Raw genomic sequence first — 144,179 nt, 5'->3', positions numbered from 1 at the left:
TTTTTTACCCTTTTACTTCATACAAATCATCTGAAATTCATACCAGCCCTTCTTACTTTATTTACAAATCCTGATGAATCTACAACATGATGGAAATAGGAGAGCACAGCCAATACCACCCCCACCACCCCCAACTCCGTTGCTGGCAAGTCACTGATCTGTGATTGCCTCTCTTTGCAATGGGCAATCCATCTTCTTTATAGGGACTATCTGCAGCTGGCCCCATCTGTGACATCAAAAATACAATTATTATAGCCAGAGTCCTTCTTCCCTTTCTGAATTTCACCACAGCTTTTACTCCTCTCTGTTAAATTACTCAACCTTCCCCATCCCCCCACCCTACATACATATGGGACCATGTTGCAGGGGGTGGGGGGTAGGGGTAGACTCTCTCTCTTCCTCTTGTGTGGTATAATCGTGGCTTTAGAATTAGCAAGTGAAATGCTGCTCTTATACGGAGGGAAATTGAAATTGATCATTTGATTTCATTGGTGAGGCAGGGGGAATTCAATCAGTAAAGGGCATGAAATCAGGGAAGGGAAGGGAAGGGAAGGGAAGGGAAGGGAAGGGAAGGGAAGGGAGGGAGGAAGGAAGGAAGGAAGGAAGGAAGGAAGGAAGGAAGGAAGGAAGGAAGGAAGGAAGGAAGGAAGGAAGGAAGGAAGGAAGGAAGGGCTGAGCTAATTGTTTTATTATGAATATTACTGTACTCTCCTTCAGTTAAGTCCACTGAGTAAGAAAACAGGCATTTCTGAGGGCTTTGTGCCTGGGAAAGGGGAAAAAAAATAAGTAATGTAATCCATTTGCTGTATCAAAGTGCTCTAAGTGTAGTTAAGCCTATGTCAGGCTTAACTGCATCAGCCACCCCTTTTTATTAAGAAAAAAATTGTTTCTGTGAGAAACATCTAATTTTAAAAAATGGACCATACAGCGTCTCCTTCCTCCCCTGGCATTTCTAGAAGGTCAGTTCTCAAGATGGGAGAATGCTTTTTAACCCTGAATGTGCAGGAGCACAAAATGCAAAGGGGATGGCTCCCCGGCTTCCTTGTTTCCCAAAGTTAGCTCCCAGAAAGTAATCTGTTAAACCTGTTTAAGACTCTATTCCTTTGCTGCCATCTACTAATCTGGATTCTGCAGCCCGGATATTGGTTGTTTCATTTACTAAGCACCTGTGCTTGAGTGATCATTCGTCCCACACAGGCAAACAATGTTGAAGGTTTTTTAAGCCCTCCCTATCCACCCAAAGATGTAAATCGGAGGTCTTCAAACTTGGCAGCTTTAAGACTTGTGGACTTCAACTCCCAGAATTCTCCAGCCAGCAGGGACCCCTGCGGTAACTGATGGCAAGATTCAATTTGGTGGGTTTCAGCTTTCCTTAAGTGTTGTGCAAGCCACTGTTAAGTAATGGTAGATGGTAGATCTGAGGAGCCTATGGGATGGAGAAAGTCTCTTTAGATGACAATGGACATTGCTTTACTTTCCAATGGACATTGCTTTATTTCCCAATGTCTACATTTTCATAGGTTTTGAATGCTTAGAAGTGAAGGGTCTAAAGACCCAGCTGATAAAAATGTTCTTTTAAGAAAAGATCACTGAAAATTTGCTGTTTTACCCGCTTTTGTTGGTTTATGTTATTATTGTTTAAGTGCAGATGCAGATAGAGGAGCTAGACTAGAAGATCTCCAAGATCCCTTCCAATTCTATTCTGTTCTGTTCTGTTCTGTTCTGTTCTGTTCTGTTCTGTTCCGTTCCGTTCCGTTCTGTTCCGTTCCGTTCCGTTCCGTTCCATTCCATTCCATTCTATTCTGTCCTTTTGGATATAATTCAAAGGGCTGGGTTTGGCCATTGAAGTCCAACATTGCAACCAATTTATTTCAGAAAAGGGATTCTCCCTTCCCTATGAGCCCACACTGAGTTTTAAGATCCTTTGAAAGGGCCTTTCTTTCTGACCCCTGAAATGGAAGGCATATCTACTGAGAGTGTAACAAGGAACCATTTTTCTGGTCATGATTTAGTTCTACTACCGTATTTTATCATGGCTTTTAACTGACTTGTTTCTTGTGGTAGGTTTTAGCTGTTGGGACTTCTTGCTTTCTTTTGACTGAAGAGGTTTGAATGGAGATATTTGCAAATATGTTATATATAGGTTATAATTATATATAGATTATAATTATATATAAAAATATAGAGGTTATAATTATATAAAACTATAACTGATAATTATTAGTTATAATGATTATATATAATTATTAGCTCCCTTGAGCTCTGTTTTAGCAGACACACAGGATATAAAATCATCATAGGTGTCTGTGTTAAACTACAGTTACACCAAAAATTAAGAAACATGATATGTTTTATACAAGTAAACTCTGTTTTATAGAGGTAATCCTTGACTTACATCCACAATTGAGCCCGAAATTTCTGTTGTTAAGTGAGACATTTGTTAAGTGAGTTTTGTTCCATTTTACAACCTTTCTTGTCACAGTTGTTAAGTGAATCACTATAGCTGATAAGTTAGTAACCCAGTTGTTAAATGAATCTGGTTTCCCCATTGACTTTGCTTGGCAAAAGGTTGCAAAAGGTGATCACACGACCCCAGGACACAGCAATGGTCATAAGTATGAACCAGTTGCCAAGCATCTGAATTTTGATCACATGAGCATGGAGATGCTACAAAGGTTGTAAGTGTGAAAAATGGTCATAAGTCCCTTTATTCAGTTCCGTTGTAACTTTAAACGGTCACTAAATGAACTGTTGTAAGTCGAGGACTACTTGTACTTATCTTGTGACATTGCCATTAAAGTATGAAAAGGGGGAAGTTAGCATCATGATGTTGGGACCCACATTTTGTCACTGGGCCCCTTTACTCTCCTTATGAAGACCTGTGATAATGATTGTTATTAAAAATAGTGGGATAAATAGTGGGATAAACTAGTATAAGAGACTTGCAGTTTTGCATTGGGCAAGAAAAGCTCTAGAAATCTCAGGAGCTAGTCATCTCTAGATCATACATAGAACTATGTTAAGTGTCCTTACGCTTGTTTCTACTCATCTGGTAAGAAGAGCAAAGTTGGCTTAATATAGCAGTGCCCCGGAGGGACCTTGGAGAATGCTGGACCATTCTGTACTTCTTTCCCCCTACAGTCCTGATTGACTTTACCATAAAGCCATGAGTTTCAGAAGGATTTATGTCAGACTGGAATATGATCTTCTCCCTGAAATGCCTTATGATTCAGTGTTTGATTTTGTTGTTTCCACGGTATAGGTATTTGATTAAATAAGCAAAAAAGAATGGAATGGAATGGAGTGGAGTGGAGTGGAGTGGAGTGGAGTGGAGTGGAGTGGAGTGGAATGGAATGGAATGGAATGGAATGGAATGGAATAGAATAGAATAGAATAGAATAGAATAGAATAGAATAGAATAGAATAGAATAGAATAGAATAGAATAGTTGTTAAGGACCTTGGAGGTCTTCTAGTCCAACCCCCTGCTCAGGCAGGAAATACCATTTCAGACAAATGGTTGTCCAATCTCTTCTTAGAAACTTCCAGTGTTGTAGCATTCACAACTTCTGGAGGCAAGTTGTTCCACTGGTTAATTGTTCTAACTGTCAGGAAATTTCTTCTTAGTTCTAGGTTGCTTCTCTCCTTGATGAGTTTCCACCCATTGCTTCTTGTCCTACCCTCAGGCGCCTTGGAGAATAGCTTGACTCCCTCTTCTTTGTGGCAGCCCCTGAGATATTGGAACACTGCTCCCATGTCACCCCTAGTCCTTCTTTTCATTACACTAGACATACCCAGTTACTGCAACCGTTCTTCATATGTTTTAGCCTCCAGTCCCCTAATCATTTTTGTTGCTCTTCTCTGGTAAAAATTTATCTTGGGGTGCATTGGTCAATCACAGTTTATAAAAGTGTGGGGACAGGAAAAGAGAAAGAGGCCTAAATCAGCAAGATACTACCTTGTGAGACTGCACAAAAGGCATTATTGTTCTTGCCTACCCAAAATGCTCCAACAATGCAGCTTCTCAGCTCTGTGGCCCTTTGTTGCAGGAAGGTGATCGCCAAAGTGTGACAGATGTTGTTTTAAATCCTTCTCACAGGCTGACTTGAAGGATCTTTGTTTCTTTCCTGAGTCTCATGTCAAGAGGTTTTGTGTGGATAGGCTTACAAGAGCTCTTTAAAACTGTAGTGAGGGAATCATTTCCCACAGTCAAATATAGAGTAGTTTGTAAGAACAGGAAGCAAAAAAGAAAAGTGAATGGTTTTTATTTTTCAAAGATAAGGGGAGATGTTATTGGAACCCAGAATGGACTATAGACAACCAATTTTGAGTTTTGCCATTCATCTATATCATTTTTACAAGGAGGGAATACTTTTTAAAAAAGATAACTAGAGTAGTAGATAAGACCTATGGAGGCGTGAGGTGAAATCATGCCACGAAGGTGAGCCTTGGGCAGTGGTGAAATCTAATTTTTTTTACTACCAGTTCTGTGGGTGTGGCTTAATGGGCGTGGTGTGGCTTGGTGGGCACGGCTTGGTGGGCATGGCAGGGGAAAGATACTGCAAAATCGCCATTCCCTCCCAACTCCTGGGGGAAGGATATTGCAAACTCTCCATTCCCATCCCACTCTGGGGCCAGCCAGAGGTGGTATTTGCCGGTTCTCTGAACTGCTCAAAATTTCCGCTACCGGTTCTCCAGAACCTGTCATAACCTGCTGGATTTCACCCCTGGCCAGCTTCCCTTTTTGGGGCTGATCAACATCTGATTGATTACAATGAAGTTGCCAGGAAATCTTGGTGATCTCCTTGAAGAGTTCCTGGCTGGCACTCAAAAAACCCTCTCTTTTTCCTCAGTGAAACAAGAAAATTTGATGTTCTTCTCCAAGAGACCTGGGAATGTAGATCCCTGGGATTTAATGGTTATGTGACCTTTTCATTTTGGGGTACTCCAAGGTGCAAAAGATGGGATCTTTTCAGGTAGATTTGACATATTAATTTTGAGGGAAAAATACTTATAAGCAAGTTACATGTTTTTATTACTCAGTAACCATCTCCATTGCCTATTGTCCCAGCTTTTGACTTCTCCATCCTGAAGATTCTGGAATAAATTTAAGGGCCTGGCAATTATTCCAAATTACAGTTAAATCTGATCTCTTTAATACAAATGGATGCCTAGAGCAGAGGTCTCCAAACTTAGCAACTTTAAGACTTGTGGACTTCCCAGAATTCCTCAGCCAGCCATGAAAGACACCTCCATGGAGAGCTTTCCTATTAAAGTCATCACAGGTTATTTTCTAGTGTTTCCAAAATTATTAATTTTCTTTTCAATCAACGGCCATCTTGACAGTGAGCCTTTCCCCTTTAATCTATTTTTAGAAAATACATGCTTTGGCCAACTTTCTGGAAAAAGAGAGCAGAACAAAGTAGTCTAATAGTTAGAGGAAGCCTTCTCCCACTTTTAAAATTCAGACCCTGCCTCACAATTCCATCATTTCATTTGCAAGGGTTGCTCAGCAAGGACAAATTGATAAATACTTGGCTCATAACACAATGGATTTATCTGTAGTTTAACTGAAAAGAAGAAAGTATGGATAACTGATGTGACAAATACTAGGGGATAGTAGAAAAGAAGACAAAGAATTGGAGAAGATCACAAGTATTAAGGTCTGAAAATTGAAGTCACAAGATTACGGCATAAACCCACTGTGGTGATCCCGGTGGTTATTGGTACATTGGATGCCATACCTAAAAGTCTTGGCTGCACTTAGAAAATCTCCACATTGACAAAATTTCCATCTGTCAATTGCAAAAAGCCACACTGCTTGGATTTGCACATATACTACACAGATACGTTACAACATATTGGCTGCTGTGATTCCACATTGTTGTGTACATAATAATAACCCATTTTCTCTTTCTCTAATCACAGCAGAGTTATTCGATGAAACTGTTAGCCCACAAATTCAATTAGACTTAAAGAAACTACGACTTCCCCAAATGCTCTGGGTTTAGATAAATTCATCCACCATACAAAATCTATCAAAAACTATTCACCGTGGCAGGGGAGGGGTAAGAATAGACCATATCTTGTTTTAAGAAATATGATGCCGCTCCTGGGGAAGAGATGACAGAGGAGAAGTCTTTCAAATATTGTGATCTGCCTGTGGGCTTCCAGGAAGCATTGTGGGGGCCACCGTAACAAGAGGAGCTGAAATTGAGGTCTTCTGATGCAATGGGGTCATTCTGATGTTGTTGCCAGGACCTTTTCTGTGTGTGCATGCATGTGTGCAAGGATATAAAACACTTCCAGATTTTATTAGCCTTGTGAACCACCTCGCCTTGCCTTTTGTCTCCTACAAGCATCAGCCGTCTAACCTTTAATCTCCCTCTGCCCTTGGACTACCTCACCCCTGTTCCTGTCTCTTGGGCCCTTGGCCTTTTCCCTCCCCACCATGATCTCTGACTAGGAAACGCCCCTTGAACAGCACCCCGTATTCTCCAGGGTCCTTTCCATCAGCAGCTACAAATCAGGCATAAAAAACACCTGTAGTGGGAGGACATCCAGCGTGGAAGGATGGGACAACCCGACTCTGGCTCTGCCCCACCAGTTTTCAGAAGAAAATGGGGGAATATTGATGGGGAGCAAGGTCCAGGGCGTGATCCGATCCTCCTGGGTCCATACTCAAGGGTGGTGGGCTGGACAATATAGGCCCAGAGATCAGCCCAGCAATCTTTCTGGCCTTGCTCCTATCCCTCCAAAAATTTATGTCTGCTACATTGTCTGCTACAAAGAGGCTACTGTATGGGTTGGAGAGCTCATTAAAAAGGCAAGGCAGTGCGACCACCGGCTCCCTCCCCCTCGTAAATCTGTTAGTCACGCTAAATGCTTGCAGCCCCTGTGTCCCTCCCAACTTCACATGCTTTGCACCCCTCCCAGCGCAGCTTGGCGTGGGGGGTTTTGATTCATAGCGCAGGGAGGCCACAGTAAACCACTTTTGTTATATTATTCATGAGCAGAAGCACAAGGTCCCAGCAGAGCTGCCTCTGTGCATATGTCCCTTTAGTTGGAATTTGGAGGACGAGTGGATTGGTCGGTCCCCTTCTTGATTATGTTGCTTTGGGGAGAGAGTAAAACTTGGCTGTTTAGATTATTTAGTCACTCAGTTTTAGTGCTGGGGGATCTTTGGCGCAAATAGAGAAATCACATTGTAAACTAACGTCTTCCAGAATTATAGGCTCACATTAGTTAAGCCAAAGTAAAATTAACTGGACGCTTGTTATAAATATTTATACAATGAGCTGTAGGTTTACGTTGATAAATTCTACCGAGGTAATATTTACTACTAACGTTAACAATGAACGCATATCCTTTTAAAGCCAAATAGAATAGTGTATGGTACAACTTACTGCTTATTGCAGGGGAAATCAGGGACCGCAAATGCAGGGCTTCGCTATAAGCCAGAAGAGCCAGGCCAAAAAATCTAGTCTTGCTTCTCCTAGAAATTCATTTTGAGAGCCTTAGCAAATGGAATTGCCTTTTGGTAATCCCGCAATCAGTGGGATTTACAATGTGAACACGTGGGAACTTATGGAGAGAAGGCATAGATGATAAAGCTGGATTTGGAGCAGTCACTGGATGTATGCTGAATATCACTGCATGTCTTGAACAGTCCCCAGTGCCCCTAACAGGATCTGCGTTGCCATCTTTTTTATCAAATGCAGAGCTACCCTGCAGCACGACCATCATTTTAATTTCCCACAGTGCTTCAGCATGACAGTACCACAGCAGCAGATCAAACCCTCTGAAAACCTGTAATCAAAATGAATATTAAATTCTATATTCTGTGTGGAATACCCAACAGTAGTTCCAAACAGTATTTAACGTTTCTTACAATGGTACCATTTCAATCTTGCAGCTTGACACGCTCCAATACCTTTGATTAAACAATGTCATTTATCAGGACCCCAGAAGCACACCACCTTTCTGTTGCAGTGCCTGCCCTCCAGAATGAGGTCCCCCCTCCCATCCCCCGATATCTGGATGATCTCCCGATATCTGTTGTTTAGAAGAATGGTGAAGATGTAGCTCTTCATTCAGGTCTTTGGCAAGGGAGTGTGAAACCCTTCATTTTGTTGTCCTTGCCATCTTTTATTTTTCTCTTTCCTTGGCTTTATTTTGATTTCTTTATTTGATTAGTGTGAGTTGCTCAAAGTTGTTGGGTGTCAGGCAGCATACAAGTTTATGGTTGGTCACACAGTCAGCCAGAGCTTTAGGTTGGATTTGGCATTTTTGTCCACCCATCGAGTCCTTCCCAAGGACCTGGGATAGGCAAATGTTGTTGTTGTTTGATGGTGTTTAAAGGTATTATCACAGGCTGTGAGTTATTCCAAGTAAAACTGCCTTTTGCAATTGACTGATGGTGATTTTGTTAATGATGGTGTTCAAGTGGAGCTCCAGATGTTTTGGGATTGCACCCAAGGGACCTATTACTAATGATACTATCTTTGCTTTCTTTTGCCACAGTTGGTCTTCTTTGTATTTTGTGATTTTTCTCCAGTTCTTTTTCTTCTATTCTGCTGTCTGCAGGTACTGCAACACTGGACTTTTTTTTCCCTTTCTTATCAATAATTATTAAAGCTTGGGATGTTGTGTGGCAGATGCTTGTCTGTTTGAATTCTAAAGTCCCAGACCACGTTAGCTTTTTCGTTTTCTATTACCTTGTCTATTTTGTGGTCCTGCCAGTTCCTGCTTATTATTATTATTTGTACCAATTTGTGCTCCATTGTTATTATCCTACCAATATGTCACTTGCAGTTAGAAACATTTTCAGAATTGCAACTGATGGATGCCTAATCCCCAGTGGAGTAACGTTTAATTGAAGTGACTGTTCTGCACAAATTTAAACTCTGCTTTTGAAATTTCCAAATTGGTTTGACAAATTCTCTGATGCAAAAGGTGAAGTTAAAAAAAATGTGTGATTTCCCCCCCTCCCCTAAAAAAAATCTCTGATAATTCCTCCCCTTCCTTTTCCTGTTATTAAACTGTGCCAAAAAGTCCCTGGATATTTCTGAAACAAGATTGGTTATTCCTCTGTAAAGAAGACAAGGAAGCTGTAGGATTCACACAACAGCTGCAGGAAGGTGAATGCAGGAGCCCATTCATCCTGCTGCACTTTGCCCATAACCCAGGCCTGACCTGGTGCTAAGAGGGATGAGGTTAGAGGAGACACCTCCTGGGATCTAAATCAATCCCCCAACTTCCCTTCCTGCCTGAATTATTGTGCCCTTTTTGTGATGGTGATGACTAAACATTGAAGGGCAGCTGACCTCAAATAAGACCACCAGATTCGCTGTTTCCACCACACCCTGATCAAAAGGTGAAAGATCAGGTCTTTAATTCCTGCGTTAAGTTTGTCCATGATTCTTTAAGTGCACCTTATTCTCTTCCCAATAATAGTTTCATCTTACATCTCCAATCTCCAGCAGAGGTGTGTGGTGTGAATGTGTTTGTAAAGTCGGGGAGAAGAGAGAGCTTTGAACTAGAATAGAGGTGCTTTAAAAATAATGCCTGTTTTCATTACTGCAGTAGTATAGAATTCTTATGACCATGAGTTTTCCATAAATTAAGAAGTTTGATTAAAATGGATGCTCTAGAGCTAGAGGAATGGCCGTAACTACAAATTCGTGAGCATCAGCTTCTAATGAGAAGCATAAGATTGCAAGGAAAATCTCCTTAAGATAGAAGAACACTTCTACTTGTGAATGACTATTGCTCCTGAATGGCCTTGCATTCCAATGAATGTATGTATACATTGAGTTCAATGTATGCCAGCTGTGCTGAAGGTGTAAAGCTTTGGGTATAAAACTCCCCATACAGGACACGATGTTGGAAACAAAATACATGCCTTGCATGTTTTGTGACCATCTTACCTTGAATCCTGCCTTGAATGGACCCTGGATTATCTTCCTGGTTTCTGGTTTCAGCATTTGTACTTCAGCATTTCTTGTATTTTCTGGATTGAATTGTATTTTTCTGGCTTGGCTAAATTTTATTGCAAAATAAAATTTTATCAAGTTATCAATCAAGTTATCAATCAAAGTTTGGAGGCCAAGATCGAACACAAGAAAAAGACTGCAATAAATATAATGAACGAGTTTTAAAAATTGCAAGCAAATCCTGAAACAATTAACAGTTAGCAATTAATAGCATCAGGGAGTAACCAGGAGGTTTCTAACCGTCCTGTTAAAATATGGCGACCCTCTTAGAGGATTCTGTAGAGTGGCCACCCAAAGTTTCTCTTCAAATTGTGTAATTTCTGCCTGATCTTCTGCCTGCTTCAGTAGTGGGTTTCAATTTCGGCCGCTACCGGTTTGCTTGTGGGTGTGCACGCACTTGTGTGTGTGCGCAACACTTCTGTGCATCTGCAGAAGTCCGGGCGGGTGGGCGGAGCCTCCTGCCGATCCAGGGCGAACCAATAGCAACCCACCACTGGCCTGCTTGCTTTGTTCTTCTGATTGCCTAGGAGAAGCTTCATCTAATGTTACTACACTTGCCTAGATTCTACAAAATTTAAGACAGCATATCTACTTTTTCTGAGAGGGACACTGTTCAATAGAAAGAAAGCTTCCTTACGAATATTTTCCTAGGAATAAATAAGGAAAGGAACTTATTTTGAAATAGATATGTGGACTTGTAGAATTTCAGATAATTAAAACCCATTTTCATACCATGTTAAATAAGGCAGTCAAAACAACAAAGAAACAGTCGTAAAGACCTAGCATGAGTTACGGTAGGACTGATGGACTATGTTCTCATAGAAAGCAGCAATCCCACCAAAGACACTAAAGGGCAGAGGATGAGAAGAGACATAAGAGGAAGCTGAAGGGAATAAAACAGCAGCCAGGCTTGACATGGCATTTAACACAGAGAAAACATAGTCCCATTCCAGTAGTCCCTTGTAGCATCTTTTACACCATCTTCTAGCACCATGGTGCCAATAATAATCCCTTTTAAACATCCAAAATGTAAGGAATTTGGATCCATACTGATTTAATTTTGGATTTTGGCTGGTCCGCACAGTTCATTTCATTTCAAAAAATGGATGAAATCCACATTTTAAAAGACATATTCTCTCCTTTAATTGTCAGTCACACATCCTCCACTATCCAGCTCTTTATTAGCATTTGAGTTGATCCAGTTAAATCATTTGCCCTCAGAATCCTTGTTCCTGGAAAATGCCCTTGAATAAATTTTTGCTTCCACAAGTCTTGTTCAGCAGTCTATATCTGGCATCATAGAGAACTATAAACCTTGCATTTCGTAAGAGTTATAACAGCAATCATTCCCATAGATGTCCGACTCATGAAATATTTTGAAATCACCAGGCAAATAGGTCTAAGTACAAGTGGAAAAATACACAGACCTGGGGGTAGGGATGCTAGTAATTTGCTGTGTGTGTGTGTGTGAAGAGAAGGTGAAAGGATCTTCATTAATTTATGTATTGCTTACTGCTCCCAGGCAGAACACTCAACTATTGAAAGAAAAAAAAAGAACACTAACTGACCAACATTCTCTATCATCGCTACTAGCTAGTTCAAATTGATGCAGCATTAACAATGATTGGTTAACATTGTTCCTTGCAAGATCCAAACTTGCAAACCAAAGACAATACTTGCTGAAATCATCTGAGTTCTGTAAATACTGAGGACAATTAGAAAGGTCAGAGATTGTTGCTTTCAAAATGTGATGTGAATAATTGGCAAATGGAAAGGCTCATGCCGTGAGCCTTTCCATTTCAACTTGGCCTATTTGTGTATTTCCCATTACCTAGTAGGTAGCTTTGCTGATGTACTCTGGGGCAGCCTTCCCAAATCTGAGTATTTCCAGATAGAGCAGGCTATAACCTCAAGAATTATTCTGGAAGGCGTGGGACTGAAATCTAGAACCAGGCAATATGCCAAAGTTTATAACTGATACATAATGCTTTTTGCAGATGCTATTTGAGAATAGTTTCCAGATATTCATTATAATCAGTATGTGTGTCAGCCTTGTTATGTGTACTTAGCAAAACGTACTGTTGCTTCTGATGTGATGCATTTAGATGCACACCATCCTTTTTTGTTCCTTAAAACCATGAAATGTCCACTTAGCAAAAAAAACCTCAGCATTTCCTCTGGGCAGGAGCTGTAAGCTCAGCTTATGAGGTTTCACTGACCTCATAGGGGCCCCCAGCTGGAAGAGGAGTGTCCAAGGATGACAAAGGGAGCCAGACAACATGACTAGTCCTGCAACCAGCCAGCCAGAGTACTAAATGTAGAATATCAGAGCTGATCTTAATCCAAGGTTATTAATCCCATCTCTCCCACCATGTTGGCACTAATGGGAGTCTTCCTCCTCTTACTGGCCACGTACACTTCCTACATTAAAATGGCAATAAGTGGTCCAGCAACCACCATTTTGGGTAGCATCTCGGAGCTCCTGAACACAGAAGAATGCCATGAGCTCTGTCTTCTACTTGCCATCACCCAGAAAGATGCAGAACTGGCGGAGGAGAAAGAACTCGTTCCTTCCAGCCAATGGCAAGACATCTCCAACATGGACCAATGCAAAGAAAGACTAGGCCACTGGCTGGAGATGCAAAAGGGCTTCATTGACTGGGACCGCCTGGCTCGAGCTCTCAGACAAATTGGGCGCCCTGATGTCTCCAGGGAGTTAAAGAAGAGCCTCAACAAGAACAGGAGTTTGGAACCAAAATGGAATACGGAGGAAAATCAAACAGGAGTGGCCCCAAAATCACTTTTAGTGATTGAAAACAGGACACCCATCCGTAGAAGCCGTCAGGGCCCCATTCAGAAGCCCAGGAAGGCTTTTCTGAAGGAGAAGGGTTGGAGCTTGAAGACTTTCTTTCAGAAGTGGCTCCCGTTTCCTTTACACCACTTCACTCTGCAGCAGTATATTGGCCCAGCTACGCGACTGCTGATTGCCAGTTTCCTGGCTGGACTGGTCCTGTGGCTCTTTTCTGTCTATTACATCATTTGCTGGAACTTGCGGCAATGCCTCTTTGCCAGTGGCGTTCATTACAATGGAACCCCAGCTCGGCAGAATATGAACCTGACTGTGATTTGGAATCATCAGTCTGGAGAAGATTCTTTGGAGGATCCGGATACCTCAGAGGATGAGGAGGTTGCCGAGGAAGAGCATTAACCAAGAGGCTTTCAGTGAAATCTGCAGGAAAGTTGATTTCATTAAATAAATTGCCATGTGAATCTTTTGTTTGTGCCCAACTCAGTTGTCAACCCTGGGATTTAACAATGTGATGCTTTCTAGACATTTGGGAATGACTACAGCCATCAGCTCCAACCACCACAATAGGATGATAGGCAATATAATTTAAAACATCTGAATGGCACCAGGTTTGAGAAATTACAGCTACAAAATCAGAGCATACACTGAGGCTGTTTTGTGATGCAACCGCAGATGTAAAGTCGAGGCAAGCGGAGTACAAGTTTTGACTGCAACACAGAGAGAGTAAGTTATGTAATAAGAAGTATTTAGTATCAAATTTGGTGGCAGTAGAAAGATATTGTTGTCACATTCTTTATGCTTGCAGCCTAGCTTTGCTTGCCTGCCTGTCCCTCCCTCCCTCCCTCCCTCCCTCCATCCATCCATAAATCTATCTATCTTATATAGCAGAAAAATAGACTGCAGAAAGTATGTAATTCTTCGCATATTTTTAATCATCTGCCTACCCCCCCTGCCTTATGTAATTCTTTGCATGTTTTAATCTACCTGTACAGGGTGCAGGACATGGTTGGCAATGGGGGCAGAAAATCTCATGCCAGAACAGCAACAGCAGTTCAACAGAGCAGTGGGGGGAGGCCCTATGGTAGCATTGGAGCAATTCAGTTAGCTATATATCTAAGTTAGTGGACAAGTGCACACATACACAGAGATACCATCATTTCATGAAGATTTTACTGTTGTCATTTATCAAAGAGTCACTTGTTGAGACGGGTAGCTTTGCAAAATTGATTACACATAAAAAAAAAGTTTAATCCAGAAAAAGCACCATCCATCTTGAATCACATTAATCCAGATGGGCCCGTACACCAGGGATACAAAGTAGTATCCATTTTTAAGGGTTAAATGGCACAATAAGGCAATAATCTCAGGTAAAGGGCAGGGAATGGAGACAGATGTTGAAAATGGCACCATGCCCACTAGAGGAAATCCACAGCTGAATCTGACATATGAACCTGGTTTACTGGGACATTTGTTTTGGTCTGCATTACTTTTCAGAGTTTTCAGGTTCAAGAGGCTTGAGTTCAACAAAGCAGAGATATGTCCCTTCCTCACATAGTGTTTTCCTCATCATAATCACTTTTCCTGAAGGCTGCTGGAAAGTCCACAGGGATATAGTATAAGGTGTGATCCCTTATACACAGCTCACAACAGATTCAGGGGCAATTCAACTAGAAAGCTAATATGTACTTCCTGCAAAGAACAATGCTATTTCTCCTACTACCTGTGACTTTGCTCCAGTCATTCAAAGGCCTCCTTAGAAACACCATGAACATCAGCAGCAATAAAATGAATATAAAAATAAAAAATATGGAGGCTACTGCATCACATGTCACGTGGCCTTAAAAGTCCAACAACTTTCTTCTTGGAGTGGCTGGTGAAATACCTTTCCACATGGCAGTATTCCCCATGGAGATCACAACAATGGCTGAAATCTAGCAGGGGTGCTTGATCACATGGGATCTTGTGCATTGTGTAGCATGAGGGAAGGACAGCTGGTAGTTGCCAGAAGGACAGACTCATTGGAGGAAAGCAAGACGTACTTCATTCCGCATTGTATAAATAAGCGAACGATGGAGGAAAAAAGACATATCAAATTCATAGGGGAATTGTGCAACAGTCTGTCATCCTCCTACACTTATTGTGCTGGTGGTTTTTATGTGAATCACATGCTTCGGAAGCAACTGCAGCCCTCGTGCATTTTCCAAGATGTGGCTGACTCTAAGAGATTTATAATCAATCAACTCCACCTTGTGGTGTGTTTGGAGAGACAGGAAGTGCACTGGATATCTAGAGAGAGAGAGAGAGAGAGACAGACAGACAGACAGACAGACAGACAGACAATTTTTGAGTGCCTTTGTATCTTTGGACATTATTTAATATCAATGGTTTTTTTTAAGCTATTCAAAACCTGTTTGGTGTAACACTAGCACTGTGGGTTTGTTTATTTATTTAATTTATATGCCACCTATCTCGCTATCCATCTACACCTCTATAACTGTCTGGTTTGGTTCTGCAACCCAACAAGACAGACACAGACTTCAGAGGATAATTAGAACTGCAGAAAAAACAATTGCTACCAACCTGCCTTCCATTGAGGACCTGTATACTGCATGAGTCAAAAAGAGGGCTGTGAAAATATTTACAGACCCCTCACATCCTGGACATAAACTGTTTCAACTCCTACCCTCAAAACGACGCTATAGAGCACTGCATACCAGAACATCTAGACACAAGGACAGTTTCTTCCTGAACGCCATCACTCTGCTAAACAAATAATTCCCTCAACACTGTCAAACTATTCACTAAGGCTGCATTACTATTAATCTTCTCATCGTTCCTATCGCCCATCTCCTCCCACTTATGACTGTATGACTGTAACTTTGTTGCTTGTATCCTTACAATTTATATTGACTAATATGATTTGATTGCTTATTTGTACTCTATGACTATCATTAACTGTCGTACCTTATGATTCTTGACGAATCTATCTTTTCTTTTATGTACTCCGAGAGCATATGCACCAAGACAAATTCCTTGTGTGTCCAATCATACTTGGCCAGTAAAGAATTCTATTCTATTCTATTCTATTCTATTCTATTCTATTCTATTCTATTCTATTCTATTCTATTCTATTCTATTCTATCCTATCCTATCCTATCCTATCCTATCCTATCCTATCCTATCCTATCCTATCCTATCCAAAGATATTTCTCCATTCTTATGGCATTTCACAAATGTATGGTTCTTCACCTGCAATACAAAAATCAATCCTAACAACTACTTTGCCATCATAATGGTGGTTTATCAACTTTAACAGTCTTTCTTGCCTTCATACAGTAAGTTTCAGTTAAATCCCAGGAGGTGATGAACCATGAAGAAACCCCTTTCAGACAGAGTGACGGAGAGACTAACAACAACGTGAAACAAAAGTGGCAGCACCCTTACTGATTAAAAGAAGCTCAGAAATACCTTCAAAAGAAATCCTAAAACACCTTGGAAAAAGGTTGGAAACATGATGAGATCTCATGTACAAGAAGAAAATCTTCTGGTTTTTCAACATGTACCCTTGGTGTATATAGGCATCCTTCTTAGATGCTCTTTATATGCTTTTTTATGCTCTTTTACAACAGCATGTTGGTTTGCAAGATAGCCTTTAGATTAGAGATCCTAATATAATAGTCGTAACATGCTTGGAAGGTTTTGGTTGTGCTTGTAGCAAATATCCCTCAACTAATGTTGTCCTTATCGTATGTGTGTCAGTGGTGGGCTTCAAATTTTGTTACTACTGGTTCCCCACCCCCCACCCCGAAGCACATCTGGTTTGTCTGTGTGCCTGCCGTCCATGCATGCGCCCAGCCTCAAAAATGTGCCTAAGTAGGACAGCATAGAGCCGGGGCTAAACTGGCTGAATACAACCTCTGATGTGTGTGTGTGTGTGTGTGTGTGTTTGTGTGTGCGTGCACACGCATACATATGTGCATTTGTGTGTGTGTGTATACACTGTATAGTGACGCGGTGGCTCAGTGGCTAAGACGTGAGCTTGTTGATCGAAAGGTTGGCAGTTCAGTGGTTCGAATCCCTAGTGCCGCGTAACAGAGTGAGCTCTCATTACTTGTGCCAATCTAGTAGTTTGAAAGCATGTAAAAATGCAAGTAGAAAAATAGGGACCACCTTTGGTGGGAAGATAAGAGCATTCCATGTGCCTTTGGCATTTAGTCATGCCGGCCACATGACCACGGAGATGTCTTCGGACAGCACTGGCTCTTCAGCTTTCAAACAGAGATGAACACCACCCCCTAGAGTCGGGAACGACTAGCACATATAAACAAGAGGAACCTTTACCTTTATATACACTGTATACATAGTGATATATAAACTATGTGACAGTTTTAACTGATCAAAGCCATAATTGGCAATGGAAATCAGTATCCATGGGTCCATCAGGCAATGGCTATGACACATGGAGGACTGTGATCTGGAATGTAAGATGAGTAAATTATAAATTAGCACATATAAATTACCATAGGAAATGAGTAAAAGAATAATAGATACATATGCCGCATGCCTTTGAAATGAAAAGAAAAGGAACAAAAAAGAAAGGGCAAGATGTAATACAATAGATCTGAAGGATCTGGTCTTGTGGCATGGAGTTTATAAACATGTGAAAATATTTTATTTATTTATTCACACACACACACACACCTCAAATAAGTGAAGGTATAAAATGTGTGTTGGCAAATTTGACTTTGGACCATGTGACTTTTATGGATGAATAGGGAAATAGGATCTGTAGGCTGCTTGTGGTTGCCTGTTAGCTCCAGTGAATGGCCATAGTAAAAGAAATTGAGAGGAATTGGGGGGGGGGAATTGAATATAGGTAGTCCTTGACTTATGACCACAATTAAGCTCAAAATTTATGTTGCTAAATGAGAAATTTGTTAAGTGTGTTTTTTAACAACTTTTTGATGACTTTTTACGACATTTTATGAGCTTTTTTTTGCCACTTTTGTGAAGTGAATCATTGAAGTTGTTAAATCAGTAACACCGTTGTTAAGTGAATCTGGCTTCCCCATTGACTTTGCTTCGTCAGAGGGTCACAAAAGGGGACCACATAATCCTGGGACACTGCGACCGTCATAGATATGAACCAGTTGTCAAGCATCCAAATGTAAATCACATGACCATGGGGATGCTGCAACGGTCATAAATGTAAAAACCGGTCACAAGTCACTTTTTTCAATGCCATTGTAACTTCAAACGGTCACTAAACGAACTGTTGTAAGTCGAGGACTACCTGTAATGTTCTCAATGAATGCATACAGGGGAAATAATTATTTTATTAGGTGACGTGAATAGATAGGTAGGAATGAGCCGAGGTGGCGCAGTGGTTAGAGTGCAGTACTTCAGCTACTTCAGCTGACTGCTAGTTCAGCAGATCAGCGGGTCAAATCTCACCGGCTCAAGGTTGACTCAGCCTTCCATCCTTCCGAGGTGGGTAAAATGAGGACCCAGATTGTTAGGGGGCAATAAGCTATTTAGTATACTGTCTTTGGTGTAAGCCGCCCAGAGTCCTCGGAGAGTGGGCGGCATAGAAATATGATTAATAAATAAATAAAATAAATAAATGACATGAGATGAGATGAGATGAGATGAGATGAGATGAGATGGTACAGAGAAAATTACTGGGCTATTTGGTGACTCCAGAATAAATAAGAATGAGGACTGGTGAGTATTTGCTTAAAAAAAAAACACTGCATAGTAGAAAAAGATCGGTTTAGTTCAAATTCATGGTTTAAATTATACACATGATAAAGTGCCAAATATACATCTATGACCATGATTCAATTCATTTTTAATGATGAAAGATCGAAAGATTTAGTGAAGGATATCAGGATGACTATGATAGTTCTGAATGGGGCAGGATTTTTTTTTTTTTCCAAATAGTGCCAAGACTTGCATTTGGGGAAGAAAAAGAAAGAAATGAAGAAAACAAGAAAGAACAACAATGCAGGATAAGAAGATGTATGAAAAAGCATTAGAAGATAGTTTTCCAACAGAATGAATGGGAAACAGCTATAAAAGGGGGGGAGGGAAGGATGCAGAAGCTGTTTGGCATAGAGTAAAAAGTATCCTACAAAGAGCCATAAAAGTGAATGGTAATTTGCTAACGGGAAGTATGAAAAAAGGGGATTGTGTAGGTAAGAAAAAAAAAATGTGTGTAAGGGAATCAGGAAATACCGACAAAATGCTGACATAAACATTTTATAAATAATTAAAAGCAAGATGAATGCTGTAAGAATGATTACTTAAGAAAGGTGCGTGGTAAAACAAGAAGATATAAACTCAAGAGCGAATGGGCGTTGAATGCATGTAGACTGGTGTAAAAGGATATATATATATATGGTATATGTATGCATGTTTTCAAGGACAAAAACTATGGTATAAATTCATTTTTTTTCAGAGCCAGCTTGGTCTTGTGATTAAAGGCACTGGGCTAGAAACTGGGGAGTCATGGATTCCAAGCCCCACCTTAGACACAAAGTCACCTGAGTGACCTTGGCCCAGTCCTTCTCTTTTAGGCCTAGGAAGCAGGCAAGAGCAAAACCTTGCCAAGAAAACGGCAGGAGTTATTCCAGGCAGTCGCCAAGAGCTAAAACTAAGTTGAAGGCTCAAAATAATAGTAACACACTAGTTTTAGTTAAGTTTCTGTTTCATTTTCTTATCTCATGCTTTTAATTTCTTTGGCTTACTCTCTCTTTGTTTTTCTTTCTTATCAGTGAATAAAATTGCTTGAGCTGTAAGAACATAATGTGACGGATATATATGTATGTATGCATGCGTACAGATTTCTGCACAATATTATTATTAACCTTGCAATCGGTAACCACTAATCTTATTACACATGCTTGTTTAGTCTCACAGTATGGCATTGAATCCTAATCTGATGCTCAATTGGATCACAGCCCCACCATTCCACAATTAAGAAATGCTATTCTATGTCACAGTAGGAAAACGTACAGAAAAGTTTGCATATTTATGAAGGGGGATTACTGATATGGAAGGAACCAGAAGAGGGAGCTGTGAGCAAAGAATAAATCAGAACTAGAAGAACGTCACACGGCAATTTTGCATGCAAATGAAATAGAATAGAATAGAATAGAATAGAATAGAATAGAATAGAATAGAATAGAATAGAATAGAATAGGATAGAATAGAATAGAATAGAATAGAATAGAATAGAATAGAATTCTTTATTGACCAAGTGTGATTGGACACACAAGGAATTTGTCTTGGTGCTTACACTCTTGGAGTACGTAAAAGAAAAGTTACATTCGTCAAGAATCATAAGGTACAACACTTAATGATAGTCATTTTATTTATTTGTCTTTCTTTGCAGTTTTCCACACATAAATGTTAACATGAGCTTCTAGACCCTGAGTATAATTAGCAAGAACAGTGTAATAGTCATCAAGCACGTTGGAACATATGAAATGCCCTCTTACACATTAATAACAATATCATTAGATTATGGGATTTCTAATAAAACAGCCCCAGCCATACTTCAAGAAGGAGGACCGAGTAAGGCCAGAGACCACAAGGACTTCAGAAATATGTACACAAACAGGCACACAGACATACGACATGCACACAAACATTCAAGAAACCCGAAGCAATTCAACGGACTCACAATGGACACAAAATTCTGCCTGCCTCAGTCCAGGAGAGCGGAGGGACCGTTAAGGAATGAGCAGGAAATGTGAAGTGAAGAAGTGAACACCATATCCTAGATTAAGGCATGACTATAACCCTCAATCAGGAGTCCTCCTTGACCAGATTGATTTGCCTGGTCTAAAGATAAATGTTAGCGGTTCATAGATATTACAGTTATATTGAGGAACTGTATATGCGCACTCAGAGAGAGGGAAAGGAAGAAATTGCCATGTCTAACCTTTGGTCTACAAAGATTTCAGGAGCAACTAAACCTCTCAGGATCTTTGAGCCTATAAGAAAGAGATTATGAAGCACGGCTCTCTGAGGTAGCCCTCAGAAGCCATACGTTGCTCCAAAGCCACTCCTTTGGAAAAGAAAATTAAGGTACTAACAGCACATGGATGGTAGACCCTACTCTTCCTCTAGAGTTCCTCCACAGAGAGACTAGCTCAGAAAGAAAGGACAACATGTAGACAACATGTTAACAATGTGTTACTTTCCTAACATGGGTATATAATATTGGTTGAGGAAACGTTTTGCTCCGGTCACAGATTATGTAACTGAAGGAAAATGTGAAGGCAAAAGAAACGTCAAGTTCTCTTTGAACCCACAGCAGCTTTACAGTGACTCTCTTAAGATTTATAGGCCTGCAGACTTAACAAGTTACAAGGGTTTCCCCCACCCCTTTTTTTCCCACCTACTTGATTGTTATAACCAAGTACCAATTCATTCTTTCTATCTTTGTCTGCCTCTCTTCCTTCCATAGGATAGGCAAAAAGCGAAGGCAGTATAATTAACCTGATATCACAGATTTGCAAAATTGCCACAGAAACTACAAAGGCTGGGAAAAGGCTGTGTTGGGATTCAAGTGCTGTTGTACAGTATTTGGGTATATTGTGTGTAAATGGTGGGAGGCCTATCTGGGACTAAGAAGGACATATTGAAATTATAACTAGACATCTCGGAAACTTTGGATAAAAAAGTGAAATCACTTTACTCTTCATTTTCCTACAATACTTGCAATAAAAGAAGGTGATGGCAAGCTGTCTCACGTGGAAACACATGGGTTCCTCGAAAGCATTTTATTAAACTAGCCTTCCAACAAGGCAGATGGAAAAATATAAAGCCAGCTCCAAAGATTTTTTCCCCCTGATCTCTCCAGAGTGCAGATAATCCTCACTTAATAACCACAGTGGGAACCAGCAATTCCATTGTGACTTAGCATCACATGATTGTGATGGGCTTGCAACTTCATATCCCCCATCATTGCTAAGCAAGTCACCTGCAGTTGTTAAGATCAATTATATCAGGGAGATAACCTTGGTCGGTAAGGACTGATAATCTTGGTCCTTACGCTCCTTATGCACGGTCACTCATGCCCTCGTCACTTCCCGCATGGACTACTGTAATGCTCTCTACAGGGGGCTCCCCTTGAGGAGCACCCGGAGGCTCCAACTGGTTCAGAGTGTGGCCGCGCGGGTGGTTATGGGAGCGACGTGGCGTTCCCATGTAACACCTCTCCTGCGCGAGCTGCACTGGCTCCCGGTGGTCTTCCGGGTGCACTTCAAGGTTTTGGTTACCACCTTTAGAGCGCTCCATGGCTTAGGACCTGGGTACTTATGGGACCGCCTTCTGCCACCAGTAGCCTCTCACCGGCCAGTACGCTCACACAGAGAGGGGCTCCTCACAGTGCCGTCGGCCAAACAGTGTCGACTGGCAGCCCCCAGGGAGAGAGCCTTCTCTGTGGGGGCACCTGCCATCTGGAATGAGCTCTCCCCGGAGATACGGAGGATCCCGGATTTACGCACCTTCCGCCGTGCCCTCAAGACCTTTTTATTTCAGCAGGCTGGCCTGGCCTAACTTCCCTTTTAAATTGTAAATTGTAAATTTGTTTTAAACCATTAGGGGTGTTTTAATTTGTTTTGGTCCAAACTATTTAATGGGTTTTTATATTGTCTTTTAAATTTTGTAATTTGTGTGTTTTATCTTTGGCTGTTCACCGCCCTGAGTCCTTCGGGAGTAGGGCGGTATATAAATCTAATAAAATGAAATGAAAATGAAAATTGGTCCCTCACCCTTTGCACATTAACCAGTTGGGCAAACTAGCCAGGTCTTCTACTTATTGCTCTATCAGGACCCCTCAAATCCAGCAGGACCCCAAATTGTGGACCTGCTCCTGCAGTGGGAGGGTGATCCTATTCAAAGCCAAAGTTGGAATTAGATTCGAGTCAGATTAAGCAGATCGGCAACAAACAGCAATTTTGTCTTCCAAGGATTTAATCTGAGCTTGTTTCAACCCATCCAGGCCTTTACAGACTTGAGGCAGCAAGCCAGGACTTTTCTAGCATTCCAATCCAGCCCAAAGTAGCAAAGTACAGTTGGATATCGTTAATTAATTGATACTCACAGATAAATTTCATCAGGAGCATCACATAGATGTTACATAGTATAGAGAGACAAAAGCAAAACTCATCAATCCTACACTGAAGGAACCATGTGTGTAACATTTCTTCCTTCACACACCCTACCTGGAACCACCCACTTAGTGGCAATATAGTACCTCAAAGCAGGGGTGGGATTCTACCAGTTCGGGCGAACCGGTAGCTCCGACGATCAGATGGGCCCATCCCCCCACCAGTGGTGGGTTTCAAATTTTTTTACTACAGGTTCTGTGGGTGTGGCTTGGTGGGTGTGGCTTGGTGGGCGTGGCAGGGGAACGTTACTGCAAAATCCCCATTTCCTCCCAATCAGCTGGGACTCGGGAGGCAGAGAATAGATGGGGCGGGGCCAGTCAGAATTTTTACTACCGGTTCTCCGAACTACTCAAAATTTCTGCTACCGGTTCTCCAGAACTGGTCAGAACCTGCTGAAACCCACCTCTGCCCCCCGCCCCTGCACTTTACTGACCTATATCTTCTCAGCTGATTTGCGCAGCAGAGCAGATTGCCGTGCCTCAGCTGTTACTCCCCAGCAGTAACGCAGAAGGTAAGTTCTCATAAAACTGTGCACGCATGCACGCACAGAGCACGCACGCACACGTGAAGCATGCGATCACCAAGCCGGTTGTTAAAACAGCAGGATCTCACCACTGCCTCAAAGCCCAAATCTTTGCAGGTGTTCAGTGGGATACCTGGTCACTGATTTCAAATTTCAATGAGATTTCTAATAGGGCTAAGAGTAATCATCCATCCAGGCCCTATCAAAAATCATCAAACAGTCTTCACAGAATGTTGTTTCCATCCCATGCCCACACCTGAATCCTGACTTCAGCTGACCTAGAAAATCTATTCCCTCTGTGATCCTCTGCAGCTGGAATCCAGCCACTTTCTTAAAAACTTCCCCTGGAAAAAAAAGAGACTGAAGATTGGCAAATAGTTGTCTAAGGAGCTATACTGAGAGAAGGCTTCTTCAGGAAGAGGCATACTACAAACCTATTTAGGAGAATGGACACCAGCCATCAAGAAGCGTTGACCACCTCGAATCTAGTTACACATGCCCAGCTTTACTATACCAATATGTCAGGGTAACATGGATCAAATGCACAGCTGATGAAGCTGAAACTGCAGAGGGCTTTATTCGCAATCTCAGTTTTCCCAAACTTAAAAAATCTCAGATAATATTTCAAAACAGTACCCTGGTCTGCTCTAGTGGAAATCTCCAAGTAGAGACAAATTCAGAGCAAATGCAAGTGATTTATTTTGTCTCCAAGCATATCATAGCAGCCTGCAGGAGGAGCTTCATTTCCACATTTCCAGAAGAGGAAGTAAGCTACCCTGAACAGAAGTGATGGATATGATTCTGTAAGAGCAATAAGACTGAGTGGAGTGATGAGAGCACTTTGCCACTGTTATGTCTATCACACACTTCTGAACATGGATACATAGCCACAATCAGTCAGGTCCATTCTTTGTTTTTTTCCCACTCTATCATTCAAGGCCTCGCACGTTTCATCTGTGATATGACGATGGGGTGATATGATAGCAGTGTTCCAATATCTTAGGGCTGCCACAAAGAAGAGGGGCTCAACCTATTCTCCAAAGCACCTGAGGGCAGGACAAGAAGCAATAGATGGAAATTAATCAAGAAGAGAAGCAACCTAAAATTTTGAGGAACCAGTGATGTTGGAAACATGGGAAAAAATCTGGGTTCAGAATGTTAAATTTACACAGTCGCAGAATTTGAGGGAAAATTTCTATAAAATGTTTTATAGATGGCATTTAGATCCCCAAAAATTGTTGTGTATGTACCCTAATGTTCAGCCAAAATGTTGGAGATGTGATTGTTTAGATGCTACATATTATCATGTTTGGTGGACTTGTAGGAAAGTTAAGGCTTTTTGGATAAAAATTTGGTGGGTCATGCAGAATGTTTTGAAGAAAAAAATTCAATTTTCTCCACAATTGTTTTTACTGGGAATAGTTAAGGGTTTTACTTTGGGTGAAACAAAGTTGATATTGTATATGATAACAGCTGCGAGACTATTGATAGGTAAATATTGGAAGAATGAAGCTTTGCCCACGATTGAGGAATGGACTTTGAAGATGGCCAGTTTTGCAGAGATGGCGAAGATTTCAGCATTTTTAAAAGACTGTTCACAAGAGACTTATGAATGGGAATGGAAAAAGTGGATAGATTATGTTCAGAACAAATATCAAACTAGGAAGTATCAAATAGCTTTTATTTGAAAATGATATTTTAAGATAGATATATCTCAGTGTAATTAAGATGGAAAAATTATAAGGAGGAGGGAGGGGTTCAAGTTTTATATAAGTTCTATATTAAGGGTTTGTTTTTTTTTACCTGATATAACTATATTGTGTGGAAGTCCGGGGGGAGGGGAGGGTTAGGGAGGGTTAGGGAGGATGGGAAGTTTGGGGTGGGTAGAGGGGGGGGGAAAGGGGTGAAAATGTAATTGTAAAACTTTTGCAATTAAAAAAAAAAAGAAGAGAAGCAACCTAGAACTAAGAAGAAATTTCCTGACAGAACTATCAACCAGTGGAATGGGTTGCCTCCAGAACTTGTGGGTATTCTTAACATTGGGGGTTTTTAAGAAAAGATTGGACGGCCATTTGTCCAGAATGTTATGGGGTTTCCTGCTTGAGCAGAGAGTTGGACTAGAAGTCCTCCAAGGCCCTTTCTAACTCTGTTATTCTATTATCTTCTGTAGCAACTCAATAACTGAACTGGCTGAGATCTACAGGAGAAAAAAGGCAGCTTGGGGACAATCTTCCCCATTGTCATTGTTATCTTCACATTCCAAAGATCAGCAAGATATATGTTTGTTTGTTTTTTTGCAAGACTGAAATCCTGAAGCTGAATCCTGAAATCCTGACGGCCGTGGCCAGGGGGACTTTTTATCAGGTCCACCTGATTCGCCAGTTGCGTCCTTTCTGGATCGGGACTCGTTAAATACGGTCACTCATGCTCTCGTTACTTCCCGCCTGGACTACTGCAATGCTCTCTACATGGGGCTCCCCTTGAGGAGCACCCAGAGGCTCCAGCTGGTGCAGAATGCGGCCACGCGGGTGGTTATGGGAGTGACGTGGCGCTCCCATGTGACCCCCCTCCTGCGCGAGCTGCACTGGCTCCCGGTGGTCTTCCGGGTGCGCTTCAAGGTTTTGGTTACCACCTTTAGAGCGCTCCATGGCATCGGACCGGGGTATTTACAAGACCGCCTTCTGATACAATAGCCTCTCACCGACCAGTACGCTCCCATAGAGAGGGGCTTCTCAGGGTGCCATCGGCCAAACAGTGTTGACTGGCGGCCCCCAGGGGGAGAACCTTCTCTGTGGGGGCACCTACCATCTGGAACAAGCTCCCCCCAGAGATACGGAGGATCCTGGACCTGCGCACGTTTCGTCGTGCTCTCAAAACTTTTTTATTTCAGCAGGCTGGCCTGGCCTAACTCTCCTCTTTTAAATTTTTAATTTGTGTGATTTTATAAATTGGGTGTTTTAATCTGTGTTTCAGCCAAAATATTTAATAATTTTAAGGGATTTTTTAAAATATTTGTATTATCTGTATTTTATCTTGGCTGTTCACCGCCCTGAGTCCTTCGGGAGTAGGGCGGTATAGAAATTTGATTAATAAAATAATAATAATAATAATAATTAATTAATAAATAAATAAATAATAATAAGCTCCTCTAGTTACCTTAGAATAGATTCCTGAGTCCAATGTCCAGTGGAGAAAATCCTGGAAATTGGAAGTAAATCCTATTTAAAAAAAACAATATATCCTTTCTAAAAATAAAAACTGGTAGAACAAATCTAACTGCTTATACAGGTTCATTTATATATAGGGGCATGGATAAAACAACAGCATGGCTACAAATGCAGAATTTAGTGGAATTTGTGATTTGTCTTTAGGAGTGATTGCTCTAACTACTTAGGAATAGGCATTTTAGCTAGCATTGACCTACCTGTAACAATTCAAGCAGTTGGGATTGTTTCTTAGCATTGATTTGCATGGGCAAAGGAGAAATTATATTTAATGGCTAGTAGAACATAGGCCATTTTATTCCTCTTCACCCAATGACTTCTCTTCTCCAAGCCAGAACAACTTTGTATTGCTGGTCACAGCAAGGAATGAGCCCACAAAGATTGGAGGCTAAAATTAACTTCGGAGTTAAATACTCTAAATCCTGCTCAGGGCCATTTTAAGCAATGCCACAAATTAAGACGTCTTCCATAGCTAAGCCTAGGGCAACGTGCAAGCTGTCACAGCTTGGGAGGTTAAATCCCCAAGGCCGAAAGCTTTCATCCTTTGAAGTGACCAGAAACAGTGTCAGAAAATTTCCACGTGTCCTAGCATCTAGAGGTATGCCATGTCATGCTGCAATGGAAGTCAGAGGACGCAGCACAACAGCCACTACTGGAGTGTTTCTGGAAAAGCCTTGGTTAAGTGAAGTAAGGGCAGCCCTAAAGGACATCTTCTAAGACAGGCTAAGATACTTGATCTCCAAAAAAAGATTGAGCCAAGGTATTTCCATCAGATATCACCTTCAGTTAATGAGACGAGTTTGGACATTTTGACAGCAATTGATCCCACTAGTTCTCCAATCCTCACTTTGAATTACCAAACAATGGAGCAGCCATATCATCCTCAGGTATATATTTTCATTTCCATATAAATAAGGCCATTATGAGGGTTCTTATTTAATACGTAAGATGCCAAGTAAGTTAGAAAATGATGTCTGTTTTTTATGTTGTATTTTCATATCCAGGATAGGGTATGATTCTATGATGTTTGATAATATCACATTTTATAAATTGTCTATTTGCTGGAGGGGGAGTACTTTGTCTTATTGTTTTTATGATGGTGTGACCTTTCTTATGTTATTAGTGGAGGCAACTTATAAATAATTGTTAACAGATAAATACATTCCCCTCCTTGTCGTGGTTTGGGACTATGTACTCTTTTTCAGATGCAAGAATAGAAATGACCAGTAGATGGAAGCAGAGTGCTAAGAGTTTTCTGTATCTCTATGCTGCCATCTAGGGGTCATTTGGACTTTTGCAATTGCGATCTGATACGTCTAGTGTATTATATTGTTCTCACAACAGAAAGGAAATGGATTTAACTATAAAAGGAAGGAGCTGCTTAGCAGGCTATTATGTTTCAATTGCACAATAAGATAAGGCTGTAAATGTGTGTGTGTGTGCATGTACATATGTGTATGGGTGCAGTTTATAGTGTTTGCCTAGTTCATATGATTTTTAAGGTTTTTCTGCTATTTTTGGATTGAAACCGGATGTGTTCTAACTCCCATTTTGCAGGTCATTAGAAGTTGTTGAATATGTATTCTGCAACTATTTTATGATGAATTAGAAAGGTCCATACCAGGATAGTCAGGTCTTTCTTATTAAATAGGTCTTCAAAGCAGGAAGTTATAACCGAGACATATACTGGGTATTGTCAGGGGTCTAATACATTCCACCAGAATGGATTCATTTGTGACAGAGAAATATTAAAAAGAAATGTATACACGGCTACAGGAAACAAAGTGATATTTCAAAAATAGATTTAATGGAAGAATTGTTTTCAAGAGGAAGCTCATTCATAAACCATTTAGCCAGGTCCATGTGGCTTTGGTTCTTGAAAATAGTTTTATGATAAAAAAATATCTCTGGGAATCTGCTAAATAGGATATTTGGCTTATGAACTTCGATGTTAAATATTTAAATATTTCTTACGGAATGATACTAACTACTAGCTAACCCAGGCCTACCATATTTGGGATATACAAATCCACATGATTATGTGATGACAAGAAATTATTAAAATCTCAACAACCTCTAGATCTCTATTACCATCTCTAGTGGTCATTCGGGTGGGGGGGGGGTTGCTTGCTGTCCGGACATGGGTCTAATAAACTGTTATGGAAAGATTGGGGAAAAAAACAAATCAATGGGCAGGTCTGCTGTATAACTGATATGTTAAATGCAACCCTGTATATGCCCACTTAGAAGTAAAATGAATTCAATTACTGCTACGTAACTGGTTTACCATGTTGTAAATATAATTCTTCTTATAAGCATCTGCCCGATAAAAATCAGTGAATACTATTAGTCTTTATTCTCATTGTAAAATATTAAGAGGGATGGAACAGAGGGAGAGAAGGTAACATTAATAATAATAATAATAATAATAATAATAATAATAATAATAATAACTACTACTACTACTACTACTTTATTGTCATTGTACGTGTATACACAGTATACCCATACAACAAAATTCACTTAACACCCAAAGACTAGGTCCAACACACATAACAATCCCCAAACACACTCTCACCCACCACAATTCCCCACCCCTAAACCACCCAAACATTCACACAACAGACCAAATAATACTGTCCAACAACTCATTGATGGTGGCCCTTTAGTTCATTGTTGAGTGCAATTATAGCTCTGGGATAAAAACTATTCAGAAAACGTGTTTTATTTTAATCCTTCTAATAAATCTGAGTGAATAGCATATTCAGTGGCAAGGAATATATCAGGAATATATTTTATATCGCCAAACTACATATGAAATAGGATTTGATTGCTAGAACTTCTGAAATCTTTGCCAAAAGTAATTGAATGGTCCAAGGTAGTCAAGAAAGGAAAACAGCCCCAAAGCTTATCTATTCAATTTTCATCTAGGCCAATATCATCATCGTGCATCTATATCTCTGGATTATTTTACTATTAAATTGAGAAGGACTTTCTTCTGAAACATCGTTAGGTTGGATTGGTGATAATGAGAACAAAGACATCTGGAAATCTTAGGAAGGAGAGAATTTTGCAGGACCCAAATAGCCAGTTCCTGTTAGTTCAATGAAAACTAAGGTATACATGCTATCGATGATAACCAATCTCCAATTGCAAATATTGGTGGAAGAAACAGACAGTTATCTTGCCTTGTAGGAAGGTAGTGTATGTCCCAAAGGTGCTTTTTCAGGATGCAACTGGACTTCCTTGTTTTTTCTTTGAAGACGTTTCACTTCTCATCCAAGAAGCTTCTTCAGCTTTGACAGGATAGTGGGAATGGAAGGATTTATATATGAGAAGCGAAACGTCTTCAAAGAAAAAACAAGGAAGTCCAGTTGCCTCCTGAAAAAGCACCTTTGGGACAACCATGACCTGGATGACTGAAAATCTTTACAGAAAGTAGTGTATGGCTTCACATTCAGCCTGGGAGAATTTAGGACAAGGGGAAGCCTAGAAATCTCAGGACCAATATATTTTATGGTTAAGTTCATGTTGATATTGATTGAAAAGAACCCTCACAATTTTACATCGGGATCCTAAAGCAATGCAGTCAAGGATTGTTAACACAAACTGGAATAAAAAATTTACAGGATTGTACTTACTGCATGTAGTTAGTGTTTGGAATTGGGTCAATGCTAAGCTATTGTGTTTGAAGGAGACTCTCTATAGACAGTGATCTTGAAATATGAAATGGTTTTTAAAATATTGGGGTACAATATGAACATTTTCCTAAATCCTTGATGTGCAGCTAAATATGTATGAAAGTATTGGAGGAGTCGGGGAGGTGGGGAAGCCCTTGCTCTGTCCTTTTCAGACCTAAAATTCAGTGGCTTGTTTCTGTTACATATCTACTGTGAAGTAGATATGTAACAGATAGATATGAGGCGACTCCCTAGGTGGCTCAGGGGCTAAGACACTGAGCTTGTCGATCAGAAACCCTAGTATCGGTTTCCTGTGTGAGCAGGGGGTTGGACTAGATGGCCTCCAAAGTCCTTTCCAATTCTGTTACTGTTACTTCGAGGTGGTGGTTCATGGAGACACAGGTTGAAAACAAACCAAACTCAGATTATGCATATTTTGAATCTAGGCCGCTGCAGAAGAAAAAGAACATTTCTCTGTAAGACCTTTGGACTAGTTCAGAATAAGCCCTGTCTTTGAACTGATTTGCACTTCCTGCTTTCCCAACATCTCAAGGACACACCACCTATGGTGGTCCAGGGTAAGAACGGATGATGTCATCCTCAGTCTGCCCTTAATATGGGAGGCCACCTCCTATTCAATATTACACAAGTGCTCTTGTCTTACACAACTGTTCCGAGTGGTTGTTGTATATTTTGGGAGACGCCTCAATTTCACTCTGGACACCATTTTGTTTTAGGCTTTGAAGCGGTCTGGCATAGAAGGTTTTTTTTTACTCCGAGTTCAGTAGAGAGTGATGAAATGCCTTTTTAAAAGAAAGGAAGGAAGGAAGGAAGGAAGGAAGGAAGGAAGGAAGGAAGGAAGGAAGGAAGGAAAGAAAGAAAGAAAGAAAGAAAGAAAGAAAGAAAGAAAGAAAGAAAGAAAGAAAGAAAGAAAGAAAGAAAGAAAGAAAGAAAGGTGGACTATTTTTTTTCCTTTACTTCTTTCAGCTCAGTAAAATTTGACAAGTGGCTTGTTTTGAACTATAAAATTATGGTCTCCCCCTCTCTCTTACTGTTTTCACTCACAGGAGATGCCCCAGAAGGGAAAATAATAAAAAAGAAAGGAAAAGAAAAGAAAAGAAAAGAAAAGAAAAGAAAAGAAAAGAAAAGAAAAGAAAAGAAAAGAAAGGGGAGGGGAGGGGAGGGGAGGGGAGGGGAGGGGAGGAGAGGAGAGGAGAGGAGAGGAAAGGAAAGGAAAGGAAAGGAAAGGAAAGGAAAGGAAAGGAAAGGAAAGGAAAGGAAAGGAAAGGAAAGGAAAGGAAATCCAACAATTAGGACTGAGTTAATTGTTGTCCAGGCAGGACATCAGCTAAAATAGAAAAAAAAACATTCAAGTCTTAACAAGAATTTACAGCTGTTTATGTGCAGAGAGACAAAGACTGTTTTGCAGAAAAGCTCATAGGCTGTTTTGTGGAATTTTGGCTGACTGCAGACCATAACCAGAGACCCCCTTTCTGTTTACCTTCATTTTTTTCTTACAGCATTAGAATAGAATAGAAAATAATAATAGAATAGAATAGAATAGAATAGAATAGAATAGAATAGAATAGAATAGAATAGAATAGAATAGAATAGAATAGAATAGAATAGAATAGAATTCTTTCTTGGCCAAGTGTGATTGGACACACAAGGAATTTGTCTTGGTGCATAAGCTCTCAGTGTACATAAAAGAAAAGATACATTCGTCAAGAATCATAAGATATAACACCTAATGATAGTCATAGGGAACAAATTATCAGTTGAAAGGTTTTTTTTCTTTTTCTAACTCCTATTAGCCAAATGCAAACTCTGGTCTTAGAGAAAAAGGCATTTTCCTTTGTACTCCCTGCTGAATCCCCTAAGCTAGGCCTGTTAACTTTCCTGTTCACTTGCTCATTTTTATCCAGAAGTTGGATGCACGCTCATTACTATTCCATACTCATTGCAAATACATCTTGAAACATTGCTCTATAGGGGTAGTTTTCGTTTAGTGACTGTCTCATGCAACAACTCTTCGCAATTATGTGATGAAAAAGTAACTTTGCAACCAGTCCTCACATTTCTGATCTAAAGGAAAGGAAAGCTAAAGTAAGATCATAAACAGGGTCATGGTTTCCCCTAGTGATGACTTTGCTTAACAGCCAATTTACCGGTCTCAGCTGCGCTTGCTAAATGTAACCCTCAATTTACAATCACAATCGGTATCGGTACTTCCATGGCTGAGCAAGGAAGTTATTGAGTCATGCCTGATTTTACCTCTTTTTTGTTATGGTTGTTAAGTGGATCACCCTGGTTGTTAAGTGAATTGCATGATTGTTAAGCAAATCTGGCTCCCTCCCAATTAATTTTGCTTGTTGGCGGTCGCCAGGGAAGGTCACAAACGGAGATCACATGAGCCTAGGACACTTTAATTATCATAAATAAATGCTGATTGCCAAGTGCCTGAATACTGATCTCATGACCCATAGGGATACTGTGACGGTTGTAAGCGTGAGGACAGGTTGCAAGGCCCTTTTTTCAGTGCTGTTATAACTTCAAACGGTTGCTAAATGAATGAATGTAGGTCAAGGATAAGGTGACCAGATTTTAACATTGGTAAAGAGGGACATTGTGGGCGTGGCTTATTTTGTGGGCGTGGCTAGCTGGTCATATGACCGGGTGGACGTGGCTAGCTGGTCATGTGACCGGGTGGCCATGGCTATGTGTATAGGGTAAGGTGAACAGATTTTAACATTGGTAAGAAGGACACCATTGTGGGCGTGGCTTATTGTGTGGGCGTGGCTTGGAGGCCATGTGACTGGGTGGGCGTGGCTAGCTGGTCATGTGACCGGGTGGCCATGGCTATGTGTATAGGGACTACTCAGAGGGCTGAAAAGTCATTTCTGACAGGTCCTCACACTTTTGACTGGTCCTCACACTTATGACCATCCTCACATTTATGCCCGTGCAGCATTCTTAACAACCATGTCACTCATTTCACAACTGCTTCTCTTCCCCATGGTGACAAGATAGGGCAAAAACGTAAAATTTGAGGACAGTCGTAAGTTCGAGGACTGGTCAAAAGTGCGAGGACCAGTCAAAAATAACTTTTTCAGCCCTCTGAGTAGTCCATATGCACAAAAGGACTAACCAGAGGGCTGAAAAAAGTCATTTCTGACAGATCCTCGCACTTTTGACTGGTCCTCACACTTATGACCATCCTCATATTTATGCCCGTGCAGCATTCTTAACAACCATGTCACTCATTTCACAACTGCTTCTCTTCACCATGATGACAAGATAAGGCAAAAATGTAAAATGTGAGGACAGTCGTAAGTTCGAGGACTGGTCAAAAGTGTGAGGACCAGTCAAAAATAACTTTTTCAGCCCTCTGAGTAGTCCATATGCATTAAAGGATACAGCAATAGAGAGGGATGAAGGAAGGGAAGGGAAATTAGAGTAGGAGTGAGGGTAAGAGGGGGAGGAAGAGAGGAGGAGAAGGAGAAAGGAAGAGGAAGTAGGGAGGAGAAGAAGAGGGTGGGAGGAAGAAAAAGTAAGAAGGAAAGAAAAGAGAGAGGTGGTAGGTTTGAGGAGAAAGACTGCTGTACAATAAAAAAGATGAAAGGGAAGAAAGCCAACCCCAAGCAAATATAAAGATATTAAGATAAAGAATGAATTGTTAAACTTTAAAGAATAAAAGAGAACAAATATGAATAAATAGCAATAATTAGAAACACACATACAAACATACAATGTATTTTCTTTGAACAGAATATTTGGCTGGTTCACAAATTTAAACAGCGTTTAGTCATTTCAATTAAATTTACAATTTCTATATTTCCTTTTTGCCATATTTATTCCTCATCTATTTTTTAAAAAAACCAATATTACCCTTCATCCTCATCTCTAATCTTAATCAAATTCAATTTTTCCCTTCTATTCTATATTATACCCCTTCCCATTGTCATCTATTTTTATATCCATCCTCACATTGGTTAATTATGTAATTATGTAATACAGTTATTTAATACAAATTCAACATTTTAATATAAATCAATTAGTTATATAACTATCTTTTTTGTATATTAATCAATATGAACATGAATATTCCAATTATTTCCATGCAATCCAATTTCTTACAAATCAATTAATTATATTTACCAATAATAATAAACCAAATAATTTCCCCCATATATTCCTCCAAACCACAACTTAATTGCTGGGTCGCCCGCCCCTCCTCCCATCCGCGCGGCATCAGCCTACCCTAGCCCAGGGCTGAGCAATTGTGGCTCTTTTACAACGTTTGGACTTCAACTCCCGCCGAGCCCATTCTGGGGAATTGTGGAGAATTCTGGGAGTTGAAGTCCACAAGTCTTAAAGCTGCCAAGGTGGGAGACATCAAGCATGAGGCTGGCCAAGTATCCTCCTTGAGAGACAACAGTTGAACATCAGGAGAGCTGTAAGAGGGCAGGGCTACATTTGGAAATTTTCGCATTTTTGCAGGTGGTGCATTACGATCTGGTGTCTGCAATGGAGAGCAAAATCCGGCTTCTTCTCTCCGCTGTAAGGGCGGCATCAGGATTCCACCTTGGTATATTTGCAGCACAAGGCAGCCCTCCTCTCCTGTCGCTTGGGACTCGGAGCGGTAAACAGCGTTTGGTTCGGGGAGCAGCCGGATTTTGCTCTCCATTGCTCTCTCGGCCCCCTGCAAGCTCTCGTCTCTCGAGGAGCGCTCCCTGAAATGGCGCGGGAAACTTTGGTTGGGCTTCTCGAGAGATGAGAGTTTGCAGGGGGCCGAGAGAGCAATGGAGAGCAAAATCCGGCTGCTCCCTGAACCAGACGCTGTTTACCGCTCCCTTGCGCCGCAAATATACCAAGGTTTTTTTTTTTTTAACACTGATCAGCTGTAGGTCGGCCCTTTGAAGCGGCAAGAGTTCAAACAGTTTTTTTTCCCTCTAGGCATCAGCGGGGACTCAGGAGGCAGAATGAAAAATCGGGACTTTTTTAAAACGCCGCGGGACGCGGGACAAATTGCTCAAAAGCGGGTCTGTCCCGCCAAAGGCGGGACGTCTGGTCACCTTAGTCAAGGACTAACTGTACCTGTATTTTTATCTTCCCAGCTGCCAAATAGAGAGCTACAATGGTTTCAGGTTTATTTTCAGAGCAGAATATCTGCTTATTTTACTTTTGGAATATAATTTATTATAGAGAATATTGGGCAAATGACCAATACAATATACCCATCCCTTCAGAACAATAAATATTAGTATAATTCTCTCAAACCCATGAACATAGGCCTTCTCCTTTGCATTGCAGATCCCCCGTATGTAGTTGAGAAAGAAGACAAGAATAGTCCTTTCCAGAGGGAAGAATATGGGCCGCCAAAACCACATCAAAAGCTACTTTCTGTGAGCAGGCTGGATGAATAATGACGACAATGGAAGAGACCCAAACACATCACCCACCCTAAGCAAATCCAGTGAAGAACTAGACTTTGAGGATGAAGACGATGAAAGGCAGGAGAACTATTCAGATACTTTCAGCCTCTTCTCCGAAGACTCCATCTTCCCAGACTATGAAGATACTCCATCTGACAGTGAGGACTACCGAACGATCACGTTGTACCGGTGCTGTGTCAAGAATAATGCAAAGTTACTGCAGGATAAACTTGACAGGGGGGTGACCAGGGAAGAAGCCATGGAGTTGGATATCAACGGGAAGGTAATTAGACCTCCTTCCTGACCTGACACAGCAGGTGTGAACTGGAGATGAAACGGTCCTATGATGGTATAGTTCAACTGGGATATAACTAGAACAATGTTCAGCTTTGTAGGTCTTCTATCCCTAGCTTTAGTGGTTTTAACAGTTAGACATAGTCAATTACTTAAAGATCACCTGGAGCAAGCTTCTATTGCTCCAGAATCAGTGGTCTATTTGTGGTTAGTACTCACTGCCATGAACATACTACTCCATTGCTCCAATCCCTGTACAGGATTCTGATTAGCTTCCAAATGCAAGTCAATGTGTTAGTGATTGTGTATAAAGTCAATACGTCCTGGCATGGAAGTATCTTCTGCCCTTTTTCAAACACAATTGTTTATCCCAGGAGAAACTGCTGGTAGTCCCCCATCTCCACAAGGTATTTACAAGAAAGCTTGTGTGTTCTGTCTTTCTATGAGACCTTTTCTTAGACTTTGGGATAACTTCCCCCTTGAATTGGGGCTAGCCCCTAACAGAATAACAACAGAATAACAAGAGTTGGAAGAGACTTTGCAAATCTTATAGTCCAACCCCCTGCTCAAGGAAACCCTATACAATTTCAGACAAAATAGTTATTCAATTTCTTCTGAAAAGCCTCCAGTGTTGGAGCCCCCACAACTTCTGGAGGCAAGTTGTTCCACTGATTAATTATTCAAACTGTCAGGAAATTTCTCCTTAGTTCTAGGTTGCTTCTCTCTTTATAATTTGGCCTTCTGGAAACGACTGAAAACTGAAAAATTGTCCCAGAGCACCTACAATGATTCATGATACTTAGGATGGATGACTGTACTATGGCATTTAGATTTTATGATTCAATACTTGTGTAATTTATACTTTTACCATCAGATATTTTTATTTATAATGTTTTATTAGACTATACCACTGAGAGTCAAGGGATTGTAGCTGGTGATCTCTCAAAATAAATGAATCCAGTCGTTCCAGAGAGCCAACTTACCTTAATATGACAGTTTCATGAAGCAGTTATGAATAACCTATTTGATGTTTGTACCTGGCTAGATGATATGGGGAAACCATGACTGAATGGCCCAAAGACACATCCTTTTATCCAACTGAATGAATAGTAAAGTCATCTGGGGCCTATGTTGCTATTATTTCAAGTTTTAGTCCTAGAGTAGAATTTATTCATAGTATTCCTCACCAACATCGCCAATTCATCCAAAAACTAAAGTGAATACTTTTTGTCAGTTGCATTTATGATGCTAGATAGACATAATTCTCTTCATAATTGGGGTAGGTGGCTGCGATTTCCAGGTTTTATACACAGAAGTGGAAAAGATGCAACACTTGATTTGGGCTCTTAGGAGATTAGGATGCTTGCTCAGGGCCACCAGTCCCACCCCATTCTCCCTTGAACATGTTATGTTGCTCTACCCCAGTTTCTTCACCATGCTCCACCTTCATTCTCCTTTCACAATGTTTCCTGGAGTGGGGGAATAACACCTTCACACACACACATCTTAGAAATACCAAGAAGGGAGTGCAGGATGAAGCTGGAGTTCCTACCAAGGGGAAACAGCCCATCCCACTGCTGTAGGCCCCTTCATTCTCTCCTGCAAAATAATCACTCGCTTATACTCATATAAGAAAAGGTGTTTTGCATTCTGATTATTCACTCTGAGAAGCCCTAACACCCTATCCTCCAGGGTTTAAGAGGCTCCCCCTAAGCAGCTTATGGTTTTTGCAAGTCAGCCAATTGTCTTATATGCTCTGGGAGGATCTAAAAGGGGAAATATAGTAGACTAGCTACAATATAAAAATGTGCCTTGTACAGGAGAAAATATATATCTAATCCCTGCTAATATCATCACCCTGTATTGATTGCCACTTTCTACTCATGGTTAACCAGAGAGTCCTATCTCGAGTGTCAATCTTATGATGTATCAGGATGAACAGAGCAGTGGTGAAATCCAAATTTTTTTACTACCAGTTCTGTGGACATGGCTTGGTGGGCGTGGTGTGGCTTGGTGGGCGTGGTGTGATTTGGTGTGCGTGGCAGGGAAGGATACTGCAAAATCTTCATTCCCACCCCACTCTGGGACCAGCCAGAGGTGGTATTTGCCAGTTCTCTAAACTATCCAGAATTTCCGCTACCAGTTCTCCGAACTGCTCAAAATTTCCACTACCAGTTCTCCAGAACCTGTCAGAACCTGCTGGATTTCACCCCTGGAACAAAGTCACCAAGGATGGCAATGGAAAAGCATTTTTGCTACATGGCGTCCAGTTCCTGCGTGGTATTCATTTGGCCACTGAACAAGCTCAGAAGTATGATCTTATTGCACCAGGGTTAGCCACAATGATGCAGCAACCATCAAGATACTGGGATCGTAGACCACAAAACCTGAAAGGATGGATGGGGAAAGATCTTGTGTGCTCTGGAAGTTGGAATCTTAACATTTTCCCTCTTGCTCTCCAGAACGGTCTCTTGGTAGCATGTTTCCGGGGTTTCAAAGATATTGTCATTCTTCTCAGTAAATGCCCCTACATAGATGTCAACCACCAGGATAATGATGGAAACACAGCACTTATGGTGGCAGCCCAAGCAGGTAGGAAAAGTTACTGTTTTCTATACACCACATTACACCAGGCAAGACATAGGGGACTTCAAAGAACATAAAAGATTCAAACATCAGCGGGATGTTTGATCATAATTTTAAAGCCAGCAAGCTGAAAAACACAGTTCCAAATGATAAAAAAAGGACTTTTCCCTTTCTGTCATACCCTTGTTTAAAATCATTATCTATCCAGACCAATATTTAATGGGGGGAAAAAAAACACTACTGTTGGATCTTTATGTCCTGCATCTCTCATAGGATGCATTTACCAGGAAGGAGGGGGTGGTGGGTTTTGAATGTACACTTCAGTGGTGGGATTCAAATTTTTTTACTACTGATTCTGTGGGCGTGGCTTGGTGGGTGTGGCTTGGTTGGCGTGTCAGGGAATGGATACTGTAAAATCTCCATTTCCACCCCACCCCACTGCAGGGGAAGGGAAGGATACTGTAAAATCTCCATTCCCTCCCTACCCCACTAACCTGCTCCCTGTGCAGGGCAACAAAAGAAGACCCAACCGATCAGCTGGGACTCGATCAGCTGGGACTCAGGAGGCAGAGAATAGATGGGGGCGGAGCCATTCAGAGGTGGTATTGGCCGGTTCACCAAACTACTCAAAATTTCTGCTACCGGTTCTCCAGAACCAGTCAGAACCGGCTGAATACCACCTCTGGTACACTTGGGAATACTGTAAGTGAGTTGGGTTGGGTTTCCAGTTTCTGTGCTAACTGATTCTGGTTGGGGCAAAAAAGGAGCAGAAGAAGATATTTATTTGGGGCCTCCCCTAACATTTTTCTTCAGTTTCAATATAGGCAATGTGTGTTATTTTAAAGTGGTATGGGGTCTTAGGACAGTGAATCTGTTTGTTCCACAAACAGGATCTCAGGGGGTTTGTTAGTCAGTTCATTTATACACACATTGATGATTTGTGTCTATGGAAAGGAACTAGTTATAAACCGTCTGCAAAGCAAAAGTGATGGGGAGCTGCACAAAATGAAAAATCAAACAAAATTAAGAATATGCCCCTAGAGAAGAACTGTGGATTCTTTGTGATCGATGCTGCCTTTAGATGGTAATGTGTATCTTTCTTTGGAGATCTCAGTGCATTCCTAACACTGTTCCCTTTCTCTCTCTGTTGCCACAAAGGATACATTACTATTTTGAACTATCTTCTGAATTACTATCCAGGAGTAGACATTGAGATGCAGGATGACAGAGGCCTGACTGCACTCATGAAGGCTGCAGTAAGAGGGAAGAACGATTGCGTTGCAGCCTTGCTCCTGGCAGGTATATGATTAATTGCCGCTGACTTTCCAGATGTTGATTTTAATGTTCTTGGAATTCACATAATCTGGTATTTAGAAAGTTAGTTAGAAACATTAGGGGCAACTCTTTTTTCAAGGAGAGCCGGTGTACAAACTTCCCTCCCCCAAACTGGAATATGAGTGAGAAATGTACTTTTCATAATGGTTTAGAAAACAAAACATTGCTTCCAGTCAGTCTTTTCTTCCATGTCCCTAAAGAGAAACCTAGAAGAACCAAATTGCAGTTGTTCCAGGATGCTAGAAATAAAGCTAAGAAGAAAAAAGAGGAGTTTAGACCACACCAAAAAAGAGACTCTGTAGGGACTTTCAGGGTAATGGCCCTCTTTCATGAAGAGATTAGTGTTATATTCTGGGTGAAGAATGGAGGTGAGGCCAGAGTAATTTTTGACAGCTCTTTATTCAATACTGCCTGTGAGGCAATTGTTGCTCCCTGGCTGACACAGCTCCTTTTATAGAGAAGCTGATCAGCCCACAACCAATCAGGAGAGAGTATTTTCCCGCTCCAACAGAGGACCAGACTGAGAACTTCAGTTGACAACTATATACAATACATAACACCGAGCAGTGCAGGACAGCAAAAGCAGTTCTCTTTGTTACTCACTAGCATGCATGGGATGAAAAACAGCTCAAAAATAGCCACAATAGACAAATTGCGGGGGAGCCATAATTTAGAGCCTTTTATCTTTAATAACTCTTGGAACAACCTAATCCCCATAAAAAGATTTGCCAGCATAGTGTTGACTTGTCCCTTTCCATAGTGGGCCCCTTCCATTCACACACAGATATTGTAGACCAGAGTTTCTCAACCTCAGCAACTCTAAAATGTGTGGACTTCAACTCCCCAAAATTCCCTAGCCAGCATGCTCACTGGGGAATTATGGGAGTTGGTCCACACATCTTAAAGTTGGCTAAGGTTGAGGAACCCCCCCCTTGTTTTTTTTTTTTTTTTTTTTTTTTTTTAAGATATTCCAGGTTTGGCCATTCCCATGACTTTACTTCTTTTTATGGGCTAAATCAGTGTTTGTCTACACCCATGTTATTCATCTGAAATTGAAGCAAAGCTAGATTGCTTCCTTTCCTTTTGATTTTTTTTTTCAGTGCTGGGGCTTGAAAGGAAAACTGCTAGTCCAATTCTAAGCCTTTAATACATTTGTAGTCAGTTTCACACACTGATAAGCAGCCTGCCTAGATCTCTTGCCTTAGCTCTGGGGTCAAGGAAGCCATTATTCTACACACAGGGACATTATACCATGATTAGAACAAATGGGAAAAGAACCAGGTTGCTATCCTTCTGTGACAGTTTTTCTCAAGCTTGCCAACTTGAAAAGATGGACGTCAACTCCCAGAATTCCACAGCCAGATGCCTAGGATCACAACTAGCAGACCCTTTTAAAGAAAAAAATAATAATCAAAGGAAGTTGATACTGCTGCTACTCATATTTTACATATATAATTTTTTTAACATACATTCTATATTTTTGCATAGAGTGTGTGTTGAATATATTGGGGGCATGGAGAGCAATTTATATTCTACATGTAGGGGATTTTTATCATTCTGGAAACCATGGCAGCTTAGTGTGCCTTTAATTTTTTGTTGTTGTTGCTTGAATTTTTCTGTTGATCAGCTGGAGGGAAAATGGATTGGCTCATAATGTCCCTTATCTCTTCTTATATTTCAAGGCCAGCAAAAGTTGGCTTGTGAGGGAAGGGAGGTGAAAGCCAAGTTGGGGAGAAAATGTTTGGAAATGTAGACAGCTCTGTGAAGGGAAAGAGACTCTGATGTTGGGGAAAGTCTACTTCAGTTGTTGTTTTGCATAGGCCAGCCAACAGTCATAGGATCACCACAAGTTCAACATCATGATCTCTTCCCCATAACTCAGTAAAGTACATTCTACCCTCAGTGGGCCTATGGGAAACTAAGCCAATTCTGATGTTGCTGTTCCTTTTACTAGTTCCCCTTTGCCTCTGTTCTAGCTAGCAGCTGGAGGACACGGTCCTCATTCCCCATTAGGAGGAAGCCTGTCTTCCTTGCACCTTCTCCGCTTCAGCAGCCACCCAATCACAGGACTGCCGAAATGCATTTAATAAGATACTAGATCTCTCCATTTAGCCATCAGTTAGAAACTGCAAGCAAAGGGGCAAGGGAAGTTGAAAAAGCTAAATTCATTCTCACTGTCTGCATGAGCCAGAAGGAGTTTAGACATTTTCAGAATGTATTCACTTCAGCTGTACAGAAATGGAAGAAAACAGAGAGAGAGATAGCTGAAAGGGCTGTTAAGCCCAAGGGCAGGGATGATAGAGCATAGCAGGAAAGTTCCCCTGATATCTATCCCTATCTATCTATCTATCTATCTATCTATCTATCTATCTATCTATCTATCTATCTATCTATCTATCTATCTCTATCATCTATCTACCTACATAATTTTCTATCTCACAGAGGGACTTTCATTACACAGCTCTTCAAAAGCTGATATGAATGGCAAGTCTGGGTATATTCCCAGCAGATTCTCCTGCTACATATTCCATGTGTACACAGGGTTGTTGTATTGTGTGAAATAAAAACAGCAATTAGACCTAATTATTCTCGATTCAGTACTCCATCAGTTGTAGACTCTACCAAGGATTCTGGCAGTTGTCCAAAGATGCCAGGTGTTGAGAAAGTATCTTGGAACTTCTTGGAAGGTCTTACTTAAATGAACACTTTGGTTACTTGGTTGATTGTTCCCATCTTGCTAATTAATCTGTGAAACATACACAACAGTACAGTTCTCTTGATAAAAAAGTTCTCAATTAAAAACAAGTAAAGCAAAACATCCATCCAAATCTAAGCTCAAAAAGATTACCCCACCCAAATCAGAAGCTTTTGATAGAAATTTTGTCAGACTAGATAATCTACATGAATCAAACTCCTGACTTCCAGAATCCTACCCCAATCCAGCTAATGATAAAAACCAGCAGTTCTGTCTTCCATTTGATCTCACTCTCCATATGTTATTTTTTTTAAAAACTTACACCTTCTTCCATCTGCTTGCAGGCAGGAACCACAAGAATCCCCAATCCTTTTAACCATATTGTTTACATATTTATATCTGATGACCTCCGCAAGGTGTCCTAATGGAAATCTTTGGAAGAAACTAGGCCTACTATTCAATTTTCCTGTGCGCTGCTCCCACTATCCATGCATGGGTTAATCCTTCAGTGCTTGGCAACAACTGAGTGAAAACAAAAGGCTTTTGTTCCCCTTTCCGGCTCCCAAGCCACGCCTCTGGTCCCATGATCCCCCAGTCTTCACTCAGTTGCTGGCAAATACTGTAGTGATTTTTGGAGCTCCACAGATTGCTAAGGTATTGTGAGTCTGTGGGGGTTTCCTTTCCTTTCCTTTAATTCTATAAAGTTCTTGGCTTTCCCCTTTCCTTTGAGCGTTAGGTTTTTGTGTTATTTTTGAGTAGCTCCCCTTCGCGTTTTTTCTTTTTTACCTTTGACTGCTGTGCGGGGCGATTTGAGCGGAGGAGGGGGAGTGGGGCAGAGCGCTCACACGCTCGCTCGCCAGCCTCCTAGCCTCACACCAGCGGGATCGCTGCAGAGTTACTGGCTGACCCGCTCCATCTTCAGCGACCAGGGAGCTCGTAGCTCATCGCCCCACGCCGGAGCCAGCAAACAGCAGCGGCGCGCTCATCAGCTGGCCGGCGGAGACCTCAAACGCCGGCCGCCCACGTGGAGATCTACAATTAGCGGCGGCGTGCTCTTCAGCTGGCCGGCGGAGCCCCAAGCGCCGGCCGCCCACGCGGCGAAAGTCAATTAGCGGGCGGCGCGCTCATCAGCTGGCCGGCGGAGCCGGAAGCGCGAGCCGCCCACGCGGCGAAGACTAGAAGCCGCTGTTAAAGCCGAGAGTCCCAGGGCTGCATCGGAGCGAGGGCGCGAGACAGGGAAAGCGCCGGAAGAAGGAGGTAGCCCTCCCTGCACTACAGAAAGCCCCTCGTTAAGGGATTGCGCGGCGTCTGGCCGGACCCTCGGGCCGCCATTGTAAGTCCGCTGCCAGGTCTGCCTTCGTGGAGTAGCGCACCACGTGGCAGCGCCATTTTGGTGGACCTTCGGGCCGCCATTTGGGCGAGTTTCTCAAGCTTGTGCCTCCCTAACCCATCAGGGAGCCAGCTGCAGACCTGCACCCGCCCCCTCCCCACACAGCTGGAGGGGCATCAAACCACCTCTACCAGCACCATCTGAAGAGGTTTGGTAAGGCCCTGGGGCGCTCACTCAGCGACCACCCGTGAGCAGCAGGACAAGGCTCCTAATTCAATTTCCCAGCCGCCTCAGCCATGTCTCACTCCCCCCCATCGTCAGACATGGAGCTGGAACTAAGCCCCCCACGCACAAGCGAAAAAAGGGGGAAAAAGAAATCAAAAAAGAGGCACCTGAGCTCGGCCAGCAAGGCGGCCTCAGAAGGCTCCCTACCCTTCCAGGATAGGGACGCCCCGAGGAGGCATAACACCCTAGAGCGACAGTGGGAGAGGGCGCACAAGCCGGTTTCAGGAACCCCGTCCAGGGATCCTGCACCTGGGGAGCCTACTCCCCTCTCCCCAAGAGAGGCGGAACGGGGACTAACATCTGTGGCCGACATCACAGTCACCCCCAGTACCCCGGAGGGGATTGGGCCCTCTCGCACAACACCTCGCACCGAGACAGCGTCAAGGGCCGGACGGGGGATTCCAGCCTCCCCTGCGCCAAGTCAGCACCGCCGGGCCAGGGAGGCAAGTTCCACACCCTCAAGGGTAGACCCACAGGGTCAGGGCGGACTGGGCTTGCCACCCCCAGTGGACTTCCAGGCCATGTTCTCGGCGGCCCTATCATCCTTCTTCACGGCAACAATGCAGCAGGCGGCCCAGGTGCCCGTACAAACCGCACCCAGTCAGGCGCGGCCGGTTCTTCCTCAGCCCCAGCCCCTCCCAGAGCGAAGTCGGGACTCTTCATCAGACGAATCAGACCAAGCAGAGGAGGGCCCAGAGGAGATGGAGCTATCGGAGGACGAAGGTCTAGCGCCGGACACCCCGGCCTTTACAGGTCTTTTCCACCCAGCCCTTTTCAAGTCGCTCCTCCACAAGGCACGACTTACAACCAACCTTGGAGTGCCAGGAGATATTGCAGCGCCCTCCACCTCAACGGCGGGCCCTCACGACGCCCTCTTCAAGTCCTCAAAGCCGCAGAAGGACTACATCCCTTGCCCGCAGCTATTTACAGAGGTGATTCAGAACCCTTGGGTGCAGCCGGCCTCCATGGCAACACCCAGCAACCTCGATAAAAAACTCTACTGCTCAGCTCCAGAGTTAGAGGACCTGCTGGTGCTCCCCTCAGTAGACCAACCAGTGGCTACCCTAGCTGCCAGCTCCCTGATCTCTACCGACCCTCTAGACTCGCTCAAGGCGGAGGAAAAGAGGATGGAATGGGCCTTCCGCAAAGCGCACCAGGCCGTGGGCTGGGCAATCAGATCCGCGACAGCCTCATCCTTCTTCAACAGAGCCTCGCTTATCTGGCTTCGGCACCTGCAAGACAGGCTCCCACCTGAGGACACTAGGCTGCATCAGGATCTAAACAAGATAATAGCTGCTACCGAATACACAGCCGACAGCTCCCTAAACTCAGCCAAATTCGCCTCAAGGGCGCTAGCTTCTACCCTTACTGCTAGGAGGCTATTCTGGCTTCGACCTTGGAAAGCCGACTTCAAGGCCAAATGGAAGTTGGCGGCGTCCTCATATAAAGCACCAGATCTGTTTGGTGCCTCGCTGGACCCCCTACTGATCGAAGGGAAGGACAAGAGGAAGATCCTCCCATCAACCTACAGGCGCCAGGAACGCAGGTACACGCCCTACCCGCCCCAACAGCCCTTTCGTGCAGGCGCCGGACCCAGGGGGTCCTACTCGCATCGCTCCCATTACCAGGGAGGAGACAGATTTAACGACAGACAACAGTTCCGAGACCGAGGAAGACACCAGCAACCCAAGCGCAACTTCCGCGGAGCCGGCCCTAAGCCCGCCAGAAGGGGGAAATGACTCCAGGCCCACGGGGCCCATAGGGGGACGGCTCATCCTCTTCCATCAACAATGGGCCAGATCGACCTCGGACTCCTGGGTAAGGCGTACGACCTCTTCCGGTCTGTCCATCGAATTCTCCGGCCAGCCGCCCCACCGGGTTGTCCGTTGTCCAACCCCTCGATCCTCGGAGCTTCAAGGCCTGATGTCGCAGGAGATCGCCCACCTCCTGGAGGTCGAGGCCATAGAGCTGGTCCCGCACAGCCAGCGGGGCTCAGGATTCTACTCGACCCTCTTTTTGGTCCCCAAGAATTCCGGAGGCTGGAGGGGCATACTGAATCTGAAGCGCCTGAACCTGTCGGTACGATACCACAGGTTCAAGATGCACTCCCTCAAGACCATCCTAGCGGGAGTGAGACAGGGCGACTTCCTTCAATCAGTCGACCTCCGGGAGGCCTATCTGCACGTGCCGATTCACCCGCTTCACCGTCAGTACCTGAGGTTCGCATACGCGGGCCGTCACTACCAATATCGTGCGATGCCATTCGGACTGTCCTCGGCCCCTCGCACCTTTACCAAACTGGTAGCGGTGGTGGCGGCCAGGCTCCGGGCCGTCCCGATCCGGGTGCTATGCTATCTGGACGACATTCTGGTCCTGTCGTCCACGCCCGACCAAGCTTACAGGGACATGGAGATGGTGATCAAGGTCTTCCAGGAGCACGGCTTCACAATAAACTTCACGAAGAGTCAGCTCCTGCCCACCACCAGGCTCCTTCACCTGGGGGCACTGATAGATTCGGCCAGCGGCCAGGTATTTCTGTCTCCGGACAGAGTCCAAAGCATCTGAACTCTAACGCTGCAGACCCTGACAAGGAGGAGAGTCGCCCTGATCCACCTCTCAACCCTCCTCGGGAAGATGGTATCATGCTTCGGCATCGTACCGTGGGCACGCAGACACTCGAGACCCCTGCAGTGGTTCCTCCTTCCCTTCCAGCGAACAGGAAGGGCCAACTCCAAGAAGGAGGTACGCCTCACCTTGCAGGTCCGCCGGTCCCTACGGTGGTGGACATCACCGTCGCTCCTACGGGGTTCCAGCTTTCTAGAGCCAGACCGCCTGATACTCACCACCGACGCCAGCCTTCGGGGGTGGGGTGCCCATCTCCACAACCTAGTCACACAAGGACAGTGGTCGCAAGAAGAACAGCAATGCAGCATCAACCTCCTAGAGCTTCGGGCGATCAGGCTGGCATTGCGCAATTTCCAGCCGACGGTGCAGGGGCATCACATCTTAATCCTGACCGACAACATCTCGGCCAAAGCGCACGTCAACAGGGAGGGGGGCACGAGGTCTCGGACACTGATGAAGGAGGCCGCAGAGCTATTCAGCTGGGCGGAGAGGCACCTGCTCTCAATCAGAGCAGATCACATTTCCGGGGCAACCAATGTGAGGGCGGACTGGCTCAGCCGCGAAACGATAGATCAAGCGGAATGGCAGCTCCACCCTCAGCTGTTTCAGGAACTCGCTTCACGCTTCGGAAGCCCGGTCGTAGATCTTTTCGCAACCCCGACCAACGCCCAGCTTCCCCGCTTCGTGTCCCGCTACCCGACACCACAGGCGGAGGACCACGATGCGCTGCGTTGCAGGTGGCCCGAGGGTCTCCTGTACGCATTCCCACCAGTCCCGCTGCTCCCGCGACTCATTCGGAAGCTTCTGGCAGAAAAAGCCGACCTTCTCCTGGTAGCCCCGAACTGGCCCCGGAGACCATGGTTCGCCGACCTGGTAGCTCTGTCCGTAGAGCAGCCATGGGTGATCCCACCGCAGCAGCTCGTCCTGTGTCAAGGAGCAGTCACGCACCCAGAGCCCCAGTGGCTGCAATTAGCCGTCTGGCACTTGAACGGGTCATTCTGAAGAAGGACAGCATACCAGACGAGGTGGTTGCCACTATCCAGGCGGCCAGACGGCCGGCTACGACCCGCATCTACGAGTCATCTTGGCAGGCATTCTGTCGCTGGGGCGCCCTCCAGCACATCGACCCCACGTCAGCCGCTATTCGGGACATTCTGCGGTTCCTACAAGCTGGCCTAGACAAGGGCCTGGCTCCCGCAACTCTACGGAGGCAGACAGCGGCGCTGTCAACAGTCATCACGTGCCCTCCATACCAATCCCTCGCGCAACACCCGCGCATCAAGGGGTTTCTGCAGGGGGCCACTAACCTACGACCCCCCACAGTTCACCGATACCCCTCGTGGGATCTACCTCTAGTGTTGCAGGCACTGACAGGACCCCCGTTCGAGCCCCTAGATTCAACATCTCTGAAGTACCTATCGCTTAAGGTGACCTTCCTGCTGGCAATCACCTCAGCAAGGAGGGTCTCAGAGCTAGCAGCCCTGTCAGTCCGCAAAGACTTGTGTATTTTCCACGAATCCACGGTGACCCTACGCCTGGATCCGGCATTTATCCCGAAGGTCAACTCATGGTTCCACCGAGCTCAGGAGCTCATCCTGCCGGACTTCTGCCCTTCACCTCGTGACCCCAGAGAGGAGAAGTGGCACACCCTAGATGTGCGACGTGCCATCCGCACTTACATCCGACGGACTGCTACTTTCCGCCGTACGGAGGGACTCTTGGTCTCCTTCAACCCGAAGTCCATGGGTCAGAAGATATCAGCAGCCACAGTCAGCAGATGGATCAAGGCCTGCATCGCCCTGGCGTATGACCTGAATGCCACAGCGACTCCCGACAAGATCCTACCGCACTCGACTCGCAGCGCAGCCACCACGGCGGCCTGGTCCACCCAAGCCTCGATCGTGGACATCTGCAGAGCGGCGACGTGGTCATCCCTCACACCGTTCATCCGCCACTACAAGATCGATGAGTACAACTCGGCGGAGGCATCCTTTGGCCGCAGAGTTCTGCAGAAAGTACTGACAGAGGAGGACTCTGGAGGCAGTCAGCTCCCCACCCAGGGAGTTTAAGCTTGGGTATATCCCATGCATGGATAGTGGGAGCAGCGCACAGGAAAATGGACGTTGTCTTACCTGAACGTCCCTTTTCTGGGCGCTGCGTACACTATCCATATCCCGCCCGTTAGGGCTGCCTGCCACCGTTATGGCTGAATTTACGTTCTTTCCTTAAGCTGTTTGAGTTAATAAAGTTGAGTTATAAGTTACCTATAGTGTGAATTCCTTTCTGCTGCGCCTTCGTTCAGACTGGGGGATCATGGGACCAGAGGCGTGGCTTGGGAGCCGGAAAGGGGAACAAAAGCCTTTTGTTTTCACTCAGTTGTTGCCAAGCACTGAAGGATTAACCCATGCATGGATAGTGTACGCAGCGCCCAGAAAAGGGACGTTCAGGTAAGACAACGTCCATTCTAAAGATGATAGTATCTATTTTTTTCTTGAATCTTATGTTATCAGGCAAGGGATTCTTTTTTCATCAGTTCTTCACCACTGTAATCCTAGTGATAACACATGCTCTCTCATACACTTTCACATGTAAACATACATGTTCACATATGTCCCTATGGAAGCTGCTTTCACCCTCAGAAGGAAAGATAGGCAAGAAAATTCTACAATCCATGATTCTCTACTCAATGCACAACTCAATTGCACAACTCAGATGTACAAAAACTATACACCTGGAGAAAAAAAGAATTAGCACAGGAGCAGAACAGTTTTGGGGTAATGTAAAGGGGCCCAGCTTCTCCTCCCTTGAATCTCAAAATGGGACGGTGAAAGCAATTCCAAAACCAGACTTCTGGAGCAACATCCGGGGGGCAGTGATATGCAAGCGTAGACTTGGGAATGAAACACCGCTGGACTTCTCATCGTGTGTGCTTTCTCCTAGGAGCTGACATTGCTGTTGTGGACCCCGTGAAAGGAAAGACTGCACAGGAGTGGGCAGCCATGACTGGATGCTTTGAAACTATCATGCGGATCAGAATCCTTTTGCAACGCCCTTGTGCCCAGCAATTCTCTAACAAGTACTTGCCAGAGTGGCCACCTCTGCCTGAACTGGTGGCCCAAGCGACGGCTACGAAATCCAGAGCCAAGCGTCTGTCTGATCACATTTGCTCCATGTTTACCATCCGTTTCCCACAAGACCCCGAGACGGATGGGGTGATGGATCACATGGTGCGCATGACCACGTCCTTGGCCAGCCCATTTGTGACCACAGCTTGTCAAACGCTCTGTCCTGACAGCCCGCCGGAAGTAGGCAAGCAGAGACACTCAGTGCCAGAAATTCTCAACCAATATGTACCTGATCCCGATGCCAAATCAGTAAATAGCAGATCGTGCAGCAGTAGCCAGTTCAGGACCCAAACCCTGATACCATATCAATCCCCTAGTCTCATTGTGAAGTTTCTGTCACTTCCTATGCGATTTAACAGCACGATTCCAAAAATTAAGCTCAGCAAGTCGTCTGCCCAGTCAATTCCTGAAGAGAACAAACCACCCAAGACTAAAAAAAAGAATGCACTGCAGGTGCCTAAATGGCGATACAAGGAGCTGAAAGAAGAGAAGAAATCTGAGGAAGCAGAGGGGCACAAGAAGAAGCCAGACAAGGCTAAAGGAAAAGACGAATAGTTGCAATGTTTGGGGATGCAAGAAGAAAATGATACTCCAAAGACAAAGTAAAACTCTGCCTTAGGGTGATTCAGAGAAATATCAGCACCCTTATGGATACTTTCTCAATTTTTGGTCACGCTAAGGAACTAATTCTAGAGTTACTTGCCAATATTGGTAATAGACTCTAATCCTCAGGATGGAAAGTGTGGGTGTTACAGAAGAAAGAGTGTATATTTAATGTCTCCCTTGCATGGAATATCCCAACTCCGGTCCTCAAATGAACCTTAAGAATATGCTTAGCGTCTTTCCTTTCAAGTTTTGGTGAAAAAGCTGTGGAAGAGAAGCAGATTGGGAGAATTAGAACTTGAAAATGGACAAGATTGGGAAGAAACGCCCTCTCGCTCTCTTTTCAATGTATATTTTCTTTCTTCCCAAGAAAGTTACATTTAAGATGCATAATCTTATAATTATTATTTTCCCAAGAGCATTGCCTCATTGGTAGTCTGAGCCCTTAAGTGGGCAAAGGAAGAGTTGCTGGGCTGTCCAGATAATATTCTAAATTAAGTCAGGGAGAATCCCCCAGCATCCATTCTGCAACTCCCTAGCAGCTCTAGAAAGTATTGCTGAAAACAAGTAACAAAATAGCTAATTTTCAACAGTGTGTTTCTTTTTCTTTTTTTCTCTTTCTCTCTCTCTTCCTTTCTCTCTCTCTCTCTCTCTCTCTCTCTCTTTCTTTCTTTCTCTTTCTTTTTCTTTTGTGAGAGGTAAAGTCCGAGGTCATATGCTTTATTTCACATTTAACACACATACACACACCATGCAAAAAGTTCTGAATTGATTTATTATGTGCCATCACGTCAATGTAGATTCTTAATGGCTACATATACTGTGTTTCTCCAAAAATAAGACCTCCCCCCAAAATAAGACCTCCCCAAAAATAAACCTTCCCCTGAAAATAAGACCTCCCTGAAAATATTTAAAAGCATTTGCAGCCGGTCCCCGCCATTTCCTATGGTTAGGGTTAGGGAGACAGAGCTGAAAATCAGGTAAGATGGCAAGAAGATTCCTGTCTCGCTCAACGCACCCCAAAATAATAAGACCTCCCTGAAAATAAGGCCAAGCGCTTATTTCAGGGTTCAAAAAATATAAGACAGGGTCTTATTTTCGAGGAAACATGGTAGTACATAGATTTCTTGCATGATGATCAATCCTTAATCTGATCTTTCAGATCTTCAAAAACAAAAATCAACAGAACAATTTAGGATAGTTTCCACTTTTTTAAAAAATGAGAATGGAAAGTAGTTTACCTTCCAGTGCCCTCCTACCTCTCATTCTTTACCCTGCCATCTAAAATATGAAAAAACAAGGCCACCAGGGGCCCTCTAGACTTGCCCATCTCAGCTCTACAAAAAGGGCCATCACAACTAGATCTTACAATCTTTTCTCTGAAGTTGAGAGCTGAGGTCACATCTGTAGAAAAGCGGAGTGATTGGTTTTGGATGTGCTATTACCAAGTTCAAGAAATTTATGAAGCTGGGAAGATGTGACAATTATATTTATTTATTTATTTAAAACAAAACAAAACATGGGATTTGTCTTTATTTCTTTTTTTCACTTTCTGAAGTAGGTTCAACTTACCTTTCATTTCTCTGTAGCATACATTCCGTTCTCGTAGAGCAAGTAAGAATAAATCATTTTTTGATGTTAACAAAAATAGAAAATTAGAAGATCATATAGAATTGCTGGAGAAAACTATTTTTAAGATTGTGGGGGGAAAATAAAATAGTGGGTATTACTGTGACAAATATGAATTCAATGTTATTTCGAAATAATTACAGTATGTTAGATATGGACTGAAATTAAGAAGGACATGTTAAGATGGGAGAAATTAAAATATGTCACTTGGGGAGAATTTCTATGATAAAAATCAAAGTTTTGCTAAGAATGATGTTTTTATTTTGTGTAATATCTACTTTATCAACAGTTGTACCATTTAAACAATGGCAAAAAATATATCTAGATTTATGTGGTGTGACAGGACAGGCTGCCTATATGACGGCCAGCATTTATTTTGCTGTGGCCTTTCCCTAGCCAGCAAAGCAATTGTTGGCAATAAAGTCTGAGCAGAGAGGCAGCTGAGTATCTGTTCATCTGTGGAAATAAAGCAGCCTGAAGCAACCTAAAGCAGATAGATAAGGATACTCAGTGGTGGGATTCAAAAAATTTTTACTACCGGTTCTGTGGGCTGGTGGGTGTGGCTTGGTGGACATGGCAGGGGAAGGATACTATAAAATCTCCATTCCCACCCCACTCCAGGGGAAGGTTACTGCAAAATCCCCATTTCCTCTCAATCAGCTGGAACTCGGGAGAAAGAGAATAGATGGGGGCGGGGCCAGTCAGAGGTGGTATTTACCGGTTCTCCAAACTACTCAAAATTTCCGCTACCAGTTCTCCAGAACTGGTCATAACCTGCTGAATACCACCTCTGAGGATACTGTTCTCCAGCAGTAGGACTCACAAGTAGTAGGAGAAGGAGGAACAGTAGGAGGCTATGGTGAAGTGGGAAAGAATGGGGTAGTGAGCAATGAATACTAGATTTGAGTGCTTGTGTGTCTGCTGCTTAGGGTCCTGGTTTGTTGTGTTGGCTGTCTTGTGTTTTGGAGCCTACTAATTTGGGTATATGTAAAAGAATCCATGACAAATGGAACAGGGAAAAGAAAAACCCCAAGTTAAAAATAAAGTGTTATAAGATTCAAAGAAAAGAGGAGGATTGGAGTTTACTTAATTTGAAATTGTATTTCCCTGCTTGTTGTTCGATCTGGATGAAAAAAAAATGATGTAGCTGAGAAACAAGTCTTACGTTAGAAGATCATGACCCGAAGTTTGGATGGCATGGATATTTGTCATATGATAAAATTAAAATTAATGTGGACTTTAAAAATCATATTATTAGATGTGCCATATTGAGAATATGGAATAGATACAAACCCAGGTTGTGCCTAAAAGTACCTTTATGGATCTCAGCATATGAGAACTGGCAGATGAAACTGAATGGTTGATATACCAGGACTGACTGGAAAATTAACAGAGGAATATCAAATTGAGAAAGCCGTTAATAGCACAAGGATACTAATTATTTTATTTTTATCTAATTAAATATTAATAAACTAAGAATTTTGGTTATACAGATAGATCAGTGGGAAAACGTGTTTAAAAGGTTGAAATTTATATTGTGTTACCATCTCAAACAGATTTTTTTCTAAAATGATTTATTGGAGAAATACAGAATCAGTGGTGGGATTCAGCTGGTTCTCACTGGTTCGTGTGAACTGGTTGTTAAATTACCCATCCCTTCCCCACTATCAAAGTGGAACCTGGGCGCTGCACTGCACTGCAATGGAGAAACGGGCAACGGAGTGGCTGCCACGAGGGAAGGAAGGAGGGAAGGAAGCCACTTTCCCTCTTTCTTCTCCCTGTTCCTCCTCCTTCCCTCTGCCAGCCACTCCATTGCCCGTTTCTCCATTGCAGTGCAGCGCAGCGCCCCAGATCCACTTTGATAGCAGGGGGCAGGGGGGTAATTTAACAATCGGTTCACCCAGGGTTAGGTTGGCCATCGCAGGTGTCTCATCCCACATGTGCTGCGCAGCTGGAAGACGGGGATGGGCCTCCCTGCCACGAGAGCCAACCTGACCCTGGGAGAACCGGTTGTTAAATTATTTAAACCCCACCACTATACAGAATATATAAAGGCACTTCAGATGTATGTTAGAAATGTGAACAACATGAAGGGACATTTTGTCATGCACATAAATAAAAGCTTTAAAAATTGGATTCAAATCAGGGGTGAAATCTACTTACCTTCGCTACTGGTTCACAAATGTGAGCACGCGTGCCTCCTCCACACATGCGCAGAGGGTCAAAAACGGGACATGATGACGGCCAGGCGGGTGGGCGGAGCCTCCCACCACCAGCACTATTGGTTCACCCAAGCTGGATAGAACCGGCTACATTTCACCACTGATTCCAATACATTCTTTTTTTATACACAGGATTTTAAAGAACAACATTCAATCCAAGCTAGCATTTTCTTTAAGGACTAATGAATAGAAAAAAAGCCATGGAAGATTATTTCGATATATGATTACTGTGGTGAAATTACTATGTGCACAGAGATGAAGACATTCAGCATTATCTACTATGAAGGAAGGGCTGGTGAAGTTGATAGATTTTCCTGAAATGGGTAAATTGACTTTCTTTGATTACAGAAGAGACATTGTCTACATTTCTTGGAAGCCTCTTATGGACTTTTTGCATAAAAATACAAAAAAATGAACCTGTGATTTGTGTCTATGATGATTGCACTGGACAGATTATAGAAAGAACAGTAATATGATGTAACTTTAGAGAAAGAGGTTAAAATACGTTTGAACTTATAACTGCTGTGATGAATATTTGAAACTGTTTATATACTATTTTTCTTCAACTTTTTTCTTTTCTTGCATTTGTTGCTTTTTCTTTTATTTCTTTTTTCCTTCTACTAGTTTGTATTAGTTTTTATCTTCTTGTTTAAAAGTTTTAATAAAATTTATATATATATACATATATATATATATATATATATATATATATATATATATATATATATAGGGATGAACCATTTCTTCTACTTAATGACGCATGGTAATGTGGTAATCCCCTCTATGTGTGGTGTATAAAGTACATTTAGAACAAGGGTATCCAAGCTTGGCAACTTTAAGACTTGTGGACTTCGGCTGTCTGGGGAATTCTGGGAGTTGAAGTTTACAAGTCTTAAAATTGCCAAGGGTGACACCCCTGATTTAGAAGCAAGCAGGAACACCCCCCCCCAAAAAAAAAAACTAGGACTAGTAAACCACACAATGATGGTAAATGAAGCACTAGGAACTAAATAAGCAATTCCAATCCTGTATTTACCTTCTATGTGGACAACAGCTTCTCAGAAACTAAGCAGCCATTCATCAAGGCCAGTGGTGAAATCAACATTTTTTTACTACCAGTTCTGTGGGCGTGGCTTGGTGGGTATGGTGTGGCTTGGTGGCTGTGGCAGGGGAAGGATACTGCAAAATCTCCATTCCCACCCCACTCCGGGGGAAGGATACTGCAAAATCCCCATTCCCTCCCCACTCCTAGGGGAAGGATATTGCAAAATCCCCATTCCCTCCCCGCTCCTAGGGGAAGGATATTGCAAAATCCCCATTCCCACCCCACTCTGGGGCCAGCCAGAGATGGTATTTGCCAGTTCTCCAACTACTCAAAATTTCCGCTACTGGTTCTCCAGAACCTGTCAGAACCTGCTGGATTTCACCCCTGATCAAGACCTACAAATTCAGAACCTGAAAAGAATTCCCAAACTGCCCAAGCAAAACTTTATGTTTAGCTCATTTTTAAAATATGTTGGCCATTCAATAGCAATAGGGCTAAAGGTAGTGGTGGGATTCAAATAATTTAACAACCAGTTCGCCCAGGGTCAGGTTGACTATTGTGGGAGGCATGACCCATCCCCGGCCTCCAGCTCTGCCACAGATGAAGGATGAGCCTCCCGCAACAGCCAATCTGACCTGAGGCAAACCGATTGTTAAATTACCCCCACAGCCCGCTATCAAAGTGGATCCTGGGTGCTGAGCTACAATGGAGAAACGGGCAACAGAGTGGCTGGCACGAGGGAAGGAAGAGGAGCTGGGAGAAGAAAGAGGGAAAGCGGCCTTCTCCTTCCCTCACAGTGGCTGCTCCATTGCCTGTTTCTCCATTGCAGCACAGTGCAGCGCCTAGGGTCCACTTTGGTAGAGGGGGGTTGGTAATTTAACAACCGGTTTACTTGAACTGGTGCGAACCGGCTGAATCCCACCACTGGCTAAAGATGATGTGTCAGAAAAAAAGTATTAAAAATAAAAGCTTCCTCCATAAAGGAAAGGGGAAATATACTGATCTACAGCTTCATAAGAGATACTGCAAAACTGCCTTTGTGGATTTTTTTTGAAACAAGAGTTTTTTTGAAGCAAAAGTTAAACTGTTCCGTTTCCCAAGCCTATAGCACTATGGGAAACTGGAATATTAGAACAGTGCTGCCCCCATATGTGAAATAATAATACTGTAGAAGGAAGAAAAAAAATCCCAAAGACCCTAGGATAATTAAGATAGTGAGGATAATTTAAAAAGGCGTGCCTTGCAACACAAAGTTATTGTATATCATGCCTCTCTTGAATGAGCAGAAATCTACTTACTAGGATGATAAAGCATGTTGGATCCGATTCTAAAAATAAATTTCAGAGGTTATGTGATACAGACGTAACATCTGTTTGCAACATTTTAAAGCAATTGCACCTTTTAATGACTCTACCTTCATATAATTATCTTAAATCGGAAATAGAAAGTCTGGTCTCAAAACAGTTCATACATCTGATAATTCTTCCAGCAGCCATATTTCAGTTAATTTTAAGCAACTTTTTCTTTTTTCCATATCGTATCAACATGGAGTGGTGCAGTGGCTTAGAGGTGGAGCTCTCGCCTCACAATCAGGAGGCTGTGAGTTCAATCCTAGGTAGAGGCAGATATTTCTCTCTCTGGGCACACTGAGAATATATCTGCTGAACAAAACTCCGTATTGGTGACAGAAAGGGCATCCGGCCATTAAAACACTCTGCTAACTCCATTCAGTTGCCCAGACTCCACCCTGCAAGGGACTACGGGTTCGTTAAATGAAGATGTATCATATCAACACTTAGTTCTCTCCACCACTCAAGCAATTATACTAGCGTATATTTTGGTGACTAAGGACATGTGCAGCCTTGTTCTAGTCTGATTTTTACTTCTGATGTTCCCATTTGTTCGGTGGTACTGTCTCCTTGTCACAGCAATTATATAATTTTCATAAAAATATGTCATTTATTAAAACACTTTAATAGAAATATGTTACTTTCACAATTTTTAAATATATAAAAAACTCTTTTGCTTGGCAGCAGTTTCCTATTTCCATCCTCCCTATCTCTGAAAAATACAGAGTAATGGTGCAATATATTATAATTAGTAATATTATACAATGTGCTGAAATGATAACTATTCTTAATTTCACAAATCTCTTATATGTACCAAGCTACACTGGGTTGTTGTTTTTTCTTTTAATCCAGCATTTCCAAAGTACCTCTAAGGCTGTTACATTGCTATAGGAAAATCTACAAAGATCACCCAAAGAACAAAACAGGTCAGTCTCCAGTGACACAATACAAAAAGTTGATATTAATAGTGCTGGTAAATAGAAACTAAAATTAAAATCATCAGAAAGAGACCCCATTTTTTCAGAGCTAATCAAAACCATGCAAATATAGTTACAGATTTTAAGAATAAAATTTACTGTGACAGTCAAATAGCTGTATGCAATTACTTTGTTTTATTAAACTAAATTTGTTCAGTTATTTATTTTACAAAGGGGATGGGAGATTCCAAACATTAAAATGATTAGACTAAAATTAAAACAAATAAAGTAAATCATTAACAATAATCCACAATTAGTCAGTAGTTAAAAGCCTGTTCAAAATCATGTGTGGTAAAAAATCTTTTAAAAAGCTAGTAAGGACATTAACTCCTTAATTTATGATTAAGGGAACCATTTTGGTCCAGTGCCTAAGGCACCAAGACAGAAATCAGGAGACCCGAGTTCTAGTCCACCCTTAGGCATGAAAGCTGGCTGGGTGACTTTGGGCCAGTCATTGTCTCTCAGCCCAACCTCCGAGAATTGTTGTTGTTGTGGGGAAAAGAGGAGGAGGAAAAAATATTAGGTATGTTTACCAGGGATGAAATGCTCCTGGTTCAGACCGGCTTGTGTGAGTAGGTAGCGATGGCGGCGGGCAGTTCGGAGAACCGGTAGCAAAAATCCCTGCCCCCGCCCCCCATGCCCAGCTGAGCCGCGGGATCATCAGAGCCTTTTTTTCTTTAAAATCCATTGCATCAGCAAGCAACTGAATCTCCCTGCCTGCAATCAAGCTCATTGGTGAGCAGCTCTATCTGCAACTTTAAGACTTGTGGACTTCAACTCCTAGCAAAGCTGGCTGAGGAATTCTGGGAGTAGAAGTCCACAAGTCTTAAAGTTGCCAAGGTTGGAGACCCCTTTTCTATTGGGTAAGTTTTTTTCCCCTTTGGGAGCTTTAAAAAAATAGTTAATTGGGGGGTTTTTTAGTTGTTCTTTTTTTAGACTTAGCCATTTCTGAGCAGCTTTCTGAGATTTACTGTGTTTCTGTAGTGTTTCACTCTAACTACACAAACACACAAAATCTCACAAAGCTGTATGTGGAATTTTGTGTGTGTAAAGTGTGAAAGTTGGCTTTTGGGCTTTTTGTGGCTGTGTGAGGTTCCTGCTTGTTGCAGGGGCCATTTTGGGTTTAGCACAGCTGCTTTTACATTGTGGGTGAGCCAGTTGTGTTGTTTGTGTGTAAAGTGTGAAAGTTGTTTTTTTGGGCTTTTTGTGGCTGTGTGAGGTTCCTGCTTGATGCGGGGCCATTTTGAGTCTAGCACAGCTGCTTTTACATTGTGGGTGAGCCAGTTGTGTTGTGTTGTGTTTTGTAGGTTAAAAAAGGGCAAAGAAGTGACATTGACTTGGCCACGCCCACCCAGTCACCTTACCACCAAGCCCCGCCCACTAATTAAGCCACACACACAGAACCGGTAGCAAAAAATTTTAGATTTCACCCCTGATGTTTACCACCTGGAGTTATTTAAAAGCAGGATTTTTTTTACAAAAAATCTTTAAAAAATCTAAATCCCCCTACAGGATTGTATACAGTGGACAAAAAAGGGGCAGCAACTGGAAAAAAAAGTAGACTCCAGGCTCACAATAACTGTACATTCATCTCCTCAGATGATTTCAATATGTGTGGGAGCATTTTCTGTCAAACAGATCTGCTCTACATCATGTAGGAATTTAAAGGCGTGTTGTCAGGAAACAAATTGGCAACCAGTGCTATGCTCTGTATTTGATCTCTTTTCAGTCTTTCCCAGACTAAACTAGTCCCAGATTTTTATATCAGCTAACATTTCTCAATTAAATACATAAGTCGGTCCATGTAGAAACCTGAGGGACATCTCATCCCCCTCTGTTTCGGGGATCCTCTGCTTCCCAACATGTTTGAAATTTAACTTAAACTAGCTGAATACCCGTGCTCCACTACAAAACTATGTGATTGAGTTTGATAAATCGACACTTAAGAGTTTGAAAATTAATGAGTAGTTATGATAGGTCTCTCCTCTCCCCTTCTCTTCCTCAGATTTGCCCCACAGAAGCCTCTCCTCTCTATCCCTTTCTCTCCCTCAGGTTGGCCCCATAGATCCTCTTCTATCCCCTTCACTCCCTCAGGCTGGCCCCACAGAAGCCTGTCCTATGCTATCCCATTCTCTCCAGTTATTTTCAAGTTGGGAGGGGGAGTAGAACTAATTAGCATCAGAGCCTGTTATAATAATATAGGAAATACTAATGCTCTGATGGTCATTTCGAAAAATTCTTTCTTAGTGAGCACCTAGAAGCCAAGAGGAACATATGTGGCAAATTTCAAGTTTGTAGGCTTTATAGTTCTGGAGATTTCATGATTAATGCTTGAGTGGTTTTTGCTTTTATATAGAGAGATACAGGAATGGAATCAGGAAAGTGCCACGGCAATATTCCAATATATTTCAAACAGTGCCATGATCAGTGACATTAAAAGCTGCTGAAGCAGTCTTAACCTCCTAATTTAGCCTTGAAGCCAGGTGAAGATAATCTACTTCCTCTCAGACTGCTTGCAGTTTAAAGGCCCTCTAAACCTCATAGCATAGATCACTTTACACTGAAGATTGGCATAGAGGCAGCCCAAATAAAGTATTTGATTTGGAAAAAAAAAAAAATCACTGAGAGCATTACAGCAAACTACTAAGAATTCAGTTCTGTAATAAAAGCCTGGGAGGAGGAAATATCAATCAGCTTCCCTTCAATCTGAAACAACTCAGCGGGCTGTAAACTTGCAGGCATTATAAGAGCAGAAAAAAATCAGTTTCTTCTGTGAGATAAAGGTAATCCTTGTTTAAAGACCTTAACTGGAACCAGAATTTCCATGCTAAGCAAAGTTATTGTTAGAGAAAATTTCATGAGACTGTATTTCTTAGCAATGACTGTTGCAAAAATCCTGGTTTGGGTTGTTAGGCGAGGACTTCATATTTCTTCTGCCTTGCCATGTTCTCCTTTGCTTCCACTCCATCCATTTGGCCACTCTGCCCTCCATGCCCACGTACACCTGCCACCCTCCACCAGCCCCAGCTGGCCTTCACTATCTTCTTCCTCCCACTCAGGGGTGAAATCTACTTACCTTCCCTACTGGTTCAGAAGTGCGCGCACCATCGTCACGTCCAATTTTTTACCCTCTGCACATGCGCAAAGCCTTCTGTGCATGCACAGAGGGTCAAAAACAGGTTACTTCCTGGTTAAAACCAGGAAGTAATGACATCAGGGTGGGTAGGCAGAGCCTCGCACTGCCGCCATTACCGGTTCACTGAACCATGTGATGCCGTCACTACCGGTTCGCACAAGCTGGACAGAACTGGCAGGATTTCACCACTGCTCCCACTGCGGATGAAGTGCACCCAGCCCAGACAGCTGCTGGGCCTTTGTGAGGCTTCACAAGGCCTCAGGGAAGCCTCACACTGCCTCACATTGGTTGGTCATATGGGGAGAATAGATGAGTGATCCCAGAACAAATATATTAAGGCAAGATGGATGGAATGAGAGGAAGAACAAAAAAAAACAACAACCCGAATCAGAGGGGGATGTTGAGACTCTGACACAAAGAGGGAGCTAAACAAACAAAAGGCAATATATGAAGAGCTATGTGAATATGACAAAAGCAACTATGTTTTTTTACAAGTGAATATATGTGTCCCAGGATACCACACACAGAATAGAGACTTAGATTCAGACTTAGAGACTTAAAATAACTTTATTGTCACTTTGAATGTACACTAATCATCAGACATTAAAATGAAATTTCGTTGCATACAGCTTTCAAAGGGTCACCACTTCCAATATACACCACATAAACCTGACAAAATAAATAAAGAATGCAAAATTATGCATATACCCACATATATTATATGACATGGAGCCCAAAGTGCACAGACTGCTAGAAGTTCCCTGAGGATGCACTGCAGCACGAGTCCAAAAGCTGGCAAAACTAAATCTCTGGTCCTGGCGACTGACCCAGATTGGATCCTTCAATGTTTTGCAAGGGTAGTGTCAATTCTGAAGCTGACCTGGCTGAAGCCATGTTTTCCTGCCTCATAATTGCCACGAACTTTGAAAGGGGGAAGGGAGGGGGGAAATAGACCAGCTAACAGTCAAAACAAAAAGTTTTCCTTTTGGGAATCAAGGTCATCTCAACAGATTGTTGCTGAAGGAGGAGAGGAGCCTGCCAGCTATATTCACTGGACAAAATGACCAGTGACATCTGAGAGGGGAAACTTTTGTTCTTTTAATTAGGTGAAAACCGCAGGAACTTTTAGAGTTGGTTTTCACTAGCTGTGCCGATATGATGTTTCCAATAAACATGTTCATTGAGGAATCTATACCTGCCTCGGAATTCTGCTTTTGGTGGATGCATTACTTGGTACCCTGACAGGTAGCTTTCTTTTTCTTTCCAATCATCTCCTGCCTTTAATTTCCTTTGCTTACTAATTCTTACTCTTTTTCTGTACTTGGCATTTATGTTGCTTACCCAAAAGGGAATCATGTGGAGCAGATGGATAAATGGACAAAATACAGAATAAAACTACTATTTTAATTTCCTTGAAGCTGACGGCAGTATTGTTTCAGTAGAATGAAAGGAGCAGAGAGTGGGAGCCTATAGATGACATTCTGATCAGGGAAATTTACCAGAATCCTAGCAATATTAGCAACTTGATTGTTCTAATGCCTCCATATTTTCAGCACAATTAAGGAATTGTCCATTTTACCGGAAAACAGAACGAGCAAATTAAAATAACTGAGGGTAAAGAAAAGAATATTTTGTTTGTTTGTGATTATGGATCACTCCAAAGTTAATTGTTTTCTAAATAATAAGGTTTTATTGCTAAAGAATAAACTGATTGCCTCTTCTGTATGCTTTTCTTTTTTCTTTAGAAGCCAGGATTTATCCAAGTTATCCTAGTTGCCTAAACATTTCCTCTGACATTTGAAATGAGAAATCCTGCTTTAAAAACTCCCCGAAAAGAGAATATAAGGAGAGATGTGGCTATACTAAGTTGAATTAAGAATTTGTTGTTAGTTGCAAAGCCGTGTCTGACCCATCGTGACCCCATGGACAACGTTCCTCCAGGCCTTCCTGTCCTCTACCATCCTCTGGAGTCCATTTAAGCTCATGCCTACTGCTTCAGAGACTCCAGCCAGCCACATCGTTCTCTGTCATCCCCTTCTTTTGCCCTCAATCTTTCCCAGCATTAGGCTCTTCTCCAGTGAGTCCTTCCTTCTCATTAGGTGGCCAAAGTATTTGAGTTTCATTTTCAGGATCTGGCCTTCTAAAGAGCAGTCAGGGTTGATCTCCTCTAGGACTGATTGGTCTTGCAATCCAAGGGATTCGCAGGAGCCTTCTCCAGCACCATAGTTCAAAGGCCTCAATTCTTTGGCACTCAGCCTTTCTTCTGGTCCAACTTTCACAGAAAATTAAGAAAAGCATTGAATAATTTGTTTAAAATAAAAGTCCAGTCAAAAAATCATAAGCCTCTGAAAAGCATAAATGAAAACAAATATAATACTTCAAAGTACCAATTGCAATGTAAATATCAGTAGAGTGAGAAATTGTGCTTCAAATTGTTGAAGTAGTTTGCCATGAAGCAAACTATCTCAACAAAAGGTTATACAAACCTTTTTGTATAACCTTCGTTTTTTGAGCCTCAGGTTGCAACCCTTTAATCTTCGGAGTCAGGGAAGAGCCATCAAGTGCAAAAATGGGAATCACGTCAGGAGAGCACCTCATTATTATTTCATCTCCATTCCCTGTGCTGTTTTCTTTCTTATCTGCCTTCTCCAGCTGAGCCTACATATGGGATGGGGGCGTGCTGCACATGGATGTGGGAAATATCTGCTCAGTACACCCTGTCCTAGTTTGCCTTCAGCGTCTGGTGGTGGAAGGGAAAAAATGAGGAAGCCAAGGATTCCTTCCTGAGAGATGCTAGAAAGTCTCATTCATCCTATTGGGGGCGAGTCATTGGCCCCCACGGAGAGGGCTTGTAACTTGGGCGTCCTCCTGGATGCATGGCTGTCTTTAGAAGAGCATATGACGGCCGTGGCGGAGAGCTTTTTATCAGGTTCGCCTGATACGCCAGTTGCGGCCCTTTCTGGATCAGGACTCCTTATGCACGGTCACTCACGCCCTCATCACTTCTCGCCTGGACTACTGCAATGCTCTCTACATGGGGCTCCCCTTGAGGAGCACCCGGAGGCTCCAGCTGGTCCAGAATGCGGCCGCGCAGGTAATTATGGGGGCGACATGGCGCTCCCATGTAATACCTCTCCTGCACGAGCTGCACTGGCTCCCGGTGGTCTTCCGGGTGCGCTTCAAGGTATTGGTTCTCATCTTTAAAGCGCTCCATGGCTTAGCGCCCGGGTACTTACGAGAGCACCTTCTGCCACCGATAATCTCCCACCGGCCAATTCGCTCCCACAGAGAGGGACTCCTCAGGGTGCCGTCGGTCAAGCAATGTCAACTGACGACCCCCAGGGGGAGAGCCTTCTCTGTGGGGGCACCCGCCCTCTGGAACGAGCTACCCCCAGGAATACGACTGATCCCGGACCTCCGTACTTTCCACCGAGCGTTAAAGACCTTCTTATTCCAGCAAGCCGGACTGGCTTAAAATTTTAATGGGTTATTTTTTGGGGAAAGGGTTTTAAAATTTAGGGAAGCCAAACTGATTTAATTCTGTTTTAATTCTTTTTAATTTTTATACTGTATGTGTTTTAAATTTTGGCTGTTCACCGCCGAGTCCTTCGGGAGAAGGGCGGTATACAAATTTAAATAATAAATAAATAAATAAATAAATCCAATTTTATGGGTTCAGCCTGTATGGGGCAGGGACCCATGTCTTTTGGGCAGCTGTCTTCCCAAGGGTTAAAAAGGAGTTATTAATTTCCTGAAACTAGAAATGTCCTGCAAGAGAAAGGAAGGCATGCTTCTTTCGTCCCATGACTTCCCTCCCACACACACACCTTAGGATCAAAATTAGAAGTGTATTCAGAGGATACAGAGCACCAAACCAAATCTCACAGAAGGATTCCCCCATCCCCCACCTCAACAGGTAGTCTTCACTTAACAACCATTGGTGCCATGACCATTCAAAGTTAATAACAGTGCTGAATGTGGAGACTTACATCCGGTCCTCAAAGTTGGAGCTGTTGTGGTGTCCCTGCATGCATGTGATCCAGGGGTGGGTTTCAAATTTTTTTACTACCAGTTCTGTGGGTTTGGCTTGGTGGGCGTGGCAGGGGAAGGATACTGTAAAATCTCCATTCCCTCCCCACTCCAGGGGAAAGTTACTGCAAAATCCCCATTTCCTCCTGATCAGCTGGGACTCAGGAGACAGAGAATAGATGGGGGCGGGGCCAGTCAGAATTTTATTACCGGTTCTCTGAACTGCTCAAAATTTCTGCTACCAGTTCTCCAGAACTGGTCAGAACCTGCTGAAACCCATCTCTGATGTGATCACAATATAGGCACTTGGCAACCAATTGATATTTTACAACAACTGCAGCATCCCATGGCCACGTGATTTCCATTTTAAGCTTTCGCTGCCAACTTCCAACAAGCAAAGTCAGCAAGGAAGCTGGCAGGAGGTCACAAGTGGGAATCACGTGCCAATGTGCCTAATGATCAACTAACTACCGCAACTGGAATTGCCAGAATTGCCACTGTAAGTCAAGTGAGGTCATGTGATATTGGGCTTTATGACTGCATTGCTTAGCAATAGAATACCCAGTAGTCCCAATTATCTTTGCTAACTGAGGACTAATTGTAGAAAGTCAGTTATAGGCAGTAGCTACATTGACCTATCTGGCACCAAAGCCTCGAATATATAAGCTGCTCTCAGGGACCAATGGCAGCCACAGTGGCACAGGTGGCCTCATGGGAATGTAACAGGGTGTAATGAGTATAGACAGCAGGTTCTGACAGGTTCTGGAGAAGCGGTAGTGGAAATTTTGAGCAGTTCGGAGAACTGGCAAATACCACCTCTGGCTGGCCCCAGAGTGGGGTGGGAATGGAGATTTTACAATATCCTTCCCTCAGGAGTGGAAAGGGAATGGGGATTTTGCAGTATCCTTTCCTCAGGAGTGGAGAGGGAATGGGGATTTTGCAGTATCCTTCCCCTGCCATGCCCACCAAGCCACACCATGCCCACCATGCCAGACCCACAGAACCGATAGTAAAAAAAATTGGATTTCACCACTGATAGAGAGCGGCCTTGAAGGACAGAAGAAAGATCAATTGCCAAAGCAATGTTCAGATGAACAAGATTTGAGCCCAAGCCAAGAAATTGGTTTACAAAAATGCCTCAGACAAACCTCACACACACACCCTGCCCACCTCCTCATCACCACCTGAATATAAAAGGAGGAGGAAGGGAAGCACATTCAGACCTGCAAGATTCTGCTGCTATAGTGTTCTAATAAAAGTAGCTTTAGATCTACACAATGTCTGTTTCTAGATCTGGTCAGCCATTTAGGGCTAGGTTATCAAGTCTGGGCTACAAGAAACCAAAATTACTAGATGAAAACCCCAAGGCAACCTTCACCTTCACCTTGACTGTATTTACACCACTGAAGGTATTTAAAGGTGAGAGAAAAGGAATTAGGATAATAAATCAAGGGGGAAGTAAGATTGAGGTAAGAGACAGCTTCCAGCTTTCACTGTTGTTGTTTTTTTTCTCTTCACGTTTAACATTCTGTAAGGCAAGAAGAAGGGAACTGCCAAAAATAATATATGTCAACAGTCAGTCATGGGCTACCTATAAACTTGATTTATTAATAGATGATTTGTTGTTGTTGGCATAAGATACAATCTTCAGAGACTTCTTTCTTTGGCGAACTTTTACCAGCAAAAAGCCAATACCCATCTATTTTGTCTTGTTTAGTGAAATGGAGAGTAGATCATTGGCTTTTAGACTATATACTCTGGGTCAGTGCTTCTTATTGGAACACTAATGCAACTCAAATGGAGTTTTGGGACATGGTGTTCTATGTATCTAATCAGATGAATTGCAGTGCGTCCCTCCCTCCCTTCCCCCCCTCCCTCCCCCTCCCCCCCTCTCTGTATCTCTCTCTGTCTCTCTCTCTCTCCCCCTCTCTCTGTATCTCTCTGTCTCTGCCCTGGCTGCTTCTCCATCCCCCACAATCGCCCTTACCTTCTCAGGCCAGGCGAGGAGTGACTGGAAGGGGAGGGCGAGGGGCGGGGCCAGCCAGTGGTGAGATCACCTGACAGGGAGCCACAACAGAAGACCCAAAGAGCCGCATGCAGCTCTGGAGCCGCAGGTTGCTGACCCCTGTCCTATACCATTTCAGACAAGTGGCTAGCCACACCCAATTCCTACATTAGATCCTCATGGACTCAGAAACATTCTTTTTTTTTTCTGCCTTCAAATTTCAAACATTCCCACAACTTGATAGAACTTCAGAGAAGAAAATGAAACTTGCCCAAGGCAAATTACCTCCAATATATATATATATTTATAAACAAGTTTTATTAGAATTTTTCTTTCATCATACATATTTTATGAACAGAGTGTTGACCGGGTCACATCGTATACATCTTATATATATCAATCTTTATAATCTATTCCAATCTTCCCATTTTTTCCATATTCATCTCTTTTATATAATTCTTTATCACAAATTAATCATTTTTCACCATATCTTGTTATTTCAGCTTCTGCCATATTGTTCTCTTTTTTTAAAGTCCATTTTACATATTTCCAATTTCAGCCATAATATTCTTTTTCCATATTTCTTTATCTTATCTTAATTTTTTCTTAATACATAAACAGTACCACTATCTGCCCTTAATTCCTAATCTCTTACAATAACATCAATTAATTATCTTATTTCTCCATTACAAAATATATTTCTCAAAGTCCCGTCCCACTTTTTAACATTTCAACTTAATCTCTTAATTTAAATTGTCTTCAAAATTAAACCAAAATACCGTTTCACATTTCACATTTCACATTTCATCTGCTATTCTGTTTTACTATAAGCAATATACATCATCATATTCAAATCCTACATTAAAACCCTTTAACTTAGTTGACCATCCACAATTAATAATATTAATACAGTTCCTTTAAATCTACTAATATGTACCTTATTTCCCTTCCTCTTTTCCACTAATCTTCCCTTCTTTAACCATTTTCTCTTGGTCTCTCCAAAATTCCACTTCTTGATAATTTTCTCCTTTTATCCCATTCTCTTAATTTCTTCTTTTTCTTTTTTTTTTTTTCGTTTTATATTTATTATATCTTTTCTTCTGGATCCTTTTTCTCACTTTTAGATATATTATTCTCCCCCAGAACTCCCCCAGTTCTCCCCCAGCTTTCACCTAATCTCTTTCCACTTTTTCCCTCTTTACCCTTTAATTGATTCTTTTGGGGGGATGTTCCCCCTATCCACTCTTTTTTTGCCACTGTAAATCCCAGTGAAATCATCTAACTGCTTTTTGCATTCAATTCCTTTTCCTTCAATATTATTTTCTTGCTCCTCATTTATGGTGTCTTTTACCACCTTCTCCCCTATTTCCTGTTCTGTGTATTCCAACACAATTTCTGACTTTTTATTATCCTTTAATGATTCGCGCATATTTTTAAACATTTCAATTAATTCCTCATGCATCCAAGACTCCATATTGCCAATTTAAGAAATTGTTAAAACTTTTGAGTTATGTCACTTTTAATTAAAACTTAAAATCCATATAGTCTCTTTTTGTTTTCAAATAATGCCCAGTTCAAATATTTATTCAGTCCACTCCAAGTTAAAGATTTGTTATCTTCCACAGCCATTGAGAATCGAAACCAAGCAATATAGAACAACAAATACTCCTTAAAAGTTCTCACAGTTTCCAAATTATCTTTTAGTAGTCAAGGTCACAGCTGCACTTTCTCTTCTATCTTCCAGCAAATATTGCAGTCCTCTCTTTCCGCCAGCAGATGTCTCTCTCAAATCAACAATATTCTCAAACCAACTAAATGTCAAATCTGTCAAAAATGTTTTAAATCCACATAAAGAATACTTTTCCTCAGTTCTTTTCTTTTGTTATTTTTAGTTTCTCCAAATCCAATTGTAGATATTAAAACTTTCTTGGGCTTTAATATTTTAGCCCCCTCTTTGATCTTCTCCCTCCATAGAATTTCCCAAATGCCAATTAGCCACTCATTTCAGGTCTGGGCCACTCATTTCAGGTCTGGGACACCAGGTCTGGGCGGTATAGAAATAAAATTATTATTATTATTATTATTTTAATGTTCCAATTTGAAATTTTCTTTTACCTGTGCATTGGCCAATCAATCACCTGGTACCAGCATTCCATTCAAACACCACTCCTGCACAAAAACTTAGTCCGGTTGCCCCAGCTTCAGAGCACTCATTTTACAATGGCCGCCACCCCCGCCGCCTCTGACCTTTCAAGGAACTTGCCTGTGCCTCTTGGTTGTCCGAGACACCTCTCCTTCTTCAACAGGACGGTTCTGGTCTGAAGACCCCCCGACAGCGGTTTGTCCGGCTCGATTTTCATGGAGCTCGTCGGAGCCCACTATTTTTCCAGCCAGTCTTGCCACAACGCTTCCAGTTTTTCAATATTTTATTATTATTTGATGTACATTCTGGTTTTGGTAGATACTTGAAGACAAAGGAATGGTACATCTAAAGAATATACTTATTTTTCAGAAAGACAAAGATCATTTTCAAGAATTGATATACAGATTTCAAAAGTGGATAAAAAGGTAAAGGTTTCTCCTGCCCAGCTGTGCCCAACTTTAGGAGTATTTTACCTAAAGCTTTCTCTAACCTTAACCTAATTAGTTTGATGCTTACAAGAAAATCCACAATTCTTAGATGAAGATTATAGAAGAAATTGGCAGTGCATTATCAAATACAGTTTGGTCCCTTCCAGATATCTTGGTCTTATCATTTGGTTTGGATGGCTTTTGACCATACTGACTGTCAGTCATGGAACTGAAATCCAGCACATCTACAAGAGGCCAATTTAATAAAAGTACTATGCTTGCTACCATATTCTCAGCCCAGGGCCCAGAACTGCATTCAGTTATTAAAGTGCTCATCTACAAATCTTGATATTTTACCCACCCTTAAAAATAGAAGGAAAGTATATAGTTTTTACAACTCTGGTCATCACACAGCCTAACTTTTACTTTCTCTCTGGAGTAAGGTCAGCACATTTTTTTATGCTGTCACAGAAAATAGTGTGGTTTGCTTTCATGACAGCAGCTGGTTGTCTTCTTCCCAAGCCTGGACTTGGGAAAAAGAGTTCCATGTCTGGAGACCAGCTTTCCCTTCCACTAGCTTTCATTCTCAATTGAAATGTTTCCTGTGATCCTTTGCTTTGCCCTCTTTCCCTCCTTTTCAATTTTCCTTTATCATCTTGGGTTTTCTTGAAGAACTTTTGATTGATTAAAATGAAAAGAAGGTTAGATGCAAGAATGCATGGGGCTTTTTTCATATATGTCTGAGTGGAGAAGGAGAAAAGATGAATTTTCTCCCATTCTTTCCACCTTCTGCATTCTCTTTTCCTCGTCTCGTCTTGTCTTGTCTCCTCTTGTCTCGTCTCATATCCTCTTATCCTCTTGGTAATAGAAGTCCATGTCAGAGTTGGGCTTCACATACTGTAACAACCAGTTCACCCATCACCGGAAATGTGAGTGTGCGTGTGCAATCCGTGCATGCGTGCAGCATCACAAAACATGGCAATTTGCATGCACACACCATCCGCACATGCATGTAGCATTAAAAACACAGTGATATAGGACGGGATTGCGCCCGGGCAGGTGGGCGGGGCTGGGCGAACTGGCTGAATACCATCTTTGGTCCACGTGTAGAAAGTTGCCTTATCCTTAAATCCTTTCTGTCTTATGCAAACTTGCAGAAGGAAAAGCCATGGTAATCCTATGCATACATTCTTTACTATTGTTTTTTTTTTTTTTTTTAAGGATTATTAGTCCCATGGAAAATCTGCATTCAATCTTCCATGAAGTCAGTATTTTCCTGATAATACCACAGAAATAAGGAGGAGTGGGAGCCTTAATGAAATTGTCTTTTTCTGACAGCCAAAACACAAATGTCTATGGCGTCAGCCTTCCCAACTAATCCACACAGGAAACACAACCAGATGAGCTAATTCCACATTATTGCAACATTACATTGACAGAATCTTGGAAGCCTGAAAGTACAAATCTCCCGTTGTCTCTTTTAAAGACTGATACGATAGGGGAGGTTCCTTTCTGAGTTTCTTTCACTTTCCATTATACACCTGCAGGCTACACCCCCTCTTATTTGATTGTTCCTTAGGTGCCATTTCTTTCCTCCCCCCCCCCCCCATCTCTCAAGGTCATTCCCACATCATGTACCATTACACTTGGGAAATCAGAATCCAGTGATTAAATGAGATGGCATGGTATTGCTGTGGCCAACTGCAGCCCGGCATGTCGCCAAGCTCCAAAGATTCTTGGTTCATGCAACCTGGAATATCTGCATGGGATGGACTTTTTCCAGGAAAAAAATCCAGGAAAGTCTTAGACCAGATAAGACCAGCTTCAGTCTGCCTCAACAGTGGGCTGCCTATGAATAGAGAAACCACTGGGAAAACATATCCTCAGAATACATCTTTGTACCTATGTGCAAGAAATGGTGTGGATAAACTCTAAGCAAACCACAAACTCTTTTTTTAAACAACTTAGAAGCTCAGTTCTTTGGACCAAGTCACAATTTCTGGGATGTTTTATTTTCCATGAATATATCCATTAAAAGCATGATGTCGCTCGTAATCTCCTATGCTGAAACAAAAGCAAGATCTGTTTTCTGTATATTTTTTCTTTTGCCTAAAATTCTTCACCCTGGCTGATTTGCTATATGCCAAAATTCCATAATCCTATCCCAAACAATGTGAGGTGGGAAAGATTCAGATCATGACAGATTATAAGCCTAACATTGGATAAACCATGTTTACAAAATCTAATTAATATTGCGTGAGAATGTTTCAGAAAAATCCTCCCTTCCTGTCCTGTGTCAAATTTCTGATAATATTTCACAACATTGAATTGACATTTGTTTGTCTCAAAAATCCATGTGTAGGAGTTGATGCGGATGCTTCATTTGGCTGCTAAATGAGAAAGTCTTGAATGTAATTGTATTAAGTGCCGTCACAATTATAAATAGAATGGAAGAGTGAATAGAACATTTCACACATTGTGACCTTAGAGTTCTGTACTTCCAACCAGCTGACCAGTGGTGAAATCCAAAATATTTTACTACCGGTTCTGTGGTAGGTGGGTGTGGTGTGGCTTGGTGGGTGTAGCTTGGTGAGCGCGGCAGGGGAAGGATACTGCAAAATCTCCATTCCCACTCACTCCAGGGGAAGGATACTGCAAAATCTCCATTCCCACCCCACTCTGGGGCCAGCCAGAGGTGGCATTTGCTGGTTCTCTGAACTACTCAAAATTTCCGCTACCGGTTCTCCAAAATCTGTCAGAACCTGCTGGATTTCACCCCTGCAGCTGACCAACCTTTCTCCAAGTTGACTTAATCTTTTTTTTTTTTTTTAATTTGATTTATATGCCGCCCTTCTCCGGAGACTCAGGGCGGCTTACAATGTGCTAAGCAATAGCCTTCATTCTTTTGTATATTTATACAAAGTCAGCTTATTGCCCCCACAACTGGGTCCTCAATTTACCTACCTTAGAAAGGATGGAAGTCTGAGTCAACCTTGAGCCTGGCGAGATTCGAACCTGCAGTAATTGCAGGAAGCTGGTCTTAATAACAGGGTGCTTTAGACCACTGTACTACCAAGGCTCCTAGTCTTAGCCTCTAACCGCATTTTCCAGCAGGGATATGTACTGCTGTTCTTGTTGATAGTGTAGCCAGGCCTCTCTAGGATGGCTGTAACATATATCAGTTCATTGGTTTGAGTTATTGTGGTACTAGGGATTGTTGTGAAGGCTCTATTGGCACCTTCTAGCATTCTATCTGATGGTACATCTCTGCTGAGCCTTGGTAACTGGTGTTGAGGGTTGATCGTAGCTAGTTTATCTCTGATCTTATGACTCATAGCAGATGTGCTCCGTAATGGAAATAATGGTGGTGATGTTCCAGCTTTAGGAGTTGATTGCACATCCAGTTGTTCTTCAAAGTGTTCTTGGATTGTAATGTATAGTTTTGTCTATCTCAAGTTGTGATAGCAGTTTCCTCTTCACTATGTTGAAGCATTGGGTAATTAGCTGTTTTTCAGTTAGCATTGATGTAGATCTTTGGTCTATCCATAGTTCCCTCATACACTTCATATATCCCCTCTCACAGGGGTGAAATTTACTTACCTTCGCTACCAGTTTGCAAATGTGAGCATGCTCACGTGCGCCTCCTCCACACATGCGCAGGGCCTTCTGCACATGTGCAGAGGGTCAAAAATGGCACGTGATGATGTCTAGGTGGGTGGGCGGAGCCTCCTGCCGCCGGCGCTACCAGTTTGCCCAAGCTGGATAGAACCGGCTGAATTTCATCACTGCCCTCTCATTAGGTCTGCTACTAAAGTCATCAGTTCCAGAGTCTCGTTTCCTCCGTGTATGGTTTGTTCCAGTGACCTATTTATCATCAGATTGTCCTGGTTCATTAACATTTGATGGATTTGTCAATCCAGGCAACATCTGAGCCAACATGACTCTCATATCATATTTGAGGTAAACAGATGAAGCATTAGGGGGTCTTTACCCAAGGACCCCTACTGGTAAGATAGGTACCAGCTGAGATTTGAACCCTGATCTCCTGCACTGAAGGTGATGTTCTAACCACTTCACTATCTAACTGCTACACACACACACATATGAAAGGCATGCATAAGAGCACCAGCATTGCTACCATGCCGGTCCTAATGTTCCCTTTAATTGTATTCATTTTATGTATTCAATTCATGCTTATACTTATATATATTATCTAATACATACTCGACAAATAAATAAATAAAGAGAGAGACAGTGACTACACATAAGAGACAGAAAATTAGTAATTATATATATTTATTGCACCAGTAATTTAGCAGGTTACAGTGCATTAATCTTTCTAATTTAGGCTTCACCTCATAGCCCAAAGAGAGTCCATGTGATATCTAGACTTGAATTTTCTTTTTAGTCTTACTGTCAGGCTCCACTTCTCTCTCTCTTGGCAGGTGGCAATTCAGCAGATCAAGCTTTCCTGTTGCTGAAATTTCAGATGGAAGGAGCATTTCACATTGTAAGTACTGTTTGGGGAGGAGGGTGCTGATAAGCCACTGTATCAGGAAATAAAACAACCCGGTGCCAACTCTGTCATGTAGCTTTTGGAGTGTTGAGAATTCGGCTGATGAAAAAGAACTCCTGCCCAGAGGCTTCATTCTCTGAAGAAAAATGAGAAATGTCATGAGCTCCTGCTGAAAAATACATTACCATTTCAAGGGAAGCATCGATAAAAGATCGGTTCAGAAGTAATCTGGGGCCGCCTGTTCTGCCATGGATGGGTGGGCAGCTGAGATTTCCAAAAAAGGGAAAAAGATGGCTGGCATGATTAGAGAAAGGTATTCCAAGACCCATTTCCTGCAAGGAGGAGACTTCCTTTTCCTGCCTGCCTAGCAACAGACCTGCTGTTATCAGATCAAAAGTGTTTATTTCCAGTTCAAGAGACGCCGATTCTTTGCTTTCCCATCCAAGGATCTGAAATCAACCCCAAGGCTAAGATAAGGACCAGCTCTTATGGTGATAAACTCGGATAACAGGCGATGACCCACAGATCTGAAAAAAAAGAAAAAAAAAGGCTTATCAGTATATGTCAAAGTAATTTCACAATGTTTTAGAAAGCTCTAGCGCTGCCTCTTTTCCCCACAGGAAACTTCAGTGGAGGAACTGCATTTCAGCTGTTTTCTTCCCCATTCTAATAAGGTTTATAAATAGCTGTTGCAAAATGATTACTAAACTTAAAACGCTATCTTTAAACTTCTGAAGGGGACTTTATAACATGTGATTCCCACTCTCTGCACTCAAGACAGAAATACCAGCGATATAAAAGATAAGATTTCATTGAATGTTAAGACTGGTACTCATAGGATGTTTGTAAATCACATTGACTGTTACACCAGAGTAACTGTATTCTTAGAGTAAGAATTAATTCTAATGGCCAGCTTTCGTCAGAATGAAAATATACGTATGCACGTAACTGCTATTCATCCTGACTCATCTTCAAATATTAATCTTGGTCATGCTGTTATATTAATCCCCAAATATAAGGGAAAAAAAGCAATTTATAAAAGGGAAGGTAGGACACCTGGTGAATTTTTGAAATCAGGAAGTGACCAGGAGTTTGATATGGTTGCTTCTGAGCAGCAATTCTATCAGCTGATTCCAGAGACCACCTTGGTTGATCGGAGACCTCTAAAAGATGAAGCAGCAGAAGCAACAGAAGGGATGCCTAAAGTACTCTGGGTAGAGGTAGAACATTGAATTTGAATCAAATAAGAGCTTGTATTTAAACCTACATCATGGCAATAAGAGTGGAGAAGCATCAATACTGGTCTTAGTGCATTTTGAGCTGCAATCTCCCTGCAGCCTGCCTCCCTGCTCGTCATTTTAGCAATAGCCCTTAGACTTACTGTATATACCACTTCACAGTGCCCCCAGCAATCTGGGTCTTCATTTTGCTGATAATATTGCTTACGTTCACTGAAATCTTCTTAATTGGCAGAATCTGGAGAGGTGATTGAGATAGCTTCTTGTAGAGTCATATCCATGCATAACAACTTGTAATATCATATAAAGTCCAGTCAAATGGTTAGATTGTTCTTCAGCATAAATTCGGCTATCTTTAGCTTGGATCCATTTCCTTCCTTTGGGAGCTGGAATGTTGGCTGGGTCTATGAGGTGATGGGTGCAGGTGTTGCCTGTCCTGAAGAGGTCCTCCCAAAATCCAATCATATCGGACAATTATTATCCTGTCTCCAATCATAATTTTCTGAGTAGGGGATTGGACTAAGGCCAACAGCGGATTTCCTCTCCCTCACTCTTGGCCTTATCTTCCAGTTCCAGCCAGCGGGGCTTGCACCGCTCTGCTCACCGCGGCTAACCGCAGAAGTAAGGCCCATGCTCAGCTGAAGGTTGCGGGCCAATGGAAGAAGCCAGCTGGCAGATGAGGGAGGCGGGCAGCACAGTCTTATGCTCCTTGGGTGCTGGCAGCCACAGCAGCCGAGGCCCAGCAGCTGCAGAGAGTCCAGGCAGGGGGCAAGATGTGGGCTGTAGGGGGCGAGTGGCAGCGATTCACCTTCCTCTCTGTCATCAGCCACAGGAGAAAGAGAAGAGTAGGCGGGGATCAGGGGTCGCAGCCTGCCAGGAAAGCTGAACTGCTGTCCAGTCCAGAGCTGTGAAAAGTGGCTGAGCCTCGCTATGTCCAACCCCATCCACCCCCCGAGATGGCCCTTCGGCCTAGCAAAGCAGGCCCAGAGTGGATTTCCTTCCCCCGCCATTGGCTTTACCTTCCAGTTTCTGCCTGCGGGGCTCGCACTGCTCTGCTCACCACAGCTGCCCGCAAAAGTGAAGCCCTCGCTTGGCCGAAGGGTGGGGGCCGGCAGGTGGGCAGGGAGATATGGGTGGGGCAGCCTCGTGGTGCCACGTGGGCCGGATTAATTGCTTTGGCGGGCTGTATCCAGCCCACAGGCAGTAGTTTGAGGATCCCTGTACTAGAAGATCTCCAAGATCCCTTCCAACCAGTTGTTCTGCTCTGCTCTGCTCTGCTCTGCTCTGCTCTGCTCTGCTCTGCTCTGTTCTAGCATGTGTGAGTGCCATGGGCAATAACACCTGTTCTGGAAGCTTCCAATTGGTTTCTGGGTACATTCCCAAATAATAGTTTTAACCTATCAACCCTGCTGGGCTTGGTTCCAGATATCTTCAGAGCCACCTCTTCCAAGTAGAATCAATCAACTGGTAAGATCTTCATAAAGTAATGGAGGAAGTTAGTAGGAAGTAGTATTTGAGATTATGGCCCATGATCTGTGGAATATAACCTCCCTACATAAATTGCTCAACCTAAAAATATTCCAGAAGTTACTGAAGACAGAATTGTTCACCTAGAGGCAATTAAGTACTCTTAATTTGACTGGTAATATTGTTGCTGCTATTTATAAACTTTTATGCCCCTTAATTGTTATGTTTATGACTTGCGTTATTAACTGCTGGAGGCTATTATGGGATTAGGTTAGAATTCAAAATGGATACACATACATTACATTACTGAATTTAAAACAATGGGAAATAGCTTCAAATTCTCAGTCAGCTATGAAGCTCATTGAATGATCTTCATAATCACTTTATCTCAGCCAAAGTTTTTATGAGGAGATATAGAGGGGGATTTCATATGCTTTTTGAAAAATGGAGGGATAAATATTAAAATTATGTAAATATTATAGCTTGGAGGGTCTGCTAAGCTTTATGCCAGAAGAGGTGTATATAAGAGGGGAGGCCTGCTCACAATCACTACTAGAAATAGCTATCATAGCACATAATTATACCAGATTATATATAAACACTTTTAGATTAGTCCCAAAGCATTAAATTAGCCATAAGGAAAAACTTCATTTAATGTAAGTATATGAGGAGTATCTCAAACTGAATAGACCAATGATGCATCCAGAAGTTGGAAGGATATCATTTATGAAAATGCCAAGCAACTATATTTGAAATATAGATATTCCATTCTATTTTATGCTTAAAATTTTTTACTTACGGCATATACAATCCAGTTGGTTTGAGATGTAAATCATAGGTGCCTGTAGCAGGAATGAGTAAGCAAAGGCAACTGCTGAACTGTGAACCAGGAGGTTGTGATCCAAACTCCACTTCTTATGTAGTTGCAATGCTGTGATGTTTTGAGAGAAATATGAAAGGCCAGAGCTTGCATTGTGATGTCACATTGTTCACTTCATGCTTCTGGCAACATCACGATTAGGTATAGTATCAGGGGTGAAATCCAGCAGGTTCTGACAGGTTCTGGAGAACTGGTAGTGGAAATGTTGAGCAGTTCGGAGAACCGGCAGTGGAAATTTTGAGTAGTTCAGAGAACCGGCAAATACCACCTCTGGTTGGCCCCAGAGTGGGGTGGGAATGGAGATTTTGCAATATCCTTCCCCCAGGAGTGGGGAGGGAATGGGGATTTTGCAGTATCCTTCCCCTGCCATGCTCACCAAGCCACACCCACCAAGCCATACCACGCCCACCAAGCCACGCCCACAGAACCAGTAGTTTAAAAAATTGGATTTCATCACTGTATAATATAGATATACACAGATACAATTTAAGTGGAGAAGGTTAAAAGATCTATTGCAGACTGAGGATGGATGACTATTTAGCTGAGAAGGTGAAAAATAAGCTTCACCTAAAAGTTAGCTGACCAGAGCAGGTAAAGATTCCAGCCTTGTAATAATTTCAAAGGTCACCCATACTTGCCTGTTACAGCAAAATCAAAAAAAGCTGACAAACCTGGATGAAAGAATCGGTGTCATTGAGGAACAAGAGAATATTAGAATTAGAAGAACATAACTGGATGTTTGGTTCAGATGGCTTTTTATGGTAGGATAAAGCATTAGTACTTTAATAGAGATTTTAAAAATCATTAACAAGAAGTGCCATATTAAGAATATGGAATGAATACAAACCCAGGCTGTGTCCTAAAATATCTTTATTGGTCTTAACAGAAGAAGCATTTTATAGAAGAAGAAAAAAAAAAAAGAACACCAGGCAAAGAGAAATGTTTAACATATCAAGATTTGTAGTGCAGGAAAATGGAGAATTTTAAGATGAGGTCAAGAGAACAACTGACTACAAAGGGATTTATTTTTCAAGGGTTTTATATGCATAATTAAAACAAATGTTTAATTTAGACAAAAATCTAACTAGAATTGAATAACATAAGATGGAATTTGAAATTGAACTATGTACAAATGAACATGTAATTGCAGAAATTTATGAACTTTTGTTGAGAATTGAAATGGAAGAAGAACAAGTTAAAGTTACATGATAAAATAGATTAAGAATTTTGGTTATAACATACAGATGGATCAGTAGGAGAGAATGTGGTAAAAGGACTGAAAGTTACATTGTGTTATAATTTAAGAGATAATTTTTATAAAATGATGTGCCATTGGTATACTACATCAGAGAAATTATCTAAAATATATAAAGCTACTTCTAGGCAATGGTGGAAATGTGAAAAACACAAAGGGACACTTTATGATCTTTGATGGACATAAAAAAGTAAAAAAAATTGATACAAATACTTATGTTGATGTAAAGAATTTTAAACAGAAATATCAAGATGAAACCTTTTTTTATTGGGACTTATGGATAATCATTTAGAGATTTACAGAAGACTGATTTTTTTATATGGTAATTACAGGAAGATTAGTATATGAACAATGACGGAGAAATACTGAAATACTCACAATGGCGGATTGGAATGTGAAGATGATAGAGTGACCAAAAAATTTTTTGTTTTTTGCTGAATACGGAAAAAAGTGAAATGGTGATTTGTGGATTTGCTGATTGAAGAAAAAAAAAGAAGAGTTGAATCTGAGACAAAAGGGATCTATGTAACATAACTTGAATGAGTGAGGAGGGATAATACTTCATCTGTAACTGCTGCAAAAAAGATCAGCTCACTTCTTTAATTTTCTTTTTTTCTTCCTGTAAATTTTCTTTATCTATTTTCATGTTTACCTTTTATCTACTTTTTTAAAATCAAAACTTTTGAAAACTTTTCATAGCTTTCATATATATAGTAGATGGTGGAACTTGTACCATAATAAATGTGTCAGGATGATTTTGGTTGTTTTAACCTTATTTGAGTTTTGGATCTGTGAGGAAATGATCTGGACTGAATATTAGCAAAGTAGGTTTGAGGAGGTGACTAAGAACTGGATAGTTTGATTCAAAATATGCAGAAAATGTTTGGCAGGGTTTCTGTATAATAGGTAGATTTGTATCCTTTCCAAAGGAAATTGCTGAATTTAGATTCAGTTTTTTCCAACAGGAAGAAGTAGTTAAGGGGAGACAGGAAGGAGAATGTGTCTCTTGCCACATTTTTGTCTTGCACTTTTAGTTTTACCTTTATGCATTCTGATTATACTAAAATCATCATGAGCTGAAGGACTTTGGGAACTAAGATATTAGTTTCACACAAATGCACTCTTTAATTGCCAGCAAGAAATTTAGACATTACTCATTAAATTGATAGGAAAACATGACAGAATTTACATCTGATAGGAATGCAATCGAATAGGAAAATTTCTTTTTTTTTCTTTTTTACTACAGAGATTATGAAGTTTATTTGGAAAGGAGATACATTGGTTTAGATAAGGATCCACTCAGTGTAACAAGTTCTGCAAAAATAGTTACATAATACCCAGAAATTAAAACCACCATCCATATTTTCTACATACCAAAAAGCAGGGGGGTTGATGTACAGCTTCAGTTACCCATATATTTTATGGTAAGTACCTAATTTTCAAGCCTGATGTTCATAGAACTTATGCCGGTAAATTAAAACTACTGGGTTTCTAATGTATTTAAATTTTCTAACGTATCTGCATTTCCATGGAAGTCATACGCAGATGGATTTATTTTCAAGTGCTAGAAAGTTAAACCAGTATGGATTAATGTTGGATTAAGCACAGATTAATTTTGCACAAGATTACAAGGCCACAGATATCTTCTAATGTTACGGGATAATAGAATTTATATTCAGTTGCCCTAATATAGAATTTTGATCATAAATTGATCAAAATTGAGCCCAAAATCTCTGTTGCTAAGTGAGACATTTGTTAAGTGAGTTTTGCCCCATTTTACAATCTTTCTTGCTGCACTGGTTAAGTGAATCACTGCAGTTGTTAAGTTAGTGACACGGTTGTTAAGCGAATCTGGCATCCACATTGACTTTGCTTGTCAGAAGGTGGCAAAAGGTGATCCCATGGCTTCTTTTGCCTGATTTCCATCTCTGTCTCCCTAACCCTAACTGGGGGAAATGACAGGGACTGGCTGCGCATGCATTTAAATATTTTCGTGGAGGCCTTATTTGGGGGGGGGGCTTATTTTAGGGCATGCACTCAAAAGCCCAATTGGGCTTATTATCAGGGGATGTCTTATTTTAGGGGAAACAGGGCAGAGAACTGGAAGCATCTCTTACAAAACAAATAGCAATTAATTTCTACAATATGTTTATCCTCAAGGCTGCTTAAGCGTTGGCTGGATTTACTCATGAAGTTTCTAAACATTGTTTGTTTCTTTTTTTTTTGACTTGGCCACCATATGTCTGAGTTAATACTGAAGCTTTATGAGTTCATACTGTAGCCTTATGCTACAAATTACAATGGCTGGATTCACAAAGTTACTGTGGTATAATAAGAGCATTAAAAGAAACAACAGTTAGCAAGAGGCTACTACACAGTCCCATGTTTACTCTCTTTTTAATTGGCTGGGTTGGTGAAACTCTAAGTGTAAATCTGTAAAGCCGATGCTATAACCTACATTAAGATTAACAGAATTCTGCTCAAAATCAGAAGTTTGAATAGCATCTGAAAAATTAAATGTTGAAATCTTTTAACAAACCAAGTTAATGATTGGAAAGTCCAATCCAATGCACATTTATGTGTAATCAATAACATTGGTTTATTGGCATGTAATTTCAACCAGTGGGATGTTCGGATGGCAGGAGGGACTTTTATAATAGCACTTATAGCAATAGCACTTCCACTTATATACCACTTCACTGTGCTTTACAGCCCTGTCTAAGCGGTTTTCAGAGTCACCACCCCCACCCCCAACAATCTGGGTCCTCATTTTTATCGACCTCAGAAGGATGGAAGGCTGAGTCAACCTTGAGCCTGGTGAGATTCGATCTGCCAAACTGCTGGCAGCCGGTGGTCAGCAGTACTGCACTCTAACCACTGCGCCACCACGGCTCTTTAAATAAACACCACTTTATAATGCCTTGGCAAGACCACAATTGGAATATTGCATTCAGTTTTCATCACCACCATATAAAAAAGATGTGGAGACTCAAAAGAGTGCAGAGAGGACCAACAAAGGGGACTGGAGGCTAAAATATATAAAGAACGGTTGCTGGAATTGGATATGTTTAGTTTAATTAAAAGAAGGACTAGGGCCAGGGTTGACATGATAGCAGTATTCCAATATTTGAGGGGCAGCCACAAAGAAAAGGGGGTCAACCTATTCTCCAAAGCACCTGAATGAAGGACAAGAAGCAATGGATGGAAACTAATCAAGAAGAGAAACAACTTAGAACTAAGGAGCAATTTCCTGACAGAATAATTAATCAGTGGAACCACTTGCCATAATAATAATAATAATAATAATAATAATAATAATAATAATAATAATAACAACAACAACAACAACAATAATAATAATAATAATAATAATAATAATAATAATAATAATAATAATAATAATAATGTTATTTTTATACCGCCCTTCTCCCAAAGGACTCAGGGCAGTGTACAGCCTGATTAAAAGCACAAAGACAGACAAAATTTAAAAATAATTAAAATTATTAAATAATTGGCTCAATTATAAAACCCCCAAATTTAAAATCCCACATTTAAAACCAATTAAAATCTTTACATTGATAGCCCGGCCTGGCAGAACAACAAGGTTTTGAGGGCACAGCGAAATACACGGAGGTCGGAGATTTCTGGGGGCAGTTCATTCCAAAGGGCAGGGGCTCCCATAGAGAAGGCCCTCCCCCTGGGTGTCGCCAGCCAACATAATTTGGCCGATGGCACCCTGAGGAGACCCTCTCTGTGGAAGCGGACTGGCCGGTGGGAGGCTACTGGTGGCAGAAGACTGTCTCGAAGGTACCTAGGTCCAATGCCATGGAGCGCTTTAAAGGTGGTAACCAACACCTTGAATCGCACCCGGAAGACCACTGGGAGCCAGTGCAGCTCGCGCAGGAGGGGTGTCACGTGGGCACAATGAGTTGCGCCCATAACCACCCATGCGGCCGCATTCTGGACCAGTTGGAGCCTCCGGGTGCTTTTCAAGGGGAGCCCCATGTAGAGAGCATTACAGTAGTCCAGTCGGGAGGTGACAAGGGCGTGAGAAGTTGTGGGTGCTCCAACATTGGGCGTTTTTAAGAAAAGATTGGGCAACCATTTGTTTGAAATGATATAGAGTTTCCTGCTTGAGCAGGGGGTTGGACTAGAAAGACTTCCAAGGTCACTTCTAACTCATATTATTTTTGTTAATGGGGTCACAACAGGACAGTTAAAGTGTCACCTCTTTGTGCGTGTGTATGATGAAGATGAACACTCAAAAGGGGCAGAGGACTGACATACACTCACATACCATGCTGCTAATTTCAGTCAAAGAGTTTCATAAAAGTCACTCTTTTAACCTCTCCAGGTGACTAGCATCTTCTGTGACAAACTCTTACTAAAGAAGGAACAATTCAGAGTCTTGCCTGAAACTCCTTAGTTATTGCTGTCCCTAGTAAGGACCAGTTCTAAGGAGTGAGACAAGCGATACCAGATATCAGCCAGTCAAAAAGGGCATCCTGCTTTGGATTTCAAACTGGGTCAGGATCAGGTATTGGCCAAAATCTGGAGCTGAAGTGGCTGATGGAGAATGCAAGCAGCAAACACTGGCCATGCTAAGCAGGTTGAGAAGTCAGCTGTTCTCCAGATGTCCTCTGGCTGCAGAGTTGGATACACAATGTGAAGCCATTGCTGCTCCCAACAGAATACAATTTTACCGCTTAGGGCCTTAGGCCAACCATGTGAATCCATGAGTCTGTAATTCCAGTCAACTATGGCTTCATCAACACATAACAGCCAAGAGAAGCATGATCTACTAAAGGAGGCATCGAGGCACTGGTGGATCTGGCAACCTCTGAAAATGAAGTCCATAGCAAGGAAGAGCGGGGAGGAAAGATGAAGCGAGAGGGGCTGTATGGGAGATCATGGAAAACGACTGTCGAGGGGGGTGCTTGGGTCTTGTAGGAAAAATGTGTGTGTGTGAAAGAGAGAGAGAGAGAGAGAGAGTATGTGCATAGATCTCTGCTCCACAATAGGAAATGCTTTATTAGCTGGGAGTGGTGGAGAAAAGCCAAGCAGGAAGAGGCAGTAATAAGAAACATTTTTAACTTCTCCCACATCCAGATCTTGCCAAACTGCTGCTTTCGGGCGAGAGGCTAAGAGAGGGGCTGGAAATAAGATCTCGTCTTTTATTCCCCCCCCCCCCCAGACACACCCTCCCTCTTGTGCCTGCTTTTCAACACACCACCTCCCTGGGACAAACTTTAGCCAGATTGAGCTTTGAGCTGAATCAGGGGGAAATCTTCTTCTTTTTCAGTTGGAAAATAGCGAAATGGAGAGGAAGATCCGAAAGGAGGTCTGTGACCCCCTCTCAGGTTAGGCGCAATCAAAGAAAAACTGGGATTTGCCCAGGGCAGAGAAATTAAACACACCTTTCCAAAAGGCACTTCAGGTTTTGATACTGGAGGAAAACCTCACATCACATCGGAGGAAGAGTTCATCACAGCCTGCCAGAAGCAGGAAAGCAGCAGGATACAGGACGTAGTCAAGCTCTGCTCTCCTCACAATTCAAAATCTTCCGGGTAAGTTGCAATCGGTGTTTCTTTTTTCTGACTTTTCTGTTTTCTTCTTTTCAAAATTTAAACGCTCCCATCTCCTAAGACTGACTCTTTCAGCATCAGGTCTTCTACAGTGGGGAGGCGGGGTGTGTGTGTGTCAGAATAGGAGAAGCAGCCTAGCAGGCTGGAGTTTCCCAGGGAGGTTGTCAGATAATCAGTCACAAACTAAATTAGTTGGTTTACTTTTGCCCCTTTTTATGAATGACTGGCCATTTCTTTCTTGCTGAGTTCAGCACGAAGAATGGTTCCCCTTCTTAAATTCAGACACCAGTAATGTCAAATCTCCAAAGAGAGCATGAAGCTACTCCCACTCTAGCTTAAAATTCAAAGTCCATCTTCCAAAGAGGACTTGAATTCCCCAAAGGAAGGTCATCCAAATCTGTGGAAAGGCTGTCAGGCCATCAGCAGTTAAAACTGAGCAAGGTGGCCTTGTAGAATATTTGTATAAAGACTACATCTTGGGCGATGGCTGATTCATTTTTTAAGGGATTTAAGAGGGATCCATCTTGGGTTGTAATAGCCCCCAAGAGCAGCACTATGACGTACTAAGAAGCAAAACTCAGTCACTACAAGCTGTCTCCTTAAATATTCCAAATATAGATGACAGTTTTTGCGGGGCCAATTCCAAAGAAATATGGTAGTAATTTCTGCAATGGTAAGATAGCTCTAGCAGCAATAAATGTAGGCTCTTCCATTCCTTTCCTAAAATATGATTTTTTTAAAATTATTAAATTTATATGCCACTCATCTCGCTGTCTAAAGAGACTCTGGGCGACATACATAAATTAATACCAATTTAGCAGGCAACTGTAGAAACCAAACAATGCCCTCCCACCACCAGAAACATACCTCATCTACCGATATGTATCTGTTGGATTTGCATTTATTACTAAGGGACTGGTTCTGATTAGTTTTTAGATGGGGTACATCCTGGGACTTAATCCAGATTGAGAAATTGGGGGGGGGGGGGGGGCGGGAAACCAGCCAGGTACAAGAGAAGGGAAAATATTTCTATCCCATTGTACCAGGAAAATGCTGTCGCAAGTCAGAACTGACTTAAGTCTTCTGTCCTTTTTTGTGGAAACTCTGGCTTTTATTCCATCAGACAGTTGTAAGATGTCAAGGTAGTTGACCAGAAAGGAATAGAGAACCAGCACAAGAAAGAAATAGTTAAACCTCATTTGTGGAGAAGAGGAGGTTTCAGAGAGAAAACAGTACTTTTCTCTCTGGGCTGGAGAAAGTTTAGGCCTTCCTCCCTGCCTAACCACTCCCCAAATCAGGCCCTTCCTTGCTAAATTGCTAAATTCAGATCTGCTCTGAGATTGTTGAATATTGCAGATGCTGCCTCTGCAAAATAAAACAAAGCAATTAAAATAATTAATTTGCTGCCATTCACAAAAAGATCACATTTCTAGATCCAGAGGTATAATTAATGTCAATGTGGAAATATTTACAATACAGATAGCAGGTTGAGCTGAAACAGAGATGGCCTAGTCAGTTTTTTCTTCAATAATAAAATACAGTCTGTTGCTATTTAAATTACAGCCACTATGAATATCCATCTATTCATGTACACATGCGTATGTATGTATGTATGTATGTATGTATGTATGTATGTATGTATCTGTGTTCTATATCATGTTTTGTTCTCTTAGTGATCCTTAAACAGCCAGTTTAATTAAGATTTGTTGCCTGGACAGATTAGAGTAGTGTTTTTCAACCTTGGCAATGTGAAAATGTATGGACTTCAAACTAGCTAGTGAATTCTGGGAGATGAAGTCCACACATCTTCAAGTTGCCAAGATTGGGAAACACTGGATTAGGGAATACAGAGTAGTCATAAACAAACTTTGTACTTCGTTTCATAATGCCTTTTTAACTGCTTGTGTTTTCTGTTACTGGCTTGTATTTACTATGTAAAAATGGGGCGTCTGTCTAATGCAGCAAGAAGGAGGAATAAACCCAAATCAGTAATATTAAAGATATTTGGAGCAGTCATACGTTCTATAGCTGGCTATTCTGTAGGCTCAGAATATATCTGTGTATTGACAGAGACCTCAGCACTAGGTCTTAGAGACAGGGGATGTTACCTATATAGGCATGTGTCATTTCTATATAAGGAAGGTACATACACAACATTCTACTATATTTCTATATAGTAAATGTAAGTCAGTAACAGAAAACTAAAGCAGTGGTTTAGAAAGGGCACTATTCAAACGAAGTGCATACTTTATCGATGGCTGTGCTGTATTCTGTAATCCAGTGTTTCCCAATCTTCCCAACCTTATCCTAGAGTCCAGACTGAGAGACCATCCCCAGAAAAACCAGGAATTTGTGACTTTTTACTCCTGACATTTCTGAAAATGGATTTTCCTGTGGAAGGTCTTTCATCCTCTGTTTTCTAGGTAAGTCTGCTTATATGGGGAGATGGCAGCAAGAGAACTGTTCTGATCCAGTAGACTTAACAATGACACGGCCTTGCAATTAACCATCATTTTATTTTCCTCAATACAAGGACACTATCAGATACTGTGCAAATGGCAACATGATGGCTTCCTCTCTGCTTTGTTAACTCAACACATCCAAATCAAAGGATGGCAAAAAAAAGATCAGATCAAGTGCTGGTGTTCTTCTCGGGGCAATTGGTTCAGAGCACAAAGGGTTGCATTTGGTCCTGATTATTCTGAAGAAGGTGATGTCTGAATTATGATAACTCATGGCTCTAATAAATCTACATACATCTGCAGATAGGGAGGAAAGGCATTTACATAAACACTTTCAAGTTTAACTGCCCAGAGTCGCTGTTACAGCATATAACAGTAGCATATATATTTTTTTTAATTTGATTTATATGCCGCCCTTCTCCGGAGACTCAGGGCGGCTTACAATGTGCTCAGCAATAGCCTTCATCCTTTTGTATATTTATACAAAGTCAGCTTATTGCCCCCACAACTGGGTCCTCAATTTACCTATCTTAGAAAGGATGGAAGGCTGAGTCAACCTTGAGCCTTGGCGAGATTCGAACCTGCAGTAATTGCAGGCAGCTGGTCTTAATAACCAGCTTAATGACAGGGTGCCTTAGACCACTGTACTACCAAGGCTCTTTAATATTAAATTTAATATTATAAATTTAATAAATAAGTAAATAATCTCAGTAGAGTTCTCCCAGTAGTCATATATATTTTAATCAAGGGCTAACCAGAAAATATTTGGGTTTTTAAGGAAAAAAATCAGAGTAGATCCCCACAAGACTGAAATCTACCCATGCTTGGAAGCATAGATTGAAAATCTGAAACTGAACAGGTATGATAATTTTGATAATACACTCTACAGCAGGGGTGTCAAACTCCATTTCATTGAGGGCTGCATCAGGGTTGTTTTTGACCTCGAGGGCTGAGGGTGGGCATGGCCAGCTTGACGTCACTAGTGTCAGGGGCGTCTGTGGTAGCCCGAGTGCTCTGCCAAGCAAAAATGGGCTCCTGAGCTCCATTTTTGCTGGCAGAGGCACCGCGGGCTGGTCCTTCACTGTTTCCAGGGTGGCCAGAAATAACGCCTGTCTTCCCCCAAACAATTTTTAGCAGAAGAATACATGTAATTTTTTACACATAGAGAAAAAAAAATACAATGTGTTTGTTGTTGGAAAGTGGTACATTTGAAAAGGATTTGGGGCTTCATCAGATCACAAGGGAAGTCTTTTCTACTTGCACCTAATCACACCATAAACATACCCTGACAACATATTTTTTCTGCAGCACCCCCAAAATATTGCCTTCATGTCATTTCCAGTCCATGAATAAAGTTAGGTACTTAGATTTAGATACCACGTGCAATTGTCCTTGGTTGTAGGGATGTCTGTTTTCTTTATTCTGGCATCATATATAGGCAGCCTCAAAAAGTGTAAATCTTATTAGGCTTGCTGTCAGATCTGCCACAGCTTAAACCTCTAAATAGAAACGATCTTTGGCTCCATTTGTTGAGAAAGGAACAGTTTATTAGCAATCAAGTGTATTGCAATAGTGCAAAATCAGAACTGAGAATTGCACGCCAAAATCCCTAAATTCTACTTTTCCATCTCTTAACTCATTGCCCACTCCAGTGTAACCAATCCATCAGGCAAGATGTTTTCCTAACTGTACCAGTTAAAGCATAAGTTTGGTATGCAGGCTCCCAATTGCCTTGGAGGCATATCAAGAAATTCTAGTGACCAGGAAGAAATATAAGCTGGGGAGGCAGCAAATTTCACATTGGTGTGTGTGTATATTTTGTTGACTCAAGGACGAGTAGAAAGCAATTCAGCTCAGCAGTAGTAAAAAAGGCTCAAAGCATTATGAATCAGCAATTCAAAGGTTACTGAAGTTCTAAACTCTATGAAGAGAAGTGTATCACCCAGTTCTGCTTTGGTGAGACTTCTGGGGAAATTCTCTGATGTCTCATGTTTCTGAGGATCTGCCTGTGAAGACAATTCAAAACTTTCCACTAGTGAAAAGTGCTGCTATCAAGAGTTAGTAGGAGCTAGAGCCGAGCTGCATAATCAGCGGCTCCAGGACCTTGAAAACTTTAGGTACAGTTTCAAGTCCCCTTCAGAATTAGCTACCACCTCAATTCTTAATGTGTTAGAAAAATAAAATTAATAATTGAAAAGTAATTATAAATTTAATTAATTTAGTGTAATTTTAACTGAAGCAAATTGATTCAACTGTAGGTGTTGTTCTAGGCATTTAAATAAATGCAGCGAAAGCTCGATAGAATAAAATAAATAAAGCAACAATTAGCAGTTTGATATTGAAGAATAAGGACAAATCTATCTCAGCATTAATTGTGACAATAACATCTCTCTACAGTGCATATGAAGACAGAATAACAGAACAACAAAGTTGGAAGGGACCTTGGAGGTCTTCTAGTCCAACCCCCTGCTCAAGCTGGAAATCTTATACCATTACATACAAAAGGTTACAATGATGATGTAAGATGATGGCTGATCTTTCCAAAGAAACATAGTTGTGAGCTACCAATAGAGCTCTCCTCCATAAATTTAATTACTTTTTTTAAAGTCATCTGTGCTGTCAGCTATTGCCAGATCTTGCAGCACTGAATTCCCAAACTTATTAATAGAGAGAAAATGTTATAGAGCCTGAGCTTAGGAACCTTCTGATCATATTACCAAGTGCTTTACCATCTGACATCAATGGCAGTTCAATTTGTAACTAGGACTCATAGTTAACCGTCTTCTAAATTTAAGCTTCTAAACTATTTCGGAATTGATGTTTTTTTAAAAAAATAACATTGTTTTTTTTTCTCATTTTTTCAGTGACCCATGTAATGACAAAATGGACAGTGTTTGTTTTAATGTACATAGTTCAGAACAGTTTATCTTCAATTTTTAAGGGTCTCTGTGTGTATGCACTCAGATAGATAATATACACATACACACACACATACATAAATATGTATGTATATCTTTTGGAATTATGTATATTAGGCAATCCTGTCAAAAGTGTATATGGGAATGTTCAGCCTGTTAAGGGTTTCATCCCTTTCTTTTGAACCTTTTAGAAAAGGGGTGGCAAACTTGATTTCATTGAGGGCCACACCAGGGTTGTGTTTGGCCTGGGGGGGGGGGGCATGGCCACTGTGGGCATAGCCATTGTGGGCGTGGCCAGCTCAACATCACTCCAGGCGGGGCTGGGGGGGGATCCACTTTTGCTAGTAGTTTGTTTTGCTAGCACTCTGCCAGTGAAAATGGAGCTCAGGGGGCCCCATGCGACCCTCCGGGCTCCATTTTTGGCTGTGACAGCCTCCTGCAGCACTCTGCCAGCAAAAAGGATCCAGCTTGCGGTTCTTGAGTTTGATGCCCCTGTTTTAAAAGAATCCAGCTGGAGGTGGCAGAGCTCTTTTTAATTAGATTAAATATTAGCTAATGCCTTGAACTTTTTTTCCCCAGTGGCACCATCCCCTTTTTAAATATAACCTTAACAGTCCACACAATAATTGCATGCAACCTTAAATCCCCAAAATATTGCTTGTCTTCAGATTAAACTATAATAGAGATGTTGTCAGTGCTGTGAAACTATTAAAGACTGGTGAAATTACAAGAATGATGGGGTGCCCTCTGTAAGCATGAATCTGGCCTTTAGTTAGCTTTTCTTCCTTTCATTACTGTCATGGAGCGGAAGTATGACACTGCCTGGGCATCACAACTGTGAGAAATTCTCCAGTTCTCCACTTCGAAATTTGACCAAAAGTCACTTCTGCACACAAAGACACATGGCTATTATTGTTAGAAGAGGAACCAAGTCACAGCTGTTTATTATAACGTTAAAAAGGAGAACCAGCAAATTATTTTGAGGTTTTGAGATCCACACAATTCTGTTCTGCATTTAGAGAGGATTTTTCAGGGATTCAAAGGACTTCTCAGTAAGCTCTCAATCTTTATCATGATTGGATAAAGTATGCTTATGTTTTTACAGACTAAGATGAGGGGTGTGTTGATAATATGGCATGTTGAGCGGCCTCACATCACGTGCCATACATGAATAAACTATAATTAGCTGAATTCATACAACAAAAAAAGCAATATGCCATGGCTTGCAAACCACAATGGCTAAATTCACACATTATGCTAAGCAAAAACAAAACAGTCCTTATTATGGTTTAGGGCAGTGGTGGGATTCAAATAATTTAACAGTTTAATTTAATCAGTAGGGCAGTTCTCTGCCCTACTGATTTCTTCCCACAACCAATTCATCAAACTGCTCAGAAAGTTAACAACCGGTTCTCCCGAAGTGGTGCGAACCGGCTAAATCCCACCACTGGTTTTGGGTTACCATGAAGCCAGCCATTGTGCCTCATATGTTACATGAATCTGATACTTAAGTCATACTGTTAATTGCTATTAAACACTAGGGCTAAAACAATAAAGAGTAGTGATAGAGGAGGGAAAACAGAAGTCAACAGAATATCTAAATCCATATTGCATTTAAATTTAACAATTTTAACTTAGAACTTCTTCGGTGTCACCCTGGGATGTCATCTTCCTTAGCTGATAGATTATCACCTATGTCTGGAAGAGTTTTCAGCAGCAGAGTCCCAGCTTAAACCCCAAATATCTCCACTTAAATGGATCTAGTATTGGATAAAGGGAAGAACCCAGCTAAATAGGTTCCTATATTGACTTGGCTTTTGTCGACTTCCTATACGCTTATCATATAAAAAAGAAAGAAATGATGACTCTTCAAATTAGAGCCAAGTAAATTGGCACGTACAAAATGTGGTTTGATTGATTCTGTGCAGAAACCTAGCTGTGGTTGAGGAAGCTGTGTGATTATTTAATCGTGGAACAATCTCAAAGTCCTCATCCACATTTAGTACTTCACCATTCCAGCAGTTTCATACATGTGAAATGTGTCTCTGGTGCAACTTGAAGATAATCACATTAGCATTCTGAGCACTGATGAAGCTTGGAGCATAAATTCCAGGTCTCAATCTACTCTGAATTCCTTAAGGAGATAAATTGTAGAAAACATCTCAGATATAAAAATATGTGAAAAGACTTATTTGATTTATTTATTTATTCATTCATTCATTCATTTATATTTCCTATTTCTTAACTGCCTATCTCCCTCAGAGATTGTGTTCAGCGTCCACCTTCTTGTATCCCTCCGAAAAATCCATAGGACTGAATCTGTGTTGATCCCAAAAACTGACATTCAAGAGGTGTGTTTCTTCTGAATCTAGGAATTGTTCAAGTGGCATTTAATCACTGGAAAAGAGGGGGGATGAAAGTAAGTTTATCTTTGTATATGCTGATTTACACCTATCTTTCTCTCTCTCTCTCTCTTTGTCTCTTAAATGAAAATGGACTAAAATCCTGGTTTTAAATGCATGAAAAATTGAGGAGACACTATTTTTAAGCCTTTAGACATTTATTTCTGAGTGATTCCGTTCTGAGGTAAAATGCCATGTGTTTCCATGAATGCCATCTGGAATGCTTACCCTGAGTAGAAACACAGATTATAAATGAAATAAATAATTTGTTAATGTTTCTAGATGAGATGAGTGGCAAGCAAGTCAATCAATCCATAAATCAATTGCTAGATCCAAGAAACTGAAAAGCGTATAAATCATAACCAAAACAATATAATACACTTATCTTAATAGATATCATAGATAGTTATTACATTACCTGCATTCTTATCTAAATTTCCTGGCACTGTAACCCCCAGATGTTCTCTGAAGCCATCCCAGTAGGTAAGGGACAAAAGGTTCATCCAGCTAAAATTAATTCTGGAAGCTGCAATCATGTTGAGATTATGAAAATTTTATGAATCATTGGGCTATAAAGATTTAAAGGGTTCCAGATTCATTTGATTTTACAGTTTCATTGAAGTTCTAGAACCATTTCTCTGTGCTTATAAATTGTAGAACAATATATATGTTTAAAAATGTTTAGATCAGACTTTGACTCAATGTTAGAGTGCACTCCATAGTTCCGAGTTCCAAATATTAATTATCCTCAAGCATTGTGATTTGTAAGTTTCATCCATAGCTTCTTTGGTTTTCACAGAAGATAAAACAGTATCTACCCTGCCCCCCAATGTTTTTATGTTTTTTTTCTCTCTACTCTTGGCAAGATATAATTGCCCAATTTTTGGAACAGAATTATAAAAGGGTTTGATTGTATGATTCCCAAGTCTCCTCTTAAGAGAAGACACAGAAGATAGTTGACATGAGAAGGCGCCTCTTTGGCGTATCCTCTGGGGAATCCAATGTAGACGATGTCTATGAGAATTAGAACTCAAGCCAGTTGTGAAAGGAAGAGGTCACTGAATTTTGCACAGAAGGCAGAGGAGTCTGGGAACAGCTGGAGGAAAAGTAGAACTCAAATGTTGAAGCTGAGGAGCTGGCCAAGAGGAAGAAAGAGAGAACAGAGGAGGAGCAAATACGGGGGAGGGGGGGAGAAACATGGGAACCAGACAGACCTCTCCTGTCATCTAAAATATTGGCCCTAGGATGAATATGTCCAGAGAGAGAGGGTGTGCCACAATCTGAGTATAATCAGACACACAAACAAAGTTCCCTTTGGAAAATAGGAACAGTCAAAGAACACTTCTGACAAATTCTTTCACTTCAGAGCAATCATTGGCGAGATGCACTAAGCCGTAATAAAGTTTGTTTGGCTGTGGCTTAGCCTGAAGTGCAAATTCATTCCTCGCCATTCATAAATCGTACAATAATTGACAGTTTATCGTGTGTTCAACACACATTTGGTGTTCCAAATCAACAGTGGCTTAATATCATTGTGGATCCGTCATATAAACCATGGCTTGGATAAATGCAGAGGTACTACTAAATACTCGTTAAGGTCTGCAAGGAAAATGAATTGGTGACAGAGAAGAGAAAGAAGCACCTGCATTAGATTTACTGGGACATTGTATGCGGGACTTTGATAACGTTCTTTTCTGAGCTCAGTGTTTGTAGGCCAATATTGTTTGAAAGTTGTGCCTGTGTTTTTCTTTCATCAGCAGGAACAAAGCCAGCTGTTTTTTTGTGAGGTAGTTTGTTGCCCTGCGTGGCGGCCTCATGGCTGGAGCCACACTGGTTATGTCTTCCTCCGATAGATCTTTACAGGCTTATAGATCTCTCTGTATATGTCTCCGTTTCTCCCCCATCAACAGCAGAATCTAAACAATCTTGATTCCTGTCCAGCCTGCAACGCCCAGACCACAGGCTGGAATTTTTGAATGGCAGGAAACCGAGACATAGCTTGTTTGTTGTGTTAGGAATCTGTGGGTGAAACAGAACAAAATGAGTCCTGGACTTTCAGGACCCGCATTTTTTCTGCATTTACAAAGAGGAAGGTTGCACGAGTTGGAAGCAGATTGGGCTGGGTCACGACTCTGCTAGATTTAGTTTGGCAGGAGTTTTTCTTTCACAAGGAAGTGAACAAATAAGTAACCCCCTGCCCTCAGAAGGGGGGGGGGAATCCATTTTGCTCCTATCTTCTCAGTGGAACAGCTGGAACATTTTTGGATTCTCGCAAAGAGTATTTTTATATCCTTGATGAGGTTGCTGCAAAACCCCCAAGTCTCTCTCTCAAATCAACAGTTGACCTCAGTTCATGAAGATACAAGAGCAAAGCTGGAAAAAAGCCAGAAATGCAGCAAAAAAAAAAAAAAAAATCCATCATCATCACAGTAGTGTAGGGAAACCCAGGATCTTTTGAGGCCAGAGTCTACCCCTAAATAGCTTTTTGTCTTCTGGATGGGCAGGAAGAGTTGAGAACAGAAATATAAAAACTTTAGGTTCACAAATGAACTGGATGTGCAATGAGGCCCTGCACATTACCTCTTTCGTGTCTTATTATTAAGGGTTATTAAGATTATTGACAGCCTTCTAGTGCATTTATTTGCAGATGACACTAAGCTGGCAGGAATAGCTAACACCCCAGAAGAAAAACTCAGGATTCAAAAAAATCTTGACAGACATGAACAATGGACCCTGTCCAACAACATGAAATTTAATGTGGAAAAAAGCAAGGTTTTACACTTAGGCAGGAAAAACCAAAGGTACAAGTACAGATTAGGCAAAACCTGGCTCAAAAACAGTAACTGTAAGAGGGACCTTGGAGTCCTAGTAGGACAATCACTTAAACATGAGCCAGTAGTGTGTGGCAGCAGCCAAAAAAGCTGATACAATCCTTCCTTGTATAAACAGAGGCATAGAATCAAAATCACGTTAAGTATTAATATTGTTTTATAAATCCTTAGTAAGACTACACCTGGAATACTGCATCCAGTTTTGGTCACCACACTACAAAAAAGATGTTGAGACTTTGGAAAAAGCGCAAAGAAGAACAACTAGGATGATTAGGGCCTGGAGACAAAAATATGCTTTATTTATTTATTTATTTATTTATTTATTTATTTATTTATTTATTTGATTTTTATACTGCCCCCTCTCCCGAAGGACTCGGGGCGGTGAACAGCCAAAATTAAAAACATACAATATAAACATTAAAATACATTTAAAACAGAATTAAATCCAAAATGGCTCCCCAATTTAAAACGCCTTACCCATGACCCTATAAATATAAATAAGACAAATTTAAAATTTAAAATTTCCACATTTAAAATTTCCACATTTAAAAAGGGGGAAGATTTAGGCCAGGCCAGCTTGATGAAATAGAAAAGTCTTAAGCACGCGGCAGAAGGTGCGCAGATCCGGGATCCTACGTATCTCCGGGGGGAGCTCATTCCAGATCGTAGGTGCCCCCACAGAGAAGGCTCTCCCCCTAGGGGCCGACAGCTGACATTGTTTGGCCGACGGCACCCGGAGGAGCCCCTCTCTATGGGAGCGTACTGGCCGGTGGGAGGCTATTGGTGGTAGCAGGCGGTCCCGTAAATAACCAGGTCCTAAGCCATGGAGCACTTTAAAGGTGATAACCAAAACCTTGAAGCGCACTCGGAAGACCACCGGGAGCCAGTGCAGCTCGCGCAGGAGAGGTGTTACATGGGAACTCCATGTCGCTCCCATCACCACCATAACAGTTGCAGGAATTAGATCTGTACAGCCTAGAGAAAAGGACTAGGAGTGACATGATAGCAATGTTCCAGTATTTGAGGGGCTGCCACAAAGAAGAGGGGGACAACTTATTTTTGAAAGCACCAGAAGGCAAGACAAGAAACAAAGGATGGAAACTAATCAAAGAGAAAAGCAACCTGGAATTAAGGAGAAACTTCCTAACAGGAGGACAATTAACCAGTGGAACAGTTTGCCATCAGAAGTTGTGGGTGCTTCATCACTGGAGGTGGACAGCCACATGTCTGAGATGGTATAGGGCAGTGATGGCGAACCTTTTTGGCACCCAGTACCCAAACTGGAACATGCACGCCAGGGGTGGGTTCTATTTACCTTTACTACCAGTTTGCAGCAGGGCCACGTGCGTGCGCGCACTCACTTCACTCGTGCAGAAGCATTTTGATGATGTCAGGGTGCATGAGCGGCGCCTCCTGCCGGTTTTACTACCGGTTCTATAGAACTGGTGCAAACCGGGGGCAATCCACCACTGGTGCGCACATGTGTGTGCATGTGTGTGCACCAGAGTGCCGGAAACCCAAAGACCAGCTAGTCGGTGTGCATGCACACACCGTCCAGCTGGTCTTCAAGTTTCCAGCATGCGCATGCATGCCAGCCAGCTGGCCTTCACACATGCTGGAGCACCAGAACCCAAAGACCAGCTGGATGGTGCCCGCCTGGTTTTTGGGTGTGTTTTGGGGCATTTTCAGCTCATTTTTCAGGCTGTTTTTCAGGCCATTTTTGGCTTGAAAAATAGACAAAAATGGCCCCAAAAAGGCCTGCTTTTTGGCTGTTTTCAGGCCCGCAAAGACCAGCTGGCCAGCACACATGAGTGCCGGAAAACAGAAGACCAGGTGGCAACATCACATGTGCCCACAGAGAGGGCTGTGCGTGCCACCTCTGGCACGTGTGCCATAGGTTCGCTATCACGGGTGTAAGGTTTCCTGCTTGAACAGGGGGTTGGACTAGAATGCCTGCAAGATCCCTTCCAACTCTATTCTGATTCAATAGAAATTGAAATGCTACTGCTGTTGCTGTGGCTGTTGCGATACATAGGGTTGCCAGGTCTGCTTCCAAAAAATAGCGGACAAGCCAGGGGAGGGGGGGGGGGTTAAGTAGTAAAAAAATAAAAAAAATTACAATTAAATTATATATTTTCTTACAAACATTTTAACACGTATTAAAATAATCACTTCAAAACTTTACTTAAAATTCAAAACATCAAATATATTATAATAATATGTAAAATATTAAATTACATTTTAATTTCATCATAAAGCTTTTGAATAAAAAAAAGTCCACTATTTTGTGAAAAAAAAATAGTGAACATAATGTGAAAAAAGCAGACTGTCCGCTCAAATAGTGGACACCTGGCAACCTTACACAAAGATAGGAGAGGGATACAAATTCACTCTTAATTTGAATAGCCCAATGGTCAGGATAAAGACTGACCATGAACATTTCCATAGAGATAATTATCCTAAGATAATTTCAGCAACTGTGTCTTCCCAGTTCATTTGTTTCCTTGGCAGAGTTCCCAGCTCTACAGTATCTTTTCCCTCTTATTTTATTTGATGTTTTTTCTTTCTTTCCCTCAGATGGATGACCATACTCTGTACATTTATCCTTCGTTTAAAAAAAAGGATATGTGTGTAGAAATAGGCACAAGACACATTTTAATAGGACAAGTTTTATTACAGTGTGTGTTTGAAAAGTGCTTATTAGTAATTCATTTTGTTTTTTTCATTCTGCAGAGAAAATGCTTTCTCAAGAAGCTATCGCTGGCCTTTTTTCAATAATTCTGTGTCTTGCAGGAAACATCTCACTCACAGCTGGTAAGAAATATTTGAAGAATAGAGAGGCTTCTCTGGAATTGTGTTGTTTAGATGAATTACGAAGTTTAGAGAAAAATATTGATGTCGAGCTCCACTGTCATTCACAAATTTTGTTCATTTTATGTGATAACTCTTCATTTGCTTCAGTATATTTTATTGAATCAGCTTTATTCATTGTATTAAGACTATGGCTTACAAACCACAGTGGCTTGATTCATAAATCCTTTTAAACCAAAACCAAGCAAACCACATTAAGGTTAGTGTCATATGTGAATTCTTATTGTCTGAAGGTCTCCTGTTGTAGAGGGAATAGAGAGTGGCCTTGAAGGACAGTGGGAAGATCTGTTATCAAGGCAAAAATCAGACAAGCCTGTTTTGAGCACATTCCAAGAAAAAAAATTAATAAAATGCCTCAGACAAGCCCTTCCCTAATTCACATGAAGATAAAATGTGGGAAGCACATTCATACTTACAAAATTCTGTTACTATGACTGTTCTAATTAAAATATTTATCAGAACACCACAAATACAGATGGCATTTGTTTCTTAATGTGGTCTACTTTATAGGGCGGACACCTATTCCTTCAAAAACTCCTACCCCTTCTTCCTTTCTGCCCAGTACACTTGTAACACATTGCAAGCACAACTATCTTGGTTTTATCAGATCTCTCAAAAAAAAAATCTCAACTTTTTCACCGAAACTGATGGAATCTCTTCCCAGGACTTTAACGGCAACTTAATTGGTGACTTCCAGTGAGCCATATTCACATACTTTTATGAGCATTCCTAACATTATAATCTTCATTTTCACCACTTCTGTGATTTTCCTTTCCACAAAAGAATCTCTCTGTGCAGTGTTTCCTTGTTTACTCCTTCCTTGGCATAGTGTCCCGTTTCCTCTGCTGTTTTCCGCAGGGTTGACGTTTGGAACATACAGCTTTGTAGTTTTGTGAAATGCCATACACGTAGACGTGGCTATCTAACTCTAGCATTAGAGAGCACTGATTAATTTGTGGATAATTATGCCCAGTTTCAGAAGATAAAAAGGGAAAGGAGGGAAAGAATTCAACTTACAGTATCACACTGTCCCAGCATGCAGCTGAGAAAGCTGGAGGATCACTATGAAAAGCTTAAACATTGACACCCAGAAGCTAAATGTGGCTCTTTCTTAATGAGATGCCTTATGTGCTTCAAGGGAAATAAAACTTCCAGAAGGGTCTTTGAAGAAACCAATGTTAAAATGTATTTTGTGTCTGAAGAAATGGGGAGGGGGGAGTGGAGAAACAACACAGATCTTACAGTTTTATCATCTGGGCCAAGCTAGCATCTACCAAATGGCCCTGTTTTTTTATTCTCCCAGTACTGAATACCACACTTTTAATGCTAGTGATTGATAGTATTTTCCAGAGTTGTCCAACCATTATTGTACAAAATAACAATAACAATGTTGGCTTTACAGTACTTCAGCAATAGTTGGGTTGATCATAGGAACATGCTGGAAGCCACTTTTGTAGAAGTGACTCGTGACTGATTTTTGTATGCTTTTGATGGTTACACCAGAACACTTCATTAGATGCCAGTAGAATGCTTACTAAGAATAATGGGCAGGGCAGACGGATTAGATTAGAACCGTCACTGTTTTCTCCTCTTCCTTATCAATAGTTTGGTGGAAAAGCAGCAAAGCATGTCATCTGGGAACAATTCCCCACCAGCTTCTTTCTGATAACAATCTGAGCAACAAAACCCAAGCAGAGAATCTGGGGACAGAGTGAGAGAGAGTTTGAACTGTTACTCTGCTTCTTATTCACTCCTGCAATTTGGATCCAGACAGCTTGGGTGTAATTGGTCTCCACAAGAGGGAAAAAAACATTTTTAAAAAAAAAAAAAATCTGAAATTACCATTATGTGAAAGACCTTTCCTAGCCAAGTACAGGGACTGATTCTTTGTGCCAGCCTTTCTTAGGAATGGAGACCAGGCGGGAATTCCAGTGACAAGTTCTGCAGAACACTTTGAAGTAGTGATTCAAGTGGTGGATATTCCCCATTGGTTTTTGCCTCTATTCTTGTATTGTGCTTTACCTTTTTTCTGGGATGCTCAAGGTAATATTGTCAGGACCTAGAGAGCTCCCATCCATGGATCCAACCAAAGCTTGCTTCTTGTCTCCTCTATCGTTACTGCTTTTGAAAGCATTTAATGTTAAATATTGGCTGGATCAAGTAGGCAACCTTTCTGGCACCACATATGTCAAAGCAGAACTTCAGGAGACATCCAGTGTATTTATATGAGTGCGCGCATGGATACAGACACATATCCTCTTAGATGCATTTCTGTGCATAGACATATACTGCTCACTGCCAGCAGTTTGATTCTGACCAGTTCAAGGTTGTCTCAGCCTTCCAGTTTTCCGAGGCTGGTAAAATGAGGACCCAGATTGTTGCTCCAACTCTGGAAGTATTAAAGAAGAGATTTTTTTTTTCTTTGATTTATATGCCGCCCTTCTCCGGAGACTCAGGGTGGCTTACAATGCGTTAAGCAATAGCCTTCATACTTTTGTATATTTATACAAAGTCAGCTTATTGCCTCCACAAACTGGGTCCTCAATTTACCTACCTTAGAAAGGATGGAAGGCTGAGTCAACCTTGAGCCTGGTGAGATTCGAACTTACAGTAATTGCAGACAGCTGGTGTTAATCACAATGCTATCAGTCTGCTGAGCCACCAGTAACTCCTGGTGGATTGGATAACCTTTTGTCTGAGATGGGATAGGGTTTCCTGCCTAAGCAGGGGTTGGACTAGAAGACCTCCATGGTCCTTTCTAACTCTGTTATTCTATTCTAAATATTGGAACAGTGCTATTTTATTGTGAGTGGACTAAGGAGAAATTTCCTAAGGGTGAGACCAATCAAATTGGCCACGCCCACCCAGTCACATGACCACCCAGCCCATCCAGCCAGTCATTAGGGCAGAGAATCGGTTGTTAAATTATTTGAATCCCACCATTGGCTAAACCATGTCTGTTTAATCATAATTTACTAAATTATGATTCATTAAAATAAATTATAAAATTAAGTTATTAATAAAGAAGAAAATTCGGTGTAGCGATTAAGGTTTAGGCCTAAAAACAAGAAGGCTGTGAGATCTAGGTAGGAAAAACTGGCTGAGTGATCTTGGGCCAGTCTAACTCACTTCACTTGGGTTCCTGTTGTGGGAAAAATAGAATGAGATATTGGTGTGTTCATCACCTTAAATTGTAAAAGGTGGGATCCAAATCTTTAAAAAAAAAAAGGGGGGGGGGGTTTTCACCCAATATTTTTAACTAAAACCAAACAAATCCTAATTGTGTGACTCCAGCCACTAGATACCATACAGCTGTTGTATCAGTTGATTTAGAAGACATATGAACAAATAATATGATATCCATTCATATCTGTGAATTATATTTTCTTTTGTGTTACAGGTCAGCCGAACTGCGTCTGTATGCAATCAGTATGTTCAGAAAATTTCACATGCTCAGGAGATTGGTGTTTTGTAAGCAAACACTTGGAGGATGGGAAAACGATCGATAAGAAAGGCTGCCTGAAGGAAGCAAATGAATTTTGCTGGGGCTCTATCACAAAAACCTACGGCATAAAATGCTGCCAGGGCAACATGTGTAATTTCAATCTTTCCATCTGGCTAATAGGTATTTTTTTAAAAAATTCCTTCTATAAAGACTAACAAGATTGTGTGTATTTTGACTTTCCCCCTACAATAATATACACAATAGGTTGTAGTATTATACACACACGCACACAGACACGCAGCCAGCAGTTGTAATCTTTCCATTCTTGGACAAAATGAGGTGCCATACATTTTGTGAATGGATTAGCTGCTAATCAACCCTATTTAATGTTATAATTCTGCTTTCTTTTTAAAATTGGATTGTTACTCACCATAGTTATCCCTTGATGGTTTTGGTTTTGTGCAGAAGTTAGGTTTCCAATAAGGTTAAGAGGTTGCTTTAGGTGCTAAGCTTTCCTGCTTTTTAGAATCATAGGACTGGAAGGCCCCTCGGATGTCTTCTAGTCCCTGCCCATGGCAAGACACTTTACACCACCCCAGACAAATGGCTGTCCAATCTTTTCTTGAAAACCTCCAGTGATGGAGCATCTACAACTCCAGGAGGCGAGCTCTTCCATTGATTACTTGTTCTCACTGTCAGGAACTTTCTCCTTAGTTTTAGGTTGGATTTCTCTTTAACCAGTTTCCATCCAATGTTTCTTGTCCTACACTCAACTGCTTTGGAGAATAAGTTGTCCTCATTCCTCTTCTCTCTGGCAGCTCTTCAAGTACTGGAAGACAGCTAACATGTCACCTTCTCTTTGTTAGGCTAGACATACCTAGTTCCCTTAATTGTGCATCATTTTAATTATCTCTAAACACCATATTAATGTTATTTCTTGTTAATTATATCGTCAGAGGAAATGAAAATCCAAAGACTATATGGCTTTCTGAGTTATAGAGTGAAGACATTCTGATGACTCTTTCCAGAGAGATATTTTCATTTCTTTAGAATAACTGGGAAGCCATACATGGTTAATCTATATAGGACCCATTGCAGGGGTGAAATCCAGCAGGTTCTGACAGGTTCTGGAGAACCGGTAGTGGAAATTTTGAGTAGTTCCAAGAACCGGTAGCTGAAATTTTGAGTAGTTCAGAGAACCGGCAAATACCACCTCTGGCTGGCCCCAGAGTGGGATGGGAATATAGATATTGCAATATCCTTCCCCAAGGGGTGGGGTGGGAATGGGGATTTTGCAGTATCCTTCCCCTGCCATGCCCACCAAGCCACACCACGCCCACCAAGCCACACCATGCCCACCAAGCCACGCCAACAGAACCGGTAGTAAAAAAGTTTGGATTTCACCACTGACCCATTGCCATCAGAAAAGCAGTAGTAACCAACTTTAACCCTGGGATTTGATTATTGGACTTGTTTATGGCTATAGAAGTACCAAGTATTATGGTTGATTCTAACTCAAAGGGTCATTGTATTTTACATTTGCATTGCACCGAAAAAAAGTCAGGAATTACTTTTTTCTGCAGCTTTTTTTTTTTCTTTCTTAGCATTCCCCAGTTTTGCTTTTTCCCTGTCCTTTCCTTCTTTTCCCTTTAATTTCTTTATTATTATTTTTTTTGTACATTTTTGTATATTTTGTATATTTTTTTGAAATTTAATAAAGTTTTATTAAAAAAATTTAAAAAAAAGCCGCAGTAACTAAATGGATTCTTCTTCCAATCAGATGAAGGTCTGCCTGAAGAGGGCCCATCTTTGAAGAACCTTCTCCTGATGATCCTGGTTCCGTTGTTTGCTATTTTAATTCTCATTATATTAATTGGTCTCTTTGTCTGGAAGTGGGCCCAAAGCCGGCGGAGACATATGCCATTTGGGTCTAATGAACTAGGCGACGTGGATTTTATGCTGAAGAACTCTCTGGCTGGGGACAGCACTTTAGAAGTAAGTCTGCATTAGGAACGGCATTCAATGCCACTGTGGTTAGTTGCTCACTTTACTCTAAGCCAGGGGTCAGCAACCTGCGGCTCTGGAGCCGCATGTGGCTCTTTCACCCCTCTGCTGTGGCTCCCTGTCACTCAAAATATGCATCACAACCACCAATGTGCGACAACCACTGGCACGCCTTTTATTGAGCTTTTCAACCCCCGGTAGGCCAACCATAGATAAATCCAAGAAAAGAAAAGTTTCAGAAGAAAACAGAATGTTTAATTCAATTACATATGCTAATTTTGTGGCCGCTCAAGAAATAGTCAGGCACGGGAAGGGTTTTGTGGCTCCTGGTGTTTTCTTTTCTGTGGGAAACCGGTTCAAATGGCTCTTTGAGTGTTTAAGGTTGCAGATCTCTGCTCTAAGACAACATTGTTTTAATGGTGACAAGTTAGGTTCAAATTCCATGACCTGCATGGAATGCCTTTGGCTTTTTTTTAATCTTACTGCTGTTGAATATTTTCCACTCTAAATTGTTCACCTTTCTTTACTTTGTTGATTGCCCCTCCATCGGAATGAATATATTTGGCTGTAATTACATGTTCCCTGCTATTGTTAGCGCTTCTGCCTTCTCCCATTGGAAGGATCCTAAAGATCGACTAAAGTTTCTTTCAAAGTAACTTCGGTATGAACTATGGAGGAGAAGTTTTCTGAGATGGGAAACCAGAGAAGCTAAATCAAGCTAAACCAAAATGACAAAAGTGCATTAGAATAATTTCTGCCTGGTGTTAGATCTTGATATTTTTATTCTTTCCAACCCAACTGAATATTGGAAAGGAATTATAGGTACAACATTTCATTTAGTAACCGTTCAAAGTTACAACGGCATTGAATAAAGTGATTTATGACTGTTTTTCACACTTACGACCATTGTAAGCATCCCCAAGGTCACATGATCAAAATTTGGAGCCTTGGCAACTGGTTCATATTTATGACGGTTGCAGTATCCTGGGTCATGTCATCCCCTTTTGCAACCTTTTGACAAACAAAGTCAATGGGGAAGCCAGATTCATTTAACAACTATGTTACTAATTTAACAGTTGCAGAAAAAAAGTTCCCACTGCATTCCTGTGATGGAAGCAATTGTCACATAATGCTGCCAATCCCGCCTTCCTTCATGGGCATGTAGTGCAGAGTGCAATTTACTAAGGAGTTGGAAATTCCAGAAGCAGGCTTGGCATGCTTATTACACTCACCAAAATATACCTCTCCATCAATTCCTCTAAGATTCTTCACATGTTTGACTTGTATTCAGGTCTTGCTGAATGATGACTGCACTACTGGAAGTGGCTCTGGGCTGCCCTTTCTAGTCCAAAGAACTGTGGCTCGGCAGATCACCTTGGTTGAATGCGTTGGTAAGCCAAGGAGAGAAAGAAACATCTGAATTGTCACCGGCGGAGAACTGCTGAACTGGTTGGAAACAAGAATATACATTCCAATTCTCTGATTAAATATACAGATTTGAACCATCACTTTATTCATGAGGCATATCTGGGTCTGGCTTGCACTTTCAGAACACTTCCACACAGCACTCTTTCTAGGCACAATCCCTATAAAGTGTTTTGAGCCTACAGACTATAGATTCTGAAGCAATAGCAACAGCACTTAAGACTTATATATTGCTTCACAGTGCTTTACAGCCCTCTCTAAGTGGTATACAGAGTCAGCATGTTGCCTCCAACAATTTGGGTCCCCATTTTACCAACCTCAGAAATATGGAAGGCTGAGTCAACCTTGAGCCGCTCAGAATCGAACTCCTGAAGTGAGCAGTGAGTTAGTCTGCAGTAGTGCATTCTTACCACTGCATCACCACAGCTCTTGATCTCTGAGAGACCCCACCCTCAATTTGCAAAAAAAGAAAAATTCAATATTGTTAGTACCCTCCCAACCACATTTTAGTGCATGTTGTATAATTCTGAATAATAATAATAATAATAATAATAATAATAATAATAATAATAATACCACCAGCATCACCACCATTGGCACTGACAAAATCACCTTTAGCCAGTTGCAAAAGGCTGCTTTACCTGGAACAGCTTACAAAATCATGCAACAATACCTTTAATATTATTAAACAACAACATCTGCCTATCCCAGGTCATTGGGAGAACTTCATAGGCAAATAAAAATGTCAAATCCAGTCTAAGCATCTGGCCAGCTGCGTAACCAGCCACAGTAATAATATATTTGTAATGGGGTGAATCTGCTCGGCTACCTCCTCATCTCTGAGGATTCCTCCTCAGAAGTCTCACCTAGAGCTGTGAAGGTGGCGTGACATCACTATATTAATTTCATAATCAGAAATTAATTTGCTTTTCCCAAAGCTTCTAATCTTGGTTGTAGGTTGCCCTGAAGGTTGCTGGCATGAGGGAGAAGACAGACAGCCTTGAAGCAGGCCAATTTCCCCCGTAAACAGAAATATCATTTTTCTTCCAGACAGGATTATCCCACTATAAAACAGAAATTTATTAGCTCACTTGCTGAATATAGAACACATCATGAGAGGTGCAAAACAGATTCTGTAGTCGAGCAAAGTAATAGCCTGTCTTCTTTTATGTGCAAGGATTATTTGCGCATGGACAAATTCAAACTCTGGATAGTCTTCCTGCTGTCTGAAGTATTCAGGTCCATTAACAGATGCTCCACCTAAACATGTTAATGTTTATCACTCAGTTCTGAGCCATTTCATTAAACATGTTTCTTTCTGTTATCTGCAAGCCAACCTAAAATGGAGATCAAGCTTGCACTTGGGCTGATCTGCCTTAACTCTGAGATACTGAGAAGAAAATTCTTAACTTAATGGATAAACATTAGGCAAGGAAAGAGCTGTTTGTCATCTGTTAATTTTTCCATGGAAGTATCTCTTATTGCCAGTTTGCCACTAGCAAAATGTTTTGGAATATTTGACTTTGAGTTCTGCTAGTAATCATCCTCTGAACGTTTTGTTCTCAAGCATTTAAAAGTAATATTTAGATTCTGAGTGGGTTGTATATTTATCCATAGCAGTTTTGGATAATAGGCTATAAGAGCCAACTATTCATCAATAACTATTTGTGATTAAATTGATCAAATGATTTTTCACTGTTGTCAATTCCTGCAGCTGCTTTGGCCAAAAAAATAAAAATAAAAAATGAGGCAGGTATGTTAGACATTTAAATGCTAGGATTACATCTCATATGAATGTGAAATATCAGTCAGTTCAGGCAAGAAGTCATTTGTGAAGGCAAGTGAAAGGGTTTGAAAATTATGTTCCTCTCTCCCACAATAGGCAAAGGACGCTATGGGGAAGTGTGGCGTGGTACTTGGCATGGGGAGAACGTGGCGGTCAAGATTTTCTCTTCCCGTGATGAGCAGTCATGGTTCCGTGAGACTGAGATTTACAACACGGTGCTGCTAAGGCATGACAACATCTTAGGTGAGTGGAAACAGTGCAGAAATCCAGCAGCTGTATCAGTCCCAAGAAGTCTTAGGCAAGCAAACGGAGGAAGCACATTTTAAGACCCATGAAGCTAAGTACACTTCCTAAATTTGCACAAGGCTTTTAAAGAGCTGAAGAAGCTCAGAGATTTAAAAATTCTCATTTATCCATACGCATAACATAACATAATCTATAGATACTTGGATAGCTTCTTTGGCTACTTTGGCAATGTACACTGAGCTTTACCCTCCTTCCCTGCCCACAGGATTCATTGCGTCAGACATGACATCACGGAATTCAAGTACTCAGCTCTGGCTAATCACCCACTACCATGAGCATGGCTCCCTCTATGATTACTTGCAATGCACAGTGTTGGACGTGGAGACCTGCTTGCGTCTGGCCACCTCGATCATCTGTGGGCTCGTTCACCTGCATGTTGAGATCTTTGGCACCCAGGGCAAGCCAGCCATTGCTCATCGGGATCTGAAAAGCAGGAATATCTTGGTCAAGAACAATAAGCAGTGCTGCATTGCTGATTTAGGTGAGTGGATTTTAGAGCAAATGTTTTTGACAAAGCAGAGGTGCTGATGTGTACCTTTTTCTTAAAGGTACTCTTTTCAGAAGAGCTTTCTAGGGGAAGTAATCTGAGTTCTTATATTTGCCCCTTAGAACTTCTAAGTCATTAGCCTAATAGCCTTCTACAATCTGGTCACCCTCCGGATGTGTGGGCTTCAGTTCACAGAATTCCTACTGAGAATTTTGGAATTAAAATTGATATATCTGGAAGGTTGGGGGAGCCTGGCCTAACAATATACTTCCCACCCTGGCTGTATGATCCACCTCTGCTACAAATATAGGAACAAAATGTCACACAGGTAGGAATGGAAGGTACAGTCTTGATTAGGCTCCTAGTAGAGGGCTTAGAATTTAACTACTTCCTGTTTACTGCAGTCTTTATCTGGTTTAATTATATTGGTTGTATGGTGTAAAGAATTAGATGCTACATTGTTCTTATCTTGTTCTACTCTTCTCTTTTCATACATGTTCTTATTTTATTATATTTTAGTCTTTTTATTTTAATATGTTTTGTGAGTCCAGGACCTGTTGGAATGGAATGGAATGGAATGGAATGGAATGGAATGGAATGGAATGGAATAATTTCTGAAATAACCACTCCTTTTCACAAGTTCATATCTGACATCCACAGTTTTTTCCAAAAAGGCACATAATTTCCTGAATGCTTTAGTGGTGATTAGTTTGACCTTTGTATGAGTAAACAAATAGATCTGTTTCCAGATATGTTTACAGTGCAATAACTTCAGATAACTCATATAAACAGATCAAGCCATATGTTTTATAGGAAAGGATAAATAACCTATGATTATCAGCCATTCACACTAGGGAGACAAGAGTTTCCTGGCTTCAGATATTAGCTTTTACCAAATCCCAGGGATGCAAGTTAAGCTTTCTGTTTAGACCAGGGTTTCCCAAATTGTGCAGTGTTCCTCTCTCGGGGAAGTGCACTCAGAGTCCAGGGAGAGGTGAAGGACATTTTAGATCAGGGGTCCCCAATCCCCCAGTCTGTGGACCACTATTAGTCCATGGTCCGATGGCAACTGGGCCACACAAGTGGCAGGCGAGCACAGGAAGCTCCATTTGCACTAGCAGTGTGTGTGCACGTGAAACCATCTCCTCCCCCCCCACCACTTCAGCCACCGCCGGCCTGTGGAGCCAGAAAGTTGGGAACCGCTGTTTTAGATATATTGTTAAAATAAATTCACCTTTCTCAAAATTTCATTGTATTGCTTTCATTATTCATTTGTATTCATTTTGATATCTGGATTTTTAGGGTAGATGTGTACATTAATGTTACACTAAAGAGAGGTGTGATGGCAAAAAGTTTAGGAATCCCTGATTTGGACATTCCAAAGAGACTTTTTATTTATTTTTATTTTATTTATTTTGTTGAGTACAAATTAGATAATATATATAAGTATATAAGCGTGAATTGAATACATAAAATGAATACAATTAACAGAAACATTAGGACAGGGACGGTAGGCACACTGGTGCTCTTATGCACACCCCTTACAGACCTCTTAGGAATGGGGTGAGGTCAACAGTCGACAGCCTTAGATTAAAGTTTTGGGGTTTTTGGGATGAGACCACAGAGTCTGGTAGTGCATTCCAGACATTGACCACTCTGTTAATGAAATCATATTTTCTGCAATCGAGTTTGGAGTGGTTCACTTTAAGTTTGTATCTATTGTGTGCTCGTGTATTGTTGTGGTTGAAGCTGAAGTAGTCATTGACAGGTAGGACATTGTAGCAGATGATTTTGTGAGCTATGCTTAGGTCATACTGAAGGCAGTGTAGTTCTAAATTTTCTAAACCCAGAATTTCAAGTCTGGTGGCTTGATTATTAATTAGCCCAGTCAGCCTTATTCCTAATTAGTTTCTCAGTAGAACAGGGTTTATAGAGTGAAAAACAATGGCATCTCTCAGCTCCAAAAAAAGAAGCATGATTCTTACATCATAGAAAGCCAAGTACAAATAAAGGAAAAGAATGGACAGGAGTTGTGGTGCATGTGAACTCATATGCCATAGACAAAGGCAATGCATATACCTTCATCCCATTAAACCAAAGTGCATTCTCATGCTCTCTGTAATGTTAAACAAACCACAAAAGTTATGTTATTCTCCTAAATTCAGGGTAATGCTTTTTTTCCCCAGTTAAATCTGACCTTTTCAATGTTTAGCTTCCTGGTGTAGGATTGCCCAACCATAATGGTGCAGTTGTTCCTCTTTTTCAGGATTGGCAGTCATGCATTCCCAGAGCAATGATTACTTGGATATTGGGAACAACCCACGGGTGGGCACCAAACGCTATATGGCACCTGAAGTTTTGGATGAACAGATTCGTATGGACTGTTTTGAATCCTTCAAGCGGACAGACATTTGGGCTTATGGTCTGGTCCTGTGGGAGATAGCCCGAAGAACCATTGTGAATGGTAAGGAAAGTCGAATGGAAATAAATTAAGATGTGGTAATCTAGGCCTTGCCTCATGGTTCAGGGAAAGTGCTATCCCCTTATTCTTGCCACAGGATGTTTATACCATGGTAAATTGCAAGTGAGACAAGATTCTAAGTTCAAAAGGAGAGCTCTATAAAAATGGATGGAAGCTTTGCAGAAATCAATCCTCTCTGATCCAGACACAATTAGGCGGGTTTTTTTCCTGCTAGTCACAGAATTATTTTAAATATCTGAAATAGCATCTTCATCTGCAACATTTAATGGCTTCTGGCAGTGTGCCCACCTGTTCAGAAAAGGGTAAAATGGAAAGCATTACTGGGAGTTACAGAGAGCCGTCAAACTGATTTCTCTTGCTTGCAAGAGGTGCTTTGTGACTGGCCACACCTACCAGGTCAGCCATTTTGTCAGGGAGCCTTATGCTAGCTACCTTTTTGGATCAGGCCAAATGTCCATTGAGTCCAGCCATTTTAGCAGTCTGTAATGCAAACCCTGGGTCAGTAATGCTCTGGCATTGAATTGGGTCTCTCTGGTAATCAGAGATCTATTCCCTCTTAACATGGAGATTGTGTTTGACTATTTAGAATTTTAGTTATCCCTCTCCTTCATGCCAAAGTGTTGCCATAAATGGAGGAAGCTGAAATCTCACAAGATGGTCATCTCTGTTTGTTACTTCATGCTGGATTCAGCTTCCTGCACAGTCTTGCAAACATTTGTTGAGTTGTCTTCGCCGTGCTGTGGCCCAAGCTAGAAATTGTACATATACGAGTGGAATAACTACCAGCTTTTCACAGCTCTCCAGTAACTCTTAACCTGCTCAGAGATCCTGCGAACAGATCCTAATTGTGTGGCCTAGAAACAGTCTTAGGACACAGTTCATACATGGGGTTGGGCATAATTTGCTTAGCTGTGATTTGCTGAATACATTAAAACTGGCAGGGTTCACAGAGGGCCGTTGGTTCTTTCAAAATGGCAGTGGGCCATCTCCATTCCTCCATCAGCGCCAAGCCAACGGAGAGAGGGGTTGCCCAGAACTAGAGTCTTTGGGGGACTGCAGGTTGTCCAGCTCTTTAATTTGAAGGAAAAACCTGTAACTTCTGGTGCTGCCGTTGAGTTCATGCTTTATTGAGGAACTGGAATCTCAGCTGCTGTTAGGGAATGGAAGGAGCTGGCCCTGCCTGCCACTCTCCCCCTTTGCCTTTGGCTCCCTGTGTAGAAACAATCGCTAATCAGGCCTGTTAATGGGGATGTTTTTGACTGGCCTAGTTGGAAGTGTTTTCATTTTTCTTTTTCCACACGAATGATTAGCTGTAAATTATAAACACTGTAATCTAGTGTCAGCGCCCAGCCTGCAGATTAAAGGGACCATTAGACTCAATCAGCACTTTGTTTGTTCAACTCTGATTAGGAAACAAGCAGCATCGCAGCTTAGTTTGGCAACTGGCCACCTTCAGGGAACTTCGGCTATCCTCTGACCAATGCAGTAGTGAAGCTGCCTCTCTGTTCCTACATTGGCAAAATATGCAGAGGCTTCCAGTGATGGTTTCTCGGTTGATTCCCCCACCCCCACCCTTTGCGCTTGTAACATTCCTTCAGAAAAGAGGCTGGAAAAGGATCCCACCTCTAAAGCGTTCTTGTGTGCAGGCCATACTATACAAGTTTGCAGTAATGATGGCTGAACACCAAGCAAAGATCCAAAGATGTATTTTTGTGTGTGGGGGTGGGGGATTATGTAGTTGTGTTAAAGATTAAACCAATGCAAACTAATATAAAGTAGAGAAGGAAAAGAAAAGAACTCAAAGGAAAAGCTAAAAGTGCAAGAAAAGAAAATAGAAAAGAGAGGAAAATAGAAGAGAATAGAATATAATTTTTAATTGGCCAAGTGTGATTGGACACACAAGGAATTTGTCTTTGGTGCATATGCTCTCAGTGTACATAAAAGAAAAGATACGTTCATCAAGAATCATAAGGTACAACACTTAATGACAGTCATAGGGTACAAATAAGCAATCAGGAAACAATATCAATATAAATCGTAAGGATACAAGCAACAAAGTTACAGTCATACCATCATAAGTGGAAAGAGATGGGTGGTGGGAACGATGAGAAGATTAATAGTAGTGCAGACTTAGGATGCCTTTTCTTTACAGCAGGTAGAAGAACAGTTAAAATTTACCTCTTACTGTTAACAATATATGATTCAAAATCGTAAACCATAAATTCACTTTTTTTTAAATTTTGTGCAAAAATCCATAAGGCATTTCCAATCAGCAATAAACATAGTTTTTGTTTTCTCCACTCAAAGAATTCAATTTAGCCATCCCAGCAGAGTCTATCATCTTTACCAACCATTCTTCTGTCCTTCTATCTCACTGCAGTAAGATCCAAAGAATTTTTGGATTTCCTGCTTTCTGGCCCCTGGCAATTATCACTGCCCTAGTGTAGAAACTGCCCTAGTGTGGAAAAGTAAGACAGTGTATCTATAAACCTGTGCACTTTTTCAAGGATCAAAAGTATTCAGTTGATAGACTTGGACCCATAGAATACGGATTTGAAGAATTATGATGCTCAATAGTAAAGCTTCTAGTTTGTTCAAAAGGACCCCAGTTCAACCTTCTAAATTTGGGGAGGGGGGGGCAGCTTTCTGAAACTATGGGCTGGAATAAGCTAAAGGCCAATCCTTTTGATTTGAAGAGCAACTTAAGTGAGGATATACATGTGAATCAAGAGCCAGCCCAGCACTGGGGTTAGAATGCTAAAGTGGAAACTAAGGTAGTCCTTGCTTAACACCAGTTGTTTAACAACTGTTCAAAATTACAATCGCTTTAAATAAGTTTAAAGGGGTGCTTTAAACTTATAATAATATAAGAGAACATGATGCCTTGTAACATAAAAAAAAACCTAGATTCCAGGGGTGGGTTCTACTTACCTTTACTACCGGTTTGCAACGGGAGCGCACGCATGCACAGAAGCTTCTGCACATGCGCAGATCATCAGTTATGATGTCCAGGAGGGTGGGCGGAGCCTCTTGCTACTTTTACTACCGGTTCTAAAGAACCGGACAGACCCGGGAGCAACCCACCACTGCTAGATTCATCTCAAGCTCACATACACCCCCATTCTTTCCACAGTTCCCAATGCATGTCTTTGAAACAGCCATGTTTTTAAATGTTTCCTAAATATTCCACATGGGGGTGCAGTTCTCCTCTCAGGAGGCAGAGGCTACAACATAGGAAGCTACCTCCTACTAGGAATGCTCGGAAATTAGGAAGTTGCTATGTACTGATGATGACTGTTGGTTCATGTTTGAGATTGGAATGAATGATTGCTTGAACGATTGACTTTTATCCCACTTTTGTTATCTTTTATAAATAATTCAAGGCTGCAAACGTACCTAATATTCCTTCCTCCTCCTATTTTCCCCACAGCAACCTGTGAGGTGAGCTGGGCTGAGAGAAAATGACTAGCCCAAAGTCACCCAGCCAGCTTTCATACCTAAGGAGGGACTAGAAGTCACAACTTTCTGATTTCTAGCCTGGTGCTTTTAGATTAAACTATGCACTCATTTTCAGATCAAAGGCTAAAGTTCTTGACTGAAGGGGAGGCAGAATTTTAATTTAAATGTAAATGGCTTAATTTACAAGTCACCCATCTCCCAAATGACTGGGCAGCTGAAAACTAAAGTTTGCGCCCCCTCTGGTTTTTCCAACCCATGCTTGGAGATGCTGGACACTGAGTGTGGGATTTTTCTATTTGCAAAAGAAGGGAGGGAGGGAGGGAGGGAAAGAAGGAAGGAAAGGAAGGAAGGAAGGGAGAGAGGGAGGGAGGGAGGGTTTGATAGGGGCTTTTTCAACATATTAAAAGGGCGTAAGTTTTCATGAGCTGCATTAGATGGACAGAATGGCTCTCCTTTTCTGCAAAGGAGATGTCCCTTTCCTTTTTTCAAGAGAGGCACCCTCAGGACTAAATAATTTTACTCAGCCACGGCAGAAGGAAAAAATGAGCAGATGTTTTAACAGAGAAATACCAATAGCCCACTTTGTCCAAGCTTATTTGAAGGTGCTCTCAATGTGTAACTCTAGGTTACCACCCTACAAACCCTTGCTTTTGTATGGTCTCTTGCCATTTGGCTTCTTTTCAGTTCTTCTCAAACCACTAAGTCACTGGCCTGGTTAACAGACTGTGCTAAACCCAAATGGGTTTCTTATTTTTGGCTTAGCCTAGGATGTTCCCTAAACCCAGCCACTGTACTTTATAATTTGTAGCTTAATGTGAACCCAGACCAATGATGGCTTATGCAGTAAGCTGATTAAACAAACAGAAGCTCAGCTCAGTGCCTGAAGCTAACTATGTTGATGCCTGCCCTGTTTCAATTTGGGTTTTTTTTTCCATAACCAGAGATTATACTGTTGAAGTTCGTGAGATTGTTAATTTCTTTGTTCTAAATCTCATTACTTGTCTGATCCTTGACTACAGAAACAAGAGGCTTCGAAGAAAATAGTGATTACATTAAAAACAGCCAAAATAAAATCCAATTGAGGCATGTATTAACTGGGCTAATTCTGTCTCCCTTTCTGAATAAATACCTGTAGTGCTAGTTAATAAGCCAATTACATTCACAATAAAGGATCTTTAACTGGCTGCCTTTTACATGCGCTAAGGTACATAGCCACTCTCTGTCTCTGGACGATCCTGTACCACCTGCATATGAAAATTTGGTAGTATTGCTTGGCATTGCAAGACCATCTTGAGGAAAAATGGCATCATGCCTGTCTTCTAGCTAGAGCAAAACACTGAGATGTGTTTTTACTGGGAATCAGGACCCCCATCATTCAAAATCAGGTTGTCAGATGGATTAGGGTCAAGTTACATTGAGCTGTTTAGTATAGAAAGGTTTAACAAAGCTGATGGAGGTCCTAGATAAATAGAGTTCTTGGCCAGCAGGTGGCACCAAACGCATTAGTGCTGAGATCTGGTAGGAACCATTGGGCATTGTTAAGGAAAAAGTGTCCAATTGGCTAGTTCAGCTTCTCAAGTCATTTGTTTGGTAATGCTGAGTTCAACAACCATTCTAGCTGTACTGTCAGACATTTAAAAGTCCATTGATATGAAAGGTCGCATCCAACTTCAACACAGCATTTTAATATTGTATTATGCCTCAAAAATCTATTAGAGTAGCGTATGTAAAGTAAAGTAAAGGTAAAGGTTCCCCTCGCACATATGTGCTAGTCATTCCCGACTCTAGGGGGCGGTGCTCATCTCCATTTCAAAGCCGAAGAGCCAGCGCTGTCCGAAGACGTCTCCGTGGTCATGTGGCCGGCATGACTAAACGCCAAAGGCGCACGGAACGCTGTTACCTTCCCTCCAAAGGTGGTTCCTATTTTTCTACTTGCATTTTTTACGTGCTTTCAAACTGCTAGGTTGGCAGAAGCTGGGAAAGTAACGGGAGCTCACCCCATTACGCAGCACTAGGGATTCGAACCGCTGAACGGCCGACCTTTCGATCGACAAGCTCAGCGTCTTAGCCACTGCGTCCCTTTTTACTAAATATTGAACCCATCCATATCGTGTTTGCATATGCTTTTCAGTCTGCCTGTAGTACTCTTCACTAGGTCAGCAGGCACCTGGTGCTGGTTCATGGATCTTGACATTTCAGATATAGTAGATCGTGTTTGGCATTCCAAGGCTCGGGACCTTTTGGAACTGAAGAACATATGAATTGCGGAGAGAAATATTCTTTCTGGCGCAGGCTTTGTTTCAGTTATCATTCTAGAGTTTTCTTCTAATGTACAGAATAGAATAGAATAGAATAGAATAGAATAGAATAGAATAGAATAGAATAGAATAGAATAGAATAGAATAGAATAGAATAGAATTCTTTATTGGCCAAGTGTGATTGGACACACAAGGAATTTGTCTTTGGTGCATATGCTATCAATGAAATAAAAGAAAAGATACGTTCATCAAGAATCATAAGGTACAACACTTAATGATAGTCATAGGTTACAAATAAGCAATCAGGAAACAATATCAATATAAATCGTAAGGAGACCAGCAACAAGGTTACAGTCATACAGTCATAAGTGGGAGGAGATGGGTGATGGGAACGATGAGAAGATGAGAAGATTAATAGTAGTGTAGACTTAGTAAATAGTTTGACAGTGTTGAGGGAATTATTTGTTTAGCAGAGTGATGGCGTTCAGGAAAAAACTGTTCTTGTGTCTAGTTGTTCTGGTGTGCAGTGCTCTATAGCGTCGTTTTGAGGGTAGGAGTTGAAACAGTTTATGTCCAGGATGTGAGGGGTCTGTAAATATTTTCACAGCCCTCTTTTTGACTCGTGCAGCATACAGGTCCTCAATGGAAGGCAGGTTGGTAGCAATTGTTTTTTCTGCAGTTCTTATTCTTTTTTTTTTTTTTTTTTATTGAGTTTTAAACAGATATATAAAAACAATACAAAAAATACAAAGACATTACAAAGACAGACGAATTCCCACCACCAACCTACCCACACTATGCTTTACATATATGATTTGATCATCATCAGAATATATGTTGCTTTATAAATTAATATATACATAATACATTGTCAGTTCAGATATTTTGGAATTGAAATAATCCTGCATCTCCTTTTTTATTTATTTATTTCCGGTTTTATTTTTTCTACCCTATGTTCTTTCATCTATATTTGTACTGATTTCCTTTTCCAGCCATTGATACCACTGGTGCCACACAAGATAGAATTCACTTTCTTCTTTGTCTTGGAGTTCTAGTGTCAGTCTATCCATTTCGGCACATTCTGTTATCTTTGAGATTAGTTTGTCTTTGGTTGGGAGTTGATCTGATTTCCAATTTTGTGCAAACAGTAACCGTGCTGCTGTCAAGATGTGTATGATGAGGTATTTTGTCTCTTTGTTGTGTTGTGTAGTTATCATTCCAAATAGAAAAAATTCTGGAGTGTTTTCTACTTGTTGGTTTAATATTTCTTCAATGATTTCCTTTGTGTCCTTCCAGTATTGTTGGGCCTTTGCGCATTTCCACCAGGTATGATAGTATGTCCCCTTTTTTATTTTGCACTTCCAACAGCGCGGGGAGGTGTTTGGATATATTTTGGCTAGTCTGGCTGGTGTTAGGTGCCATCTGTAAAACATTTTTATGAGGTTTTCTTTGTATGGTATGGCTCTTGTCATTTTGATGTTCTGTTTCCACAGTTTCTCCCAGTTTGCCAGTTGAATGTTGTGCCCTATGTCCCTGGCCCATCTTATCATATTTTCTTTTACTGTTTCTTCCAATAATTTATATCTAAGTAGGTAGTTATATAATTTGGTTATCATTTTTTGTTCTGGGCCTTGCAAAATCTTATCCAATTCGTTCAAATTATTCGAGATTCCATATTGCTTTTTATCTGCTATGTGTCTTGAGTGTATTTGAGTATAGGGCCACCAATCGATATTTATGCCGGAGTTTTGGAGTTGCTGTCTTGAGATGAGTTCGCCTTCATGATTCAGTAGGTCTTGGTACCTCATCATTTTTCCTATTTCGAGAGTGTTCGGGTATATCAGTGCTTCCATCGGGGACCACCATTTTGGTATTTTTGTATAGTGCGTTCTCTTAATATCCCGCCAGATCTTGAATAATGAAGCTCGAATTATATGAGATTGGAAATACATGTGTCTTTTATCCAATCCGTCCCATAAAAAAGCGTGCCATCCTCTTATTAAATCAAATCCTTCTAAATATAAAGTTCTTTTGTTGTCGAGTGCCATCCATTCTTTAATCCAGGTCAATCCTGATGCTTTATAGTAGAGTTCCCAATCTGGTGTTGCAAGGCCTCCTTTGTCCCGTGAATCCTGTAGAGCTTTAATTTTAATTCTAGCCTTCTTTCCCTGCCATATGTAGTTCATTGTTATTTTGTTGAGGTTCTTAAAGAAATCTCTTCCAGGGTGTATTGGTATCACTTGATATAAATATAGTACTCTTGGTAATATATTCATTTTTATTGAGGCAATTCTGCCCATCAATGAGAGTTGTAATCTACTCCAAATTTCTAAGTCTTTTTTGATTTGTTTTAACAATTTGGTATAATTATCTTCTTTAATTGTAGTTGCTTTTGCTGTCAACCAAATACCTAGATATTTTATTTTCTTTACTATTTGAAGTCCTAATTCTTGTTCTAATTTCAACTGTTGTGTTTGGGTCATATTCTTCGTCAATACTTTCGTCTTTTGCTTATTTATTTTGAGGCCTGCCACTTCCCCGTATTCCTCAATCATTGTCATCAACCTCGTTCCCGATCGTGTTGGGTTTTCCAATATGAAGATCACATCGTCTGCAAAGGCAAGTAATTTATACTCCTCTCCCCGAATCTTAAGGCCTTCCACGTCTTCTTCCTTCCTGATTTCCGTTAATAAAACTTCCAGTGCAATTATAAATAATAGAGGTGACATGGGGCAACCTTGTCGTACGCCTTTCTGGATGTCAAAAGTTTGTGTCATGTCACCATTTATTGCAATTTTGGCTGTTTGACAGGAATAAATCTTTCTTATCAATTTAAGGAATTTCTCTCCGCAATTCATTAATTCCAGTTGTGATGTGAGAAAGGACCAATTTAAATTATCAAAGGCCTTCTGGGCGTCGAGAGATATTAAAGCTATTTCCTTATCTATTTTCTTATCGTAGTATTCCAGTATATCTATGATCGTTCTCAAGTTATTTTTAATCTGCCTCCTGGGTATGAAGCCATTTTGATCTGTATGTATGTATTTATGAATTATTGTTTTAAGTCTCTGTGCTAATATTGACATGAATAGTTTGTAGTCTACATTGAGTAATGAGATGGGTCTGTAATTCCTAACTTGGGTCCGGTCTAAATCTTCTTTGTGTATTAACGTAATAATGGTTTCTGTCCATGATTTTGGGATTTCAGCTGTCAATAATGCTGCGTTAAAGACTTGTAGCAATATTTCGTCTATTTCTTGTTGGGAATGTTTATAAAATTCAGTAGGAATTCCATCTGGTCCTGGAGTTTTATTGTTCTTTTGTTTTTTACGGGCTTCAATCAATTCAGTCATTGTTATGGGGCGATTCAGGGTCTCTCTATGTTCTTCTTCGAATTGTGTAATATTTACTTTACTGAGATATTTTCGAATTTGGTCTTCGGGAACATCTTCCTGCTGATAGAGATTCTGAAAGAATGTTTTGGCTATGTTTTTCTTATCTACGTGTGTATGGAATAAAGTTCCTGATTCGTCCTGGAGCTGGTGTATAATTCTTTTGTCTGTTTGCTTTTTTAATTTATAGGCTAACCAGCGTCCAGTTTTGTTTGCGTGTTCGAAGTTGGTCTGTTTTGCCATTTTTATTTTTTGTGCCAAATCAGCTTTCGTAGTCAAATTCAGTTTGTGTTTAGCCAAATTAAGTTTTTGCTGTGCTATCTTATTATTAGGGTGCTGTTGTAATTTAGTTTCTTCAATCTTGATTTCTTCCAATAAGTCATTCCTGATTCTTTGTTTCTCTTTTTTTCTCTTTGCCACGTATGCAATGGTTAGGCCCCTAATATATGCTTTCGTTGTGTCCCATAGATTTTGTAACGACGTTTGGTCCTTTGTGTTAATTCGGAAAAATATCTTAATCTCTTTTTCCATCATTTGCAGATACTCTTTTTCCTTTATAATACTTGTATCCATTTTCCATCTTTTTTGTTTTCGGGAGCCTTTCCAAATTATTTTGATGGGGTTGTGGTCAGCCCATATGTTAGGCATAATTTCTACGTTGTGCGTTTCTTTACTTAGTTGGGGTGTCATCCAGGCCATATCCAATCTTGACCACGATTGATGTGGGCCCGAAAAGTATGTGTACTGTTTGGTTGTAGTATTTAATTCTCGCCAAGTGTCATGTAGACTCATTTCTTGTACCAAGTTCTTAAATGTTTGTGGCAGTGTCTTCCTTTTAATTTTATTCTTCCTGTTACTATAGTAGTCTTCCCGTGTGTTGACAATTGCATTAAAATCTCCGACAATGCAGATATTTTCATAATCCAGCTCTTTTAATTTATCGTGTAATTTTTTATAAAAATCTATTTGGTTTCCATTTGGGGCGTAGATGGCTACTAACAGTATTATTTTTGTTTCCAGTTTTACTTCTATTATTAAGACTCGACCCTCTTTATCCACATATATTGGCTTTGTTCTTATATGGTCTCTAACATATATTACCACTCCCCTTTTTTTGCAGTCTCCTAAAGATGTGTACATTACTCCTAATTTTTTATTTTCAAGTAATTTTTTCTGTTGTTTTTTTATGTGTACCTCTTGTAGGGTGATTATATCTGCTCCTAATTTTTGCAGTTTAGTGAATGTCTGATGTCTTTTGCTTGGTGAATTTAGACCATTTATATTTATAGAAATGAGTTTTAGTTCTTCTTCCATTCCTGGTGTTGTTTATTTGTCTGTTGTTTTGAGTTTGGATGTGTTTCTTGTAACTCTTTGTGTGATCCCCATCATTTCCTCCTTCCCCAGCTTTCCCTTCTTCTGTTCCTTATCCTCCTTATTTTTTGGTTGCTCTTCTTGGTCACTGGGGTTTGAATCTTCTCTGCCCCCTCTGCTCTCCTGTTCTCCTTCATATCCTAAATGTTGGTCTGCGAAGTCGTGGGCTTTTTCTATGGTATCGATTCGAAATTTTCTTCCTTCCCAAGAAATGAGTACTCCTTCTGGTATAAGCCATCTAAATTTAATCTTGAGTTTATTTAACTGTCGGGTTAAGAAGTTATATTCTCTTCTCCTATCCCTGGCCCTTCTCGGTATTTGCTTCAGCGTTAGAACTTCCCTCCCTTTGTACATGACTGTCTCCTCTCTCATCTTTCGGTATATTTCTTCTTTCATTGTTTTTTTTGTAAATCTGATGTGTACTTCTTTAGGGAGTTTGTTTCTTCTGGCATAGTTTGTGAAGGCCCTGTAAATTTCGTCGATGCCACCTCTTATTTCATCCTTATCCTTATGTGTCGCCTCTGCCAAGATTCCAACCATAATTTCACCCAGGTCTTCCTCTCTCTGTTCTTCTATATTTTGAAATCTTAAGTAGAAAGAGGCCTTTTCCATTTCAAGAAATGTCAGTGCGTCTTCCGTGTCTCGACTTCTTGTTGCTTGTTGGTTCTCCATCTGTTCCAACCTGGTAGCTGTGGCTTCCACCTTTTCCTCAACTTTGTGGATTCTCTGTTCGTTTTCGGTTATATTTTGTTGAATTTTCTCTATTTTTTCATCTATATTTCTAATCTCATCTTTAATTTCCCCTACATCCAATCGCATTTGTTCATGGTTCTTTTTCGTTTCATCATGATTCAGGGTCATCTTATCTTCCATCCTTTTCATTCCCTCCTGAATCATTGCAAGGGCTGCTTGGATGTTTTGAATACCAATGTTAGTCTTTTCTTTATCTGTTATTTCCCCTGTCTTCTGCTGGACCGGGGAAGCCACCAATAATGTTTGGGTTGGAGATATTTTCTTAGTTGATTTAATAGTAGTTGGTATGCTTGAGGTTGCCATATCTATTATGCTTATTATTTTTGCCCACAATTTCATAAAATTCTCACATATAATGTTTATAACCTGGATGCAGGATTACTTTTACAAGATTTTTTTTTTTTTTCAGAATATTTCTAATTAATAATACGATATTGGGAAAACAGCAAAAAGGGAAGCGGGGGGGGGGAAAGCAAGAGAAGGGGAAAACAACGGGGAAAATTTAAGCTTCTAACAATTCATTAGTTACCTTTTTCTTCAATTACTTACAGAATAAAATGTATTTTATTATAATAGTTCTAGAATAGAATCAATATCAGATTAATTATTATAATTCTAACTAATTATTTAAATTGATTTACTGTATATGAATAAATTGATTAAATATAATTAAAGATAATATGCTATAGTTGTTTAATTAACTTCAAATAAACAAATTAGACAGACTACTTAAGAGACAAACTAATAAGTTATTAAAGGTTATTTTCCGGATCTAGTATCTTATGATATATAGTAGAATAAGCTTAATTCGAACCAAGTGTATATATATTGTCCATTAACTATAGTTTTAATCTTTTTTGGTGTTATGTGAACTTATCTTCCTTCCAACCAAATACGGTTCCAAAGGTCTGGATCACCCTGTTCACTTTGATTATTCCACCATCCAATTTGATCTATAGTCCTCTATGTTCCTATTATTAGAATCCACGTCCGAATCCACGTCCGGTCTCAAGGTGTAATGTTATATTCTCTATTTAAGTCCTTGTCATCTGGTTCATCAGCTATTAGTCAATAATTAAATTGTTCAATCCAAACAGTTCAGTCTCTGATAGTCAAATAGTCCAAATCCCTCACACTTTGTATCAGTTTTGTATCTTAATCTTCGCAAGAAGTATCAATAAAAGATAGTTTGTATGAATCCACTCCAGTCAAGTTTACCGGAGTTTGTCTCAACTCTCCGCACTCTCCCACAAGGTTTTCTCTCTCGAATTATCTAGTTCAATCCACTCTGACAACTCCACATCAGTCAAATCCAATACGATCAGATTGTAAAGATCCGTCCAGGTTTCTCTCCTCTCCTCCGATCTCCGGCACTCCACGCTGCATACACTCTCTCCGCTCACTCCAATGCTGCACGGTCCGTTCTTGTTTAATTATTTATCCAATTCTCTCCACTCAATCCAGTCCACACTTATAAGATCCAATACTAATATCCAAGTCTTTTTAAATTATTCACTATTTTCGTCTCAGTATTCATAGGAATTACCTCCTTCCGCTCTTCCGCTCTCACTGTGCACTCAGCTGTTCAGATTTTTGCGCTGTCACTTTGCTGTCAAAATGGCTCCGTTCCGATCTATCTTCCGTCGCCGCTGTCCTCTTTCTTTTTCGGGTTTCTCTTCCAGCAGCGCTGCTTCTTACTATCAGGTAGATTTTGGGGTGTTCTGGATAATGGTCTTCTGTTGATGATCTCTTATACTTTTCAATCTTCGCTTCCCTCTTATACAGTTATCAGCGCCTCCGGCCAGCCCCGTAAGGCTGGTTTTTCCTCGCTCTGGATTAAGGGCTTTATCTTGTACCTTCGGAGAAGTTGCGATCCCCTCCGAGGTCCTAAGATGTTCCCCTTTAAGCTATTGATCACTACGAGATCAATAGCGCCTGTTTCGGCTCCAGATGCGGGATTGTTAGGGACTCAGGAGCGGAGCTTCGCCCCTTTCGTCCCTAACGCGCTGAGATCGCCGCCGGAAGTCCATTTTTTTTCTGCAGTTCTAATTATCCTCTGAAGTCTGTGTCTGTCTTGTTGGCTTGCAGAGCCAACAAGATGTAATGTACATGTTTCTACACCCTGATTGTGAGACTGCAGATTTGTGTCCCTGATGATTGCAACACTAATTAGGTTAGCCAGAGGAAGCTCCTTAAAAGGTATACCCACTTGCTGAGGTATGTCTCAGCACTTTGGAGGGGGGTGCTTTTAATGTATCCTTCCCTCAAAATTCGCACTTGTTTCACACACTTTTTGTCTTGTAGGAAACAGCCAAAATTCTTTTTTCTAGGCAAGGTCTTTTGAGTGTAGCTTTTTTATCCACTTGTAATTGTTTCACCCTTGGATTTCTTTTTATTGTCATCTATTTTTACATTCTATGATTTGAATGATATGCTAATGAGGATAGTAAGTTATAATAATAACAACAGTATAACAATAGCACACAGACTTATATACTCCTTCACAGTGCTTTACAGCCCTCTCTAAGCAGTTTACAGAGTCAGCATATTGCTCCCAACAATCTGGGTCCTCATTTTACCAACCTTGGAAGGCTGGAAGGCTGAGTCAACCTTGAGCTGTTCAGAATTGAACAGCCTGCAAAACTGCATTCTAACCACTGCACCACCATGTCTCTATGCAATATTTTGATGGAAAGTTAACAAGAACTGATGGGTGTTTTTTTTTTTTTCAGTTAATGCATTGGTAGTTCCTTCTAACAGTAAAGATGCCAGGATTTTGTAACCATTAGTCTCAAATATCTTTAAGACAGGAGTGAAATGCTCCCGGTTCGGACCGGATCGCCTGATGCGGTAGCGATGGCGGAGGGTGGTTTGGAGAACCGGTAGCAAAAATCCCTGCGCCCCCCCGCCCATGCCCAGCTGAGCCGCGCGATCATCAGGGGCTTTTTTTTTTTTTTAACTTTTAAAAGCATTTTTTCTACAACCTCTTCAGCCAAAAAAACGCTTTTAAAAGTTAAAAAAAAAAAGCCTCTGATGATCATGCGGCTCAGCTGGGATTGTCAGAGGCTTTTCAAAGCATTTTTTTCTGCAACCCCTTCGGCAGAAGAGGTTGTAGGGGGGAAAATGCCTTTAAAAGCCTCTGGGGATCCCAGCTGACTTGCCTGATCGTCAGATGCTTCTAAAAGCATTTTTTTCTGCAACCTCTTAAGGTTGTAGAAAAAATGCTTTTAAAAGTAAAAAAAAAAAAGTTGGCTACACCCACCCAGTCATATTACCGCCGCCCCCAAGCCATGCCCACAGAACCGGTAGTAACAAATTTCACCCCTGCTTTAAGGGGTTATGGTATACTTTAGTTCAACAGATGCCCCATAATTTATAAAGATATTCTTTCTGGACTTTAACTAAATCATTTTGTTATTAATCCTGGCTAACTATATACTGGTAAACTTTGATCCTAAGTCAAAAGTTGAGCTACCTTGGTTTAATATCATAAACACGTTCTTGCGTGTTTCAAGTCATAATGAGTAGAGCATCCTATAAATGTAATTTAGAAATGAATAAAATTGCAAATTGTGAGTAAGATTGCAGCAGTACTTGTCTGTGTTTGTTTGTTTGCATAGAAACAAGAACAAGATAGATGAGTCATTAGTAACTGCAATGTTTATGTTTTCCAAATTAAAAATAGCTTTCACATTAAGAAATACTGGTTCTAGCATGAAGTCTGTAAAACCCTTGCCTAGCTAGTAGCTCCCAAAATGTATACAGATAGTCCTTGACTCATAACAGTTTGTTTAGTGACCATTCAAAGTTAGAATGGCACTAAAAAAAATGACTTATGATCATTTTTTACACTTACGACTTTTGCAGCCTCCCCATGATCATGTGATCAAAATTTGGATGCTTGGCAACTGATACTTATGTATGATAAGATTGAACTGTAGGTGGCGCAGTGGTTCGAGTGCAGGCTACTTCTGCTTACTGCTGGCTGCCTGCAATTTGGCAGTTCAAATCTCACCAGGCTCAAGGTTGACTCAGCCTTCCATCCTTCCGAGGTGGGTAGAATGAGGGCCTAGATTGTTGGGGGGCAATATGCTGACTCTGTAAACTGCTTAGAGAGGGCTGTAAAGCACTGTGAAGTGGTATATAAGTCTAAGTGCTATTGCTATGATGGTTGCAGTGTCCTGGGGTCATGTGATCACATTTGCAATCTTCTCCCAAGCAAAGTCAGTGGGAAAGCCAGATTCATTTAACAACCGTGTTAATAGCTTAACAACTGCAATGATTCACTTAACAGCTGTGGCAAGACAGATCATAAAATGGGGCAAAATTCACTTAACAAATGTCTCACTTAGCAAGAGAAATTTCTGGCTCAATTACGATTGTAAATCGAGGGCTACCTGTATTCTATGGAGAAGAAACAGGATTCACATGAAGAACTATTGTTTTTTTATCCATACCATTACATACACTAATTCAGTTGCCAAATTTGAAAAACACTGATCTTCACCAATTTAGCCTCATTTTTCCATTCTCCCTATGAGAAAACAACAGTCTAGGTAATGTGTCGGCAACCTGCGGCTCCAGAGTCGCATGTGGCTCTTTGGGCCCTCTGCTGTGGCTCCCTGTTGGGTGATCCCACTACTGGCTGGCTCCGCCTCTCATCCTCCCCTCCCAGTCACGCCTCGCCTGGCCTGAGAAGGTAAGGGCAACAGCAGGCGATGGAGAAGCAGCAGGGGCAGAGAGAGAGAGATACAGAGAGAGGGGGAGACAGAGAGACATAGAGAGATACAGAGTGGGGGGGGAGAGAAGAAGGGAGGGAGAGAGAGATGTCAAAAGGGTTTTGTGGTTCCCGGTGTTTTTTAACAATTGGTTTTCTGCCCTGATGACCAGCTGGCTAGGCGTGGCTAGGGGGGCGGTCATGTGACTGGTGGAAGTGAGTGATGTCGAGTTGGCCATGCCCAACCCAGGTTTTGTGGCTCCCGGTGCTTTCTTTTCTGTGGGAAACAGGTCCAAATGGCTCTTTGAGTGTTTAAGGTTGCAGACCCCTGGTCTAGGTCAAGCCTTCCTTCAACATTAACCCCTGCCCCTCCCACCTACCTACCTTGCTCAGCTAGTGGAAACTGCTTTATTGCATTGAATGGAAGACATGTGAGCATTTGCTCGTAAGGCGTGCATGGGCATGTGTGTTGTCAGTAACAAAAGTAGTCTCACCACTTGCTATTTCTCAATGGAGGCTGTCTAAAAGATTTCTACCTTGGTCTTTCCTCTCCACTGAGGAGGCCCACCTATGCCTGGACATTGTCAGGGTGGAATCTTTTCTGAGATTTTCCAGAGGAAATGTTTTAAAGTCTTTTATTTAACCCAAATGGTTGGGTTGGGTTGCCACATGGCAGAAATGCATATCAAAATAGGTCTTTTCTACAGCAACGTCCTCAGACTCAGTTCAGTTGTTTTTGATTCCAGGACAAAAAGAAAGTCCATTAGCTTATATGGCATTGGAGAACATGATTGCTGGCATAGGATCTAAACAAATTCCAGTTCCATGTTCATGATGATCCCCCTAGTCTGAGATAATGGGCAGATTTAGCTTTTTTCCATATATATACCTGTGTACTCATAGAATTGAAACAGAACCACTGAAAAATATTTTTTTTTTCTATTTGTATGAGCCTGATCCTTTATCAGCACAGTCCTCCTGAATCTGTGTAGCTTTTCTTTTGTCCTTATTTGACTACGTTCGAACACCAGGACCTGGGCTGGACATAACAGATGGTACAGGAAGATGATGTTCACACTGAATAATGTCTGCATGCTTCCAGCCTCAAGACTTCTCCTTCCTTTTCCCTCCATTTTTTTTTTTTTTTATCCTGCAGGGATTATTGAAGATTATAAACCTCCTTTCTTTGACTTGGTTCCAGTCGACCCCAGCTTTGAAGACATGAAAAAAGTGGTTTGCATTGACCAGCAGACACCCACCATTCCAAATCGGATGTTCTCTGACCCGGTAAGTGATGCAAACTATTAGAAAAATAACTTTTAGTGCTTTATTTTGTTATTGAACAGGAAGGGGTTCCCGTTGTTTCAAAAAGGACGCTTGTTGAGCTAAGATTGCTGTGTGGCAGGGGTGAAATCCAGCAGGTTCTAACAGGTTCTGGAGAACCGTTAGTGGAAATTTTGAGTAGTTCAGAGAACTGGCAAATACCATCTCTGGCTGGCCCGAGAGTGGGGTGGGAATGGAGATTTTGCAATATCCTTCCCCCAGGAGGGAAGGGAATGGAGATTTTGCAGTATCCTTCCCCTGGAGTGGGGTGGGAATGGAGATTTTGCAATATCCTTCCCCTGCCACACCCACCAAGCCACGCCCACAGAACCAGTAGGGAAAAATTTTGGATTTCACCCCTGTTGTGCGGCCATCAACTTCCAGAGTAGAGGCAGGAGCAAAGAAAGCAAAGAAAGCATCTTATACCGCGTCCACATAGGATAGATCTATTGAACAGTTTGAGGAGATAGAGGCCCCTTCCATGCAGGAAGAAAGCCATGCCCTATCCCAATGATGCCATGTATCTTCTAACTGTCTTGGAAAGATGAGATTATTTACCCCATCAGCTAATTCACACTCCCCTTCTTCTCTGAAAGAGCTGCCCTGATGATCATGTTTAGCACTTCCTCCAAAGCCATGTTCCTTAGCCCAAGCAACTTTAACATGCATAGACTTCAACTCCCAGAATTCCTCAGTCAACATGCTGACTGGGGGATTCTGGGAGTTGGAAGTCCACACATTTTAAAATTGTCAAGGTTGAGAAACTCTGCTCTACAGCTGCAGGGTAGGCATTTCCCTACAAGGATGCCCACCAGGGGTGAAATGCTACCGGTTTGGACCGGTTCTCCCGAACCGGTAGTAAAAAATGCTACCGATTCGGGCAAACCAGTATTTCCAATGATCAGCTTGGCGAAGATCAGCTGTGACGTGCAATTTATATTAGCTAGAATCATCGGATTTCCTGCTTTCTAGCTAATCTAAATCGTGTGGCACAGTGGATTCCCCCCCTCACTGTTCTACTTACCTTTGCAGACTCGGAAGACTGAAAAATGTTCCTTTTTTTAGTGCTATGTGTGCGCAAAGCACATGCTCATTAGCAGACTCACAGAACCGGTAGCAGACTTCAGAGGATTTCACCACTGATGCCCACTCTCACTACACAAAGGCTGCCATGCCTTGGTGTTCTTCCCCTGGAAGAATTCTGAGCTGTCCCATCACATTATGGCCCTGTTGGGATATTTAACTATTTAATTTATTTATTAATCACATATGTGTGGCAACCCAGCTCACAAAAAGTGACTTTTGACAGTCTACAACATGGGTGTCAAACTCGCAACATCACGTTGTCATCACGTGACATCATGACTTTTTCCCCCTTTGCTAAACCAGGGGTGGGCGTGGCCAGCGTGTGACGCATCCGCCCCATGCGCTGCAAGCTTGACACCCCTGGTCTACAACAATCAACAAAATAGAAAATATATAAAAAAACAATCATTATAAAAAGTATCAAAAGTCATTATTAAAAACAAAAAGACCCACTATAAAAATTAAATAGGGACTGCTTTGTAAAATGGTTTCAAAAATTATGAGGTGGTAATCCAGAGGCAAGATCTCTGCATGGCAACATCTGAAGAAATAATATTTGTAACAGTTCAGATTGCCAGGCTTCCACTTGAAGATTTATCATATAGCTTTGTGTCTTCTAGTTAGTCAGAAGACACAGGGCCCATATATGTCTTGTCCAGGGGTGGGTTCTACTTACCTTTACTACCGGTTCGCAACGGGAAGCTTCTGCATGCGCAGATCGCTGATGAGAACATCCGGGGCGGTGGGCGGGGCCGCCTGCCGGTTTTACTACCGGTTCTTGCAAACTGGTCCGAACTGGGGGCAACCCACCACTGGTCTTGTCCTTTCCGGTTCCCTATCCAACCTTTTTTCTACATTTTCTATTTTTCCCAATTTTCTTTGTATTCTACGACTGTAGAACATCTGTCCGAGATAGGGCTGAATGAATGAGGGAAGAATAGGGAAGAAAATAAGTGATTTACTCTTTGTTTTCAGTGGGCCAGGCCAATCTCTGGCTTGATACCTGGCAAATCCGCTGCAGGACCTACTCGGCTTTTATAAGACAGAGAAGCGCAGATTGTGTTGTAAATTATGACTTCAGAATCCCTGGGAGAGAACCTTGGCACTAGTTCAGGGAAAGAAAGAAAAAAAAAGAATGCAAAGATAAGACAAGCAGGAAGAATCATGGGCAGCGGCTGCTGGAATCCCAAAAGCTAGAGGGAGGATGACCAAGGCCTTGGGTGGTCAAAAGATAAAATGCCAGCACAGAGCTATTCGCCCTCCTTAGAGTAAACCATGCATGCAAACAAGTGGACGATAAGGGATTGTTTTTTACTTTGCAGACCACCAAACTGAAGATTCCTTCATGTAAACAAGGGTGTGCCCCAATTAGCAATTGAATTTGAACAGGGCCATCATCTTAATTAAGCCAGGGGTGAATCATTGAGCCTGAACACCATTTCATTCCTTGAAGAGCCCTGTCCACTACTTTATCCCATGAAGATAGCTTTTATTTCTCATCCTCATATTCCATGACATTTTTTCCTTCGCGAAGATCTAAATGGTAAAATATGTCCCCTAAACTGAATTAGTGGTGAGATAGCAAATAGCTCAAGATCCCTTGATGAGCTTCCTACTGAGGTGGATTTCCTTGGGCCAACCATCTCTGTGGCTGATCCCACTTCGATAGTGTTTTTTCTATACAGGTAGTCCTCAACTTATGACCACAATCGAGCCCAAAATTTCTATTGCTAAGTGAGCTAGTTGTTAAGTGAATTTTGCCCCCATTTTATGATCTTTTTTGCCACAGTTGTTAAGTGAATCACTGCAGCTCTTAAGTTAGTAACACAGTTGTTAAGTAAATCTGGCTTCCCCATTGACTTTGCTTGTGAGAAAGTCATGTGATCATATCACCCAGGGGTGAAATCCAGCAGGTTCTGACAGGTTCTGGAGAACCAGTAGCGGAAATTTTGAGTAGTTCAGAGAACCGGCAAATACCACCCCTGACTAGCCCCAGAGTGGGATGGGAATGGAGATTTTGCAGTATCTTTCCCCCAGGAGTGGGGAGGGAGTGGGTATTTTGCAGTATCTTTCCCTAGGAGTGGGGTGGGAATGGAGATTTTGCAATATACTTCCCTTGCCACGCCCACCAAGCCATGCCCACAGAACCAGTAGTAAAAAAACTTGGATTTCACCACTGATATGACTCTAGGACATTGCAACCATCGTAAATACGATGTTTGGATGCAGTTGCCAGGCATCCAAATTTTGATCATGTGTCCATGGAGATGCTGCAGAGGCCGTAAGTATGAAAAACAGTCATAAGGCATTTTTTCAGTGTTATTGTAACTTCGAATGGCCACTAAATGAACTGTTGTAAGTTGAGGACCACCTGTACTTTATCTGAAAAGGAGATTGGAGTGGAGCATTCCGAATTGTGAAACTCTTCCCAGACCCTCATTGCCAGCTGCCAGAAGCCTTGAGACACAAATAATTTATCCTCAATACTAAAACCATATGGTAACGGCTTTAGCATATGTTAGCCAACATTGTACCCTGTCCTCCTGATTATGTAACTTTTTCCTATAGCATGGGAAATTCTGTAATGTCATCACACAGGCTATATGCTGAGACAGCACTTTTAGAGCTGACATTTGCGTGCCTAATGAAGCAACAGAATAACTTCGCTGTACAACCCGGGAAGAAAAACAAATGCAAATAGTCCCAACCATTTTCGCTGATGTTACTCTAAAGTTACAACAAATAGGGATGAAGTCATTCGCATTGTCCTTTGCCAAAGATCGAACATTTCTAGTGATGGAGTACTCATCACAAGATACACAAATACATTTATCTTGCCTAAATACTTACTGCAAGACGCTTTGCAAAGGCTGCCTTGGAAGATCACTCAGAAGCTTTGGCTGGTCCAAACTGGGACAGTGCAAGTGGTTAAGGGCATACCATTGACTGATAAGATGCAGGGAGTGCAGGAGGCTGCAGATTCATGCAGAAGGCAATGGATGCCTTTGCAGAATACCCATCCCTCGGGAGCAGGCACTCGTCTGCTCCCGAGAACAGTTCCTTTCCTTCTTCTGTCCATCTGTCTTCTGTGCCTGCTCATCTCTCTGTTTTGTTCTTTCCTTCCTCTTTGTTTCTTTCCTAGCTCAGCTACCCTTTTTCCTTGCCTCTCCCTGTTCTGTTTTTTTTTTAATTGGGGTGGGGTGGGGGCATTGAAGACAGGATGCATCTGTGCACAACCATATACAGTGACCATTTCAAAGTTACAACAGCACTGAAAAATGTGACTTATGGCAGTTTTTCACACTTACGACCATTGCAGCCTCCCCGTGGCCACGTGATCAAAATTTGGACACTTGGCAACTGACTCATATTTATGATGGTTGCAGTGTCCTGGGGTCCTGTGATCATCTTTTGCGACCTTTTGACAAGCAAAGTCAATGGAGAAGCCAGATTCATTTAACAACCGTGCTACTAACTTAACAACTGCGGGTATTCACTTAACAACTGTGGCAAGAACTCATTTAACAACTGCTTCAGTAAACAAAATTTTGGGCTTAATTGTGGTCATAAATTGAGGACTACCTGTATATGTAGTTGTGTTTGTGTACATGAGGTTGATTTTGGTGTAATTGGCCATATGCAGATGAGCTTCAATTTATTTTATAAATGGATATCTTATTTTATTGGCATTTCATTCTAATTCATTCTACTTGCGTTGTTTTTATTTTTTTTATCCCTGTCCTTCTTGGATTGAAGCATATCCTACCTGCATATTTATTTGGGAGGGTAGGCCTTGCACAGGACTTTTTTTTCCCCCTCTAACTGCTTTTTCAGAAGTAGTCATCTTAAAATTCAGGGTTACCTTCTGTTGCATAGATATGATATTTCACTATTGATGCCTTTCTGATGTCCTCAATTCCACTCTCTTCAGGGGCCATGACTGTTGCTAGGACACCTCCCACCTTCCCTCCCCTTCCCAGAACTGTGTGATTGACACACAAGCCCTTCTTCCACTTTTCTGTAATCCTTGTCAGATCGTCTTGGTACCTGTATAATGAGGGACGAGGGTTTGCATCTCTTACTGCCCCCCTCAGGTGATCTGTACTCAGAACACAATCGCTGAATGGCATCTTATGGAGAGTCTGGAAAACACCATGCTTAGTGGGTCTATTCCGACTTTCATTTCAAAGTGTACATAGCTTCCTGTTTACAACAGACACTTTCAGAAAACCCTGTTCCATCAGATAAATTGAGGGTTATCTCTACATTCTGTCTCCTAGGGTATCCTATAGTCTGGAGACATTAAATTCTCAAATGCATGCTGAATCCTCAGAAGGAAATGATAAATCTTCAGGGTAGCTTCAGCTGTCAGCCGAAATGAACCTTTTATTTCCTCAGCTTTTTGTTTTTTTTCTTCCTTTGGGGAGACTTGCTTGCTAGTTGCAGATGTAGCAGCGATATAGTTGAACAAAGCCAACTAGGTGATTTTGTACCAGCCATTCTGTCTCAGCTTTAGGCAGAAGGCAATGGCAAACCACTTTTGAAAAATCTTGCCAAGAATAAAAAAAGACTGCAGGGACTTGTCCAATCAATCACCAGGAGTCAACATTGAGTTGAAGGCACCCCTCCCTTCAAAAAACATATTTAATAAACTCCTGCTTAGAAGCTTGCTTGCTTGCTTGTTTGTTTGTTTGTTTGTTTGTTTATATCCCACCTTTATTATCTTTACAAACAACTCAAGGTGGCAAACATACATAATACTCCTATTTTTCTCACAAAAAACAAAGCTGTGAGGTGGGTTGGGCTGAGAGAGTGTGACTGGCCCAAAACGGATGCCTAAAACAAAACTAGAATTCACAGGCTTCTGGTTTGTAGCTTGGTGTTTTAACCGCTAGATCAAACTGACTCTCAAATATGTTGCAAGTCATATTGAGGAACAGAATAAAAGGGAGATTTATAGAACTAAGAATTATTCTATATTATCGGGTGTCCAAGTTTGACCCTATCAGAGGAGAGAGAGATTTTCATATTTGATTCTGCGTTAATGATGGCACCCTGATTGGTTCAATTGCTGTTGTGCTGCAGAGATCACCATGACAATAAAATCATTTATATTGTACCTTACCAAACTTCAGTCTCTTCCCACCCCCACCTCCACCAATTCTTTAACATGTGTCTATCCCAGGAATAATTTTGTGAACAGTGCTAAAATTCTTTCTTCTACATTTCAACCAGAACACCAACAAAATCACTGGTGCTACAACAGACTTTCCAAGCTCTTTTAAAAATCAACTCAAACTGAGTAACTTTTTTGGGCAGATCACCCTAGTAGACCCTGCCCCTACTGGACATGGAATCCAGATATAAATGCAATCTTAATCAAAGACTGATCCATTTATGACAAGTCAAAAGATCTGAGGTACAGGTAATCCTCAATTTACAACCACAATGGAGCTGAAAATTTCTGTTGCTAAGTGAGACAGTTGTTAAGTTTGTTTGTTTGTTTGTTTGTTTGTTTTATTAGATTCATATATCGCCCTACTCCCGAAGGACTCAGGGCGGTGAACAGGCACAAAATAAAATACATAAATACAAAAGTTAAGAACATAATTAAAACCAGATTAAATAATTTAGCCCGAGACAATTAAAAATCCCAATAATTTAAAACAGATTAAAATTTTGATTTAAAAGAATTTTAAAACAGGGGAGAAGGTTAGGCCAGGCCGGCTTGCTGGAATAGGAGAGTCTTAAGAGCACGGCGGAAAGTGCGCAGATCCGGGATCCTCCATATCTCTGGGGGGAGCTCGTTCCAGATAGTGGATGCCCCCACAGAGAAGGCCCTCCCCCTGGGGGCTGCCAGTCGACACTGTTTAGGTGACGGCACCCGGAGGAGCCCCTCTCTATGAGAGCGTACCGGCCGGTGGGAGGCTGCTTGTGGTAGTAGGCGGTCCCGTAAATAACCAGGTCCTAAGCCATGGAGCGCTCTAAAGGTGGTAACCAAAACCTTGAAGCGCACCCAGAAGACCACCAGGAGCCAGTGCAGCTTGCGCAGGAGAGGTGTCACACGGGAGCACCATGTTGCTCCCATAACCACCCGCGCGGCCGCACTCTGCACCAGTTGGAGCCTCTGGGTGCTCCTCAAGGGGAGCCCCATGTAGAGAGCGTTACAGTAGTCCAGGCGGGAAGTGATTTTTGCCCAACAACCTTTCTTGCCATCTAGGATTTATTCAGCAAACCGTAGTTGTTAAGTGAATAGTTGTTAAGTGAATCACTGCAATTTTTAGTACCACGGTTGTTAAGTGAATCTGGCTTTCCCATTGACTTTTGCTGGTCAGAAGGTCACAAAAGCTGACCACATGACCATGGGACACTGTCATAAATATGAGTCAGTTGCCAAGCATCTGAATTTTGATCACATGATCATGAGGATGCTGCAACGATCGTGTGAAAAATGGTCATGTCAGGTTTTTTCAGTGCCGCTGTAAATTTGAACAGTCACTAAATGAACTGTTCTGAGCTGAGGACTACCTGTATTCCCACCAAAGAAACATCTCCCTAATCTGAATAACAGTATAACTAAGCATTTAATTTTTATTGTATGTTAACATTATAGCTGTCCTTGGTGCTATTGACTTCTGAATTGCTCCAAAAGTCAGACATTGAGAATATGACTACTTATGTCACTCCTAGATGTCATAAATCTAGAAAACTTCAGCATCAACTCCAAAGATAGCTCTGACTGAAATTCTGTCAGGCAATAGGAAATGACATGAAAGTGTTAATTCCTTAATTTATCCTTGATCTATCCTTATAGACCCTAACTCTGATTGTGGCCCCAAATTCAACAAAAACAATCCCTGACTTCCACCTCATGTTAACAAGCAGGCCTGACGCTTAAAAGAAAAGTCCATGCAAGAAAAGTCTCATAACCCCATCCTTGCAAGACTAGTTGTCTCAGTCGTCTCAACCATAGTTAAACTCTGCCAAGCTTTTGCTCAGGATGGGAGTCCAGTGAATACGCATGCAAGATTCTAGTTGTGTAGAATTTTGGAAAATGTGTTAAGTCTAGATTTTGATTCTAACTATCCCTTCTCTTTCCCTCACCACCACCACCCCCATCCCCACTCACCTTCCAGGCTTTATCTTCCCTAGCTAAGATCATGAAAGAATGCTGGTTCCAGAGTCCCTCAGCAAGACTCACAGCTCTGAGGATTAAAAAGACATTGAAAAAACTCAGCACCTCCTTCCACAAACCCAAATACTCTCCTAACTTCTAGGAGCAGAGATTGGATTTCTGGCTCCTTGGCTCAAAGGAAGTTCAAGGTCACCCCTTCAATGTTTCCTGCTGGTCCTGGCCTCTGTGGCTTCAACAGACCTCCTTTGAAGCTTGACCAAGAGGATTTGGACTAGAGCTCTATAGCTCAAACTGACCCTCTGCAGGAAGTTTCACAGAACAGATGACAGCTTCTGGAATCCTTAATTTGTTCCTGTAGCAACAAAAGGGAGGAGGGGCCTACCCACTTCTTGCAGAATGTACATTAATATAAATACTCCCTGGATCTGTAACCTGACGCCAGCCCGTCTCGCCACCAAATCCTGAAAAATGGGAGGGATCCCATTTGCAAAGAACACAGCTGCTATGCCCAAAGGGTTGGCTGCCTTTGAAATGCCTTAAGTTAAGGATCATTTGCAAAGGTAGTGTTTAGATTGAACGTATAAAATCTGTACGTGCCTCTAGCTGTGTGTGCATGCATGTGCATACATGTGTGCAGAGGAGCCATTTCAAAAGCACCTACAATGGTTTAAAGGGATAGGCACAACTATGCAAGCCTTTGTACCAGCTCAATCTGAGACCGCTATGATTATACGACAGTTTTTTCTATCTGTATGTGAACATGGAAATCTGTCTAGATGGTCAGTGTGATATTGCTTTGCTTGTATGTAGTCATGATTTTTTATATATATAAGCTGGAATTTAGTAGCACAAGGCTCCAAAATGGCTTTCCATCCTGTAACTGATCTTAGAACCAGCCCTGACTAGCCCTGTCATATAATCCCTGAACATGGTTAGTAGAAACAGGGATAGCAACCATGCTGAATGGAGCTGGTTTTGCTCTCTGTGGATGGAAGACAACTACCGGTAGTGAATACACACATATACACACAGAGTCAGGGAATTGCACAGCAGATGTCCAAATGAAGTCAGAGACGCTGACATAAATTTTTAGTTTTATATAAATAAATATATATTTACATCTATATTTGCAGCAAACAAGATAGTCAGACTAACAGGGGCATCATGAAGTAAATCACAGAGCATACAGGATACATGGAAGAAAAAGGCGGGAAAACAAAGAAACTCCCCCTTTACATCCACAGTGTCCAATCACAGCACAGATTGCCTCATGCAGGAGCCAGCGCTCTCCAACCAATCTACTATAACTGTGTCTTCTGGCTCATTGCACAACCCCACTGCTCTAGCTATTACATTTAAATACCTTAGCACACACACACATAGGATGAGATTTTTTCTGCATTTGAGCCCAGCAAGAATTAAGCATCACCAACACTATTGTTCAGCCACTGCAGTTTTTCTTAGGAGCCCTCAAAGGTTTTAGGTAATTCGGAACCAAGGTGAATGTCCAATGGTTGGATTTGCATATGACTACCTCAATTGAATGTTGAGAAATTTCATATGCAAATGCAGTAAAAGGCAAAAGTCTAACCAAATAAAATGATGGGAACTTCACCCTATTGATTTTAAGATGGGGGGGGTGAGAGGAATGCACCCTATCTAAAATATAAGCTGGGTCAAACATTACTCTTTCCACCTGATGTTACTGTACTGCATGGATGAGTTGCAATAACTGTAAGCTTCACAAACCCTGTGCGCAAACCGAGTCCAATAGTTCCACTAAAACTGAGATGAGTAGATTCCTTCTTGACATGCTGGATACATCTACAAGTGAACAAATTGCAAAGGCCAAGGCCTGTCCTTGTAAAATGACTATTTTGAATAAAAGGATGGAAGGTGGAAAAAGTTTTCAACATTTTAATCAGGCCTAAGACTGAACTTCTGAATAGCCTATTACAAGAGAAGACAAAACATTAACAGGAAAGCAATGGGGAAGGCCTGTTCATTCAACTGAGTTGTGGTAACAATCTCCAAGGAATTAGCTTTCTATGCCATAGAAATGTATATCAGCATATAATATATATGCAGGATAGCTGAGTAGAACTGAGTGAAAAACATAGAACCTCATTTCATCAATAGCCTCAATTTGCACATAAATTATTTTTGTATTTATTAAACATGCTCGAGGGGGGAGGGGAGGGAATCACCAGCCTTGTTGCTTGCAAAAACGTTCCAAAATAACTGACTCCAGACAAAGATTCTGTAATGGGGAGAAGGATGAGAAGCACAAATTAACAAAAGAGGACAAGGAGTTTGGGGGGGGGGGGGGACACAAGTTTTTTTTTAAAAAAAAGCTACATCTCCACTCAGAGACCACTTAAATCCCATTAGGACTAACAGGAGTCAAGTGTTCTAAATGCACTCCAAGATGGCAAGTAATAATTAAACTATGCCTTTTCTTTCAGCTCATGCAAATGAGTGGTGCATGCAAGCTTGCTGGATTACAGTAGTTTAAAAAAGGAGGGGAAAAACATATTTGTTGAGGGATATGGATATGTCCAATCAATCAGCTGAATTGGAATCTGAATTCAGGATTTCTTCTGTCAAATATCTGCTTGTCAAAGTCTTTTTGCCATCATATACTTTAATAAGACTGATTGAAAATATATCCATGATATTGAGCTGTGGTGGCGCAGTGGTTAGAGTGCAGTACTGCAGGCTACTTCTTCTGATTGCTGGCTGACTGCAATTTGGCAGTTCAAATCTCACCAGGCTCAAGGTTGACTCAGCCTTTCAAAGTGGGTAGAATGAGGACCCAAATTGTTGGGGCCAATATGCTGATCCTGTAAACCACTTTGAGAGGGCTGTAAAGCACTGTAAAGTGGCATATAAGCAAAAGTGGCTATTGTTATTGCTATTGCTATTGCTCTACTGGGAAGTTAGTCTCACTGATTTTCAGGAAATTGCATGCATAATGGTTTTCGGCTTTTAGATGCACACAGTATTTTATATATAACCTAAAAATGTCAGGAATAAAACATACAGTAATAAACAAGGTTTTGCAGATATACTTACCATATACTAATCAGAGGCAGGATTAGCTGCAGGATGCTTGACAAATGTACGGTTTGTCTTGGGTTTCATCCTGATCACTTGGGATGAAGGTGGGAAAGTTAACTCTCTGCAACCGAGGAAGAGCCACTGCAAGTCAGTTTGTGACTGAACTAGATAGCTTCTTATGTTCCCTAAGAGCTCAACAGCTGCATGATTTCATAGCCAATTGCTTGCTGATTGCAAACTGCTGTTTATCCAGGATAGATGAGTGTCCAAAATATTGAGGCTGGCTCCATGTTTTTATTAGTCTAGGAAGTTCGAAATTCTATGTAGCACAGGCTGGAATTTTTATCATGTTATTTGACCATTAAGAACCCAATCAATTTTCCAGCTTTGATAATGGATGTTGAACAAAACTACAAAATAGCACATTGATAAGCCAAGAAAACACTGTGTTAGATGCATCTGCTCTTCCCAAACCATCATCTCAGCTTATTTGCTAGCAAAACGGTGCCCCCACAGCCCTCCAATTGGCACAGAAGCTTAACTGTATATTTATTTTAATCAGAAGCTTGCCCATGTGAATCAGTAACATATGTAGTAATAAGTCTACACATCCAAACCACTCTGATCAAAAGTAATTAAGCATAAATCATTCCATGTGCTGGAAAGAAGCCCTCATGTGCAGACTCTAAACTCAGGGACAAGTCTCAGTCTAAGCTAAATATGGATTTGATTTTTTTAAAAAACCCTCTGGTCTCCATAGCCACTGCCACTGCCACTGATAGCAGAAATGTGCAAGTCTGCAGGAAGAAAAATTTAAGTTAACTAGGCAGACAGATACAATTTAGCACAAGGATCACATGCATGTTTCTCTCATGCTTACGGGATCATAATTAGGAGCCATAATTTCTCCTGAGAGAATAGATCAGGGGTGTCAAACTCAAAACCCGGGGGCCGGATCCGGCCAGCGGGGTGCTTAGATATGGCCTGAGGGGCCTGGAAACAGCGAAGGATGGACCTGCAGTGTCTCTGCCAGTGAAAACGGAGCTTGTGTGGGCCATGTGCGGCTCTCCCAAGCTCCATTTTCGCTGGCAGAGGGTTGCAGGAGGCCATGGCAGCTGAAAACGGAGCTCGGGAGCCCGTTTTCTCTGGCAGGGTGCTCAGGGTACCAAAGGCGCCCCTGACATAAGTGACATCGAGCTGGCCACGCCCCCCTGGCCACCACCACCCCTGGCCTCACCAAGGTCAAACACAACCCTGATGCGGCCCTCAATTAAATTGAGTTTGACACCCCTGGAATAGATGGCTTTTTTCCTCAGCATGTATTCAGAAATTCCTCTGTTTTCTTTGCATGTCCATCCTGACATCTGATTGTTGAAGGACCAATGGATATACATTGCCAAAGTGCTGCCAATATTGTTCATATAGCTTCTCACTGTTTAGTTTACATTCTTTTCTTCACCCTGTAAACATTAGGTAACACTGAAAATAATTAGGCATTCATAGTTAGATTTACAATTCAACTGTGAATGAGCTCTGTGCACAACTCTTATACAATGTCCATAATTTTCCAGTGAATATGTGAAATTTTGTCATTCATGTAATGTACGCACTTGTGTCTCTGTTCAGACACCGATTAATTTTGAAAGAAAGACAGAAAGACAGACGGATCATACAGCTGATAATACGCCAACAGTTGTTCTAGTCTTGTGTAACTACATTAACACAAGATAAAACTTTAGTTCAGGGTCAGACAAAGTGGTACCCCCCCTCAAGCTCTCTGTTCCACCTGATTTTTATGCTTTTTAAAACTAATTATTATTATTATTATTATTATTATTATTATTATTATTATTATTATTATTATTATTTAGAGAATAGGAAACAGGCATGCTGCAATGCAAAGCAAAATGCTCTAGCACCATATTAATTCGGAGAAATGCCCTTGGGCTCAATAAAGGCCCACTGGGAGAATAGAAAGTACACTGGGGAGGAGGGAGCTTGTTCTCTGGCTAAATCAGCATTTGGGGACTACCCTTGCTCATTGCAGCAGCCATTATCAAAACAGACAAATCTGACTGGGAGCCCTTTGGGGAGTAACGCTCATCATGTGCTCTCAACTTTATGAATGCACCCCTAGGCTGAGTCCAGCTCCCTACTTGGTTAAGGGATCTGTCTGAAGCCCCTTAGCAGAAAAAGCTCATACACAGTGATTTCATTGTCTCCCTGCAGGGAACCCTGCCAGTGGCCCTGTCATACTTCTCGTGCAAACTTTGATCTTCCAGCATTTGTGTACCCTGAATGATTTCAGTGATAGTTGGCTGTTCTTTTATGGGCCTTTTCAGCCTTCTAATAAACTTCTGATTTGCCTTAATCCAGTAAAGCTGTAATTGCATTTGCTTGGGAATAAATCTCCTTGAACTTTGCAACCCTAACCCTGAGAAAGTGAACAGGCTGTAAATCCACTCCGAGATACGCTATGACTGTGTGTTTTGTTAAAAATCTTTTCTGTTCAGCTTCGAGTTTAAAGGGGCAAATAGACTTACTTATCGAGAAGCAAATCCCACCACTATATAAGTAGTGCTTACAATAAATCTGAGTTGACAGGGTGTCCCCTAATTTATGGATACTTTGTTGTTCCATACAAAAAGCTGCAGGGATTTATATCCCTCCCCCCAACACTTTTTTTTTTTTACACTATAACAAAATCTGGAAGAAACCGTGAAATCCTAAGGATGAAAAACAAAGATGAGGCGTGGGGGATGGGGGGAAGAAACCTGTTACTGTGGCAATAATAAACACTTTTGTAATTAGCACTAGCAGAAAAACTGAAGAAGCAATGTGGAGGCCTCATTACTAACAAGCTATGATGATGCTTGTTTTCTAAACTAGCCCCAGCTTTCCCTATCTTGCCCCATCTTCACTTCTAAAACTAGAAACTTCTAGAATGACATTGGCCTTCACGGCACAGGCTATATTGTTCTATTCTAGATGCAGGAAAGCAGTGGAACTCTTGTTGCGAACTATAAATCCTAGTGATTTCCATCCAACCAACCAATGGTGAGGATGCTGGCAGCTTCAATTCAGCAACATCTGGATGGCCACAGCTTTGTTCCGTTATTATTGACAAACATAGTCTCAATGTGCTATTTAGTTTGCAGAAAATGCCTTTGCTGAGGCAGCATGTGTATTTGCAGTTTTTATGGGAAGGGAATAAATAATATGCACTACATGTATTTTTTGACTTGAGAAAAAAACATGGGCTTGAAGGCCATGTCCAGGAGCAGATTCAGTGGTGGGATTCAGCCGGTTCGTACCACTTTGGCAGAACCGGTTGTTAACTTTCTCAGCAGTTTGGCACACTGGTTGTTGGAAGAAATCATTAGGGCAGAGAACCGGTTGTTAAATTACTTGAATCCCACCACTGAGCAGATTCTATTTTGATTAAGCAGATCAACTCTGCAGCCACTGGAAATCAATCTCATTGTTTAAACAAGACTATAGAACAGACTCAAAATATCCTGTGTGACCCAAGCTGTTATCAGCCAAACTACTACAGCTAGAATTCCAGGAGTTTCCTGTTGATAGCAGAAATAAATTCAACCCCTCCATTTTTTTAAAAAGAAATCAACTGAGACAGAGATGAAAGAGGCACATAAGCCAAAGATTTTGTTGAAATGTCTCTGGTATAAATCTATGATAAAAATCTGAATGTGAAATTACATTTCTTGGAATATGTTATTTCCCCACTTCTTTGTCACTGATTCCAGTAATATTGCAAAATATTATAATGTACATGAACTGAAAGTGACCTATTAGATAATCATTAGACTTAAAAGCCCTTTACCACGGAAATATGCTGCATGCCTTGGCTTGTTAACAAGGGGGGCAGTTTTAGGACTATCCCAGCGATAAAACTGTCAAAATCGTTCTCTCACATCTCAAGAGAGGTGTTCATGTTGTTCAAGAGAACAGACATTATCATTAGACAATTAAAAATGGTCTTGGGAGTTCAATTCAACTGAGCAACGAAGTACATAAATACATGGATCTGAGAAGCTCCAAATTATTCTCAGGCCAAATGCATTTGCCAAGTTGCTTTCTAAGCCTGGGCAGCCTGCAATTCCCAGAATTCCCAGGCAGCATGGCTATTGTTGGAAATACTAAGAGATGAAGATTACATGCCAGGATCCAGAATGGAAATTGACACCTCCCAGTTCTCAAAGTCACATTACTGTATGCAAAAGCACATGTAGGCTGCCAGCAACAACTATCTTCTAAAAGTGTCATCCCCAAACTTGGGGCACTCCAGAAACATTTGAGACTGTGCCTGCACTTCATATGTACCATGACAACTGGAAATTGTAACAACTGAAGTCCATCACAACTGCAGGTCATTATTGGGAAAAGCTCTTCTACAAGGTAAGTTACCGGTAGATATTTTCTCTATCAAGACAGAAACTCTATTAAGTTTCTCAAACAGAAACTGAGACAGAAGAAGATTAAACCTGATCACTGAAGTAACATTACTGTTTGAGATAGTCCTTTACAAGTTTATTTACTAGTCGGTCCCCCTGAGCTGAGTGGAGATTTCTTTTGGACTAAGGATGGATAAGAAGTGCAGTTGGGAAGTGTGTTCAGGAATTATTCACGAATACCTTTCTAGTAGCATTTGATCTTGTGGAAACTTGTTGCCACATTTAGAATTTTGAAGATATGTCATTGGTCTATTTACAAAATGACTTTTTGTATGATGGTTGCTCACAAAATTGTTACCTCAACTTATGTTTTGGCTGGCACTCAACATTTGTATTGTTTAAGAGTGCTAATGTGGTGCCCACTTAAACTCCAGAGGCATCCTTGGCAATAGAGATGATCTACTACCTTACTGTATCATTCAGGGGGACCTGAAGTCACATCAGTATAGCTCCATTTTCTGTTAAATGTTTTCCTAGCACTTTTTTTCTCCCAAGACAACAGAACAAGCAATATGTACAATTAGATACATTTAGGATTTGCAATGATGTCAAACTTTTCCAAATCCTATTGATCCAGAACCCAATTCAGAGTCCTCAATGGCTCTTATGTTCCTTCTTGCATATGCTGAAGGAGCAATAGCTCCCAATGTTCCCCTCTGCACATGGATTAGAGAACAAACGAAAGTATATGGTATCATCAAGAGAATAAAAGAATTGAAATGGAAATGGGCTGGTCACATAGCAAGAAGGCAGTGGACCAAGGCAGTCATAGAATGGATCCCACTTGATTAAAAAGTGTCCATGAAACAGACCTAAAACAAGATGGATCGATGACATCAGCAAGTGTTGCAGGCCCAACTGGCAAAAGAAAGTTCAGGACTGTATTGGCTGGAAACATGTGAAAGAGGACTTCATCCTGCAGTGAATAGACAATGGCTAAAATGATGATGTTGATGATGATGATTTCCCACTCTGCTCCAGAACTATATCAAAACTCCCAATACTAAGCCAGAGGTGAGAAATCACAATCAACAAGGCAGGATATTGGATTCTTTCTCCACCTGCTAGCTCTTCTGAAGGAACTAGGTCCAGGGTAAATGA

At 41.4% G+C, this 144,179-nt stretch overlaps 3 protein-coding genes and 1 long non-coding RNA gene across 6 annotated transcripts; 3 read left to right on the top strand and 1 right to left on the bottom strand.

Annotated features, from left to right (window-relative positions):
- The first annotated feature begins 12,243 nt into the window (after nucleotides 1-12,243).
- Nucleotides 12,244-13,267, top strand: LOC132710869 (uncharacterized). Its single transcript, XM_060688253.2, has one exon. The coding sequence runs from the start codon at nucleotides 12,365-12,367 to the stop codon at nucleotides 13,199-13,201; it is 837 nt and encodes a 278-aa protein (XP_060544236.2). The 5' UTR covers nucleotides 12,244-12,364; the 3' UTR covers nucleotides 13,202-13,267.
- A 22,437-nt stretch (nucleotides 13,268-35,704) lies between these two features.
- On the top strand, nucleotides 35,705-52,900 carry ANKRD33 (ankyrin repeat domain 33). The gene is made up of 4 exons (XM_087886917.1): nucleotides 35,705-36,131; nucleotides 38,605-38,734; nucleotides 39,887-40,027; nucleotides 49,939-52,900. The coding sequence occupies exons 1-4, from the start codon at nucleotides 35,832-35,834 to the stop codon at nucleotides 50,676-50,678; spliced, it is 1,311 nt and encodes a 436-aa protein (XP_087743043.1). The 5' UTR covers nucleotides 35,705-35,831; the 3' UTR covers nucleotides 50,679-52,900.
- Nucleotides 52,901-73,968: 21,068 nt separating this feature from the next.
- Nucleotides 73,969-77,834, bottom strand: LOC117662786 (uncharacterized). Its single transcript, XR_004590509.3, has 2 exons — nucleotides 77,710-77,834; nucleotides 73,969-74,732 (listed from the first exon to the last, which is right to left on the bottom strand). It is a non-coding gene; the product is annotated as an uncharacterized LOC117662786 (long non-coding RNA).
- Nucleotides 77,835-83,787: 5,953 nt separating this feature from the next.
- On the top strand, nucleotides 83,788-138,595 carry ACVRL1 (activin A receptor like type 1). 3 transcript variants are annotated; one of them, XM_034412408.3, is made up of 11 exons: nucleotides 83,788-84,612; nucleotides 92,273-92,429; nucleotides 97,977-98,057; nucleotides 101,515-101,739; nucleotides 103,340-103,554; nucleotides 104,855-104,954; nucleotides 106,871-107,017; nucleotides 107,286-107,561; nucleotides 109,834-110,031; nucleotides 127,156-127,286; nucleotides 135,545-138,595. In XM_034412408.3, exons 3-11 carry the CDS (start codon nucleotides 97,982-97,984, stop codon nucleotides 135,683-135,685), a joined length of 1,509 nt encoding a protein of 502 aa, XP_034268299.2. In that variant the 5' UTR covers nucleotides 83,788-84,612; nucleotides 92,273-92,429; nucleotides 97,977-97,981; the 3' UTR covers nucleotides 135,686-138,595. The 3 variants fall into 3 exon arrangements, with proteins under 3 accessions (XP_034268299.2, XP_034268301.2, XP_087743042.1); XM_087886916.1 differs by lacking the exon at nucleotides 83,788-84,612 and adding an exon at nucleotides 86,849-87,053 and having other exon boundaries at nucleotides 135,545-137,448; XM_034412410.3 differs by lacking the exon at nucleotides 92,273-92,429 and having other exon boundaries at nucleotides 84,285-84,612; nucleotides 135,545-137,448.
- Nucleotides 138,596-144,179: the final 5,584 nt, after the last annotated feature.

This window comes from Pantherophis guttatus, chromosome 2, assembly GCF_059756535.1.
Source record: "Pantherophis guttatus breed Tessera chromosome 2, ASM5975653v1, whole genome shotgun sequence".
NCBI lineage: Eukaryota > Metazoa > Chordata > Lepidosauria > Squamata > Colubridae > Pantherophis > Pantherophis guttatus.
Note: the sequence above shows the minus strand (reverse complement) of the source record. Positions and strands in the feature narration are given on the sequence as shown.

What these genes read in the sequence shown, in the direction of transcription:
- ACVRL1 (XM_034412408.3), top strand. Translation starts at nt 97,982, where the DNA reads ATGCTTTCTCAAGAAGCTATCGCTGGCCTTTTTTCAATAATTCTGTGT. An exon ending in CTGGGGACAGCACTTTAGAA is followed by an intron (nt 103,555 to 104,854) that starts GTAAGTCTGCAT and finishes ACTTGTATTCAG; the next exon opens with GTCTTGCTGAATGATGACTG. An exon ending in CACCTTGGTTGAATGCGTTG is followed by an intron (nt 104,955 to 106,870) that starts GTAAGCCAAGGA and finishes CTCCCACAATAG; the next exon opens with GCAAAGGACGCTATGGGGAA.
- LOC132710869 (XM_060688253.2), top strand. Translation starts at nt 12,365, where the DNA reads ATGTTGGCACTAATGGGAGTCTTCCTCCTCTTACTGGCCACGTACACT.
- ANKRD33 (XM_087886917.1), top strand. Translation starts at nt 35,832, where the DNA reads ATGAATAATGACGACAATGGAAGAGACCCAAACACATCACCCACCCTA. An exon ending in AGTTGGATATCAACGGGAAG is followed by an intron (nt 36,132 to 38,604) that starts GTAATTAGACCT and finishes CTTGCTCTCCAG; the next exon opens with AACGGTCTCTTGGTAGCATG. An exon ending in TGCAGCCTTGCTCCTGGCAG is followed by an intron (nt 40,028 to 49,938) that starts GTATATGATTAA and finishes GCTTTCTCCTAG; the next exon opens with GAGCTGACATTGCTGTTGTG.